The 119,597-nt window shown below is 32.4% G+C and overlaps 2 protein-coding genes across 2 annotated transcripts; both read left to right on the forward strand.

Moving 5' to 3' along the window:
• The first annotated feature begins 13,195 nt into the window (after positions 1-13,195).
• LOC139514124 (52 kDa repressor of the inhibitor of the protein kinase-like) lies at positions 13,196-16,262 on the forward strand. The gene is made up of 2 exons (XM_071302873.1): positions 13,196-13,253; positions 13,900-16,262. The coding sequence occupies exons 1-2, from the start codon at positions 13,196-13,198 to the stop codon at positions 16,260-16,262; spliced, it is 2,421 nt and encodes an 806-aa protein (XP_071158974.1).
• A 14,255-nt stretch (positions 16,263-30,517) lies between these two features.
• On the forward strand, positions 30,518-95,386 carry LOC139515608 (uncharacterized). Its single transcript, XM_071305225.1, has 11 exons — positions 30,518-30,685; positions 53,192-53,347; positions 64,148-64,609; positions 74,065-74,259; positions 78,633-78,763; positions 83,815-83,991; positions 87,651-87,770; positions 89,026-89,232; positions 90,195-90,309; positions 91,888-92,093; positions 93,152-95,386. Exons 1-11 carry the CDS (start codon positions 30,673-30,675, stop codon positions 93,272-93,274), a joined length of 1,905 nt encoding a protein of 634 aa, XP_071161326.1. The 5' UTR covers positions 30,518-30,672; the 3' UTR covers positions 93,275-95,386.
• Positions 95,387-119,597: the final 24,211 nt, after the last annotated feature.

Consider the following 119,597-nt stretch of genomic DNA (forward strand, 5'->3'; position numbering starts at 1 on the left):
TATACACTAGAAGTATCACTCAGTAAACATCCAACGGATACAGAATACACACGTCATAAACAGTCTTCAAAACATAAGAAACCATGACTGGATGCTACCAACTATGATGTTCACCATATCTTAGAAAAATCATACATGTCCCTTTGCCCTGATGAAAACTTTAGTGCTTTATAACACATTGGGTGTTTAGTAAAATAGTTTATATAAACAGTATTTATTCCAAAAAAAAATTAATTGGATTGGGCAACAAGTATAACCTATGTGAGCCCTATTCACATTATATAAGTCAGGTTGTCAGAGAGCTAGTTAAATACGTTAAAAAGGTTCATACTGAGTCTGAGTTGAACAGCTATATTTGCTTTACATCATATATACCATGTACTTCGCGAAGCCTCTTCAAAATCTAGTATCGAGTGCATATTATCTCATAATCGAGGCGAGCACGCTACCGCAAGATAAAAAATTTAAAAAATCATTAGAAGTACTGTAATTGGTGGAATAAATCAAACAACGTGTCATATATTAATTACAATTAATCCCTTGCTCGGTTATCAGTGCAACAATATTAAAGTAAGTATCCCAAGAGAACTAGCATCGTGGGAAATTATGGTGACAAAATTGTAATAATGTCTTAAATGTTCACACAAATACATGATATTGACTCACGAGGGAGGAGTAAATTACAATCGTCACAATGACCTACATTTATCTCTATCTTTTTCAATCCTTTAGATGTGAATGAGAAATAATACTTCACAATATAATTTCCAAGTTATTTTTTATTTATACTATTTAGAACAAAGATTTGTAAAATCTAATCAAAATTCCATCAATAAAATCAAAACATTAATGTGACAGGACGGATATTGTGTTATTGATTAACGACACAAAATCCTTAAACGTACTCGCCATGTCCCGACTTCCCCATGTCCATTCTCAATTTCATCTTAAGTTTGCAGTCAAGAGTTTAGAATGGGGGCGAATATTTACTTGTATTTAATACGCCTCACGTTTATACTGATTTGAGTGGAAATTTAGCAAAAACTTTAAAAAACCGAAATACTCTGCGAAATGCTAAAATACACGCGTCTGGCGTATCAAATTATAATCCCGGTACCTTTTATGACTACATGTATATTAAATAAATAATGGAATCAAATAATTGCAAGAATTACTTTATAGGTTTAATTACTTCAATATCAATGTAAATCGCGTCTACATTTTTTGTCATTAATCTCAACATGTACATACCGAGTATTTTCAGTTACTTGTCGGCTAGTGCAGGTATATTTTTCTGTTCGTGTCTTACCGAAAAGTTAATTCACGATTCTTGGTGGCGTTCGTGTTGTTCAGTCTTAATTTGTTGGGTTTTTTTTTTGTTGTTTGTATTAAGTAAAATACAAAAACCTTCGAACTCCAACAACAATTCAAAACGGAAGGTCAAATTTAGCTACAAATCTCGCTTATACGACAGTCGTAAAAAAGAATCCGTTATAATGATAGAAATGTTTTAATTACCGAACGTGACTTATTCCCGATTGTGACTGTTTTGCTGTGTGTGAATTCGCATTACTGTAATGGTGGTCACTTTGTTTACTTGTCTATATTCTATTTATTTGGGGAAATTGGTTAACTTTAGTATGACTTATAGTTCCGTAACTCTTTCTTTCGAGACCGGCCATGAAATTATCCTTGTCGGGACTTCCTGTTCTGGCACGTGCCCGGCCGGGCTCGTTGTCCATAGGAACTAAAAGTATGACGTCACTCACCGGGTTCTGGGCAGTCTACACTAAGGATTTGAAATGAGCAGACGCTCATACCGTTTGGCTTTCAAGTATGGAACGTTATAAGGACAAGTAGACTAGCCACCACCGTATTTTAGTATATTTATTCATGTAATCGTATGTTCAACCATAATGTATGTCTTCAAATAAACATCTTGTTTATATTTACGTAGTTTTACGTACTTTGTCCAATATCCCAGAACTTGGGTAGACAACGGGAAAACGAAGCCAGTGGAAACTTCCACTCCCGTTACATTACTATAAGACGTGTTACGGTACTTATCTATCCCAAATTCATGTATTTAGTTTGATGTTATATTTGTAATTTTCATCGGATGTTGTCAAATTGGTTGACGTCTTATCTATTAAATTTATGTGTTATGGTAAAGAACATTATTCACCGCCTTCATATAATAGTTTTGATTTTGTTCAACGTAATCTGTACGATTTTTATGTTTGAAATTAGATTCAAAACAAACCGGACATATATATAATATAGTTAATTGCTGTTGATTAGTATTGCAATGTGCATTGTGTTTAAATGTTATATCAGTATTTAGTTCTATTATAATCTTATATCAATCCTCTTCCTATCTTATTTTTTAGACATAATTTTTCAAATATGACGTCATATTTGTACTGTTTCAGAAATCCAAATGTGTGCATGACGTAATATTGTGTCTTTTCACCATTACGTTCGTATGTGACGTCATTGTTTACTATTTGCGTTCAGGCCTGGTTTGTCACTGAGTCGGGCGTGTCTATTTTCTGTGTTGGTCTTCAATGTATGTATTCGGGTTTTGTTTTCTGTAATTAGTTAAGACGTCAGTTTTATCATGTAATTCTTATATATTCATTTGATAAAATTTCCTGTTTGCAATAGCATAAATTGTTCTATATAATAAGGATGTTCTAATCACAAGCTGAAAACCCTAGCCGTATTTGGCACAAAAAGAGGGACGAAATATACCAAAGGGACAGTCAAACTCATAAATCGAAAACAAACTGACAACGCCATGGCTAAAAATGAAAAAGACAAACAGAAAAACAATAGTACACATGACACAACATAGAAAACTATAGAATAAACAACACGAACCCCACCAAAAACTAGGGGTGATCTCAGGTGCTCCGGAAGGGTAAGCAGATCCTGCTCCACATGTGGCACCCGTCGTGTTGCTTATGTGATTACAAATCCGGTAAATAGTCTAATTCGGTAGGTCACATTCATGAAAGGGAAGGGGATTGTAGTTATGACGTAAGGAACATATTCGATATCATTTGTGAAACGGTTATTCCATAACGGTCAACCAACTCGTGATGGCGTCCGTAAAATTTACGAAGGGATGATTTCAACTTCACCATTTGGAACTCTTGGTTTAATAGCTTCCTTGTGAGCAGCAACCCTCTATCAAGAAAATCATGATAGGAAATGCAAGCACGGGAATATCGTATTAATTGGGAGATATATACCCCGTATGCAGGTGCTGCTGGAATGTTGCTACTTAGAAATGGAAAGTTCACAATTGGAAAGTTGAAATCATCTCTTTTGTCGTAAAGTTTTGTTTTCAACCTTTTTCAACTTTTGATCCTCAGAGCTTTACAACTTTGTACCCCAACCTTTTTTTGACTTTCCAACTTTTATATCTGGGCGTCACTGGTAATTCTTGTTTGGACGAGGCGCGTTTTTGACGTAATGAATTTTAAACCTGATGCCTTTTGTTATCTATTATTCATGTGTTTCTTTGCCTAATACGTTCTCCTATTTATTTATATTGTAGTCCTGTATTATTATGTTGTCATTTTAATGTTATATTGCACAATGCCATCAAAGTGCGAGGTTTGGCATGCCACAAAACCAGGTTCAACCCACCATTTTTTTCTTTAAAAATGTCCTGTACCAAGTCAGGAAAATGGCCATTGTTATATCATAGTTCGTTTCTGTGTGTGTAACATTTTTACGTTGTGTTTCCCCTATATTTTAGTGTGAATTCACATTTCTATAAGACGTGTCACGGTACTTTTCTATACCAAATTCATGTATTTGGTTTTGATGTTATATTAGTTATTTTCATCGGAATTTTGTTTAATGCTTAGTCCGTTACTGTGTGTGTTACATTTTAATGTTGTGTCGTTGTTCTCCTCTACTATCTAATGCGTTTCCCTCAGTTTTAGTTTGTTACCCCGATTTTGTTTTTTTGTCCATAGATTTATGAGTTTTGAACAGCGGTATACTACTGTTGCCTTTATTTGAACTGAACAAAAAAGCAATACTAAGTAATTTATAAAAATGTCAAAAATAGGGTTACAGCAGTTAACATTGTGTTGTAATATTAATCACTATAAAAACAAACAAATTCTTGTATGTCAACAACAACAAAAATAAATTGACATACAGAACATAAGCAAACTTTAAGGACCAAAATACAAAAGAAGAACCATAACACAATAACTTAATGGCGGGATGTATATTAGTACCGAACAACGCCATTAGTACCGAACATCGCCAAAAAGAATATTATCAAAAGTGGACTAAACAGTTGAGGTCGATAATTCAAAGACAAATAAAAAAAACGCTAAAACACATCCTTAAGACCATCGTGTGCTATTTGTGAAGTTGATGCGGAATATTAATCAATAAGAAATTGGGATCTTCCGATGACCTTTTGTAGCAGAAGACGATACGTTCTTTAACCTAATCTATACTATTAAACGAGAAGACCTCATTTTGTGTGTCGCTTCTCTTCCTTCCATAATAAATTAATCATCATGACTTTGTGTTCAATATGTACCATGTATAGTCTGTTGCATTTGTCATCCATTCTTATGATTATTTACATTGAGTTATTTTGGGAGAAAATGAAAAAAAGGAGTCAGGATATTGATTCCGTCATCAGACTGACTTTTAGTCATAGATAAGACTTCCAGTTTGAAACATGCACAAGTATAACCAATCGTATGATAGATAACAAAAATGAAAAATAAATAAGCTAATCCGAGTGTTCTCCATATCATGGTGTTTTGATCGGAAGAACCACAACTATTATACCCCCTTAGAGAGGACATAAAAAAATCTGTTGAATGATCGGATCATCATTTAATACTATCATTGACGATATCAGACCGTCATCAGACTGACTTTTAGTCATAGATAAGACTTCCAGTTTAAAACATGCACAAGTATAACCAATCATATGATAGATAACAAAAATGAAAAATAAATAAGCTAATCCGAGTGTTCTCCATATCATCATGATCATGGTGTTTTGATCGCAAGAACCACAACTATTATACCCCCTTAGAGAGGACAATTATTTTTCGCGTTTATCTACATGTAAACTACGATTATTCTACTTTATTATATAGAGACTCTCTGTATTCTGTCTACTGTTTTGAAATGTTTACTATTTAAGGGGTCGTACCAGTTGCATATAAAATAAGTAAAACACGTGGAAACAAGAATATGTCCATAGTACACGGATGCCACATCGGCACTATATTTACTAAATTTTGAGTTGATTGGAATTCAACTTCATCAAAAACTACCTCGACCAAAAACTTTAATCTGAAGAGGGACAGACGGACGGACGAACGAACGCACGGATGAACAGACTATAAAACATAATGTTCAGAACTGGGGCATAAAAAATATTGTTGAAATTGAAAAATGTGATTTGGCAAAACTGAAAGTAGAATAGAGATTAGAGGGAGGCAGAACCTTTTCGGGATGTCAGGATCGGGTCTTTTTAAGCTCGGGATTTTGGGGATTGAGTCTTACGGGATCCGGGAATATATTTTTCGATTTCGGGATTTCGGTATATGAATTTCTTTAAATTCTGCACCTCGAGATTTTATGTTTTTAAGCCCGGAATTTCGGGATCAGGACGCCTCCAACCACCACTCAAGTTAGCCTTAGTCGGTCGTAGTCATTTATACAAGATTCATATCCTACCATTGGTATCTTTATAAGGCTCTCAAAAGAAAAAGCACTGATGAATTTCCTAGAATAAAATTGAGAATGGAAATGGGGAATGTGTTAAAGAGACAACAACCCGACCATAGAAAAAAACAACAGCAGAAGGTCACCAACAGGTCTTCAATGTAGCGAGAAATTCCCGCACCCGGAGGCGTCCTTCAGCTGGCCCCTAAACAAATATATACTAGTTCAGTGATAAAGAACGCCATACTAATTTCCAAATTGTACACCAGAAACTAAAATTAAAATAATACAAGACTAACAAAGGCCAGAGGCTCCTGACTTGGGACAGGCGCAAAAATGCGGCGGGGTTAAACATGTTTGTGAGATCTCAACCCTCCCCCTATACCTCTAGCCAATGTAGAAAAGTAAACGCATAACAATACGCACATTAAAATTCAGTTCAAGAGAAGTCCGAGTCTGATGTCAGAAGATGTAACCAAAGAAAATAAACAAAATGACAATAATACATAAATAACAACAGACTACTAGCAGTTAACTGGCATGCCAGCTCCAAACTTCAATTAAACTGACTTAAAGATTATGATTTCATCATATGAACATCAGGCACAATCCTTCCCGTTAGGGGTTTAGTATCATACCATCATAACATATATGAGAAGAACATAACCCGTGTCATGCCAACAACTGGGTTTTAAATAAATGTGTTTAGTTCCGATGCAAAGACCCTATAAGTGAATCAATATTAACGCCAAAATATGCAATCTTTAATGACCTGACAACAGTATCGTAACTTTATCCCTTCTTTATAAGTCTATTCAAAGGTTTTGTTAGTTGTTGAGATAAATACTGACACCTTTGTGCTTTATAAAGAATATTTCTAGAAGCATATTTAATTAGACTAACAATGGTCTATAAATATATAAATAAGCAGTTACATTTATTTCATGTTTGAAGCGGTGCAAATTTTTAATTTAATTTGACTTTTACCAAAAGATGCATTGTAGCAAAGGAAAAGAAAAATTGTGGTCTGAGACCAGAAACACGAAAATAATTGAATTTAATAGAAAGGAAACAAATAGCGGACATTGGAAAAAGGAGAAGGCTTTGATACCTTTTATGAAATTCTACATACATAATATCTTTTACAAAAAATCATCCCACAAAAGTTCACAAGCTATATATGCCTGCGATTTCGCGGGTGTGTTCTAGTATAAGTTGATCTACTTTCTGCTCACACACTGATATATGATAAAAACTTGTTACATACGTATATATTTTATATTCATACACTTTACTAACCAAATCATGAATCATTCGAAATACTAAGGATTTTCTTATTCTAGGCCTATATTACCTTATCCGTATTTGGCATAATTTGAATGAATTTTGGGTCCTCAATACTCTTCAAATATGTACTTGTTTTGCATTTCAAACTATTTTGATCTGAGCGTTACTGATAGGTCTTAAAAAAGAAAACGCGCGTCTGGCGTATCAAATAATAAGCCTAGTACATTTGATAACTATATACACAAGAGATATATATTTAACATTTATTCAATTGACTTATACAACTCAATAACCGATATATACCAAGTCTTGAATATGACAGTTGTTGTCCATTCATTTGTTGTGTTTTATCATTTGAATTTGTCATTTGATCAGGGAAAAAAGTAAAATCACAAAAATAACGCACCCCGATGAAAATTCAATCGAAAAGTCCGTTATCACATGGCAAAATCAAATGGCAAAACCCATCAATCGAATGGACAACAACTTTCATATTCCTTACTTGGTACAGGCATTTTCAAATGTAGAAAATGGTAGATTGAAACTGGTTTTATAGCGCTTTTCGTTTTGAACTTTCCTCGGAGTTCAGTATTTTTGTGATTTTACTTTTTATAACAATAACAATCTGCAAAAGTGTGGGTTTTATTCTGTGCAAAATATTGACCCATTGTTACGGACTAAAATATCAGACAAATCTCATGAGGGCGAAAGAACGTTCGTCTCTTTGTACGAAATTTCTAACAATTGTACTAGTTTGTTACTTTGCGAAATGTTTAATACAATATGTTTTAATAAAAACTGAGCTACTGTGTTATTGTTTGGATGATAATATTTACTACATAAGTAAGCCGCCTACAGAAACCAATAACAACAATTATATTTACTTTTGTCAATGAATGTATTTAGTAGTGAGCTTAAAACAGTGTATTACCAAATAAGACTTAGTAGTCATGATTTAGCTATAGAATGTGGTCGCTATTCTGCAATTCCAAGAAGTAATAGACTATGTAGTTTTTGTAAAAATGACATTGAAGATGAGATGCATTTTATTTTAAAATGTCCTACTTATCAAGGTCTTAGATCTTATTTTATAAAACCATATTATTGGAGAAAACCTTCTATGTATCAATATATACAATTAATGAGTTCTAATAATCTTAGAGAATTATGTAATTTGGGTAAATTTATATTTCGTGCACAAAAATTAAGATCTAACATGATGTAATATGTTTAACACATTACCTTCTGCTATTTATGTATACTTTGTGTAGTTTATATATTGTATGCCTATAGTTGTTATGACTTTGGTAAATAAAGATATAGTAAATAAAGTAAGCCGCCTACAGAAACCAATAACAACAATTATATTTACTTTTGTCAATGAATGCATTTAGTAGTGAGCTTAAAAACGCCAATGGTATACATAAAATATATGATTCCCTGAGCCATAGCTCCAAATCAGCAATCTATTCGCACTCTTCTGCAGTTAAATAAAAATATATGCAGTTTTACTAGTTTACTTCTAAATTGGGAATTAAACATTTCCCGAGATACGTTTACTATTGGTTTTTTCTTTCAGTTTTATCGCCGGATGATCCGACAGAGCAATCACGTTTTTATTTGATAAATACCGTAGTCACTTGAGAAAAAAGAAATTTGTTTGTTTCAATATACAGAATATAAAAGTTAGTTATATCAAAAATAAGAACAACGCTTTACGTTTCATGTGTTTGAAGCGCTGTTTTAATGTACATTTATATTGAACGCTCAAAGTGTTATTTAACCTCCTATATGACGAAAAAGGGACCTAATATAGCAAGCCAAATAAACTACATAAGACTCATCAGTGACGCTCAAATCCAAAAAAGATAAAAAGACCAAATTAAGTTCGAAGTTGAAGAGCATTGATGACCAAAATTCCTAATGGTTTTGCCAAATATAGCTAAGGTAATCTAGTCCTGAGGCAGAAAAGCCTTAGTATTTCAAAAATTAAATTTTTTGTTAACAGTTTATTTATTAATATGACCATATCAATCACCTTTGCCTGAGATAGTTGAAACCTTAGTTTCTTTTTACTTTCACAATTTGTTAACTGACAATTTTTAAAAGGTTTGTTATAAATCATGTAAGTACCAAAATTTTGACTACTGAGCTAATGATACACTCGTATGGTAACTAAAGGAGTAAAAGACAACATTAACAGTTCTGATAAAAAAGTGTTTCAAAAATAAAATGAATCTTATTTATATAACAAAAGACATAAGCACCGATTATCATGTCATTTACTGAAAAGTATCATGAATTGGTAATAGCAGTTTTTTCTGTAAGCAGCACATCTCTGTTAATGAAGTCTGTAAAGTCCGAATCAATCGAACTTCAGTGCCTAGCAGCACCAGAAAAACTTAAAGAAGAACATGACACATTATTTATGTATGTGCCTGTCCCAAGTCAGCAGCCTGGGCCCGGTTGTTCAAAAGGCTGGATAAAGTTATCCACAGGATAAAGTCTGTATCCACTGGATAACTTTTGTCCGCTGGACAAATCCGGTTGTTCAAAAATTGTCCAGTGGATAAAATAGCTTAACCACGGACAAAATTTGTCCAGTGTCTGGGGGTTCGGATAAGTTCTTATCCAGTGGCTAAATATGGCTGCCCATGTGTTGTATGATGTGTAGTAGACATATAAACCACGCATAAATAGTGAATTTCACGGTGAACCATATAGAATTTCAGGCTAGGTAAACAGGTAAAGATTTTCTGAATAGAAGTTTAAACAATTTTTCTTTATGATGATTTGAAAAGACCTACCCAGAGAAATTATGCCATTCTGGACAGTTGCCACACAGATTGAAATTACTCTTAGATGTTTTTTTACAGTTGCATTGCTTGTTATTGTGTATTTAATATTGAAGTGAAAAAAATCAGTTCGGACAAATTTTAAGAACGCCTTTTACTTATTATTACATGACGTCACAAAAGTTCTGACGTAAGAGATGCTCGGCCAACGCACCTGTTGATGAACAATACGATACAAGGTGTTTTTCATATCGCATACATTTTCTAACTGCGATTCGGAAAGCACATTAGAATAATCAGAAATACTGGTCAGTTCTCTTAAATTAAAGGACAATGTAGGATAAGCATCAGAGAACGACCCCCTTATTTCGTTCAAATTAAAAGTGAATTGCAATTATTATAAAACTAATATTTAAAAAAAAGATTAAAAATCCTGTATTTTTGTAAACATCAATAGATTTTCCAACTCCTGCTGATATTATTCATGCTCTGTTGCTGTAAACACCTCAATATTCGCGAAAGGCAGAAAAATTGCAGTTTCAAAACCTTTTTCTGCATTTTAAACTATGAGCGTACCTACGGCCCACGATCATATTTATACCAGACATTTCTTGAACATAAATGTTGATGCAGTTCAAATATTTTAGTGGGCCGGGATCTCCTGTAGTTGGTGATCGCAATACTGGTATACCAGTATTGTCCACAATACTGGTATACAAATTTTGTACCAGTGTTGTAACTTTTTTTTTTAAAACAGCAATACACGAGAAAACTATCGCGTCATTACGAGATCAGTAGTTTATTATCTCTTTAGTACGAGATAAAAATTAAACCGTTGGTTTTCCCGTTTGAATGGTTTTAAACTATTAATTTAGGGCCCTTTATAGCTTATAGTTCGGTGTGAGCCAATGATCCGTGTTGAAAGCCGTACATTGACCTATAATTGTTTACTTTTATAAATTGTTATTTGGATGGAGAGTTGTCTCATTGGCACTCACACCACATCTTCCTATATCTATAAGAGGAGAAAGAAATGCATAAATAAAAGAGTAAAAAAACCAACCCAGTAATATTTACAAATGGTTAAAAACAAGTTTAATTTGGATAGTCCATGTATTTCTCTGATTAGCAAATGGAGACCCAATGTAAACAATGATATGATAATATTTTGAAAATAATCACCACATTTTTCCTATGGTAAGTTCTGGACAAGCATATTTTACAACCGTAAACCAAAACTTTTAAATACGCATTTTTTTCGTGTTTTAGAATAGTCAGTCGCAATCCATTGACGCACAGCATATGTCTTTCACACAGAAAAATCCAAAGATAACCTTTAAGATTGATAGAGATTTTTAATTGTATAAATTGTTATTTTCTGCTAGCTGAAACCATGCTGGCCCTAACATTTTCGTATCAACGCAAATTTATTTTTACTGTTTGAAAAATTATTGATTTGCTTTTTACATGCAATATTCGTTTGTTTTTTTTGACAAAATAATATCTGATCAATGAATAAATTTTATTTTTATTTATTTGAATATTTTAACAAGTCATTTTAATACTGCAATTAAAGAGAAGGTATTATTGATTGAATGTTGATTTAACCATCCAGTGGCACATACTTCATGAATATTTTTGACAAAAGGTGATATAAAATAAATATAAGTTTCTCCCTGCTCCCGCCCGCTCTTCTCCTTTCTCCCGCCTCTATTCTCCCTCTCTTTTCTCTATCCATTACCCTTTCAGACATACATTTCATTAAAATCCATTAAACATTCAGGAAGAGTTTCGCTTAGAAGATTAGTAATGCCATATATTAAAGTAAAGAGTATCTCCCCTGTAACATTTAGAACTTTCTCGTGTAAATATTTCTTCAATATCCATCCAGTTGTTCAGGAGGAGATGCGCTTAACAGAAATACATTGATAGACAGATAGGGTGCAATATATATGCCTGCAACGTGATCAAACGCATACACATTCCCATCTAGGAGGGACATTTCAAAGTAACCTCCCATATTTTCGAATTTTGACAAATTTTAATCGGGAATAGTCCTGTCAAGGACTCGTGAATGTTTGACCCCTGCTTAACTCTGATGCACGCCGTTTCCCGATGATTTTTTTTACTATAAACGCAGCATAATGTGTAAAAATACGGGGAATTTTTGTGACACTTTCAGTGCAATTTCGCAAGAAACAAATTCGTTTTAAAATGTATGCCGAAAAACGCTGCTTGCAAAAAATAAAAATAAAATTCTTTTGGAAAATAATACAGGATAGAATTTATCGAATACAAGCAGTCGTCGAAAATCAGGCAGTAAATGATTTTTGGAATGGAAATAACAACGAAGAAGTATAAAAATTGTCCTTGAACTTGGTTATTTTGGCGCACAACTTTCCCTATATGTCCCAAGTGTAACAAGTTTTGGAAATATATTATTGGCATGATTGGACTGTACAGAAAATATGGTCGCGGAAGCTTGTAAGAATAGATTGCCAATACTGTTAACATATAAGCGCAGTTTAGACAGGACAGCAACATCAGAATGAGGAAAAAGTTTACAAAGGCCTGTCATTTTGGGATGTCAACACTTAATGCGCACCCGTTGGGACAAACTAAAATTAGATCATTCAGACCCTGTTACATAATTTTTCTTTCAATTCCGTATTTTAAAAATTATTTCTTGAAATTTACAATCACACGATTCATTAAATAAAACCCAGTGTTCAAGAATAAAGGAATAATCGGAATTTTGATTAAGGTAAACCCAGAAAAGCGCTCAAAACGCCAAAAAAATATGAAGAGATATGTTTGTTTGCTTATATTTCTTCAAACGCAGAATCAAACAGAAAACACTTACATTTAAATATCATTTTGGTACACGTTAATTTACACTTGGGTGTACAGGAATGGGTGTGTTTTGTTGTTGAGTTGGACATGATGTACAGTTGATATTTCCCAACTATATTCCACTATGAACTGCTTATTCAAAAATAAATGTTGTCACCAAATGCTTTGTAAAATAGAACACAATCATAAACGCTTATTATATATTTTGGTCCCTCGACAAAATGCCGCGAACGTACTGTTTTACCCGTGTCCATTTGACCACCTGTCCCCAGGGCCGTAGCGTAATGGAGGCAAATGAGGCAAATGCCTCACTTTTGAAACGACGACCAAACTTTCAAGTGTCATTTTTTTCAATTATGTATTTTACATTATCATACTAATATCATTATGCGAGTTTCGAGTTTCAAATTATCTACCGGCACACTACATACAGTGTGTCCACTATGTTGCAGCGTGCAGCTTTTACCATAGCGCTGACGGTAAAACAATAAGTGTTCCGAATACAAATCAAAATAGAAAATTGAAACAAACTCGTGATGTCTTTACAAAACTGGTTGAAGACGGGTTCTTTAAAGAGAAAAAAAGATGAGAAAGGTAACTCATGAGTATAAACACCCCCTATAAGTATGCAGGCTTTCTGCTTGTTTTATTTTTTGGATGGATAATGCTATAGTTACCAATGTATACACTATCAATTCACTGAACAACAAATGCTAATCGATAAAATAATTCATTGACCAAAAATATAATAATTATTTATAATTAGTTTTAAACAAAATCACGAAGCGCCTTTTTATGGGAGACTCAAATCTTTAATGTATTAATTTAAGGCAATTCATTATATTTATTTATCAGTAATAAAAGTGTGAAATATATTTTTAGTATTGTTTGAAAATATTTTTTTTCGTGTTTCTTTTTCTGATTATGATCAGCATTGTCTGGTTGTATGCTAATGTGTTCCATTGCTTCTTGAGCGGTAAGGTCGTGGGTTCGAATCCAGGTTGTTCATAGTTAAAACCAATGACTTGAAAGTTGGTAGAATAAATGTGTCCAGTTAGGTTGACATGTCTTCCAGCGGATTATGATTATGTATTAAAAATAGATATATCCTAATTGATGCTTATAATATGTTCTCGTCTTTTATAAGCTTATAACTTGCTGCTGGACAGGAGATGAAAAAGGCATTCATCATCATTATCATCATGCTAGCATCAGGTTTATTTGTTCAATTTCTTTGTAGATGACCATTCTGATACAGAAAAATTAACTCCAGATATATCCTCTCCCATTCAAAATGAACCAGATCCAGAAATAAGGGAAACACCAGAGCCGAGTACTAGTAAAAAGTCCACTCTAATGTCAGTTAGTAGTCAAAAGGGGCTTGATCCAGCTATATTTCTTATTGAAAACCAACATAGTACAGATGAACAGAAATTGGCGATGCTAAAAGATGCTGACGAAATATCTAATGTTTATCCTAAAAAAGGGGGGAGACGATATTTGCCATCTTGGGAATCCCAGTTTCCATGGTTAAGATATTCCTGTACGGAAGATGCTGCATATTGCAAGTATTGTGTTGTTTTTCGGGATGAAGGTGGACTTTTTAGCAGTAAAGGTTTCACGGACTGGAAAAATGCAGTGGGTAATAAAAGATCAACTTTAAAATCACATGACGACTCCGTTGACCATAGAAATGCAGTTGAGAAGGCTGAAAATTTTATCTCTGTATGCGAAGGCAAGAAACCTAGTATATGTTCATCATTAAGCAAAGCATATGAAGACAAGGTCAAGAAAAATCATGATATACTTCTTTCCATAATTGATGTGATAATCGTGTTAGGGCAGAGGAACATTGCATTAAGGGGAAATTGGGATAAAATATCTCACCAGGAAGACGGAAACTTTCAATTTTTCATCAATTGGAAATCTAACTTTGATACGGTATTAAAAGATCATCTCGAAACAGCACACAAATCTATGACATACCTATCACCACAGATTCAGAACGAATTGATACAATGCTGTGAACTTGAAATAAGAGAACGAATTGTGCAAAAATGTAAAGCATCTGGCTTTTATTCCATAATGGCCGATGAAACTACGGATGTTTCCGTGACAGAGCAACTATCGCTGTGTATCAGATATGTTGATAATGACACGTATGAGGTTAGAGAGGATTTTTTAGGATTTGTTGAACCTAAGGAAGTTGACGCTGAACATATTGCTAATGCAATTGTTAGTAACCTAGACAAATGGGGACTACCATTGCAGAAACTGCGTGGACAAGGGTACGATGGAGCCTCTGTCATGAGTGGACATGTATCAGGTGTACAACAGCGCATACGTGAACAATGTCCAGATGCACCCTTCGTGCACTGCAAGTCGCACAACCTTAACCTTGTGGTGACGCAGAGTTGCAAGGATGTGCGCCAGATACGAAATTTGATGTCATCAGTCGGCCAAAGGACATGGTTCTTGTGTGCATCCCACAAGCGTAAAACCATCCTAAACTCATTTACAGGTAATACAAAATTAGTAGATGATATGCTTGAAGGTTTACAAAATGAGGAAGAAGATGTCGACATAAAACTTTTGAAAAAGGGAACAGATGTTTCGGTGAAGCGTTTATGCGAAACAAGGTGGACAGCAAGAGTAGACACGGTTTCGTCACTTCTTGCAAACTACAAATCTGTTCATGCTGCTCTGACTAAAATTGAAAATGTAAGCACAAGTGATGCTAGGACAAATGCAAGTGGTTATCGGCGCTACCTGGAAGACCCCGAATGCATTGTTGCCGTGTTAGTTGCCCAATTTGTTTTGAGCATTCTTAAGCCACTAACATTGTTCCTTCAAAAGACTGACTGCAACATGGTGGATGCTTTTGAGGAATCAAAAATTCTTCTGGAATTATTGCAGGAAAAGAGAACAGAGGAAATTTTTTCAGAACTTTTCAGGCGAGGTACTGTCATAGCAGATGCTATTGAAATAGACTTAATGCCACGTAGGCGAGTTGGTCGTCAAGTTCATAGGGAGAACGCAGCAACTGCCTCTACTGCAGAGCAGCATTGGCGAATTAATTTATTTTTCCCATTTTTGGATCACGTTATTAGTGAAATGCAACGCCGGTTTCCTGATGAGGTAAAAAATCAAATGTTAGGATATTACCTTATTCCAAAAAATGTAGGCAAGTTAACACCGGAATTAATTGAACACCTTTTCCAAGCATTTCCGGACGTAACAAACATGGAAGAGTTAACATGTGAACTTGACAGGTGGGTAAGAAAGACAGTAGGTATGCTAGATGAAGGAAGCCTCACGACAGCAATTAAGCTGGCTAACAAAGACTTGTACCCAAATGTTTTCACAATATTGCAAGTACTTTTAACTATGCCTGTGACATCAGTCTGTTGTGAGAGATCGTTTTCCAGTTTAAGGCGTTTGAAAACATGGGAACGGGCTACAATGGGTGGTGACAGGCTTTGTGGGCTTGCCATGCTCCATGTGCATAGGAATGATGCAGTGGACAAAGAACGTGTATTGAAGCTATTCGATAGCACAGGACATAGGAGAATCGGGAAGTTTTGGTTGACCAACAGAGATTAACTATGATATACAGTGAAACTTGTTTTGTTACTTACTAGGCTAGCTATTAAAAAAAACGCATTTCTGTTAATTTGTTTCTTTTGTTTCTTATTATAAATACATTGACTTCTCCCATATTTATGCTGAAATAAGCTTTTCCCGTTTCAGACACCCGAACCCCCCCAAAATTTTCGCCTCGCTTCGCTCGGCTCAAACATTTTTCGCCTCGCTCCGCTCGGCGATTTGCCTCACTTCGTTCGGCCTTGCGCTACGGCCTTGGTCCCTCACGTAATCGGTATATAGGATGTAGCTTTGGGTTTATACAACTTATTTCGAAGTGCTACATTTTCTTTATGTCAACTTAAAAAAAATATATATATACCAAAAGTGCGCATTTTCAATCAATATAAAAAAGAAGATGTGGTATGATTGCCAATGAGACAACTATCAACAAAAGACCAAAATGACACAGACATTAACAACTATAGGTCTTCAACAATGAGCAAAGCCCATACCGCATAGTCAGCTATAAAAGGCCCCGATGAGACAATGTAAAACAATTCAAACGAGAAAACTAACGGCCTTATTTATGTAAAAAAAATGAACGAAAAACAAATATGTAACACATAAACAAACGACAACCACTGAATTACAGCCTGACTTGGGATAGGCACATACATAAATAATGTAGCGGGGTTAAACATGTTAGCGGGATTCCAACCCTCCCCCTAACCTGGGACAGTGGTATAACAGTACCTTTTATAAACAAGACTTTTTTTAAATGACAGTTTGCTAAATTTGGCATTTTGAAAATATATAAAGACACGCAGAGCACATAGTCCGACTTCCTCCTACAGTGTACAATTTCAAGGTGGACATTTTATAATGTACCGAGTGTTTAACTTAGAGGATGCATGTATGTTCTCAGATTTTTTTCACGAATGACAAAATGTTGAACTTACATTTAATACAGTTTGCAAGGTTTGTCTGCAACTATGCACACTACCCAAACGTTTACATCATGCAGAGAATATACTATATTAAAAACATGTATTATTTATCTTTCACTTTCACAACTGATGGAATGTTTTTATTAGTAACCTTTTTTGATGGCTGCATTAGAAATGCGTCTTTTAGACACAACAGTTTCAAATTGTATTGTATCGTCCTGAACATGCCTGAAATATTTGCCACTGGACATTTGCAACCTCAAATCAAATCAATCAATTCAAATTGTACTTGAAAATCACTGATCACTCAATAACATTTTGAAGTAGAATGTGCACCCTGTTAGTTGGAAATAAAACTAAATCAGTAAAATTAATAGGAAATTTACGAAACCAGACAGGGAAAACAAAAAATAACAAACACCATTCAGATCCCGTTACATGTTTTTTCAATACCTCTCAGATAAAAGCTTGTTACTCTATATTAAGTAATGTCATCCTTTTTCTGCCAAATTGTATGCATATCGGTTAACTTTGAAGCAATTTATCTATAAAAAAACCAAGGATGGTGACATGTGTCTCTATACATTCACGGGCTCACAAAAAAAACCTTGAAATTGTTAGTTTTTAGTCTTTCTCCATATATAAGAGATCGTAATGAATTAGTGACGAGGTTCGTAATATTTTTTTCGTTAGTATGCCATTTCGGGGAATTTTCTGCAACTGTCATAGAAGTGAAAGGTTTGACTAGCCATAAAACCAGGTCCAATCCAACATTTTCTACATAAGAAAATGCCTGTACCAATTCGTAATATAACAGTTGTTATTCATTTGTTTGATTTTGCAGTTAAATTAAGGACTTTCCGTTTCACTATTTCCTCGGGGTCGTTTTTTTGTTTGTTTTTTTTTTTACTTTTTATTAGCACTTTCTTGAATCTTTTGATTAACTCATTTATTAGATAATTGTTTTCTTGCTAAATTTTAATAATTTTAATATACATTTTTGTCTCCTTTTTACCCCCTTTTCTCCTTTCTCCCGCCCCCTTCTCTCCCATGCTCCCAATACCCTGTCCAGGCCCTCATTAATATACAGTTTTGTAAATCATTTTCGCCATCAATGATAATCGTTGCCATAAATGTTAATTTGGCATGCCATACTTGATAGAAATGCGGACGTGAAAGAAAGCACCTTTCTTAAAAGCGTCAATGAAGATGAATCCGGGGATGAATCGCCTAGTTTACATTCAAGGGCGAAGACCTTGTCATTTATAAAACAAAATACATGTTTCTGAAGGTAAAGATGTACTAAAATTAACATCACTCAATATCCATCTTTTGAGTAAAGAATATTTATGCAAAATGTGGTCCTGTTAAGAAACCACCATTCCTCGGAGATCACATTCTAAACAAAGTTTTGCAGTTTTTACGCTACAAAAGACATGTTCATGCTTTGACATTATTAACGTCTGTGTCACAGGGTTCTTAATATTGAAATTTAGTAAAAAAAGAAAAGGAACTGTTTTAGTATGAACAACTTCATTCACATTCCTAAATTTCTTTGAAGTTTGTCACAGCTCCTTCTGATTTTGGTCCAAATTCGACGGTCTGCTAAAATGTCACTTTTAATCCATGAATATTAGAAACGAGAATATCCTGAAATATGTTTAATTTTAGTGCTAGCATGAAGATAAGTCTGTCGAAGGATCCCAGTGAATACCGGAAATCCTCTCCGGTCTGCAGTTCGTTTAAAATTTCGATCACTCAATGAAAACTACAAGTAGATCCTAGTAGGACGAATTTTTTTAACTGTTATTTAAATGTTTGACTCTGAGCGTACCTATGTCACACTTAAATATTTGAACTGCATCAACATATATAATATCATTCAATGAATTTCTGGTATCATCGTGGGCCGTAGGTACGCTCATAGTTTAATATACAGAAAAAGGTACATTAATGGAAAATGCCATTTTCTGACTTTTCGCGAATCTTGATGTACTTTCTGAAACAGAGCTTGAATAATATCATTAAGAGTTCTCTGGTTATGGGAGTTGTCCTCCGGATAGCATTTTGTCCAGTGGATAGCTGGACAATCCTTAACCAGTTTTTGAACAACACAATTTAACCTCTGGATAGCAATCCACTGGATAAACATTTATCCAATGGACAAGCTTATCCAGTGGATAACTTTATCCAGCCTTTTGAACAACCGGGCCCTGTAATCCAGTGGTTGTCGTTTGTTTATGTGTTGCATATTTGTTTTTTATATGATATCGTGATACATAAATACCGAGTCACATCACAAGATATACAACCAAGACAATTGCACGAGGACAAATACAGAGAAAACTGTAAAGTTAATAAAAAGATAAACAATTAAAAGGACTAGAGGCTATAAGTCCAGCAAGTCTTGTATTATTTTTGCAGTAGAAACTGAATATTTATGTACTTATTATTGAGTCTTGGCACTTTTCTGATGAAGAGGAGAGAAAACGAGATGTTCTTTGACATAAAATTGAGAATGGAAATGGGGAATGTGTCAAAGAGACAACAACCCGACCAAATAAAAAACAACAGCAGAGGGTCTTTGACATAACCTAGTTTATTATTGTTTGGCAAAGGCTGCGATGACTTTGGAGTCTGAGTAGCAGACGAAAGTTCTTGAATACTGTATCAGATAGGAAATGTCGAAGCTGTCAAAATGTCAACAAACATTAATAACATGAATAAACCAGAGCATTAGAATGATTTAGCGCATAATTTGTGTTTGAGCAGATTAAAGAATACCATTAAATGAGGGACGAAAGATACCAGAGGGACAGTCAAACTCATAAATCGAAATAAACTGAAACCGCCAGGGCAAAAATGAAAAAGACAAACAGACAAACAATAGTACACATAACACAACAAAGAAAACTAAAGAATAAGCAACACGAACCCCACAAAAAAATAAGGGTGTTCCTGAAGGGTAAGTAGATCCTGCTCCACATGTGGCACCTGTCGTGCTGCTCATGTTATAACAAATCCGGTAAATAGTCTTATTCGGTAGATCACATTCATGAAAGGGATATAAGGAGATCATGAATGATTGTCAATGAGACTGTTCAACGGGGACCAAATGACACGGATGTAAACTTACATCAGTGCAAACTTCTTAACCTTTCCAAAAATGATCACTTAAAGAATAAATAATTGTATATTGATCGTTTCAATATTTTCGGGCTTTCTGAACAACATCAACGTAATAATAATATTGTTATTTTAATAGGGCAACACATGCTTAACGATGTTCATATCTAACATTTCTTAATAATTACATTAGATGTATGTTTCATTATAATACATTATTCTGATTGGCTAACTAGCAATCTCTTGATATTCCTTAATCAATTGCATTACACAATGCAACTTTTCATTCATGATGACACGAGGTCCCACAATAAAGTGCACAGGTAAATGAAAGAAAAACTTTATAAAAGGCGTGTTTTCATGATCCTAATGGTAAAAATGTAATTATAAGTATTGAATTCCTTTTTTTTTGTAACTGTATAGGGTTGTAAAAGCGTTGACCGTGCGCACATTTTTAGTATGAAGCGCTTCCGCGCTTCATACATGTCATACAAAATGTACTTCGGTCAACGCTTTTACACCCCAATAAATTTACAAAAAAGAGCATTTAATTCTTAAATGTTATCTTTCGCTCCACCTTTATATACCAAGTACAATACAATGAAAGATTGCCTGAAATAAAGTTGTAACTCATTAGTACGACCTTGAACTTTGTATAACGCGACAAAGGTCAAACTAGTGATGTTTCTGTATAATGCATATGTAATGTTTCATAAACGTCCGATATTTGTTTTTATATAGCGCGAGCTTTTCCGTTGGTCGGATGTTTATTATATGTGATTCGTCCAAATGACTTTCCTATTACTTTTAATTAAGAATATTTATTGCATTTGGAATGATTATTTGCAAAGCATTAATACTATGGATTCAGTCGTTTTGTTACTATCCAGAAATCACTAGAGATCATTTAGATTTCAGTTTTGTCATTAAAGGAACATCAATCTTTGACAATTAGTAGAAGGAATCCTTAGTCCGAGGCCATAGATAACATGTTGTATGCTACAATACGTCTTCAGGAAGTATTCAATTTGATGAATTTCTTTATTCTATTAGAGATGCATGTCGTTTACATTTTTATCTCTTTGTGCACTTTAAGAGGTTTGATGTCAACCAAAAGTACATCTATGAAATAAGAGAAAGTACAGAAAAGTGGGAGTGTTTTCATAGATATAGGAAGATGTGGTGTGAGTGCCAATGAGTCAACTCTCCATCCAAATAACAATTTAGAAAAAGTAAACCATTATAGGTCAATGTACGGCCTTCAACACGGAGCCTTGGCTCACACTGAACAACAAGCTATAAATGGCCCCAACATTACTAGTGTAAAACCATTCAAACGGGAGAACCAACGGTCAAATCTATATATATATAGGAAGATGTGGTGTGAGTGCCAATGAGACAACTCTCCATCCAAATAACAATTTAGAAAAAGTAAACCATATATATAAGTATGTCTAATAAACATCAACCCAACAGAGCAGTGCAGGCGATTTTGTGTCACGATATCACAGTAGCATGGGTTCGAATCCCGGCGAGGGAAGAACCAAAAATTTGCTTTCACAGATCTAACATTGTTGGGTTGATGTTTAGACCAGTTGTATATATATATATATAAAAGAGAAACGAGAAACACGTTTAAATGTATAAATTACATAAACAAACGACAACTACTGTACATCAGATTCCTGACTTTGGACAGGTGCAAACATTTGCAGCGGGATTAAACGTTTTAATAGATTCAAACCTTCTCCCTTTTTTCTGAAACAATAGCATAACATCATAACATGCTTATTTTACAAGGACGCTTATTTCGATAAAAATAATTTACAAAACACGTTCGATAAAGGTCCAACGTTTGATTTTATCAAATACTGAAGTTAAAGCTATATAAGAGGGACGAAAGATACCAGAGGGACAAACTCATAAATCGAAAATAAACTGACTACGCCATGGCTAAAAATGAAAAAGACAAACAGACAAACAATAGTACACATGACACAAAATAGAAAACTAAAGAATAAGCAACACGAAACCCACCAAAAACTAGGGAGGATCTTTGTGCTGACATCACGGTCGTTCGATCGTGTTGTCTGTTATGGCAAATTTGTAAAAAAAAAACACATTAACAAAAGTTCAGAACTTTAATGTAATTTAAACAGGTAAGTTATTGAGGACTGACAAAATCCAACATTAGCGATTATCAACCTGCAATACATATTGAAAACAACTGTCCTATACCCGACTTGTTTCAAGACAAACAGACACATAAGATAATGTCACAATGCATTGTACTGTATTGTTGATTACATATTTTATTTTATCAAATAACCGACAAAAAAGGGGCGACGGGAACCTAAGAGACATTCATAGCAATAAGTCGAAAATAAACTGAGAAACCATTGCAAACAAAAAAGAAAAAGCCAAGAAGACAAACCATAGATTTTGTTTCAATCATAACCAGAAGTAGAAATGCTAAACTCCAACTGATTTTACAAGCAAAAGAAAGTCAATCGAACACAATTGAAAAAAATCTTAAAATCGAGCGATTAATAAATGTAGACAAATGTATTAACCATGTATCGAATTTGAAAAAGATCTACAAATTGATTTTAATCAATGAATATATCTAACAAATGAAGCTATTTTGAATGTAGCAACAACCAAGAGACTTTATGCTGCCTAAGTCTAGTTTGATTAATTCTTGTATTGTTCAACCATTTATCTCCTGTTTAAAACACATTAATGATCAAACCGGGTTTCTATATTCAATCAAAGCCACAGGGTGCATTTAGAGGTCACCATTAATGAGTCTGTACTTTATTGTCATTTAGCGTGATTCAACAGGATTTGCATTGATATGTTTCATACCAGAATGAAGTACTGTATGTATATAAGACGAAACAAACGTATCATAATAGAGTGGCGAAGATATCAGAGGGACATAAGTCGAACATAATAGAAAACTGTACACGAACCCCACAAAAACTGGAGTGATCTCACGTGTTGTTCTAGCTGTGTAAGCAGATCCTGAAACCCGTCGTGTTATTCATGTTAGTTTATGTTAGTACAAACCCAGTAACAAGTCTCATTCAATACATTCGTGAAAAAAGGCGAAATTGAGGTAACGACATTAATGACTAATGACTCTTATCTAATTGAGACAGACCTTTGTTGATTTCCTGAATTTGAAAATCAAAAGTATTAGTCATTTATCAAATAATGTCCTTTAGATGTTCAATAGACATTTGTGTGCCACACATCCGGGTCTTAATATTTAAATATTGTTTTCAACAATGAAAAACTGATTTTATTACAAAGCAACAAAAACTGCCAAAATTAACCTAACACTATTAACGGTTATTAACATTCAATATGTATATTTTTGCGCTCCAATAACTCACTAATGAAAAATATACATTAACAAAATTACTTAACTCCAAGTTTAAAACGGGAGATCTTTTATCAACTGGCAAATTCAAAGCTCAAACACATTAAACTATTGGAAAACAACAGTCAAAATACTGACTTGGTACAAACTAAACTCATCATAGATACCAGGATTAAAATTTCATATTTGCTCCAGCCGCGCGTTTCGTCTACAAAAGACTCATCAGTGACGCTCGAATAAAAAAATATGTTAAAAAGGCCAAATAAAGAAATACATATAAGGTCATACTAAATTTCATTAAACGACATGTTTGCAATCAAAAAGTTATTTAACTTAATAGATTTGTCCTTAATGAAAAAAAAAACTTTTATCAATATCCTCTGCCATATTTCTCACGTCAGTAATGAAATCTTCTTGTACCCGCTTTGGTGCTAATTGGGTTTTCCCAGTTGTAAATCATGGTGCTAAGTTCTGCTATTCTAGATTTTATTTAATTTTGAGATAAACAAACATCACACTCATAATTTCACCTTTAAGTCGAAAAAATAGTATTACAAACTCGTAAAAGTACACGAGAATTTGTACTTTAACAAAAAGTCAGATATAATTTTCGAAGAATAATAAATGTCCATAATATATTATTAACGTGTGTACAATGTGTATGTTTCATATCACTATGACCGTAACGATTAATTTTCCTTGGTGACATTCCAACATACAGCTCACCCAAGGCGCTCGAATAAAATCAGAAAGAAAAACCATTCAATTACGAAATTGAACAGCATTGAAAACCAAAGTTCTATTTCCAAAATATATATCTGTGATAGAAAAGGGCGTATGTAACGATAGATCTATTCCTTTTTATTTTGTCAAAGTGTCAAGACTTTGTATGACATTGTATGGTAATCACCTTGAACTTTTCTACATCTAATTATATTGTTTACTATTCTCAGGTTGAATTATTCAACTATAATTGGTTAAATTCATCAAACACCGATAATCACAGATTTAAACAAAAGAGCATGCCTTTATTCGTGACGATTAAAATGGCTCTTAGAATATAAGTTAATAAATGATGCATGATGGCATACACAAAGGGATGACGGGGACAGAGTTCTAACAGAATTAAAGCAGATTGCATATTGTTTACCATAGGGATTTTAATTTCGTGACATTTAGTATTGATTACGTGTTTGTCTTTCTTTTGTACTTTTGTAACGGGCTGGACACTACGGTTTTGGAACATTTCTCTTTGTTAAATCAATAACTAATAAGCAGACATAACGTTTTATAATTTAAACACTGTTTAACTCCAAAATAGAGACATCCAGACAGATTTGAAATTTCATAACGGTTTTTACATTTTTGTAACCTTAGTACTTGCAAGGTTTTATGAGAATAAACTATCTATATATCAAACGCTCCTTGAATGAAATATTTTCTGAGTGTAACAAATACATTTTTGAGTTGACCCTATCTATTTTCAATTGATAGTCAAAATCAATAATATGACAAACAACAAACAATATCATTTCCGTTTAGCAAAAACAAAGGAAACGACATACAACAGTAAAAACGAACATAGTAAAGCAACACGCAACCAAACAAATACCAGGATGAATAAAGGTTGTCCAACACGCAACCAAACAAACACCAGGATAAATAAAGGTTATCCGCAATTGTAAGCAGCACTAGTGACGTCCTTTGTGCTGTTCATCAGGCTCATGGCAAGTTCACACGATCCACCTTTGATGTTATTGAATCAGTGTATTCAAAAACCAAATTACGAGATCATCTTACTTTTTGTCGTAATAGTGTATTTAGTATAAATAGTTTTCATTAGGAAAATTTATTGCTGGCAAAATAAACAAACGATATGCTGTCGGCAAAAAAATAAATAAAGATAAAATATAAAAATTTAACTCTTTTTGGCTATTTAAAGAATTACTTTTATTATCATACTTTACATATAGTACTAACAATTCGCGCGTATGACGTAAATATTAAATTTGTATCCTGGTATCTATGATGAGTTTATTTCTATTGGGTAACACGTTATCACGTGACATAGAATAATTCAGTTTTGTTAACAGCGGTGAATAACCACATTATCGACACATAACTCCATGGTAGTTTGATTTTCTTTTCCTTTATCAAATAAATGACTGTATTATTTTTTTCAGTCAATAGAGAAATAACATAAAAATACATGTGCTGCACTCTGACTAACACGGTTTATTTTAACCACATTTTACGTTATTTCGAATAAACAGATAATATAATACAGCCATTCCTTATAATTAATTCTAAATTCATTTTAAGCCTGAGTGTATTATTAAAAATGACAAAATTATATCTATGAACTGATAAACAAAACACTGTCAGTCAATTGGGGGACGCGTTACATAAAAAAATAAATTATTTAAATGTCGAAATTATGACATAAACCGGAATTTACGTTTTAAGGTAATTGACAACATATTACCTTATTGTATTGCATTCATTCGACACATTAGGTATATTCTTGACGAATGTTTGCAACGATAGAATTTCAAAAATAATGTCAGTAAAAATCGTTACGAATATGTCTCACATGTAGATGGTTAGCAAAGGTACAAGGCTTGTAATTTATTATGCCCGACGCGCGTTTCGTCTACATAAGACTCATAAGTGACGCTCAGATCAAAATAGTCAAACAAGTACAAAGAACTTTTCTTATATGAATATATATCAACAAAGGTAGAAATCACCCCCAAAAACACTTGCCGCAGCTTCGCGCAAAACGGGGATCCGCGTAAATTATTGTAAATATAAAGGTTCCATTATAAAGTTCATACCGTAATCTTTAGAAGGCGCGAAATATGAGGATTACATATTCCAGTGGCAAATCATCTTGTGCTTGGGGAATAGATAACAAATATCAATTACAAATTATGTTATTTGACCCAGTCGGTCATCCAACCCACAACTTCCCTCTTGACGTGTATGCAATTACGAGACAATCTAGCTGGACAAAGGTGAATTATTAAATAACGATTGCATATATAGAAACGAAATTGGCAAATTCCATATCATACAGATGTAACTGTCAAATGCATCAGATTCCAAAAATCAATATAATTAACACTTTGATGATAAACCATTTAAAAGTAATGACGTTGAGTTTCCAGAGCTGCTTTAACAACATTTATTACAATTAATCTGGGAAATTGCTTTGATGCTGAAAGAAATGAAAAAGAGAATGTCGCAAAAAACATTAACGAGAAGTGATAATAAGGTTCAAACAAATAACTTTTTTTTTTTGTAGCAGGAAACGTTTATCTTGGCAATACTCCTCAATTCGCTTTGGTTTGATATAACTCTATTTCAACAGATTTTCAATCCTGTATAGTACCTATAATTCATGTATGTTTCGATCTTTGAATGTGTAATTAATTATTTTTTTTATATATACCAAACAAGAGTAAGTTTATGCATTTATAGCACAAATAAATGCAACAGTAGTATACCGCTGTTCAAACTCATAAATCCATGGACAAAAAACAAAATCGGGGTAACAAACTAAAACTGAGGGAAACGCATAAATATAAGAGGAGAACAACGACACAACACTACAATGTAACTTACACACACAGAAACGGACCAAGCATCAGACAAAATCCCACGAAAATAACAAATATAACATCAAAACCAAATACATGAATTTGGGATAGACAAGTACCGTGACACGTCTTATCGCAATGTCAATTTACACTCAAAAATAAGAGAAAACAAACGACGCAACGTTAAACTGTAACACACACAGAAACGAACTATAATATAACAAGACATTCATCCTTACGGGAGGTCATGTGAACACTGAAAAGTAAATAACAAAAATACCCAACTCCGAGGAAAATGCTAAACGGAAAGTCCCTAGGCAAATCCCAAAATCAAAAGCTCTAACACATCATCGACGAATGGATAACAACTGTCATATTTTGACTTGATAAAGGCATTTTCTTTTGTAGAAAATGGTTAATTAAATCTGGTTATAAAATTAGCTAAACCTCTCACTTGTTTGACAGTCACATATAATTCCACATAATTAACAGATGTACTGATAGCCTATGTGAAAATAATTGTATAAAAGAATTTGAAATAGCTTGTGCTGCTTATTATCTTAATTTCTAAACCTTTGATAATAACGATTATCTAAATTACATTCGGTTACTCAATTAATTATGTAAAGCTTTATATCTCGTATTTTTTTTCAAAATCAATTTAAACTCTTGGGATAATAAATAAATATTTTTAAAGGTCACACAATAATTCAGAATACACCATGTTGAGATTTTCTATTTTTAGAACAAAAAATAATATTATTTAAAATGATTAAATCAATTCCTACGCACAGATTATTCATATTTCGTTGTAGAAGAGGGGTGAAAGATACCAGAGGGACTGTCAAACTAAACAAATCGAGAATAAACTGACAACGTGGATGCCGTAATGACTGCAGTCAAACGCATTATTAAATGTACGCGGGTGAGGCTGGAATGTGTCAACATGGAAGATTAAAATCATCAACTTGTTATAACTTTAGTTCAAAAGTGATCATCACTGTAATTTTTATATTATTATGATAGGGGAAAATTAGTGTCAGGTAATTTTCGATTTATGAGTTTGAATGTCCGATTGATATCTTTCACCTCTCATTCAAATACGATTTCTCACGACAACATCACAATGGAACAGGTAAACATTATCATAATTATCTTTTGCTATATTTGAAGGACACTTCTTATATTTATGAGCTCTAATACCATGTAAATGTAAAAGCAACTGGATCGTTAACATCATTTTGCATTCAATTTAAGACAACCCCCAGTTTTTGGTGGAGTTTGTGTTGCTTAGGCTTTAGTTTTCTATGTTGTGTCTTGTGTACTTTTTAGTCATGGTGTTGTCAAGTTATTTTCGTTCTATGAGTTGACTGTCCCTTTGCTATCTTTTGACCCTCTTCTTCAGCAACTGTAATTTTATATCAATATGGTAAACCCCTTACAACACACGTTCACACGTAACCAAGGTAAAGCAGAGTAAACCAATCAAATGACAAAGACCTCGTATTTTTGGTAATGCCTGTACTAAGTAAGGATTATGACAGTTGTTTTCTATTCGTTTGCTGTGTTTGAGTATTCGATTTTGTCATTTTAAAAAGTACTTTCCGTTTGGAATTTTCCCTGGAGTTCGGTTATCCTTTTTTTCTCATTTTACTATTAATGATATTTATATCCTTGTGGTTTTTATATCCCTGTTGTAAAAGTTTTTTGTTGATGAAATTATAACGTTAACTGTAATCTGAGACTTTATTGGAAACTCGTGCATATTGAAACAACTAAAAGAAGGAAGAACCAGAGGGACAGTCAAACTCATAGATTGAAAATACACTGAAAACGCCATGGCTAAAAAATAAAAAGACAAACAGACAAATAATAATACAGTAGACAAAACATAGACAACTATAGACTAAGCAACACGAATCCCACCAAAAACTGTCTTTTTCATTTTTAGCCATGGCGTTGTCAGTTTGTTTTAGATTTATGAGTTTGACTGTCCCTTTGGTATCTTTCGTCCCTCTTTTAAAGAGAGGTAAAATATACTAAAGATTCATTCAAATTAATGTCGAGAATAAATTAACAATGCCATTACAAAAGTAACGAAAAACGACGAAACGACAAATAAAAATATATAAAATTTAACATTGAAAACTAAAGACTGAATTACACCGAACTTCAGGGTGTGATCTAGCTCATGTAAAATGTAGCACATATGGTGTTCGTCGTTTTACTCAATTATTAATCACAGATCTAATGATGAGTAGAATTTGATAAGTTACTATCGAGGCAAAGAGGATGGTAGTGTAGTTACAACAACTTGAACATAAGCGTCGTCATCTGTAAAGCTATTAAAATCAACAAATGCAAACAAAACAAACCTCGCCAACGACAAGACACTTAGAGATCAGATAATTATAATTATCAAAGGTACCAGGATTATAGTTTAATACACCGGACGCGCGTTTCGTCTACATAAGACTCATCAGTGACGCTCAGTTAAACTTAAATAGTTATACAGCCAAACAAGTACAAAGTTGTATTTTGTAACGATCGAAAACTTAGATGGACAAAATGTTCAATTTAGACAAGATGACAAATAGATAAATTAAAATCGAAACAATCTGCGTGTTAATATAAATTCCGTATTTGTACAGTTGAATGCTATCTGACATTTGATCACTAGTGCAATGGTTTAATTCCTGTAATTATACTTTAACAACACATGAAAAGCTAGTAAAATGATGATAAAGAATACAAATTAAATACTGTATCAGGTTCAATTAAAACTGCACTGTATAATAATTAAGTTATGGAATAAGACAAAATGTCCCTTTTACTGTTCTCAATTATATGAATATGTCGTTAGATATGATATCAAAGAATTATTTCATGTTTATCTATTGGATAAATGATTGAGTAAGGTTCCGATCTAATCCTGAAATGTTTCCTTGCTTTTATATTTCACACGACATAATCTCAAGCGACTAGAAATGATTCGATTCTATACTGCAAGCTAATAATAAAATCGTGTCATCTAGATTTTAAGTTTATTTTACATACAAAATTTGTTTACAAAATATATTTTCCGAAAAATTATTAGATAAAGAAAAGTTCTACCTAGAGGGAATAAATCGAGTGGGAGATGTATGTTTTTGTGTAAAATAATCAAGTATTGTCATTAAATTGTATTTTGTATTGCTGTGTGATCAGACGCCGACGTATCGGGGGATATGCCAATGAATGAACAGAATGAACAGAACTTTGTGAATCGATAAAATGACTCCAACAGGTTCTCATCATACAGGTGCATGTATATTTTAACAGTGATTTAACAATTTTACACGATCGGGATTAATATTACGCAAAATATGGGTGCATCCGGTAAGGTTTTTTCTTTTAGAATTTTCTTTTTGTATTTGTATATATACATGTTATGCATGTTTTACATTGCTTTGTATTTTCCTTAATACATTTCAAATGTAATGAATTTATTTGTGAAAGTTTCTACCAAGGAGTTTATTTTATTAATTAAATCGGTTTCTTGACGTAGTCCAGACAGATAGAGCTTACTTATGTGTATTTAATTACTTGATTTAAATTACTCCTACTGAGTTAAAGCGAATGCAATTGACGCATCATTGTAAATATAACGGAATTTAATGAGACTGTCATCAAAGTGAGAGGTTTAGCGCTTTAAAACCAGGTTTAATCTACCATTTTCTACATTTGAAAATGTCTGTACCTAGTCAGGAATGTGACGGTTCTTGTCCATTCGTTTTTTAAGTGTTTTGTCATTTGATTTCGCCATGTGATTATGGACTTTCCGATTGGATTCTCCCTCTGATTTCAGTATTTTTGTGATTTTATATTTATTAAACAAACAAGGAACTAAGTAAACTAAATCAGATGTTAATAGCACAGTCGCTATTCTTCAGTTTAACTGTTTTGATATTGCATTTTAAAATTCTAATATAAAGTTTTAACGTGTTTTTTATATATTCTAACTTTGCAACAGTGGTGTATTCGTGATCAGATATTGCATGATACTTTAATGCAAAAAGTAGAATCACAAAAATACTGAACTCCGAGAAAAATTCAATCGGAAAGTCCCTAATCAAATAGCAAAATCAAATGACAAAACACATCAAACAAATGGACAACAACTGTTATATTCCTGACTTGGTACATGCACTTTAAAATGTAGAAAAGCTTGTCAAATGATTATTGCCATCCTTGTTACGTATAAAGAACATCATGCATTAAAGCTACAAAATAAATAAGATTCTAATTGCATAAACTATCTAATTTAGGAATTATAATAATTTAAAGGCGGCATAATTAACTCAGATTATCAGTTTATTTTTTGTATGTGTAATACTGAATTATTTTTTGCATAATATACAGCAGCCCTGATGTTGCTTATTTGTTAACGATTCATTCATCGATACATATATAGAGAGAGTGTAGTGTTGCAGATTAACCCAGGGAAATGATTAGGCTGTTTTATTTGGACCTTTTGATTTTAATGCTTTCAAACGTTTTGGTTTGTTTGGGTTTTTTTAAGTTTATTTATTCCGAACACTTAAGTTGCGCACACGGAAAGCCATCATATATTTATTTTTAAAATGTAAAAAAGAAGATGTGGTTCGCATTTATATTCAATAATTAATTCATCCGGCAAAAGTTTTGAATGAAAAGAAACTAGAGTTTACATTTATTAAAACAAGTGGTTATAGACCTAACTGTTACCTATAATAACGAATGAAGCAAGCCACGATCAAAGATCTGCATACGAACTAAGCTTTTACAGCGAAATCTGTTTAAAGACAAAGTCAAAACATGCTTATTGAAAACGTTATAGATAAAGCCCTCAAGCAAAATGCAAAATGATTTTGGAGAGTATATTCTATTACTTTACAAATTTTCAAATAACATACATTTCGTGATTAAAAAATGACGTCAATTTGCGATAAAAAAAATGATCAAAACAAAACGCAAATTTGTCTACACGCCCTTCTGTGCTTCTTTGATACATACTGATGTGGCTCCTTTTGGAAGAAATTCCTAATAAGCATATGGACAAGGAAATCTTCTTATTTAGATTCTGCAGAGGGTATGCATAAAAGAATTATAGGCTATAGGCTGGTTATACTTTGAACGACAAAATTAATTATATCTACCTTGTAACGTTGATCAACTGATGTACGTCAAACGTGTGATTCTACGTCAAAGTTAATGACCTAACCATGTGTCTGTCAGAGTAGGGATTCGGTCCCAGTACTGTAATTCTTTCAATCCTTAATGGATGGATTAAACATAGATATCTTTGTGTGCTTCTTTGTTACATATTTTTTTGTCTTTACCTCTTATGTCTAAAATTGAGAAAGGAAATGGGGAATTTGACATAGAGGCAACAACCCGACTATAGAACAGACAACAGCAGAAGGTCACCAACAGGTCTTCAATGCAGCGAGAACCTACCGCACCCGGAGGCGTCCTTCAGCTGTTTGTTTTGTTCATGCGTCGTTGTCAATATAATGTATTTACATACTAGTAAAAGGTTTAGCTAGCTATTAAACCAGGTGCAATTCAGCATTTTCTACAGAAAAAAAATTGCCTGTACCAAGCCAGGAATATGACAGTTGTTATCTATTCGTTTGATATGCTTGAATTTTTGATTTTGGCATTTGACTATGGACTTTCCGTTTTAACTAGTGTTAAAACTGAAACATGTTTCGACATTTTTACTAACGTTTAGAATTCTTTCCTTTTTTCCAAATGCGGTGACTATTTAACTTTTCTTGGCTAAATAATGTTATAGGTACCTGAAGGAGGATTAGATCTTATGTTACATATAACAAACATATTATGGTTCAATCAATCTGACATTTCAAGATATTCTCAGGAGACCTGGATTCAGATAATCTTGATGAACTCTTATCATGTGTTATTGTATACAGAATTTTACATCAAGTTAAAGCTATTTCAGTCTTAATTTTAATTGCCTTGTATGGAAACCATATTTATATTTCCTGTTATTTCACAACTAATCTTATTCGAATAAAAATATTTCTATAATTTTTGTTTTTTTCAAAATGTCAGTCGATTGACAGAATTGTTTACAGGAAATATATGGAATGCTTGCGTGCGTTCGGTTAATCGCCACACTTCATTTGAATTAATTCCTGTTAAACGCGATTATCCTCAAACTCAATATGTTTGAGGGTTTTTTGTTTGTTAAAATGATTGAATGGTTTATGGTTTCACCCACCATTTCTTTTCGGAAAATGCACGTTCCAAGTAAGGAATATGACATTTGTTTTCCTTTTCTTTGGTTTCTTTATAACGTATTATGTTTGAAATTTTGATGTTTTAATGATTTATAAAGATCAATCTGTCATTACAACACGATTGATCATAAAGGTTATAAAATCAAAACATAAAACAGAGAGCAAAATAAAAAAATATTCTCAACATCCATATTACTATTGCTTTAAAGAATAAACTTTGACTTAAACATACAAAATGACCAAATAAGAAATGCTGATGCAAAGAAGTATGCGTTGTATATATTATTAAGACAATTGAATACCGACAATTGAATACCGAGTTGACAGTATATCAGGCGGCTCGCAAAATAAAAGTGGTTTATTGAAATTGAGCATTAATAGACTGGTATGACTGATATTAAGATTTTAAAAACGTACTCTGCGACTGGAAAATTATTTAGACCAGGAGTTCGACACAACAAATTACTTGGAATCCTTGAAAGTTTGTGTGTACCTGTTGAAACCTGACAACATACTAACTTTCCGGCGATATTTTTTTTTAAAGAGCCCTTAAGTTTACATACGACACTAGTAAACATATTAATACTTTGAACAAAAAGTAAAATCACAAAAATACTGAACTCCGAGGAAAATTCAACACGGAAAGTCCTCAATCAAATGGCAATATCAAACGACAAAACACACCAAACGAATGGACAACAACTGTCATAGTCCCGACTTGGTACAGGCATTTTCAAATGTAGAAAATGGTGGATTGAACCTGGTTTTAAAGCGCTAAACCTCTCACTTGTACGACAGTCGCATCAGTTTCCATTATATTGACAATGATGAGTGAACAAAATGTCACAAATAGGGGTACAAAAACAACACAGACCCTACCAAAACCTAGGGGTAAACATATTCTAAAAGGTTGTCAATTTGACACTGTAATAAGAACTTTGAGTTTGGCCTTGATCGATACAAATATTGATTTTGTTTATAATATATTAAAACATTGTTAAATAAGTTTATACGGGTATGCTTTTATAACCCGTCGATTCTTATAAGTTTTAATTGCACAAGGTCGTGCTAAATTCATAATGACGTATTTACATCTAGTTCGTTGGACGTGTACTGGTTGATATTTAATGCTGGTTATTTATTAGTTGAAATTGGCATTGTACTTGTTTTCAGTGACTGTGAGTATTCGTTAATAGGACAGTATGTGTTTTTCTATGTTTAGCTTTTTTTTGGGGGGGGGGGGGGGAAGGGGGTTGTTGTTCCCATTATCCGAGTCAATCTGACTAGTCAAAATCTTTCCAGCTGATTTACACCACTTTCTTAGCTTACGATGAGTTTAAGTGCTCACTAGTCTTTTATCCTGCAATATTCTTTTTATGTCAGGGGCCTTTACAATTGTAATTCGGTGGTTTTTGCTGTTGCTGTCCGACAAAATTGTGTTTAGTTTATCGTCTTAGCATATTTTTACATCCTTTTTCCTTGGTGTTTTTATTACTTACTAATATCTCAATAGCATCTTGCAACATCTCTTTATTCTTATATTAAGAGCTTGAACAATGGGAACTATATAAACGAAAATAATCTTCGCTATTACAAAAATGAAAAATAGTTTTATAAATTTAATGCGCTCGAAGCGTTTTCCTAGATTTTCATCTACCCTGACTTCGTTCGCTGATAACAAGAGCCAAGAATATTGAAAGTAGCGTTATACAACATCAAACAAACAAACAAACAAGCGCAGGCGTTAATAAATTCTTAAAAACGAATTTACTCGTCATTCTGTGCTGATAGCACAACTTCCTAATAGTTATCAAAGGAACCAGGATTATAATTTAGTACGCCAGACGCGCGTTTCTTCTACATAAGACTTAACAGTGACGCTCATATTAGAAAAGTTATAAACCCAAACAAATAAAAAATGAAGAGCATTGAGGATCCAAAATTCCAAAATATTGTGCCAAATACGGCTAAGGTAAAAACATTTACAAATGGCAATTTAACTGCATGTCATTTCACAGTTCATAACTCGATGCAATCACTAAAAATACCATTCATCATCTTTGCTCAATGACAAAAAACTTTAATTTAGATTTCAGAAATTTTTTAGATGATCTCTAATAACATTTGTTCTTAGATTTCATTAGAATTCTAGGAATAGCTGTTTGAGAGTAAATTTAACATTGACAATGTAAATATGCAAAATAAATAAAGTAGAAAAAAATAAACAACTGTAACTAATTGCATTGTTTTTTTTTCAATGCACGTAACCTCTCATCCTATGTAGAGCTTATGCACGCTAAATTTAATAGAGAAAATGGGTATTGTCTAAATATTATCAGTACACATCAGGATCACAGAGATCTCTTTGCTATTTGTGGAGGTTTTTGTTGTTCAATTTTTAGTTTTCTGTGCATTTTTTTTTTCAAAATGTTTTTTGTTCGTTTGAAATATGTGTGGTACTTTCTGGCTTAGATTTTTGCTTTTTAACCTTCCTTCTTGTATCTCAGAGTCACTGTGGCAGATCCAGAAGGCGGTCAGAAGTCTCAAAATTCCCCCCTTTTTTTACGACCGTTGCTTTTTAATGGGGACATATGGTTGGAATTCCACCCACCGTTTATCCTAGATTAGATCCTTTTTTTAATGGATGGATCCACCCCTGTTCCATATTTGGCTATATATAAACTAAACGAAACATAAAATACAAACAATAAACTTAGCGAATAAACATTTGTTCCACACAAGCTTATGATCTTCTCAGACTAAATTGGTCTTTGGTTATTCGTTTTGAAGAAAAAAAATCCGTTAAATATATATTCAATGCACACGACACCTTGTTTCTGCAATAACCTTTAATGTCGTAAACAACTTTGCCTACTTGCTACATATAATTGCCACAATGATAAAAAAAAAAATCAAAGTCGTTAAGATTGCAAACAATTTCTATTCTAGTATTGCATTGTTATTCAAGCAAGAAAGATAATAATTGATTTTTGAATATAAAATTTGCGTGTTGACTTTGCATCAAGAAAAAATTGTGTTATAAAGTGTACTATCAATATCATTTTGATTTTGTATTTGATGTACTTTCTTCATAACTGTGTCAATTTGTAGTCCAAAATGAAAATAGAATAACAAAGTTTACACATTGTCGCCTACGTTTTACAATGCATCATTTAACACCTGTGTAATCTATATGTTAAAACTATGTCATTAAGTTTTGAGCAAGTTATATAAAGCAAGTCATATTGAATTCTGCTGACAATGTATAAAATTTACCCTGAAATTATTGATTTTTTTTTAAATCCATAGAAACAGATTATCAAAGTCTGGTATATTTTCAGTAATCAGAATTATTGTTTATATTTATCAGATAATTGACTTTTTCTAAAATCAGAACTTGAATGAAATCCCTTATAGGTCTTCTGTAATTTGAGGAAATTGAGAGGCATTCTATTGTGATTCACAACCAATCTAAAGATATCATGCTTCACTGCAAGAGCCAATTCCTTTTACGACATTCGACTCATTGACGAAATCACGGCGTGTTATCATCAAAGCGACATCTATTTCCGGAACCAAAAAATGGAAGGTGGAATAGATAATTTGGTGATTATTGTTTGATGAATGAGAGTGTGACATGGTGTAGGTGATCTGATACAAATATACAATCAATCATGCTTTGTTTTCCTAATTAGTCCTTAAGATAACACATAATCTCCTATACAACATTTAACTTCATCATTTCCAGAACTGTTATGGAGAAAGAACATCAGAAACTAACAGGATTTAATGCATTTCAATTTCTCATCCAATACAAATGATAACCTTAAAGGCAATGCCATTTGGTTTCTTTGATGAATGCTAATATCTTCAAATAAGTACTTAAAGGCCATGCCATTTAATTTCTTTGATGAGTATCTAGGAACAAGTACTTAAAGGAAATTCTTTACGTTTCTTTAAAGGTGGTAAATATCTGCAAATAAATAGTATTCTATCCAATGTCTTAGAAAAATGTATATAATGCTTTGAAATTATACCACATAATTCGTGTATCATCGATATCAAATGTATAAAATTCGATTAAACTTAAAGATTCAAAATCTAATTAGATCTGACTTTGTTGTACTGTTCCCGAGGGCTACAAAGCTTGAATTTTAATACGGATTAATAAAAGAAGTGCATGTGACTGTATAAGAACACTAATCAAACGAACAAACATACACACATACATAGATATAGTACAATGTGGTTTAAAAATGTTTGCACCTGTCCTAAGTCAGGAATCTGATGTACAGTAGTTGTCGTTTGTTTATGTAATATATACGTGTATCTCGTTTCTCGTTTTGTTTATATAGATTAGACCGTTGGTTTTCCCGTTTGAATGGTTTTACACTAGTAATTTTTGGGCCCTTTATAGCTTGTTGTTTGGTGTGAGCCAAGGCTCCGTGTTGAAGGCCGTACTTTAACCTATAATGGTTTACTTTTTAGGTTGTTATTTGTATGGAGAGTTGTCTCATTGGCACTCACGCCACATCTTCCTATATCTATACACATACATAGATATAGTACGATGTGGTTTGAGTGTCAATGAGATAACTCTCCATCAAAGATTTATAAAAGTAAACCATTATAGGTCAAGATACGATCTTCAACAAAGAGCAAAGGCAACAACAAGCTATAATGGGCCTAAAACTTTACTAGTATACAATCATTCAAACAGGAAAACCAACGGTCTAATCTATATAAAAAATTATATACATGCACAAGTTAAGTTATTTGTAATAGGTTTTTGCTTTTGTTTCTTTTATATCATAACTATATATTGGCCTTCACTACTAAAGGAAGAATTTTGTACAACTTGTTTATTTAAAGGACATTATCAAGTTTATCGAGATAATGGGGTAATAGGCTATTTGACAATTCCCGTAATTGACCCTGTAATTAGAGATCCCTTTGAAATCCTTTTTATAGTTGTCTCCCTTATGAGGGACATAATTTTTTATTTACAATGGAGAGCTTGCAGAAAGAGCAAATCTACCTGTGAGTAATGTGAGTAATCTATAAGGTTTTCATATCTTTAAATTGCATTAATTTGTTATTTAACTAAATACTTTTGACATCAAAAATTATTTTTCATGAAAAATAAGTTAAACCGCCGATAAATCACTTTCATCATGCTTTGCATTGTAAATAGCCAATTTTGTCCGATATGGAACCAGTATACGATTGAAGGGAAGTAATTGGTTTAATAACAGAATCAAATCGGTAATTGGCAAATGGACTATTGAAAAGACATTTATTGATACGTTTACGTTTTAGCTGACATGATTAAGGTATTTGGCGATTTTAAACTTTTGTTTCGGGAGTCTCTTGGAGATAAAACGCGCGTCTGGCTTAAACAACTATTAGCCAGGTATCTTTGTTGACCTTTTTATTTATAACTTTTTATTTGATGAATAAAGGCATCAGTAGTATACCGGTCTAGCAAAGTCATACATCGATTGAGAGAAAACAAATTCGGGTTACAAACCAAAATCGACGGAAACACATCAACGATAAGGTATCGTTATAGGAAAAACACTTTTTTGGGCCTAATTGGCCTAAGACAAAATGTAAGAGGACACTGTTCTATCTCAGTATTATCCATAACATCTGAATTGAATGTGAGTTTTTATATATCGGGAAACAAGTTGCAATTAAATATATCTTGAGTTATTGAACCATATCAAACGAACACGAAATCAACATCCGTTATATATATGCTACTCTGTTGTTTACGTCTTCATTTCAATACTAGAAACACATACATATTTCTATGAAGTTTCCAAGTAAGAAAACAATTTTATATTGACATGATATTTTGATAAATGCATATTCATTATGACAATACAATGTTTCAACCTTGTTTCGTCATTAATTGTACAGCATTAGATGGTCATAACTATTGAAGCATTGTAATTGCTATATTTAAAAGTGTTGTTAGTTTTACACAACAAAAGAGAAATATAATGTTTAATGTGTGAAATAATAAACTGAAAAAATATGAATGGATGATTCGCCAATTGTTTATAAAATAAGCTATTTGACTTTGTCTGTGTTTCAATTTTAATAATGAATACATATCCGAAGGCCAAATTTCACAAAGAATATCTCATCTTTTTCTGATTCTTTCATAAAGAGAGGCGGCAATTTCCGGTTTCATGATACCTTTTATAGTTTCATCTTTATTTTCTTATAACTTATTATCAATCCTTTGGGCATCAACAATGCAATCATGACCATTATGTCCGTGTGGTTTTTAACCTTTTGTGAGATGAGAAAATGTTATTAATTCAACAATACCAGACAGTTCTCTCAAGACTCGTGTTCACCTGCTCTTTCTCCCACAAAAATATAATGATATAAACAAACTGTGTAGGAGTGTTATAAAGACTTTCGCTCGCAAGATAAAACAAAATTCTGAACATTCAACAATAATACTGAACAGCAATGATAAAAATCATTTTGTCATTTTGATCCAAACATAAATATTCAAAATAAACAGCAAAAAAATGTCCATATATTTTCTTTTTATATAAATTGTTTTCTTTCGAAGTTATCGTTGTTTATTAGGTAAAAAAGGTAACGAGAAAAGTAAAATTAATTTCCTTTAAATGTGGTTTCCGAAAGGATATTCTAGATGGAAAAGAATCTATTTACATATAACCATAGTTAACCATTGAACTCTGTGAAATCTATGTCAATATTAGCATTTAATTAACAGAAAACCAATTTGGATACACTATTAAAGACGGTAAAAATAAAAACCAATGACGGAGAATGGATTCCGATATAATTCAATTATCGATGCACATCGGAAAATCCGGCAAAACATTAAGTAGGTCAGCTGACATCAATTAAACCACTTTGTCAGGATTCTGCTTGAATGCGGTAACATTTATTAGATTGCCATTAAAATCTAATTGGAACATTATCATTCAAATGAAATGATTCAATTCATCAAAAGACATATGACATGGACATTGCTACTTGACGCTTTCGGTCCAAGGATGCTGCGTTTATACAGATTCATGCAGTCTTTGTAGATTTATTCTTTGTTTAAGTTATACGTGTACAAAATGCTGGTATTTTTCATACAAATCATTCTAGTAAATCATATTTTATATCTATAGGCGACTGTTTAGCGTCTAGCGGCCATTTAGATTAAGGCTTTTTTAGGGCAAGAACATGTCAAGACAGAATTGTTATAAGCCCTGCATTGTATGATATCAACAACCTAACCCGGATCTTTAACCTGCTTGTTAACTAGATCCGTTTGATGATATTTCGTCCTACCTTATTCTGATACCGAGCCGACCATGTACGCTGCTTGCCTTGTAGAGGAGCCGCAAATACACACAAAGTGGATATATAGATAACAAACGCTTCTCTATCTCACTGCTTTGAATAGAAATTGGAAACCATTAATCTTGACTAATGGGGCAGTACATGTCTTGAGAAGTAAGAAACATTTTTGATATACTTCAGACAAAATTAACACTGAGTCGGGTATATATCGGTTTGTTCTTTTGAGGATGTGAAGGTCATCCGTGTGGTTCCGACTATTATAATACCAAAAACGTGCCTTCTAAAATACCTTAAAAAAATGGTTAAGCCGTAAAGATAGTCAGGGCCATATGACGCCACTTGCATTTCTGTTAGAAATTAAATTAAAACATTTAACATTTAAATGTTCATTTGGTTTAACATTTAAAACATACAACCCGTTATTACATGCATTACATCATACGAAAATGTTTTTGATGCTTAAAAGAACATCGCTATTTAAATCTAAGCTGTATTTATATCAGAAAATAGCGTGAAGTCTGACAAAGTAATATACTGTAACTGATAGTCGGAAATCGGTTCAGAAATAGCACAACTTTATTGCTGTTTAAAAAACATTATCTTGAAACGATATCTTCATTCATAAGCAACTGGTGTTGTATTGATTTTCCTTATGATCAACCGCTCCTAATTCTAAAACCAAGCCGGGGGAAACAAGTTAGGAATGAAACTAGTTTTTTTTATATAATTATAAGAATATAGTTTTAGAAAATGGCTTGTAGTGTTTAATAACCAATTATATTTATTGAACAAATTATAATTGGTCCTTCTAGAGACAGTTTGTTTATAGGTACATGGTGTTATGCACATTAAAATCAACCAAATAATTGCCTTGTTTTGTTCAAAACCTGCTGATGGTTCTGGAGAAAATTGGTTCTGTGTAGGGCCCCTGTGGCGAGACTTGATTTAGTAGCATAATCTTAAAACGTTTATTTGAATATTTTGATCTGAAATAAAGTGCAATTTGAAACAAACCTTGTCGTGTATGAGACCAAGAAGCAAAATAGTGGCAGGTTGAATATTTGGATGAGATCAACTCTTCAAATAGAATACTAGAAATTTGGATAGACATTTGTAAACAGAAATTAGTATGGCGTTCATTATCACTGGACTAGTATATATTTGTTTAGGGGCCAGCTGAAGGACGCCTCCGGGTGCGGGAATTTCTCGCTACATTGAAGACCTGTTGGTGATCCTCTGCTGTTGTTTTTTATTTGGTGTTGTTGTCTCTTTGACACATTCCCCATTTCCATTCTCAATTTTATCTCTTTGATTTTTTAAGTGATTAAATTTTAAGAAGATTTTTCATAATCTCACATAACCAAAGCAACAACTCATAGACGGTTAAATACCCCAAAAATGTTGCTAGATTAAAGTTATCATATCTTTGCCAATAATTACACATTTTAATATTTTCACTTAGATCAAACATATTTTTCGGCATATCAAATTCATACTTTGTTTGAATGATTGGTACTTAACTGTATAAATTGACGGCAACAACATAAACAACTACAGTTTTTAAAAAAATAAAAAAAATAAACCTCTATTTGTTTTCAACGACTTTGATCGCGACCATTGATGTGAATCTTTCCTAACGAATCAAAAGTGACCTAAGAACAATATTACAAAGAAAAAAGTAAAAACACAAAAATACTGAACTCCGAGGAAAATTCAAAAAGGAAAATCAAAAATCAAAAGGCAAAATCAAAAGTCCAAACACATCAAACGAATGGATAACAACTGTCATATTCCTGACTTGGTACAGGCATTTTCTAATGTAGAAAATGGTGGATTGAACCTGGTTTTATAGCTAGCTAAACCTCTCACTTGTATGACAGTCAGAGTCAGCAAACTAACGTCTGTAATAGTTAGGTTACAAGGACATTAATATAACAAGAATGAAACAAAATAAAAACAATACAGCATGAACATTGATAGCCATTATATCGGGACCATTATATCTATGCTTTGATACACCATATGATCAATCTGGAATTATTATTTTTTTCGATAATCGTTCCCGTAACCATATGATTGATATCTGATATCGCAAAACTTTTGATGACTATGATGTGCTTCAAATATTTCTGAAAAGATTTGGACGAGGAACTTTGGATGTGAAATATTGACCAAAAATAAATCTATAAAAACAGAAGGCTGGCTGCTCAGAATCAAAACACGTGTGTGCGTGTCTGGGTGATGACCTTGTCCTTAAAAGCAAACACTAAAAGGATCATAAAGATTCGTGAGGTTAATCCAGAAACACTTGTCAAAAAGAAGATGCAACTACCAAAAAAAGTTCAAAAGAAAAAACAACATAGCAACAAAAACGTGATCCGATAAAATCATTAAACACGGTTATGAAAACGCTGACCAAAACAATCAGATTTAAATGGCAACATTCAGAACATCGAAAAATTACCATAAACACAAATAATTTTTGAAAAAGGCTGAAAAAAGAATAAGATAAAAGCATAACGATGTTAAACCAAATAATATTCGAAAAAGGCTGGAAAAATGAAATAAAATAAATGCATTATGATGTTGAAATTTGCAATAATCAACACGATGGAACCATGATTTACAACCATGGTGCCAGTGGAGGCACACTATCATGTTAAACTATTACTGTAACTGTCAGAATTATCAAAAATATTAATGACAAGGTCAGAAAAGTCTGCTCATTTGGTCTCTGGTGGATAGTTGTATCACTGTCAATCGCACCACATCGCCTAATCTTTGTAAATATATTGCGTAATGGATAGTACTGTTGACCTGGGGGGAATATGGAGAGGATTACATAGATAACGCTTGAAAATCTTGGATATATGTTTGGTTTCTGTACAGAATTTTTAATTATTTTTAGTTTGAAATGGACATAAGAAGATGTCTTATGATGAATATCGGTTTTGTTAAATAGATAGTTACACGAGTTTAACAGTAATGCTTATCGACGATAACGTTTGTACATGTTATTTAAGTTGACAAAACAACGATTGGATATAAAGTCGATTCTGTGAAATACCAATACATAGCTAAAACTCAAAACAAAAATGACACCTTGACGTTTAACAAACATCTTTTCTTTATTTATTGAAATTAAATGTTGAAAACGGACGTATTAATTACATAATTTTAATCCCCCACGGGTCTCACCTTTCCATGTCTGCACTTCTGTGCTGACATGAATTTTCCTTAATATGGTCATATTTAACAATTAACTTTTTACAAAACTTTTTTAATGTTTTTGAATTGTAGCGTCACTGATACATCTTTTGTAGACGAAATGCGTGTCTGGCGTAAATACAAAATTACATCCTGGTATCTATGATCAGTTTATTATTTCATAACACTGCATAATTCATATTTATACCCTGTATCAGTATGCTTAAAGCCTTATTGCGAGTTTGTGATGAAACAAAAAATATTGTTTTTTGTTTGATTGTGGGTTTTTTCAAGACTTGACCAAGTGTGTGTTGGAGCATGACTTATATAAACCTTTGTTTTCAATTTTAGTTGATATTATATGTTAACTAGAATAACCACCGTTATTCTGGGTAAATTATTTATATTATTAACCAACTTCTCATAATGTGTGGTATTCTCGCAACATTTACTAAATCTATAAAGACCCAAGTCATTAAACACAAATTTGCTTTATTCAATTTCATATAAATCAAATTTAGTTGATTTATGAACTGAATGTTGTGTTTAATGATTTTCTGTAATTTAATTTTCATAAATAAGGATATAAGATAATTAACGAAGTTACCATGGATGATACTATTCATAATATCTGACAATCCACGTAAATATACCATGTAAACACTATATCATAACCTACACATAAAATATATGAAAGGCTTGAAGGGGTATTCTTCATATTAGTATCCTTTACTTTGTATGATATTTTTACCATTCTTTTTCTTTCTTTTTTTTAATTTGCAGATTATTTCAAGTATTTTATTCTTTTAATTTTCGAACAATTTTTTCTGTTTCTTTATTATTATTCACAGTTAGTCTTCATTTGTTCGGCCGATTATCTTTTGTTTAGTCAGAAACATATATATTTATTGTATACTTCTCCCAGATTTGGTTAACCATGTACAGCCGTTATTTTATAACTCTAAGGGACATGTGTGTTGAATATGAGAGAAACATATTCAGCAAACAAGTGCATTTAAAAGGTAAACTAATTTTGCGTTCCACAATAACTTGAAAAGGAGACGAAAATAAAGAAGCGAAGGATAACCTGTAGTGTGCTTGTATTTTTGCGGGGATTAAGAAATAAAAAAGTCAATATTAAACCATTAATAAGAAGAAAACAGAAAATACCAGAGCCCAAGGACAAAAACTACCTGTAATTATATTTTTAAGCAGTGTAAATGAGATGAAACTCTCAAGAACAAGGAGACGTTAAATCTATTATTTGCTCTTTTTTTATATCATATATTCATATAAATATTGGTTTCCTTTTTGAATGGTTTTACACTAGTCAATTGTTGAGCCCTTTATAGCTTGCTGTTCGGTGTGAGCCAAGGCTCCGTGTTGATGGCATATAATGGTCCAGTTGTGTCTTGCATGAAGAGTTGTGTTCTAGGCACTCATACCATATCTTCTTATATCTATGTTTATGATTACCAAACACATATATTAAAAGAACGTAAAATCTTTGGTTGCGCAGCTGATTTAAATACGGAGATGTGGCATACACTATTTCAATAAATTGTATAAACACTTATGGGCATTTCATAACAAACTTAATTAAAGTCATATGACACCTCGCATTTCATAACCACCTTAATTAAAGTCATACGAGATCTTGCATTTCATATCTATCTTAATCAAAGTGATATAATGTCTCAAAATAAACACAAAAGTTGAATATGGTGTATATACCTGATGGCTAATAGATATAGGAAGATGTGGTGTGAGTGCCAATGATACAACTCTCCATACAAATAACAATTTAAAAAGTAAACCATTATAGGTTAAAGTACGGCCTTCAACACGGAGCCTTGGCTCACACCGAACAACAAGCTATAAAGGGCCCCAAAATTACTAGTGTAAAACCATTCAAACGGGAAAGTTTACTTTCATTAGACTCTTGTAAAAGAAAGTTCATTCTTGTGTCTAAATCTTTCAAAATGTACTGCTATTGAATTAATATTTTCGCTGTATACAGTAGCCTTAATCATGACATATCTCGTTAAAATTTTCACAAGCACACAGCGCAAGTGCAAATGGAAAACTATAATGAAAGATAGGACAAACAAAAGAGGAAAGGATAGGGACGACATCAAAAGTTCAATGTAGGATAAAAAAAAAACTTAATTCACATAGTTTTTTCACTGACCCCTACCCCCCTCTTAACTTAATTTGGGAAAAATTGATTAACCAATAGGGATATATGTAAAAGTCGATTTTAGATATACAAAACTTGCAGAATTTTAACTCCCACCCCAAACTACTTGATTTAAGTCTTTTATCCTACATCAATCTTTTGATGTCGTCCCTTATGAATCGATTCAGAAAGATAAAACAATACAAAAAATCATTTAACAACTATTCCTACAAAGTGAAACGCATGCAGAATTAAAAAAAACAAATAATCATCGCTCATTCATCTCACTTATTTTCACTATACTGGACCCCAGTTGTGTTCACTTTTTGCTACACTAATCTTCAGATTAAGATGAAATGGCGGACCAGTTTAATATTTTCATGTGCTCGATGGCACTTTGTTAATTGGAGCAGCATATGTATGTATACATTGGTTCAACAGTGTCATTATCATTGTAATCACCAGAAACTTTTTTTAAACAAATTTATGTCTATTTCATGCAATCAATACTTATAACGTTTCACAGTTTTCAAATATTTTTTTTCCTTATTATTAATTTGCTTTATAAAATTGAGAATGGAAATGGGGAATGTGTCAAAGAGACAAAAACCTGACCATAGAACAGACAAACGCAGAAGGTCACCAACAGGTCTTTGTGTATTGTTTTCTACATTAAATGATTAAGTTTATTCTGCCTTTTAATGAAAATTGTTCAGTTATAGCTATTAGAACACTCCCTGTAAAAACATTTTAATGCCAAGGAGCGAACACGTATGTGTGTGTGTCTGGGTGATAAACCTATCTTTATAAGCAAACACTATAATGTTGTTAAAAGGAAAATGCAACTCACAAAATAGAAAATAAAGAAACAAACTGACAACCACCGCATCAAAAACATAACCTGATAAAATCCTTAAACAGGGTAATGAAAACGCTTAACAAAACAATCAGATTCAATTGGCAACATTCAGAACATCGAAGAATTACCATAAACACAAATGATATTTGAAAAAGGTTCGAAAATAAAATAAAATAAAAGCAGTACGACGTTAAACACTACTAGTGATTATATTTGAAAAAGGCTGGCAAATAAAATAAGATAAAAGCATTGCGCTGTTGAAATTTGCAATAACCAACACGTTGAACCATGATTTACAACCTTAGTGCCAGTGGAGGCACACTAACATGTTAAACTATTACTGTAACTTGATAACTGTCAAAATTATCAAAAATATTAATGACAAGGTCAGAAAAGTCTGCTCATTTGGTCTCTGGCAAATAGTTGCCTCATTGTCAATCGTACCACATCGCCTTATCTTTATACAAGTATTGCGTAATTAATGGTACTGTTGTTCCGGGGGAATATGAAGTGGTTACATAGATAGAGCTTCAATATGTTGGATTTTATCCTGTTTGCTTTACCGTACAGAAGTTTGACTTATCGATTATGTGAAATACCAATGAATAATAACATTAAAACAAAAACAAAAATGACACCTTGACGTTTAACCAACATCTCCTTTTATCTATAGATATTAAATGTTGAAAACGGACGTGTTTTCTTCTTCTTCTTCTTCTTCTTCTTCTTCTTCTTCTTCTTCTTCTTCTTCTTCTTCTTCAAATATATCGCTACACAAATGTTTGACAAGGACACGAAATATCAAATAATGTAATAGTATAATGAAGATGTGGTATTTATCCAGTAGAAGAAAAACCCGTATATAATTATTTCATTCTTTTATTAACATATCTGCATACTTTATATTTATACGCTAGATCAGTACTATGCTAATTGCCTTAATGTGAGTTCCCCATTACCATTCTCCATTTTATTGATACAAAACAACATAATATTGTTTATTTAGATTTGGTCGAGTGTGTGTAGGAACTTAACTAAAATAAATTCACAATATAAACCCTTGTTTTTCAACTTAACTTGATATTATATGTTAACTTGAATATTTACCACCGTTATTCTTGGTAAATTATTTTTTATTATTAACCAACTTCTCATAATGTGTGTAATTCTCTCAATATTTACTGAATCTATAAAGACCCAAATCATTAAACACAAATTTGCTTTATTCAATTTCATATAAATCAAATTTACTTGATTTATGAACTGAATGTTGTGTTTAATGATTTTCTGTAATTTAATTTTCATATATAAGGACATTAGATAATTAACGAAGTTCCCCGGGATGACACTGTCAGTATATGACAATCCACGTTAATATGTCGTGTAAACACTATGTTATAACCTACACATAGTATAAAAGGGTTTATAGCTGACTATGTTAACCTACACATAATATAAAAGGGTTTATAGCTGACTATATTGTATGGGGTTTGAAGGCCGTATGGTGATCTATATTTGTGAATCTCTTTTGAAAAGTTGTCTCTTTGGCAATCATACCACATCTTCTTTTTTTTATATAAAATAGAAGAGGAATTCTTCATTTCTGTATTTTTTCTCTATTTTTGGCCAATTTTGAACAGATATATCATGTTAAGGAGGGGTATTTGCGAAAAATACCAGTCGAGAGAATGGTATTTTTCGCAAATACCCCTCAATAACATGATATATCTGTTTAATTACACCGAATGTTAATGTACTAAAACGTATTGATGATCGTGACATTACAAGCGTCCAGTCGGATAGAGTATTTTTTGGCAAATACCACGGCAGAGAGGGTAAAACAGGCACATCCTTTTAGCAAATACCCCGGCGGCGTTAAAAATGAACGATATTCATTTGATAACAGTAAATTGGTGAAAAATACACTGCCTATTAACCAATCAAAACCCCGGATTCTTACATAAGGTGTAATTATACATAACATTTATCAGTTTCAATACTTCATAATTCTTTATTCTTTGGCCAATTGATCTGTTTGTTTTTTTGTTATTCACAGGTATTTTTGTTTTGTTTGACTTATTATTCTTTATTTGGTAATTCAAATAATTCAAAACTCTTTCTCAAAAGAAATGTATATAAAAAAAAAGTAAGCCTTAAACCATCAGTAGAAAAACAACAGACAACACCATAGCGCATAGACAACTCCTGTTGAATGGTTTTACACTAGTTATTTTTGGGGCACTTTATAGCATGCTGTTCTGTGTAGCCCAAGATTCCGTGTTGAAGGCCGTACTTTGACCGTTAATGGTTCAGTTTTTACAAATTGTGACTTGGATGGAGAGTTGCGTCATTTTCAAAATATAAAAAGGACCCAAGAGCTACGGTTTCGCAACTCAGTGTTTTAAATAGGGAGATGTGGTACGAACTATCTAAATGAATTGGATTTATAAGCACTTATGAGGCATTTCATAACCACCTTAATAAAAGTCATATGATACCTCAAAATAAACACAAAAGTTGAAAACGGTGTATATACCTGATGGCTAAGTTTTACTATGATATCGAACACATGAACATAGACGTTCTTGTGACAGACAATGCTTTTTTTTTCTAAATCTACGAAAACGTACTGCTATTTAATCATTTGTTTGTAGTATTTGATTAGCCGAAGTTTTTCCGTATGCAGTAGCCTTGACATGATGCATGACATCAGCCGTATGAACTTCGACAAGCACACTGTCGCTCTGTAAAGAAAGATAAGGTAAACAAGCGTGGAAAGAACATGTTTTCAATCGATTCTGAAAGAAGAAAAATTACACCAAACTCTTTAACAACTGTTCCTGCAAAATGAAACCCATGGACAAAAAGAATAATCATCGCTCTATCATTACACTTTTTTCACGTGCTCGATGATTCTGAGTTGATTGGAGCAGCCGTAGTCGATTATCTGTTAAGCTTTATATTTAAAATCAGACGTACACAGAGGACTTACATGTAGTGAAGTAATAATGTATGCATTGCAACATTATTTATGTATGTGCCTGTCCCAAGTCAGGAGCCTGTAATTCAGTGGTTGTCGTTTGTTTATGTGTTACATATTTGTTTTTCGTTCATTTTTTACATAAATAAGGCTGTAAGTTTTCTCGTTTGAATTGTTTTACATTGTCTTATTGGTGCCTTTTATAGCTGACTATGCGGTATGGGCTTTGCTCATTGTTGAAGGTCGTACGGTAACCTATAGTTGTTAATGGCTGTGTCATTTTGGTCTTTTGGGGATACGGTTGTCTCATTTGCAATCATACCACATCTTCTTTTTCAATCATACCACATCTTCTTTTTTATATTGGTTCAATAACTTCCTTATCATTTTAATCACGAAAAACTCATATAAATCAATACTTATCACGTTTCATATTTGTTTTTTATATTAAAAAAAAATCTTTAGTGTTTATTATTCGCATTATGTATTGTTTTCTACATTAAATGATAAAGTTTCTTCTGCCTTTTTATGAAAATTATTCAGTATAAATATCTATTTGAACACTCCCTGCAAAAATATTCTAATGTAGCTGTGGTTTCAGGGAAAAAATAACACTACTTAAAATATTATATTTCAAAGAACTTCGGGGAAAACATCATTATTTAATCAATAAGATTATCCATTCAAGAATTTCTGAAGAAAAACTCGTTACAGATACATGATAACGTTATAAATTTGATGTAAGAAGAGGACATGAATGGCTGTATATTTACTCATCCACGCTTTACATTCATTCCTTTGTTTGAATGGTAGAGATAAACGCAATAAACCAAAGTAGATTTCAGATTAAAGCCAAGTAGGTTTCAGATTGAGACGGTATCAACGGTCAGTTTTTGTTGGTTCAACTGATAAAATAAACATATTGATATTTTATGAGGCGCTATTATAATGGTTTAATTGTGTTTTATGTACGTTGACGTTTGTTTTTATTGCAGTTCAGTGTTTCTGTTGTTTTGTTGTTCTCTTTTATAAGTTAGTGTGTTTCGTCGGTTTTGGTTTGTGATCCGGATTTGTCCTCGCTTAATCGTTTATGACTATTTGCCGGAGGTATACTACTATTGCCTTTATTTATTATATCAACATAAATTTATGTTATTATCATGTCACTTATTTATTTATCGGTAAAAAATCAAATATGTTTTATCATAACAACCACATAATAGCTGTTATTATATAGTCATATCTTGCTCTAGGAAAATAACCAATGACATCAACATAACGATCCGACTGGGTTTGCTAAAGTAAACTTTGATAGAAACATGTGTATTCTTCTTGATAAAGTAACAAATATTTCTTGCTTGGTAAAATGAGAAGAAGATTTAAATATTTTGGTCAGCGGTTTATTTGGAATTATGCATTGCTAATTTAACTAACTTTCTTAAATTTAAAAATAAGGAGATGTGGTGTGATAGCCAATGAGACAGAATACAAACAAGGAAATAAGAAAAGGCCTTACAACCTTCAACAATGAGCAAAATAATGTGTCCTTATTAATACCAAAAAAATGAACAGAAAACAAATATGATAGATAGCAACAAACAACAAGCACAGGTTCGATGCTTGGGACAAGCACATAACGAATATGGAAGAGTTATACAAATGTTAGATGTCAACTCTCCCCTAGTATAGAACAGTGGATGTTACGCCACAATATAAGAAAAAATATAAACTAATAATGATCCTTTATCCATAAAGACATATTTTGCTATAGTGATGACGTAGTACACATAAATCTCTACTCTATCGGGTAAGCAATAAACAAAGGTAACACAATCAATATATCTGATCAACTTGAATGACTTTTTAATTTCCTCCTTCATTCTTTATGTACACCGGTAGGATTTATAGCACGGCGTAATGTACAATAACATTGAGAAAAATATGAAAAACAGACAGGGTTTATGAACTGTTAGTAATTTAACTGTTAAGATTGATTTTCATACTGACAAAGGGTTAATTATTCAACCTTTGCTTTTATGTTTGGTTTGATAGTAGTCTGTTATTGTGAAGGCATCTTCCTTTGTTGGTGTCTTTCATCGAGATGATTCTTTGAATTATATTTATGAAAGAATGTTTTATATAAAACGTGTTAGCTGACAATGTAATTAGCGAATATGATCCTTGGAATATTATTGTAAAAAGATTAAACATGAAAAAGTCATAGAAAAGGTAATATCTTTCAAAACAAGATTAATATTCTCACATTCAAGGAAAATTATAGAAGTTCATTGCATCCTAGCCTTTGTTAGTCTTGCTCGATTAGAAATTATAATGTAACACCGCTATATAACCTTCCGTAGTGCAATGTTCTAAGTAGCCACCAAACACACAAGGCTTTGCGGTCATCAAAATTTCTAGAACAATTAGTGTACTTAATAAAAGAGGGACGAAAATACCAGAGGGAGAGTCAAACTCATAGATAGAAAATAAACTGACAACGCCATGGCTAAAAATAAAAAGACAAACAGACAAATAATAGACACAACATAGAAAACTAAAAACTAAGCAACACGAACCTATTCGGAATAATCTATTCGGAAATCAACCAATCATAATACATGATTCAGTGCTTCGAAGCTTCGAGCACAAATGTTGTCTTTAATTGCTTGTCCTTCCTTGACGTTTTATAATATCTTAGTTTTAGAGATATTAGATATTAAAAAATACGGTATTGGTGTTACATAAACTAGGTCGTTGGTTTTCTTGTTTGAATTGGTTGACATTTGTCATTTCTGGACTTTTAATAGCTCATTGATGAAAGTTTACGGTGACCTTTAGTTGTTAATGTCTTTTTCATTTCCTATATTTTTTTTAATTGTCTCATCATTGATGGCAATCATACCACATCTTCTATTTATATTTAAAATTTTATTTACAATTTTATTTTCATCATATTTTTTGCACATGATTATAAAATGTAAAACGTTAAAAGTCTAAAATGACGTTTGTTACTTTCTATTTTTAGTTCCTCCATATGAAGCCGCTGCTATAGCCACGGGACTTATTAGTGTTGGATTAATAATGGCAGCCATAGTTATATTTATATGTTGGAAATTCCCCATATGTAGATCTAGGACTTTCTGGGACAGGCAAACAAAAAGAATACTTAGAAAATTATACAGTAAGTAAAATGATACTCATTACATCTTGAATACAAGTAAAAGGTTGACAAGGAATAATAAGTTGCATCAGGTTATTGTTCCTTATATTTTGATGCTTTCGCCTAATATGAGCCAAGCAGATTTCAGATTAAACTCATTTAGAAGTCCTCTTATGGTCTTCAACAATAGATAGCTGTCTATACAATATTACAAGCTCTTAATCGCTCCGAGTTTAGAGAATGGAATGTTTAAAATGATTATATAAAAATCTGTAAACATTAATATTTATTGACGGTTGAAGTAACGGTAATCCTTTTTATGAGCAGGCTCTGCTAACCCTTCCGGAACACCATCTTTCATCCCCAGTTTTCGATGGGCTTTGGTTTACACAGTTTTAGATATTGAATGTTGCGTTTTGTGTACTGTTGTTTGTCGTGGCTCTCTAGACCCGTTGTCGACTCATGAGTTTGAATATAAAAAAGAAGATGTGGTATGATTGCCAATGAGACAACTATCCACAAAAGACCAAAATGACACAGACATTAACAACTATAGTTCGAACGTCTGTTTGGTATTGTCGTGGCTCTCTTATTTGTCTTTGTACTAAAGAACTTGCGCCATCAATAGGCATCACAAACTAACATTACTATACATGAAATCATCTAATTGAGAAAAAAAAATTAAATGGCCGTCTAACCATAAACATTCTTAATGATTTACCAGTTTGCTATTCAGCTATTTTCTTGATTAGAACTTGATGGTATTTCATTTCTTAGGATATTATCATAGTACAAAATCAACCGTTTACTTTCAACTTGAATTGTTGCACTTGTAGTCCTCCATATTTTGCTAACACGAGGATGTGCATTGGGACAAAAGAAAAAGAGGAAAAGGGGAAAAAAGTGCGGGAAAATAGGCAAAAATACTTTAAAAAATATGTAAAACTGGGTCATGGGGAGAATAGAAAGTACATGTAAATGATGCTAAAATATAAAAGCAAAGGATTATGGGTAAAATTAAAATAAATAAAGAAAAATTACCATAAAAAGAAATGGAAGGCCCCATCCAGACCCTTTGTATGACATAATGCGGCAATTATCAGGCTATAGCTTATTTCATCAGCTACCTGTCTGTAACATCTGACGTTCTATTCCGGTGTCTGCTGGGAAAATCCATTAATCGTCTGCAATTTATGTACGCCATTTGTAATTATAGTATATAGAACAGACATTTTCCCGAATAAATACATTATATACAGTTAGAGTTAAAATTTTATGAAGCTTTGTAGTAGCGTAATCTACTTATAATATACTTCATTAAATATTTAGATATACTCAGCATTATACATTAATTATCACAGCTACATTGCGGTCGAAAACATTACGAGTACGATTATCGTACACAGATTCAGAGTTCAAACAATCTAAATACTGAATTTGTTGATTCAAACACAAATTGTGTACACCGAGTACTTAGTGAAGTTTATGACCGACAACCAAGAGCTATAATTACTGTGTACGCTTTTTATTCGAAAAAGAGGGCTTCCGTCCTGTCGATAAGTACCTTTGCTCGACACTCCATAGTGTAAACATGACAACTGAAATGTAAATGTATGTGTTCCTTTTTTTGCAAATCAAATATTTTATACCTTTTACTTTTTGATATGTTTTGTATTTCTGTATTTTGCCGTAATGCGGAATATCTCTACTGCAAGGAATTAAATCCTCCCAGATATACAATCCGTCAGCCTTCTTAAGAATTTGGCTGGGGTTCTTCAATTCTGTATTCTTAAGGTTTGAGGTAATTGTTCTCTACTGTTTATAAATTGTGTTACCGTTATGCTCTATTCTCTATTTATTGTTTGCACCACTATTATTATCTAGTTTTTTATTTTGTATTTTTGCTTAATTTTCTAAAAAAAAAAAATTTGGGGGGAGGGGTTCGTATTTCTGTTATCTAATAACCCAATCCAGACCCTCTTGAATTTATCTGTCATTTTAACTTTCTAATACAAAACCCAACCATAATATATGTATTACATATCTTTAATCAAATTGTCCTAGAAACGCTAATTAACCCACTATATAAATAATGTCAGATATTGTGTTATAGTTTAAAGTACAAGTAAATCAAGTATTTCAGGGTCTGTGTGATAATAATTGTTCAGCGTAATGTAGTAATAGTTCCCCTGAAAATAAGCTAACTACAACCCGACTGTCAAGTCCGATCGACAATAGATATTACTAAAATCACATGATACGCCAAGTGTCACATGAGAAATTTTAATGCATCATCAAGTTAATATTTGGTTAGATCAGCACAAAAACACAGACAACCGAGTCTGCTGCATTTAAATGTTATATCGGTTAGACATATAAGGTATCATATATATTCTGTGTCGTTATGTTGCTTAGACTAATAACGTACAATAAAGATGTATTCAAGCACTCTCTTGTATTCGATCAACATTCTAATTTAACTGTAATATCGGTTAGTTTAATAAAATATAATATATTCTTTGTCGTTATGTTGCTTAGACTAATAATGTACAATAAAGACGTTTTCAAGCACTCTCTTGTACTCTATCAACATTCTAAATCAACATTAGAGTTGTCATGTTAGGAATCGAAGATTAATTTTCAAGATAGCAATGACTATTGTCAATTTATTTCCGTGTTAAATATTTTCAATTTGGTTTTCAAGCACGGCTCAATGGAGTTTAAATCAGTTGATCGTTCCTTTAATAGTAAATGGTATTACACGACAATTCTAGACAAAGCTTAAGAGCTAATTTGAAAAGATTGAATTATTATATTTCTGCAGACGACAGAATAACACGAAATGATTGGTTAATTAAATTGTTGTTAACCTTGATTTTACAATAACGTAATTCATTTCTCTGAGTGTGGTTATCTTACATAAACACCTGTTGATCAGGGCTGATATGCATAAAACTACTTAAGGTGTCAGTCCACCAATTAAAAATCCCTATCTGTTCACAGCTTTCTAAATATTTTACCTTAAGTTTAACTTCATAGAAACCAGGTATATCCTGAATTGGACATGTATCACCTTTCTACATGCCAATTTTCAAACCATGTTTAAAATCTTCTAAGAAAGTATTGCCTTTGAGAAAATAACTACTCCAAAAATAACCCCTGGTTTTATGGAAATCTTAAATTAGTAAACCATGTAGCGCATTAATCCTGATTTTTAATGCAAACTCTTAGACAAGTGAATTTTGACTCAAAATGGCCTAGATATATTTCTCTTTCACCATAAGTTTCATTTCTGCAAATTTGTTGGTTAGTTTAAGTAAACAATTACACCAAAAGCACTATTTTGTGGCAGAGTAGGGATACTCTATACGTTCTAAAATTGAGTGAATTTGAGTAATTGGTGGTCTGACACCTTAAGTTAAGATTTGTTCCGAACGGACGGATTTTTCTACATGTCTTTTTTTTTATGTTTTTGTGAATTAATTTGGCAGAAGGTGTATAATCGTTTAGGTTTGGTGTACGTTTGGCAAAGGTTGTACTCATGCCAGTTTTGAGAGCTTGTTTTAACGTGGTACCTAACACTACAGGGAGATAACTCTGTAAAATCAGCTAAACGTTTTAATCACGTTGTATTGTTAAGGAAATATTAAGCTTCTCAATGATAAAAATTAGTGATTGTCAAACTTCTGTAATTTTATCCATTGAAATTTTTCCGAAAAAGTGTGTTTCAAGTTTTTTGAAATATTTATAGTTTGGTCAAAGGGTCAAAGTAAATATTTTGCCAAAATTTTATGAAAATTAAATGGGCCAAATTAAGTCAAGGTATATGGTACCCCCTTAAAATCAAAGGCTGTCCTTTTAAGAAGATATACTTTCAGTAACTTCTGCCGTTGTGATCGCTGTCTCGTTGTCGTGTTTATCTTTCATTATTCATATTTTGATTGCAAAATAAAAATGAACCGGACAAAAATCAACAAGTGCATAGTAACCCAAGCAAACATATATATTTACCATTGTACTGTTGTTTATTTTCATTGTCATTTATCAAAGCTTATATAATCAGCACCTTTAATTCCTCAAAGGAAATTTTTTTGAAAGGGGTCTAGCCAACAGATTGCTATGTTGCGTGCTAAGACAGAACAGTTCAGACTTTTAATTTATTGTGCATGCTTTCATGTATTAGTAGAAATAAGAAAAGGGTATATCAATAAAAATCTCTTTTATGTCCCATGTAATTCTCTTTTATATCTTTTATCCTTCTTAAATGACATTAAATTACAATGAACTCAGACGTCTTGCAATACATATTTTGATATGCATTTAAGTGCAAAAAAATGTAAAATGTAGATATGCAATTGGTCATGGTTGCCACGTTACATCAAATAAAATGATCTCAATGTCGAGTTTAAAATATGATTTTTCACGGTCAAATTTCTTTGAATCTCAAGTCGATGTCAACGTGCTCACGAACAATTATTCGCACTCGTGTAAACCAAAACATCCTGTGCCGCATCTTCCTACTGCAAGGGATATATGCACAAGAAATTAGCAATAAAAGCGGAGCAGTATCCGTAATTTGCTATCATTGTAACCAAAGGTTATCTAGAGATTTCTTGAATCACAAACAAGCAGAAAAAAAGACCTTTATTATTTCGAACACAGAATGACTGTAACTTCAAAATAGGATGTACTTTAGTAGTTTCTTTGTGATCATGTTTTGATTCTTATAAATTATTGCACTTTAAAAGCAAAATGAATATCTAAAACGCAACACTAACAGTTTCAGACGACCACGTTATACAAAGTGTCCATTGTCTGAATAAGCACACTGTTGATGGTCTTAAGATATCTAATATCATATTGACAATAGACTTAGATATTGCGTTAAGTAGGAGAAAAAGATTATCTCACATTTTACGATAACAGTTTCAATATCTTCAATATTCCTATCACTGTCTACTTATATCAACTCGTATTAGTTGTGTTTAGTTAGTTTTCAGTAACTGCAAGTACTCTAATGGGTAAAGTGTGTCTATTGATTTTATGTTTTTGTATTGTTTGTATCCGCTTATTGAGGTGTGTCATTTTTATAGTTTGTTCTAACGGCATGCTGTAACACCACTGTCCCAGGTTAGAGGAAGGGTTTAGCGCTCAAATAAAGGTGTAACCCGCTATAAATTTTGTTTGTGTCTGTCTCAGGCCAGGAACCTTTTATTCAGTGGTTAGTCGGTAAATCATGTTTGTCATATATTTTTTTCTTAAATTGTTTTATTAAAAAGACCGTTAATTTTCTTATTTTTTAAAACTCACTGTGCGATATGTTTTTTTTTATCTCGTTGTTAAAGGCCGAATTGTGACCTACAATTGCCTTTTTCGAAGTAACTCTGGTTGTCAATTGCGTTATTGGCAATCATACCACATCGCCATCTTTTATTCAGTCTCTCTAAGTTGTGACTGTCACAGTCTCTGACCAAAGACGGTCACTGTCACAGCCACTCAGTCTAACCGTCAGTATCATAGACTCTCTCCTATCTAACCGTCAGTATCATAGACTCTCTCCTATTTTAAACTGTCAAAACAACAACATCACACATTGCTTTTCTACCTCAGGCATAGATTAGCTTAGCTGTATTTGGCAAAACTTTTAGGAATTTTGGTCCTCAATGCTCTTCAACTTCATACTTTATTTGGCCTTTTTAACTTTTTTGGATTCGAGCGTCACTGATGAGTCTTTTGTAGACGAAACGCGCGTGTGGCGTATATACTTAATTTAGTCCTGGTATCTAAGATGAGTTTATTTACAACCGCTGGGTCGATGCCACTGCTGGTGGAGATTTATTTCCCCGAGGGTATCACAAGCCCAGTCGTCAGAACTTTTTGTGCTGACATGAATTGTCATTGATACGGTTATATTAATAAATTTACTGTTTACACATTTTTGAATTTTATGAAATACTAAGGCTTTTCTACCTCAGGCATAGATAAGCTTAGCTGTATTTGGCAAAACTTTTAGGAATTTTGGTCCTCAATGCTCTTCAACTTCATACTTTATTTGGCCTTTTTAACTTTTTTGGATTCGAGCGTCACTGATGAGTCTTTTGTAGACGAAACGCGCGTCTAGCGTAATACTTAATTTAGTCCTGGTATCTATGATGAGTTTATTGTAACTGGAACAGCACAATTAAACGTCAAAACGTCAATTCAATAGTATCAAATCTAATTTCCTTCAGCTATTTCCGCAACCTGTCATATCTATCAATCTTTTCTACAACCAACCAAATCAAATTTTCACTACTTTTACTTATAAATGTCACTGTCACAGTCACAGTCTCTCATACTTAACTGTCACTATCACAGTCTTCCACACTGAACTGTCTTTGCGGTCACTATCAGAGATTTCCACACTTGACTGTTACTACCACATTTTTTCACACTCAACTGTTACTATCACAGGCTTTCATTTCAAACTGCCACTTTCACAGTTGTAGTTTATCAATCACTCATTACTGCAATATGTCCAAGAAGTGTGATATGATCAATTCACTATTAGAAATAAATTGTCTAAACTACAGTGCTTTTGATACAGCTCTTTTATTACTGTCAAATTTTAAAACGTTATGGATTGATCATTCAAAATCATTTGTTTTATAGCTGTTGAAATGGCATAGCCTTAATGTTGACACGTCGTTTGTGTAACTGAAATGCTTCATTCGCATTTGATTATATAATAACTATGGTACATTAATTTCAGTTATCTTTCACTGAACGTGAAAGTACATACAAATTAGTCAGAAATAGATTTCTAGAATAGTCTTTTTTATTCAAAAGCAATACAGCTTATAGAATTGACATACACAAATAGAATAGCATCTGTAAAGTTTATATTGCTTGATTGATTATTGACTGCTTAACATTTCAGTGTCAAATATTTCATGCATTTTAAGGACCGTCTTATCTTGTAAATACAGATTATAAAATTCAATACACAAATTTAATAGCATCAGTGAATAATATTTCATATGTGTTTTAGTTTAAACATATTTATTTATAGTGGATTGGGAAACAAGTTTTCCAACTTATATTAATCCCTTTCCACTTTGCGGGTGCGAGTGCTGCCTTGTAGCGGCATTAACCTACTCTTTTTCGAAATCTACAAGGGTGTCTTTAACGTGCAAGAGATATGGCTCTCTCTTAACACGGGTCAGCCATTTATCGTCCCCTTCCGACGGACTATCATCGTTTCCTCAAGACCATACTCGCAGATGGTGTCAAGGGAGAGCCGAAAATTGAGTTCCTGAAATTTTCATCCCAAACGGGAATCGAACCAGGAACCTCATATGTGTTTTACAATTACTATCAGTTTGAACCATAGAACATACTTGTTTTTCAATCAAATCAGCTAAAATATCTACTCATTGACAAGCAATTAATAAACTGATGGTTTAGAAATTTGACTTTTGAACCTTGTAATAGTCTCATAAAAAACTTATTTATGTCGGAAAAGATTTCACGGCAGATTGTAAGGCCATGGCTTATTAGGTTATAATTTTTTTGATTCAAACTTTTCTAGGTGGAAAATTCTTGAAAATTATGTCTTCTTCTTCTAACTTGCTTTTTTCAGCTAGTTAAACTAAAAACTAAAGAATTAAACTGTTCGTGTTATACCCACTGAATCATTTTTGGTCAAATTTGATATTTGAATTGTAACTGTATATTAACCAATATTCGTGTAGGAACGTTAATAAGTTATTAATAGCAAATGGAAGTTTTTAACGACCTTGACTGGCTATACAGCCCTCAAATGGTCGGGAAAAAAAGTAATTAATCAATCGTAATTGCATATTTTAAAGTGAAAAAATACAGCTCGTTCGTTTTTTCATCCTTTTCTTTTCTTTTTGCTATACAATTTTTTTTTAATTCTTATATCGTTATTTTTTAATCATACAGGAAAAGAATTGTCGTAGCCTAAGATAAAGACAGATCAATACTGTTTATCAGCAATTTCTGAAGACCTGTCACGATATGACTATTATGACTCTGATCTGCAATGGGAATAAATTTAATATATCTATTAATGGTTGACAGGAGATTATATCACACAATATATCATACTAAGGAAAGATTTCTTATGTTGTAAAACAGTGATGATTTTTTAATGATTTAAAACAGTGAAAATTTTCTCAAGTGAAGTTTTTTTTTATGTTTTATTGATTGATTGGTGGTTGCTTAATGTCCAGTGGCAAATATTTCATAAATGTTCGAGACGATCTTATAAAGTTTTTCTTATATTGTACAACTGTGAAGTTTTCTTGTGTTGTAAAACAGTCAAGTTTTTTATATGCTGTAAACCAGTCAAGTTTTTTATATGCTGTAAACCAGTCAAGTTTTTCTCGTGTTGTAAAACATCTTAAGAGTCAAGTATATTGTACAACAGTGAAGGCTTGTCTTATGTTGTTAAGCACTGTAGTTTTTAATCTGTTATAAAACAGCGCAGGTTTACTTATTTTGGAAAATAGTAAAGCTTTTCTTATGCTGTAAAACAGTCAAGTTCTTCTTATGTTGTAAAACAGTCAGATTTTCGTATGCTCTAAAACAGTAAAGTTTGTTTTATGTTGTAAGACAGTGAAGTGTTTCTTACGTTGCAAAACAAAAAAGGTTTTTCTCATGTTGTAAAACAGTCATGTTTTTCTTATGTTTTAAAACAGTAAAGCTTTTCTTATGTTGTAAAACAGTCAATTTTTTTTTTCGTGTTGTAAAACAGTCATAGAGTCAAGTATATTGTACAACAGTGAAAGTTTTTCTTATGTTGTAAAACAGTAAAGTTTCGCTGATGTTGTCAAACAGTAAAGTTGTTCTTATGTTGTATAAATCGATTGATTGATTGTTGGTTGCTTAAAGTCTAGTGTCAAATATTTCATGTAATTTCAAAACAATCTTTACAACATAATATTGTCCTGATGTTGTAAAACAATAGTGCAAGTTTCTCAAAATGTTTTGGTTAATCGGTTTAAGGACTGTATCATGTGTTAACAGGTAAAAGATTGGGATATTTCCCCCCAAGATTTACATTTATAGATAATAATTCCATATCAAAATTGAAAGGCTATTAAAAAAATTTCCTACCGTTTTTGTTTTCAGTTGGCAAATAGTTTTAGTGGAATTTAACTTTTGATACAGAAGACATGCCAAATATTCCTTTACGAATAAAATTGGCATGAAGAAGACATGGGTTCTGAATTATATTGACACCATGAATCCGAATGAAATTCCGAAATTACCTTATTATGTAGATATTATAGGTTGTATAGACGGTTTAAGTCTGTTCAATGTTTTTGTTTTCTTTAAGAAAATTTTATGAAAAAGAAATGAAAGCCAAGAACCTGTTGAAGGTCATACCAGAGACATGTGTCATGCGCACTAGAATAACATAAATGTGCGCTTCCTGAATAAATTGTCTGCCGTGACTCATGGCTGCAGAAAGTCAAAACATATATTTAACGTGTGAAAGCATATATGAAAAAAGTAACAGACTAAAACATAAAAGTCAAACTTAATAATTTTAACAAAACAACAGCTACTTTTTTCATGTTGAACATTAAGATGGTCAAGATCAGAAACACAGAAGGGGCTAGAAAAACGAAAATAATATTTTATACATTGTATGCGTCCTAAGTGTTTCTTGGCTTTACCTTCACCAGGAACGCTCAAACACAAAAAGGTGAACTAAAAAGGCGGCAATTTATAAATCATTTCATTACCGAAACGCTGATTACTTAGCTGATGATACATATAAGTCCATCAACAATAAATGAGCTGCGTCGGATAGAAATCGACCTCATGCACGTGCACTTATACATGTACATATATATGACTTTGATTGATTTTGGAACATTCTAATACGAAATGAAAAATAATTGTGGTCATTTTGTAGGATTCTTATAACAACTCATTTCGCAAAGAGTTACAGACTTTACATAGAGATTTTCAACCCAATATAAGTTAATGAATGTTTAACATTCATTGGCAAGAGGTCGATGTCTATCCAACGTAGCCAATATGTTGGTTCTATATTCTAAAATAACCATGCATATAAATATTGTAGATATCTAATTGATTGAATGGCTAAATATTAACGTAGATTTTTCATTGTGCTTAATGACAGTTCTTAAATTTAATGGCCGTGTTTGACTATATACAGGCAAATGACAAGATCTTTAATTGAATTAATTTGTAACGAGTTCTGAGCTTCTTAACTTCAATATTCCATAAAGTCAATAATATGATTCTTTTTTAATAACATATCAGGGATAAAATAACGTCTACACTATAGTTATTTTTTATTAGGAAAATATTGTGATGGTTTACAACAACAGTTAATAATTTGTTTATAAATGTATAGTGACACTAAAGCTGTTTAGATTAATGTTAGCCATCGGATTAAGCAGTGACAATTAAGGTCCTAGGAAAAGATAACAGAAATTATCCCGCCAAATCCTTAGAATTGTTCTTATCGATTTCGCTTCATTCTTTTTTTGCATAAAAAGATGGTATCGAAGAAAGCGTATGAAAAAGTAAATCCTTTGATGATCAAGGTGAAAATGGGCTGCAAATCTTTTCCTCGGTAGGTTTTCTAAGATATAAATGTGATTGTCAGCGTCGTGATGATGATGTCAGTTAAAGATGTCGTATTGTCTATAGTAAATAGTTGGTCATCTAATCAATGTTCTAGTGACAATTTGTGACATGCAATTCCAGGAATTAATGTATAGTTGAATATGGGTGATGCAGTGTCGAGATTTACGGAATTATTTCCTTTTTCAGAGTCACTAAATTTATCTGCAAGCCGATTACAACGGGAAAGAGATAAACCGGAAGACACTAGAAGCCTCGTTATGGGACCATTACTTCGACGTAGACAATCAGAACAAACTAAATTTGTTGTGCCTCAAATTTTTGTGGATTATGGTAGTAGAAGAACTTCATACGCCTCAGATTACATGAGGCGATGTTCAGCAGAAAGCGGAAGTAGTAGACGTACATCGTTAGCTTCCGGTGATACGGATAGACGTGGGTCAGGAAGTAGCTTAAGTAGCAGACGAACATCTCTCGCGTCTGATGCTGATCGTCGGGGATCTGCTGGTAGTAGTATCTCTAGCAGACGAACATCTTTATTGTCTTCTGATTGTGCATCACGACGAGGTTCCGGAAGTAGCAAAAGTTGTGCTAGCAGTAGAAAGAGTTCTGATGCCAGTCGGTTCGGCGACACTGACGAGTTACTAGCCGGTAAGTGTAAACTGTATTATTTATTTTTTTATACATTCTGATCGCCCACGGTAAATAACAATTTTCACACGGATATTTAATCAATAATGTCTAGTTGTATAAGCCCCATTACTGAAAACAAAAGAGTTGACTGCTAAAACTATATGATGTTATTAATTATAGAATATGATACACATGCCAGTTATTCTGTTTCAGCAATGCAGGTATACAAATATTTGAATTTGTTTGTCTAAAAATCAATGTATAAAGAACAGCAGCTTAAATCCTTTGGTCATTGGCGGTAAAATGTATATTCGTTGAAATTGGAAATGTTCAGAGGACTAGGTAATTCAAGGACACAATTTAGAGTCAAAGTTCAGTAAAATAAATTGCTGTGCTGTGGTATCCTATTTGTTTCCAGTGGAACATAAGCCAATGAAAAATAAAAGCTAGTTTTAAATTGTTTCACATCAGGAATATTCTGACAAAAGTTTGAGAACTTTGACTTTTTGACTCGAATGATGATGAATGCTTGATTTTATGACCTGATTTAGGAACCTTTCGTGTATCAATTCTAGTTTCGGGACCGAACGAGGACAAGACTCATTTAACACTGACTATAGCTAATATATATATTAAAGTATAAAAACAACACGTATTATAAATCGCAACGTTTTAATCATAATCTCAATAAATTTTCCGACGCGAGTTTACGTCTGTGATTTGTTTTTTGTTATGTTGTCTATTATTGGTAGATGCCATGTTGTTTGTGATTGGTTGGTTGTGATGTTGCGATTTTGTTTGTTATTGGTTGGTTGACATATCATCTGTGATTTGTTGGTTGTCATGTTGCCTGTGATTGGTTGATTTCCACGTATTCTATTAAACTGGAATCTGCTTGTATTACGCTTCACTCAAACAATGAACAAATTGTAGTACATGTTGTAGTCGTATGAGAACCGGCCTAGTATTCTATTGAGTCAGAGGACACAATGCTTTGAAGCAACAACATATTTAAGTCAAAATCATAAGCACGTTATATAAATTTGTCCTTTTGTGTCACTGGAGTTAATTACGAAAAAAAATACAATGCTTCTATCAGTGATAAAATGGCGTGACTTGTGAAGATGGTGTTTGGAAGTTGTTTTTGTTGGACGTTTGTAATATTAGCATTGAAAACATACCATCAAACATAGTCATGTTTTGCATTTGGTTAGTCTAATGCCGGCGTCTCACATTGGCTTATAAACCGACATGCACCAGACGTACAGAGAAAATAAACAAAGTCTGTATACGTTAGTTGCACGTCAGAGGAACGTTAAGTAATCGTTAAACGCGCGTTGCATACGTTTGGAGTACGTCGAAATGCAATGGTATACGCTTGGTGAACGCTATAACTCCAGAAATTTTTTATGAAGCATAAACGCTACTAGCGCGTTTAAAACGCTATAGATAAGTTTGAGACACGTTTAGGGCACGTTGTATACGCTTCAAGATAGTTTGACTTTAACTCAAACGTATACAGGTGTGTTTGTAACAAACACCCCATAATAGAACGTCCCAGACACGCTGAAAGCACGGATTATCGTCTCAAATACGTTTAAGATTTAATTACAAGATTCTTTTTTCCCTTCGCAGCGTGCATACCATCTACGTTAGAAAAACGCCAGGCATACGCCAACATACGTTACTTGAACGCCCGATAAACGCTTAGATACGCTTATCGTACGCCCAATACGTATAGATTATCGGGTTTTCTACACATTGATATCGTAAAACATCAGCCGCGAGCCACAGTATGAACCTTTTTGGCGAGTGAGCGTGGCGAACGAGCTAAAAAGTTTCATATTGTGTCGAGCGGCTGATATTTTACGATATCTATACGTAGAAAATCCGATTATCTATTTATCGTTCTATTAATGGTCTTTTTCCCTCTCCCTAAGACAGTTATACGCTTGACGAAAGCAAGCTTGATAACGTCTCCTCCCGCATTGTGATGTCGCTGATAACTTCTCCTCTCACATTGTGATGTCGCTGATAATGCCTGGTGTCGTTTTGAAGTCTTGATACGAGAATTACTGAGCGACAGAGCAGGGTGATATAGCCGTAGGGAAGGACGATAAATCCTTAAAGCTCGCTGTGCACACGAAACAGATATGTTTAACAGTTTGAATGCATCCAAAATTACTAGCGTATTGTCAGCGTACATGATTTTTAACGACGCCCGTTAGTATATGTTAAAAATACTATCATTTTTATGATGCTGTAATTATTGAAAAATAATTACTCATATTTCTTGTTCCTGTACAGTACAGATGACGTATATCACATATTAGACATTCACCAAATTAGAGTTTGTAGATAACAAATCATTGTATCGTTGTCATCATGTCAGCACTTGGGAAATTTGTAACCCGGTGGTACCCCTTTAAAGTTGATAGACATTGTTTAATTATATACATGTACTCTCGGTGTGGTGGGGTAGGGATCGACTATCCCAATTTGGCTATTGTTATCATGCACCAGAGCGTTGCTGTGTTGTAATCCTGTTTTTTAAATTTTATAATAATAGAAGTGACTGAGGAAATTGACGCATATTATCATCGAAAATAAAGTAAGCGCAACTTATGTTTTCAAAGTCTAGTAATCCAGTATTAAATAAAAGTACGAAACTGCGACTGATTTATTTGTCTTGGATTGACAAGACTGAAAATATATGAGTCTCATTAAACATGGTTGGGCAAACACGGTGAACTTTACAACTTAGGGAAATTAGTTCTTAATAATTAACGACACAGAACCATGTAAATTGTACTTTAAAGAAATATCTATCTAAAACAGTAGACAAATAATGTGCTAGTCAGCATTTCACTAAAATAGAGATTAATTTTACTCTGGTTATAGTGTGAGCCAAAATGTGTTCCTGTGAAAAAAGTTCCAGTGGAACTAATTTCACAGGAAATATGTTCTAGGAGAACTTTTTTCACAGACAATTTCTATATAATTTGTTCCATCTATATGAAATAAGTTCCACACTTTACCCTTTTACTTTAAATGTACCCCATGCAAAAACACAGTACTTATTTTCTGTGAAATAGGTTCGAGCAGAACATTTTCATTGATTTTTATAAAAAACCTTCGTTCAAAACTAATATCACAGGAAATTATTTCACTTTTTTTTAAAATTTTGATATTGGAACAAAACTCATGGTGTTGACGATAAAGCCTTGCTGTTTACTTTTATAATTTGATCTCTGTTTTACATGCTATTTTTCTTAAATACAGGTGATTGCTATACTGGCTTCGTCTATATTTTTGTTTTTATTTAAAAAATAAAGAGCTGTGGTGTGATTGCCAATGGAATATTTTCCCCAAAAAAGACAAAACGAGCAAGGGTTTAAGCAACTACAGATCGCCGTATGGCATTCAATACGATGAAGTCCTAATTAAACCGTAAAAGGCTCCGGAAAACAAAATGCAAAATAGTGCAAATAGAAAACTGATGGCAGACTTAGGCTTCATGTTTAGTTGTTTGTTTTGCAATACTAGCCACAATACAGAAACAAAACATGATAAATAATTAAAAGAACATTTGATTGTAACATAATTGCGCTATTATGGAGGAATACTGTCCCAAGCAGAATTTTATATTGCACTAGTTTGCGAGTGCAATATGATATCTTACGAGGAACCATATTCCTCAAAACAATAGTGAAATTATCTTAAATTTATCATATAGTACCAACTAATTTAGCTACATTAGACTGGTAGATATTCATGGTTTATAACAAAAAAGAAAAAAACATAAGATTTAGAAGCCAAATTATATAGCTTGAATGGACTACAATTTTTATATATGAGGCTGCAAAATTTGTAATGAAAACTTAAAGGTTATATAATATTAATGATCTGGCTTATATCATAACTCTCTTGTGTCAGTTACAGAAATGTCATTCTAAGATTTAAATGATGTTTCCACTTATAGAATACAATGTGATGAATATTGGTAACATTATTTACTACTTCCGGTTTTGTTCTACGACTCAGTGATGGGTCACCCCTGTGGAAGTGTGTTTAACACTTCAAAGAAGATGGCATATGTTAAATGTCACAAAATCTCAAAATATTGTATAACTATAGAAGACCCGTCTTATTTTTTTATATTATGCTCTATGAGTTATTTGATCTGCCAGTAAATAAGCTCAATAAATGAGTCGTGAATCAAAAAAGAAACGACAAAATCATTACTTATTAAAAGACAGAATATATGATGCTATTCAAAATCTCTTTTTCGATCTAAATACATGGATTTTGAAGCATAATTGATTATAACAAAACAACATTACATCGAACGCAGCATATATCATGAATAATGAGCAGGATCATCAATAGTATTGCAAGTATTAGTCTGAATATAAATGACTGTTGGTATAGGGGACGATTATTTGGCTTTCGTGGAAAAGGATTTTCAAAATGAATATCCTGGCCTGTAAGACAAACATTCGGCAACATAAAATGAAGGAAAGGTGTGTAAAACAGTGAAAATAAATCAGTATATTTTAAAACAAATTTATACGTTCCATCAGAGGAAAAATATATAATACTCGCCCACAATTAAGATATTTAAATTGTCGTCCCTTTGCCGTTGAATAGCTTCACGCTGGTGTTAATTGTTTACAAACTAATTATTAATCAAAATGACATACACATAGAATCCTGCTCATTGTGATGTATCATAATAACCTGTAAAAGACTTGTTCCTTCAGCTGTGTTCGCATTGCAACTGTGTCACTTCATTTATATATAAAATTTATCCAAGGGAGGTTTTACATATCAGAACAATTAACAGAAGTGATAATTAAAAGTCCTATAATTTAGGTTCTGTTAATAATACGATGAATTATTTTAAATCTATTCTTTTTATAATTTGAAAAGGAGAAAGACTTGGGTGTCTCAAATAAATGTAGCAAAATATAAAGACATTTGTGAAACTCAAATATATCTTGGGTAAACATTTTGTATAATAACCATGGATGATATCAGTTCTGATATACAACAGAAAACAGTTACAACAGAATTTAAATTAAACAGTATACCTAACAACGTTAAAGAATGCCTAACAACGATGGAATATAACTTCCATATGAAAACTATCAATTTTTAAATTGGTCAGTTTATCATATTGAATATCAAGTGGAGCCGTTGCGGATATCATTTGATGCATTCCTACTGTTTCGTACGCGATTTCCTGTTCTTTCTTTGAACAAATGTTAAATTTAGATTCAACATGAACTGAATGACTTTCATTTAGAACTAATTGCATAACAGTGTGGACGACAGTAAAACGTTTGTAGGTTGTAACTTGTTTGTCAACGGCTATGATTTTATGCTCACCCAGTCTGTCAGAGGCCTTCCAGTGGGGTTGAAATATTCACTTGTTACACATTCCGATACATAAAATGAAACTTTCTTTTTACAAAGCTTGAAAGGAATTTGTTTTAAATATTTATTATAATCATCACATACAACCGTGTCATTTATAAGAATAATAATGTTCAGAGATGATATTATTTAATAATAATAAAAAAAAAATAGGTTTATCCATTGTAAAAAAAACTATTAAGTTGATGGGGTTAATTAACAAAATATCTCATTGATTAAGAGCACAACTACTTCTACGGTGTGATCATTTAAGAATGGCCTACTATTTATTCAATGCGTATACATGTGGGTTTTGTTTGTGAAGAGTTCTGGATAATTAAAAAATCATTTGATTTCTTTGTTTAATACCATAAAACGATTCATTCTTTCAGATATTTGTCACTTTGCCTTATCTTCAAGTCCAACACAATTTCTCACGTTTCTTACAAAACTTATATTCTTGTGATGTATTCTTTTGTTGAAAAAAAAAAATGTATAGATATAGATAGATATAGGAAGATGTGGTATGAGTGCCAATGAGACAACTCCCCTCCCAAGTAATAATTCATAAAAGTAAACCATTATAGGTCAAGGTACGACCTGCAACACGGAGCCTTGGCTCACACCGAACACAGGCGCTTGGGTGCTGTTCGGTGTCACAGTCGCTTGGGTGTATGATACAGATTTTTTTTTTTGATTTTTTTTTTGCTGATTAAAATATTCAATTTTCTATATTTATAATACATATCTATCACTTCTGTGCATGTTTCACCTAGTTTCGAGTGTTTTAAACGACCCAGAGAAAATACCCAATTTTACTATCCATACTAAGAAACTAGTATGGATAGTAAAATTGGGTATTTTCTCTGGGTCGTTTAAAACACTCGAAACTAGGTAACTAGTATGGATAGTAAAATTGGGTATTTTCTCTGGGTCGTTTAAAACACTCGAAACTAGGTGAAACATGCACAGAAGTGATAGATATGTATTATAAATATAGAAAATTGAATATTTTAATCAGCAAAAAAAAAATCCCAAAAAAAAAATCTGTATCATACACCCAAGCGCCTGTGACACCGAACAGCAAGTTATAGAGGGCCCCAAAACTACTAGTATAAAACCATTCAAACGAGAAAACCAACGAGAAACGAAAAACACATATGAACTACATAAACAGACGACATCATGCATTGTAACTTTTAAAGCCAATTAAGTAAAAAAAATAATCTGAAAGAACGTGCGATATCATATTAGGAAAATTGATGGTCAAACCATAACAAAAAATCAAGTAAAGAATTTTAAGTTTTCAACCTTTATAGCTTGCTGTTCGGTGTGAGCCAAGACTCCGTGTTGAAGGCCATTTTTATTTATTTTCAAATTACAAAGGTTATTCCTGATTAGTATTTTTAATTATTTTATTTAGGCGTTTAGAACCTTTGGTGACCTCACAGTTTAAATGTCTATGATAAGTACGTCGTGAGCAGTGGGCATTACAGACGAACGTTCACCTAATTTACCCCAGTCAATGAATGGCCATAGCTACACTGTTATGAATTTCATACTATTCCTGAATTAGAAAGTTATTATTTTTAGCATCACTGCTAACATAGATGGAAAATTGTCAATATTAACTCCATATAGCTCTTCATTTTCATCTTATCTTTATTTCTCATGCGATTTGAATACAGCGCAAAATATTAAACCGAGACAGTGTTTGCGTATATTCTGTTATCAACTGAAAACAAATTTGTTTTTTATGAAATTGATATAAATTATTATATTTAAATGTTCTTTTAATGCTAAGTACTTGTATTAACGGACGACATCCAAAGCAAGTTGTTACGAAGTGTTTGTAAATCAATATAACCGAAACGATTTTTTGTTAAATAGATTAAATATACCAAATTGACTTTGTTAAAATGAAATCTAAACTCAGAGTGTTATGGAACGAGAGTTAAAAGAATAGAAAAATCAGACGATTTTGTTTCGAAAAGTTAATAAAGGGGGTGATAAAAATATATTTAAAGAAAAAGAGATAAATGCAAACATGTAATATAGAATTAAGAAACAATGGCATTAGAACAGAATCAAGTTCCCCTTCTATGCCCTCGTATATGAACCCAAAAAAAATCTGCAACAATGAGTAAAGTGCACCGAAAGAAAAAATACGACATTAAGTAAAAGTTTCCATATCACCGTGACGATTCTTTTAAGAACTTGTTATTTTTACAAACAAAAATAAATGTTGATCGGTTATAAATACACTAGATAACATTGATCGGTTATAAATACACTAGATAACATTGATCGGTTATAAATACACTAGATAACATTGATTATAAATACACTAGATAACATTGATTTACCATGTTTACCTTTTGCAATTATAAAGAATTAAAGCTTTATATGGAAAACCTGCAGACAGTCTTGGCTCAAAGTATCGTGTTTAACAATTCCATAGTCACGATTCAGTTATATTTTTAATCCATACCTTGGAAAAAGTTATGCAGCCTAACTCAATAACAAACTTCTAAATATAGAAAAGAAAATGTGTTATGATTGCAAATGGAACAACTATCCACCAAAGTTCACGTAAATTGAGTTTTAGCAATTAATTCTTAAAGAAATATGACTTTATTTACATATATATCTGCATTGATAATTACTGCTTATTATAAAGTACTGGATTTTTTTATTTTAATACGTACTGTGTATATTTGATCATATATTTATACTACTATATTTGACATTGCAGTCAAACAAATCTGTTAATTAAAACGTAACAACTATATTCATTTCAAATTGATTGAAATAAGACATTAATCTTGTGGTTAATGTAGTCATGGTTCAAAGTACTGAGTCGCATTAAATATTAAAACCTTTTTTGTACAATGTAAAAATCTTAAAAATAGTAACGATTTTTTTTGTAAATCTATCGACAGAATATATTCTCTAGTCTGGAATCTACATTTTTAAATTCAGATCTAATCACGAACATGAATATCGTTTTGTGTCTAATTAGTATTCGGCGAGATTAAGACGCACAATATAAAGATAAAGCGAGCTTATGTAGGAAATATCAATCAATACCTCAAAACATGTCGCCGGCGATTATAATTATAAAGCAGTCGCTACTAACAATTGGTTTGCAATCTGTTCTTTCTTCAGATAGTTAAGTTGTAATATAAGCGCTGATATACCTTTCTAATTGGAAAACGCCACGGAAATTCAAGTCGTTCCCGAAGACGTATCGATTAGTAAAAACCGGATAAATTTTACGTAATTACTCTAAGAATCACGTAAAATCTTTTAATATAGTTCACATTTTATCGTCGTTGATTAAAATTTATGACATTACTAACTAAATATTTAGATGAGTATATCTGTATTATTTTTATACGGTTAACTATGCTAGTTTTGTTCGTCGTCTTAAATGGCTTTTATCTTTTTAATAAATACATTGCTTATTCGTTTTTTAAGCCATGTATTTATTAAAATATTGTAAATATCTATGCATATTTTATCAAAAGAAGTTATAAACAATAAAAAATAAATTTTGATAGCACCTAAGCAGCACATTATAAAAAATAAAATATCCAGACAGAAATATAATAAAAGCGCTGTTCCTTGTTTCTGAATACCATTTGCCACAATGTGAATTTATATTTGTGTAAGATTTATCTAATTACGTAAATAAAATATTATTTACACTAAGGTTAGCTCATATCTTACAAAAAATAAAAATCACAAAAATACTAAACTCCGAGAAAAATTCAAAACGGATAGTCAGTCCCTTATTAAATGGCAAAATTATATCATAGAGAACGTACGTTATTGGCTCTTGATTTATAGATATAGGAAGATTACCTCATTTAAGGTACCGTTTCATACAGTAGGTACTGTTCCTTCTAGATTTACTTCATACCAGCAGACATCCATGAAAAAATCGATTGGTACATAAGTTTAGGCCACAAAATATAAATAAAAGTCTCCTGTCATGTATTGTCCTCCAATATCTCCCTTTATTCATTACTTAGTTCATTGTGTATTTATAGATTACTCCGATTCTGAAACCATTGAAGAGGATTATATGGCGGAGATGGCCGAGATGAATGAACAGGATATGAGACGTTCATCTTACGAGGAACCAATTGGGCAACCAGTCAAAGAAAAGGACCGTAGAAAATTATATCGACGGAGTCATTCATTGGCTGAAATTCGACGTCCTACACACGTGTTTCTTCCCGAAGGTAAAGTACTAAATGGGTTTTGATTCAAATAATGTCATTTATTGTTACTTGTGTAAATTTAGTTTTTTTAGTAATTAAGTAAATTCTTAAATTCTGTTTTGTTACAAATTGTAACAAAAGGTGCGATTGAAATAATAGAAAAAAAGTTTTAGACGTAAAGCAGGAAGTTAAAAGAATTTAAAATGTATGGCTACGCAGCCGAATGAATCATAAATCTAGAAAAAAAAAAATCATTGAATTGTTTCTGAATATCATGTGATTTAATTTTGATCAGAAGTCGAAATATATTTGTCCTGGTTCGATCAACAGTCCCGAAAACACTATTTGAAGTGCAAATATTTTCCTTTTTATAAAATAAGAGAACCATTTTTGTCATGAAATTTTATCTATATCAAAGAACTCAATACATAGGGGAAAAATAATCGTCAAAACTGGCATTAACCCCGGAGTAACGGTAACTTAACGTTGTTGTTTTGTTTTTGTCTAATAAATTCCATTCATGCATTCAAAACCATTAACTTTGAAATAAATTGAATGTCATTTTTCATATCAACAAAAACATAAAACATATTATTTTGAAACAAACAAGCAATGTGTTTACCACATAAAAAACAAGCCTTAACGTCGGAGATATAAATTGTTTTTAATTAGAAAAACGTCATATATTTAATCTTTTGTCCCCGGCGTATGCAAGTCGTTTAACTTTCCCCGCTATGTTGACAATATGTTTACACGTATAAATCTTTTGTTTCATGGTTTGTCTATAATCTACAAGTTTTCCCGCCTCCGCACTATACAAAGTAGAGACTTAATAAGGTGTCTCATTAAAACTCACAAGGAAGCAGTTGGTACTTTGAAATTTCGAAGTATAGCTACTGGCTAAACAGGAAACCATTTGGAAACATATGAATACAGCTTGCAATTAATTTAATTTAATTCCAACCTTCCGACCAAAGCTAAATCTGGATTTAATTATAGCATTTGATAAAATCCGACCGTAGAAAGACTGATTTTGAAAAAGAAAAATACTCTCGCATCCTGATTGAATATATCATTATGGTACCATATGCATAGCTCAATATATGGTATGGGTTTTGCTCAAAGTCAGTGAAGGTCGAATAGTTAGTGCCCATTCGTCGTTAACATCATTGTCTTTTATGGATAGTGGTCTCAATGACAGTCATAAAATTGAGAATGAAAATGGGGAATATGTCTGAGAGACAACAATCAGACCAAAGAGCAGACAACAGCCAAAGGCCACTAATGGGTCTTCAACGCAGCGAGAAAATCCAACAACCGGAGGTGGTCCTCAGCTGGCCCCCATATAAAATTGTGTAATAGTTCAGTGGAAATGGATGTCATACTAAACTCCGAAACATATAAATGAACTAAAATTAAAAAAGAGTAATTAAGACTAACAAGACTTGGGACAGGCGCAAAAATGCGGCGGGGTTAAACGTGTTTAGCGAAATCTCATTCCTCACCCGAAACCATGACTTTTTTTTATAATAACAAAACACTTGACTTAGAAATAAAGCGAAGACATTGTATTAATTGTTAAGGGAATGAATCTGGCTGTGTCGACAGGGTGGGCCTCTCCAGCTATAAAATAGTCACGTGATGCGAATCCAGACAAAGCTTAAAATAGCCTGTTGTGTCCTACTACAATTTATATGAGACTGCTGGAATCAAAATAATTTGAAGGCCAAATTAATTACATAGTTAAAGAAAATTTAACAGATGAAACATTCGGAAACGTTGATACAAATAGATAAACATCGAGTGTTTTGAATACTCGTAGTTAGAACAGCATTGAATAAACTCATCATAGATACCAGACTTTGTATGACAGATACGCGTATCGTTTACAAAAAGTAAACATCCGTAATTTATCGCTCCAATAAAAACAAATCAAAAGGAACAGTCTTTCTGAATGCCTTAATTATTTTCCAAATGTTTTTAAAGTTGTACAATGAAATAAATGTTCGATCTTTCTGAACAGTGCAATTAAGCATCTATGAAAATATGAAAAAAATCTTTCAATGTGAAAAATAAAATCAAAATAGACTCTACAGCGGTGTTAAGCAGGTATTTGGCTTTAAAATGCAGTTTTTCTTAAAAATGTTGTTAATAACGCATAAAAGTTTAAGTTTTGGTATAAGTAATACGTTCCGAACGCCCAACGTAATTGACAATCGAGTATGATATATCCTTTCGTCAATTTTTTTGCTATTATATCCCTCTCGTCTGCTCAATCAGATAAGTTCAATATACTTAGTTACAACCCCCTCTTCATAAATTGTGGTTTCTTATCGTAAAGTCATAAACATTATATAACATCACGAACCGCAAGTAAAATGCTATTATAGTGTCAGCTTATACGGTTTCAGTTAGTTGAAAATAGTATTTATTTAATAAAATTGTGATATAATATTATCAAGCGATTCCCTAAAGCTGAGAGAAAGCGAAAGACATTACTTTTCAGTGCAAGTTTTGTAACTCTTCAGATTTATTTCAGTCAGACAATGAGATTTGCAGTTTCTTGTACATGCAATGACGTCATTCTCAATTTATTGTTTTGCAAAAATGCCCTTAAGAACTAAATATTCAATTAAGGAACAAATATTTCGATAGTTTGTGTAAGCCGTTGTATAGCTAAATATCTTTCATTTGATTGTTGAATCTCATTTCAGAAATGAAAAATAGAAATAAGATATGATTAAAATGTTCTATCATTGATTAACATTGTTATTTCTCCATGAACTTATTTTACGAACTGAACAATATTTTGTTTGATCTTTATAAATGACAACATGTAAAATTGAAGTGAAACATATCTAAGGGATATTTAAACTCATTTTTCGAACTGAACAATATTTTGTTTGATCTTTATAAATGACAACATGTAAAATTGAAGTGAAACATATCTAAGGGATATTTAAACTCATTTTTCGAACTGAACAATATTTTGTTTGATCTTTATAAATGACAACATGTAAAATTGAAGTGAAACATATCTAAGGGATATTTGAACTCATAAATCGAAAACAAACAGAGAATACCATTGCAAAAACACAAACAGAGAATATCATTGCCAAAACACAAACAGAGAATACCATTGCAAAAACACAAACAGAGAATACCATTGCCAAAACACAAACAGAGAATACCATTGCCAAAACACAAACAGAGAATACCATTGCCAAAACACAAACAGAGAATACCATTGCAAAAACACAAACAGAGAATACCATTGCCAAAACACAAACAGAGAATAACATTGCCAAAACACAAACAGAGAATACCATTGCAAAAACACAAAGAGAGAATACCATTGCCAAAACTCAAACAGAGAATACCATTGCCAAAACACAAACAGAGAATACCATTGCCAAAACACAAACAGAGAATACCATTGCAAAAACACAAACAACGACGAGAAGACAAACAACAATACACCAAACACAAAAAGGATAACTAAAGCGCACCACGATCCACACCAATAACTAGGGTGACCTCAGGTTCTCCGTAATATTCAAGTTCACGATTTGTTTATTTCTTTTTTTAAATCAAAATAATGGTATAAACAATTTGTTTTCGTTAACTTTGAACTTTAAATAAACATACAGACAAGTCTGCTTCATATGTTGACTTACATCTAGAAATAGACAATGAGAAATGTCGTCATAAAAAAGTTTTCAGCTTTACATTTGTAAACCATCCATTTCTACGCAGCAAGATTCAAACAGCGCCCGCATATGGAGTTTATATCTCCCAGTTGATACGATAATGCACGGCTTGCGTTTCTACCCACATCATTTCCTTGATATAATATTGCTGCTCCCAAACCAATAGTGCCACGTGGCGAAATTATTCATTCTATAATTTTAGAGACGCCACCACGTTTTGGTTGAATTTATTGAATATCTGTTTCACAGATGAAGACGACAGATTCGTTCAAATCGTCGTAACAACAACCCCGTATTCTTTTTTTCCCGAATATGACTTACCAAAGTAGAATTATCACCAGGTGTGTACTTATATATGAGCACCACGACTAGTGCCACATGCAGAGTATGATCTACTAACCTCTTTGGAGTACATGAGATAACCCCCGGTTTTTGGTGAGATTTGTGTTGCTCAGTCTTTAGTTTTCTATGTTGTGTTATGTAATCTGTCCGTTGATATATTTCCATTTTTGCCATGGCGTAGTCATGTTGTTTTCGACTTAAGTGTTTTAAAGTCCTTTTGCTATATTTAGCCTCTCTTCTTCAATGTTACCAATACCTTATCGTCTTTTGACAGATTTCCAGTCATCTGATTATCATATTTTACAATCACAAACTTGTATATATATATATATATATTGACAGGTGGACGAGGGCGTGGAGACGGTAGAAGAATTACTCTATCTTCGTTAGTTGTTAGCAGTATGAATGCCTTAGATTACACAGTAAATCCAGTCACTCCACAGTGCCAACCTAGGAAAAAGCCCAAATTAAATGTAAGTATGCAGCATCCAAAACATCACTGTGTCCGAGGCGCTTTTCTTGATCTGGAACGCTCAATCATAATAAGTTAGAAGTCATATGCCATGCAATAAAAATTAAAATGGAAATAACATGACACCAGAATAGAACAGTGTTCTGTACTTTTTGAAATTTTTTTTTCGTAAAAAGCGTTTAATAATGCATGAGTTTGCCATATTCCTGCCTTGGTACAGGCAATTAAAAAAGTAGTGGGTTGAACCTGAATTTGTAGCTAGCCAAACCGCCGCGTGTTATGGTAATGTTAAATATACAGTTAGATATTCCTAAAATATTTCAGGGAATCAAAGTACAAATACATTTTAAGGTAATCAATATATTATTACTTGTATATGGTATGCAGCTAAAATCTAACTTGCATCGTGTTATGTGAGATTATATCATTAATATTACATTAATAATATTTTTAGTATAACGTCTATAAACAGAAACATTCATTTCCCCTGAGGAACATTTGACATTACCAATATTTCAGCAAGTTTAGATTAATATTTTTTTTCTATTTCTGTGTTTTCATTGTTATGTGTCGTTATTTGGTATTTCAGTATATATTCTGATTTACCCTTCTGGGTCAACGTTGGCCGAGTGGTCTTAGTAGTCAAGCAACTGTTTCGCTAGCCTGTCAACACTGTGGTTGTGAGTTCGAACCTCGCACGTGGCCAGTGTGCTCGACTTTAATCTTAATTTACTAGAATTGTTAGAATTGTTAGTCCAACTTGAGATCAGTGGTGCTTTTCGGATACTCCTTCTTTTTTGCTAGGCATTTATGTTTTTTTCCTGTAATACTGAAATTTATATATAACAAGATTTACTGACAATTTCACAGAATAATACTGACTTTATACATTATTTGATTGTAGTCATGCATTTATTTTAGATTAATTCTCATCAAACTAAAACTTTAAGACTAATAGACTTTTTGTTATTACATCTGATTTAAATTCTGGTTTTGCTAAATCGAAAAAAAACTAGCATTTCCGTCCTGGATTCTGTTTGTTTGTACGGTAAACCCTTGCTGATAAATCACCATTAACTCAGACGATTACCACTGCTGCAACAAAACCTGAAAATGAGAAAATCAATAGTTGATGACAATGAAAATGAAGAAGAAAGTCCACATCATCAAACATCTATATACACCTTCATCGTCAACGATTCCTTTATTGACTTTTTTATAAGACAATTGTTCTCGACCTCTTTGGAGATTAGGGGAAATTTTAACTATAGTTGTATATTTCCTGTTGGGGAATTATGGCCTCCGGCGATGGAAAAAAGGATTAATGAAAAAGTCTTAAGATAATGATATATAGATGTTGATACAAGGTCGAAAAACAATTTTTTGTCTTCCTTGTTTTTTGAAGAATAATTGTTGTTTTTACCTAACTTGAAGCAGTTATTAAACTGACTGTTTTGCTTATTTTTACATAGATTTGTATTCCCAATAATGAAAACCGTTTTACAAACTCGCATAACATATTTGTTTTTATCTGAAAATTAAACAAAAATCATAATAAAGTTTTTAAAAAACATATAATGGATGATATTGCATCAACAATACTGTTAAACAGGAACGATGACAAAGATATGTTATATTACACCAACTGATATTGGACCGGGAGGTGGGGGGGGGGGGCACGATGGTAAGAATAAGAAACATTTTTTTAGAATATGAGTATGGACTTTACATTTATAAATAAACTCATCATAGATACCAGGACTAAATTTTGTATATACGCCAGACGCGCGTTTCGTCTACAACAGACTCATCTGTGTCAAGGTCAAATCCAAAATAATTTCCCTCAGAGTTCGGTACTTTTGTTATTTTACCTTTTAACGAATAGAACTACAATTAGACTTGGTTATCAATATCAATTTGATAATGCTTCAATAGTTGAATTTATTTTTAAGTCAGTTTTTCATCATATTGATCTCGAGCTGTGTCGGTTCTTATATATCCCTTAATGTAAGATATTCGTCTTTCATCGGTACAGATGCAGGAAAATGCAGAAAAGCTTTACGGTTACATAACACGATAAAATGTTGTTTTCATTCTTTTCAATGATTTCATAATATTAAATCTCTTTTATACATATTTGTTCCTCTTCTTTGTAATGTCGAATTAGGATACAAAATAACACAGTCAAGTAAGTTTCAAGGCAATACCATTCCGTTATGAGATATAGGAAGATGTGGTGTAAGTGTATGACAGTTTAGTGAATTTAATTCCGTTATGACAGTTTAGTGAATTTAAAGGCAATACCATTCCGTTATGACAGTTTAGTGAATTTAAAGTCAATACAATTCCGTTATGACTAATTTATGTTGTAGAGTATACTTTTCGTGTCTTTTAACTGATTTTACAATATGGAATGATTTTTTATATCTTGTTGTTCATCTTCTGTAATTGCAATACAATGTCAATTAAGTATACACAATACCACAGTGAATTTCAAGGCAATGACATTCCGTTAAAAGCACAAAAAGGTATAGCCAAAGTCGGGTAAGGAATCAGAGCTTTGATAATTTAGGATACAAAATAATACAATTAGTGAATTGTAGCGCAATACCATTCCATTATGACTAATGCATGTTGTAGAGTATACTGTTCGTGTCAGGTTACATATTTGTCATTATTCTGTATTTGTCGTGTGCAAATTAGTTCATTGAAGTCTTCTATTGTTTCTGATGACGTTCATCATAAGGTTAACCGACAGGGCAATTGACTTCAATAGAACATACGATACGACTTGTCAAAGTTAATTACGTCACACGCGTTTACTTTAATGATAGAACTACCTTGTTGATGAGATTGACAACACGGAACTCAAATTATGCCAACTATTTTCATTTATAAACTTTACGATATTTTAAACGTCTGAACCGATTTTATACTTCATGTCTCTTAATTGTGTAATATTTTCTTATTTATCTACGATAACGTTACACTATTGTTAGTACAGATGACACAAACACATGTCTTTTTCACAAGAAGCAATTCGAAATGACGCATATATGATGGTTGTTTATAACTACATTTTTCAGTAATACGTAATACGTTTTACCCGACTAAAGAGTAAAAAACACCCTTAAAGTCATATGAAACGAGTGAGTGGTGAAAAATAATGTTTATCCAATTCTTGAACCAATGCATGTATATATCATAAACTTAGTCCTCTGTGCACGATTTTATCATTATTTTCGCAAATATATCCTATAATCGTCAATTTTTTTTTCTCTCTATTTGTTATGATTTAAAAAATATGGCTGCTCATTAAATGCCGTGTTTTGAAGCCGAGTTTAAACGATTGTCACCTTATAGTAAACAAATCACAAAAAGCATGGGTATTGAGCACGTGTTTAACATGTATACTCAGATATTTGTTTATTTCAATACAGATCCATGTGTATTGCGATTACCGGATTTTTACGAGGAGGGTTACGCTCGGGTCACTATGCATACGGAAAATATGTCGCCGAATTGCTTCCTGGAAGCAAGCAATTAAAAATAAGTAAACTTCTTCTAAATGTGGACAAATTAAAGAATTTTCCTCAGAAAAAAGTATATGTACATAAGTTGTATAATGAAAACTATCCATTTAGTTATAAAAAACATATGCATATTTTTTTTTAATTTGAGGTTTCTTATGACTTTAAGCCACAGATGGGTCCTTAAATATAATATTTTTGTTATGTAAACATAACCAATAAGGGGCTTAGCGTGTTCATTGGTCAATCCAATGCACCATTATTATTAGTGTTTTTCACGTACATGTTGCTAATGAAATGGAAATGTCCGGGATCATTTGGAGTATCTTTGATTTTACATAGAATAGATTATCATTTTATAAAAATGCAAATTTATATTGAAATTAAGGTGGTACCCAACACTTTCACTAAAATCAATTTGGCTCGTTTAATTTATATAAAATTTTGAAAAAGTATTTACTTTGACCCTTTGACAAAAATATAAAAATTTAGAAATATTTGAACCAACCAATTTATCAGAAAAATTACAAGTTGGTTATATATCAGTTTGACAAACATTAGCTTTGATCATTGAGAAGCTTAATATTCCCTTCACAACACAACGTAATTTTAACGTTTAGCTGATTTGACAGAGTTATCTTCCTGTACTGTTAGGTACCACCTTAAGGCAACAATAAGATACTAATGTTCCAATTCGGATTCGTATCCAGTATGCATGCATGACCCATCATGCGAATCAACACTCATTCAAAATATCACAATGCAGAGTAGAAAAAAAATTGTTAAAATTACAGATTACGACTATTCTGGTATTTTAAGGTCTGAAACAGTGAATACATTTCATTATTAACGATGAGAAGCAAATACCTATCATATGTGTTAACCAATTTATAATTGTGAGCGTAACACTTAGTTTGTGTGCGGGGCGATGTTTCAGCAGATTTCTCACAAGAACTATCTTTAAAAAAGATATCCGACGTATATGTTTAAAACTATCATTTCGATAACCTTCAGAACCATTTAAATAACGTTTTCTCTGTTTGTGTCCAATATTCTCGGTCCTCGTATCTTTCTGTTTACATTCACCAAAACCCCGCGGAAATCTCACATGCGTAGGTGCGTTCTAAAAGTCATGTACGTTCGTACAACAAAGTTTACATTACAAATTATATAATTGTCCCGAATAAACAGCTGTCACGGATGCAAAGAGCTATTGGAGAAACAATTATTTTTATAAAAATATAAATCTTTGTAAGATCTAGTTCAAATATTTATAGTTTTTCACTTGCTTTCCATCACGATATAATTAACGAGACGTTTTTACAAACACAACCAAATCACCCATCATGACAGCATTTTGTCCAATCACAGAAAGGATTTTCGAGCATGCGTATTCTGTTGAGATAGTTAAGCGTCCTTAAGTTCAAAGGGCACAAACCGAAACTATACCGACTACGTCGGAAAAATAGCATACTCCTGCTAATGAATACTATATTTGCTATCGGACTTTTCTATTTTGTAGGCTAAAGGACAAGGTGGTAGTATTGGACTTCCTGATAAACCAGTAGTTATGCATGATTTAAATCTAGACGATATGATGATGCCAAGTTTTACTCCTCCAATGCCACCTACGGGGAAATTAAAAGTTCAATTTCAAATGGCAGAAAACAAGACGTCATTAACAGTTATTGTAATAGAGGTAAGAAGAAGAATATACACTAATTTAGATATTTGATATCGGTTCACATAAGTTATGTTGCACCTGCTCTGCGTGTCTTCTTCAACAGGAACTATATAGTTCGTACAAAAATACTAGAAATTGGTATTTGTGATTTATTAAGCACGTTCTGATAACAACATACCAAAAGTATCATTTGTGATTTAACCACGTTATGATAAAAGTTATCCAAAATATGTCATTTGTGATTTTAAATACACTCTGATAATGACTTTCTAACGAATTTACAAATAAGCTCTTGTATGAAATCAGTCTCCGGTCAGCAAGAAGAGGAGCACAGTTTGTTCCCACGAAAATGCTGATTGTTTGTTACACGTCATTCAAACGTAAAAATATGTTGTCAATCTTACAATCAAGCATCTTTAAAATGTAAGAGAATGTCTTGTTTGTATCCGAGTCATGTTTCCCTTCATTTAGACAAGAAATTCATATCTAAGTATTTGTCATCGTTTCTTATGAAACAAAAGCAGGACTCTTTCAATTCGTTTTTTAAATTTGAAAGGCGAATACTTAAAAGCTCTTCGGACGCATGAAATTTATATAACCTGTTGTTTTCATTTTAAATAGTGTAGAATGGTTAAATGTTTTATCTATTCACACTACTGTGTCGATGCCACAACTGGTGGACGTCTCCGAGGGAATCACCAGCCCAGTAGTGTGTTGACATGAATATCAATTAATTTAAGGAAAACATAAACCATTGCAGTCGACAAACTAAATATTCAAAAAATAATATGAAAAGGTTTTTTTGTCAGCTTTTTTTGTTTCCTGTCAAATCAATTAAGTGAATTTGACCTGTATCATTTTAATTTTATGAGAAAAAAATCATGAGTGCTATTTGTGACGTCATGAATAGAAGGCAAGCACGTATATTTTCAACAAATAGACACTTTACTATCTTGTCATTGTATCGAGTACGTTTCGTCGTTACATTGGTCAATACATCCTAATATGAAATTGTAGCTAGAAATAGGACCAATTTTATAATTAATGACGCAAATGGTACTTTCAACTTATTTCGGTTTTATGTGATATAATTTTATAAAGACAATTTACAGAAAAAGCTTTAAATGCAGGTTTGACTTTTGGAATGATTAATTCAATAAAACAAGCTTGATTATAACCATAGAAAACTATTTCGGATGTTACTCTGGCAGGTAACATCTTTTATGGAAAAAAATAATCAATGCGCATGGTTCTTTTGAAAATGTTAAAACATTACTGTGGACAAGTTTAATGAAGTTATTTTCTTAATACGCAAGTTGCTTTATTCGAGTATGCTTCAAACTGGTTAAAATTATCTTGTTCTAAAAGGGGACTTTATTCTTTGGCGTAATTAGAATTAATAGGATGTAATGGAACGTATGTCGCATTATTTGCTGGATGTGAAGTTTATAACTCTAATACATAACAACCGTGATTAAGGATGACTTTATAACCAGCGGTGGTAAATTCGTTCCTTCACAATTAAATTATATATAATCATTTCTGAGGGGCAGTAGCGGATACTGTAGAACAGAATGCATTAATCTAGGTAGTCTGAAAACTAATGACAGACTTTATTTTATTAATATGGTTTTACCATAATATAACTAAATTTTAAGTTCTTACAAGACAATAACCCCGAAATCATTTCGTTGAATATATCAAATAAAATAATTGAGTAGTACTATATAAAAAAGTAAAATAACAAAATATTGAACTAAAAGGAAAATTCAAAACGAAAAGTTCCGTATCAAATGACAAAATCAAAAGCACAAGCTCAAACACATCAAAAGAATGGTAAACAACTTGTCCTATTCCTGACGTGATATTCCATTATGTTGAAAATTGCCGATACACTTGGTTTAATAGCTAGCTGAACCTCTCAATTGTATGACAGTCGCATTAAAATTCCATCCTATTGGTAATGTTTGCTGTATGGAAATATGTCTACTAGACCTTCACTGACGTTAAATACTCAGCTTATGATATGGGATATATATGGAGTTTTGTTCTCCTTTCTTACGGAAACCTTTATATTTTAAAGACATCCTTGTTGACAAGAAATATCATTAATATGGTCATAATTATAAATAAACTGTTTACAAAACTTTTGAATTTTTGAAATACTCAGGCTTTTATACCTCAGGAATAAGATACATAAGCTGTATTTGGCAAAATTATGAATTTTCGGTCCTCAATGCTCTTCAACTTCATACTTCATTTGCCCTTCTTAACTTTATTTGATTCGGGTGACACTGATGAGTCTTTTGAAGAAGAAACGCGCGTCTGGCGCAAATACTAAATTTCAATCCTGGTATCTTTGATGAGTCACGCGCGTCTTGCGTACAAAATATACTCCAGGTAACTTTGATAACTATTTACACCACTGGGTCGATGCCACTGCTGGTGGACGTTTCGTCTCCGAGGGTATCACCAGCCCAGGAGTCACCACTTAAGCGATTAAGTGTTGACATGAATATCAATAATGTGGTCATTTTTGTAAATCTCCTGTTTACAAAACTATGAATTTTTCAAAAAAAAACGAAGGATATTCTTATCCCAGGCATAGATTACCTTAGCCGTATTTGGCACAAATTTTTGGAATTTTGGATCCTCAATGCTCTTCAACATGTACTTGTTTGTCTTTATAAATATTTTGATATGACCGTCACTGATGAGTCTTATGTAGACAAAATGCGCGTCTGGCGTACAAAATTATACTCCTGGTACCTTTGATAACTAATTATTCTACAATTTCAAAGAGGAAATGACATTTAAAAATATCGATAACAGGAACAAATAGTGTAAAGATCTGACTGAACTATGTTGCGAAATTGGTGTATATTCATATATGGAACTAGATTTTTCTAAGTTTTTTTATGTTGAGCAGGTTACATACAGAATCTTTCAGATTGAATAAGTGAAATAAAAAAAAAAATTTAATCAATCAGAGTTTTTGTCATGTTCTACAATTTTTGACAAAGATTTTATTTCCATATAAAGATAAGGAGATGTGGTATGATTATCAATGAGATAACTATCCGTGAAAATTCAAATGATGTGAATTTCAGCCAATATTGGTAACCGTATGGCCTTCATCAATGGAAAAGACCATTCCGTATAAATTGTTTGAAAAGGATCCGACATGAAAAATATGAAACAATGCAACTATGAAAGCAAACGCCCTTTTTTTATATCAAAACGATTTACGAAAAACAAATATGATCATAAAAGCCAAGAAAGAACCTACGACAACCACTGTATGACAGATTCCTTTTTTTATATTTTCATTAGATATTATCGATTACCTTTCTTTCATCTCTTCATACAAAGCAGATAGAAATTATGTACTTAGTTTAACATTTTTATTCGTGGTTCACCTATACCTACAAAAGCAACGAAAATTGGTATCAAACGAACAATAATGACTCCACAGTATGAAATTGAAAACTTTGGAGTGTATCAAGTACGCATCATTCCTAGCTGTTTTTCAAAAAAGAGTTATACACGGATGCGTTTTCCATACTTGTATTGCAAGTTTTCAGATTTTGAAATTGTCTGATCTTGTCAATACATTCCTTATTGGTACTATTCATCATTTTGAGTTAATGATTAACTTTATCTTGTATCTTCAGGCAGACAACCTACGGATCGCCGGACTTCCCGCTGATACTGAAATCAATCCATATGTTAAAGCATTCCTAGTGCCTGGAAGAACATTCAAATACAGAACAAAAACCATTCCGAAAACCAAAGTACGTATATAACTCTTTAGATTCGTTGATTGTAGTTATAATAATGCATTGTAAAAGTACATCCTAATGCGAAGCCTCCTGTGACTATGTTTAAAGAAATGAAAAGCTACTTGATGTCACCATTTCTTTTTAATTTTATGCATGTACATACGTAAAAGGTAATCTTTTATGTGTATATTGTATTTAAATTTTTAATACTAAGCTTATATATATATTAAACTATTTTATTAAGTTGTATATGATATTCATATGTGAATTGTCAACTTGTACTGTTAATGTTTTCAATGTACTTAAGCAAAGATAATCACAAAACACTTAAATTGCACTTTGATATTGGTATTTTTAGTTAATATCATTCGAATGATTGACAATTTATTCTCTTTCTATTTTCAAAACAGCTTGCACTTAAATTGATAAAATTTCCTTCGGAAATATTAAAACAACACTTGATAAATTTGATTGTAAAGTATCTTACTGACATGATGTGTAAAACAGGGACGAAAGATACCAGAGGAACAGTCAAACTCATAAATCGAAAATAAACTGACAACGCCATGGCTAAAAACGAAAAAGACAAACAGACAAACAATAGTACACATGACAAAACATAGAAAACTAAAGAATAAGAAACACGAACCCCACCAAAAACTAGGGGTGATCTCAGGTGCTTCAAAAGGGTAAGCAGATCCTGCTCCACATGTGACGCCCGTCGTGTAATGGATGGGAAAGTATCTTACTAGCATCATGTGTAAATTTGTGGCATAAACATACCTGTAAAACAAACGAGACAGAGGATGACAATGGGACATTAAAGACTTATATTTCGTAGACAAAGCCACAACGCCATTAAAAAAATATTAAAAACCATAAAAATAAAAAACCATAAACGCTACAAAGGAAATAGGCAAATTACAAAAAAAAGCTGAACTCCATGGAAAATTCAAATCAGATAGTCTCTTGTCAAATGTTTAACGCAAGACGGAAATCATAGCCTGAACAAGTACTACGATGTGAACAAAATTTTCATTCAACATTCGTAAAGAAAAGACTGTGTTTGGATGAAAGAAATGTTATGTAATGCCTAATATAAAAAGGATATAGGGTATCCATTTATAACACAAATTCAGTTCATGCACAGCAAATCAACACACAAAAAGCAAAATCTACATAGTTTGTTTTTATGTCTGATAATTGTCTGATAATGAGGTTTACTTTTCGTTTCTAATCTGACAGATTTTTTCAATGATTATTTTAGACTCCAGTCTTTCTTGAGAAATTTACAATAACGGATTTAGTGCCAAGTGACATGGACGATAAAGCTGCTATCGAATTTCAAATTTATTCTTCGCATAATGTGACACGTCGACATCTTGTCGGGATGTCTTCTATTTATCTGTCAAATCTCTGTGAACTGGAAAATGGACTGGCTGATTTAACCATTATGCCAGAGACTGTATATAGAGTAAGTTTTTTTAACAAATACATCAAATATACAATTAAAATTTTCTTTTAAAATGGTTTCATTTTTTAACATCGATGAGATTTTAATGTCATGCACATGATGTTTTTACCTCTTTGAAATCTGAACAGGTTTTGATAATATTCTTAAAAACAAATCAACATACAATTGACAACTATCCACCATAGTTCAAATGACGAAGATATCAGCAATGAAAGATCACTGTACAGCAATGATAGATCACCGTGGATATAAACCTGGTTTACTGGTTAGCTACACGTTCCATTTATATGATAATAATTTAAAGTACAATAATGTTGACAAATACAGGCAACAGTAGTATACCGCTATTTAATAGTCATAAATCGATTGAGAGAAAACAAAGTCCGGTAACAAACTAAAACCGTTGGAAAAACACACCAACCTTAAGAGGAAACAACGAAACAACAGAACACTAAAGTCCAACAAAAAACAAATGACAATGCAACATACATACATAGAAACAAACTATTAGATAACAATTGCCATATTCCTGACTTGGCAAAGGACAAAATTGGTTGAGCACAGTTAAAACACTTTCTGCACTGCAATTATATAAATGATACCTATTATGTGATGACTGTAACTGGTATTTAATGCGACCAGCACTATTCATTCAATTGACATCACTATTGGCAAAGGTACCCCTTGGTATGTTTTTAACATTACTTTTATGTTACATTATGACTTATTACATAAAAAAAAGACAGTAACATAACAGGAGAAATAAATTTCTGAAGATATTAAAAAAAATAATATTTTTAATGGTTGTTTGCCTGTAGAGTTTTTCAAAATGAAGTAATTTATATATTGTTTGTCTTGTCAAATAACTGCAAACATGCTAAGACCTATGGAATGTTTCTTTGGATGACTTCTTAGCATTTAGGAAGAACAATCTTTTTTTATAAAGTAATTTATATTTGTAGCTTCACCAAGGAGACATACGAATATCTGGTTGTTATCAGCCGGTTGCAGGAAAAATTGTATTTAATGTTTTAGAAGCTAGAAACTTACCAAGAGTTTCATTATTAGGTGCTATTAGTAAGTATTAATGTACACACTTATTTTCTTTTACCTGTATACATTATTCTAATTGGCTGCATTTTGTTCAAGGTTAACATCGTTATATTGCGGTATTTTGTTCAAGGTTAACATCGTTATATGGCGGCCTTTTGTGCAATGTTTTAGTTGACTTTCTGAAATTGCGTATTATCTCACCCCTTATTTTATTGATTTTATATTGACATTGTGTGATAGATAAAATTTATTCGTTCAGTATATATTCACTTGTTTGTATTCATATGTCTTTTGATTGAGTTTACCCATTCCAATTGATATTTCATAGTGTGTCTGTCTATGTTGTGATGTTACACTATTGTTTCAGGTAAGGGTGTAGGTTAGCACCTATTAAAACGTTTAAGACAGCTGCATTTGTTTATCGATCCAAAGTCAAGAATCTAATGTTGAGTGGTCGCTGTTTGTTGATGTGGTTCATAAATGTATCTCGTTTCTCGTTTTTCATATAGATATAAGACCGTTGGTTTTCCCGTTTGAACAGTTTTACACTAGTCATTTGTGGCCTTTTAAAGCTTGTTGTTCGGTGTCTAATATCTATTGTCTTGTAGTATATAATAATTGGAAAGAGAAAGCTGTGCTCATGTGAATGCACATGTCATTTAGGAGTGAAATGTAACATAAAGGAAGAACATTTCAACCTTGATTCACATTTCGCAGAATGAATCACGTAACATGATACGTGTTAAACAAATAAATGAACTAACAGTACAGAAAATAATCACACATTATATTAAATATACTTCGAAATGATAGGAAATGCATAAAAGTAATTTCCTCTAGAGTGTAAGGTATCATTACAAACATCCATTTATTTCACAGTTATAACTAACTTATAGAAAATGTCGAACGCTATATTCGAACATTATTTAGCATCATTGATCATGATCTCTTACAATTAACAGAAACGTTCAATCAATAAATTCATGAATCAAAATGTATCTTTATCATCAATACATCTTTTAATTCTTTATAATATAGTTCATACTTTTCGGCAAATACACAACGTGTCTGCCGAAACACCGTATTACTATTCATTCCAATCCGGTTCTAAAATTACATAAATTGTTCATGACGTCACAAACCAATTGAAGCTTTCTTGTCACATGTTTAAACAATTTATTGTGCAAAATGTTTTCCTAGAAACATGATTAAACCATCGCAAATACTTCAAACAAAGCAAATTTATGATTTAAAAAGAGAGGCGAAAGATATCAAAATGGCATTCAAAATTATAAGTTTTAAAAAAACTGACAACGACATGGTAAAAAAAGAAGAAAATAAAACTAGAGATAAACATTAGTATATAAAACTCAACATATAAACACTGATGACGGAGAAAAACGAACCCTAAGAAAAAGAGGGTGATCTCAAGCGCTTCGGAGTGGAAAGCAGATCCTTCTCTTTATTTGACACCCGTCTTACTGCTCATATAAGTATTGGAGCTACATCTTTTAATTCCTTTTGAAGCGCATGATGTATTTCTGATAATTTCAAGCATGTTTATCAATTGAATTTGAAAATTATACGTTCTTAACTTTTCAGATCCATATGTTAAAGTTGAAATGTATGTGAATGGAATCCGTCAGGATAAACATAAAACCAAAGTGAGGCAAAATACTCAAGACCCGGTGTGGAATCATCCTTGTGTTTTTGAAATCAATAGGGAAAACCCTAAACTTCTTGGGCATGCATTTGTCTTTCAGCTAATACATAAAGACATGATGATGGGAGTTCAGAAATTAGGTCAAGTAAGTATAATTAAGAACTATGGCTGAATGACAATATACAGACAGAGAAAGGACTATGGCATTGTTAAAGATATTGTTTAGTGTTTTAAATTGCCATATAAACAATGTCAACATTTTCGAATCCTTTATGTATATTTGTTTATATCGACGCCATTTGAAATAATAAATCTAGAACAATCAGACAGCAAGGATAACACCACAAAATGCATCGAATGAATACAAAGTAATGTGCGTCGACAGGGTATCTAGTTAGATTGATCAAATTGCTGCCAAAACGAATACCAATGTATTGCCCTTTAAGTGTCACACAATATAATGGTCACTATAGTAATGTCAGTTGTCCATTTTCTCTGTTATAATGCCGTAATCATTAAAGGCAACAGTAGTTTATCGCTGTTCGAAATTCATAAATCGATTGAGAAAAAAATAAATCCGGGCAACAAACTAAAACTGATGGAAACACATCAAATACAAGAGAAGAACCAAGACACAACAGAAACACAACATTTAAACGTAACACACACAGAAACGAACTATAATATAACAATGGCCATTTTCCTGACTTGGTACAGGACATTTTAAGAAAAAAATTGTGGGTTGGAACTGGTTTTGTGGCATACCAAACCTCCAGCTTTTATGGCAATGTTAAATATAAAATTAAAATGACAACATTACATGACAAGACTACAATACAAATAAATGGGAGAACATATAGGACAAAATTCAATTCATCTGACCTTGAATCTATGACTTAGAAAAAGAGGCGGCCAATGGACTCATAGATGCAAAGCTCGTTCAATAGCTTCCTTATCAGCATAAAATCTCCATCAACGAATATTACAAGCCGACGAAGAGAAACTATTTTCCTTTATATCTAGCACAAACTTTATAATATTCATATTTATACAATAGGGATCTTATTTGACTACACAATTGTAAATCTGGTCAAACTTCAAAGGATTGTTGTTATTATAAGTGGATACTGTATTATGTTCATGGTAAAAATATATTTCAAACGCAAACAAATGTCCATACTAAACAACATTGATATTTTACAGGTTGAACTAGGGTGGTATAGCCATGGTGAACAATTAGACCATTGGTATGACATTATGGAGCACCCGCACAGACCAACTGACTATTGGCATCCTGTGATAAAGACCAGTAAGATAGGATCATGACCTAGGGGTTCACGTGATATTGGTCATAATCGACGGCAGCCATTACTTAAACATTCATATCGTTGTGTTTACCTTAACAACGACCTCAGAGATCGGATATCCGAGTCATGACGGAGATCTCCGATCCCTGTGTCCCCCACAGTATACGGTGACTTGAACAGGAAGATTTCTTGACAATCATGATTCAAAGATTGACGTGATGAAAAATCAAAGCAATAACGACAAATTCATACTACAGTGAAATAGAGGAAGTGTAGTCTGTAAGTGGTCCATAAGATGTACATTTATCATTCAATACAGACACGTGATAGTTTTATTATTATATACACTTTGAATATGTCTAATGTATTCATAAACTTTAATATTACGTACTTCACTATGTATTGTTATAGCATTCCATTTGCAGTATTCATATTTTAAAAACGAAAATCAATTAAGGTATTCCGTGTTCAAATTTAAAGAACTCTATCATAACATATGCTAGAATATGCCGACTAAATGTAAAATGTTAAAAAACATTTTATCCTGCAATTAACCATCTTTTATACAAATAACAGGTATACAAATAATTGTTTGCTTTATTTGTACATGTACAATTAAAGCCCCCTGTTATCCCACTTCCATGTTTCCTAACCAGTTCATTTTGGGGTCCTCTTCGCGGTCCGCGTTTCAACCATGTCGATTTCTTTGAGAAATAAGAGACAATGATTTAGATTTTAATAACTAAAGTTTTAAGTGTTGGTAGTAATTTCAGGATAAACACAATATATGTACATTGTCGGAAAATACAAAATTGATTTGTACTCGCTACGAAACAGGAGAAAAGCTCGGCGGATCCTCGCTTTTCGTCCTGTTTCTAAAGCTCATACAAATAAATTTTATAATTTCCGACAACATACATATATTGTATATGAAACATTCACAGCGTGATAAATATGTTGTGTGTGTTTGGCGACGTTAGTGGTGTCTACACTAAAATAGCATTTAAACACACTCTAGTTACCAATTTAGATTTCAGAGGCAAACAGTTGTATTTTAACGTACTGCTTTGCGGTTTACGACGAGCATTTTGGCAATCTGATGACAAGACAATAGGACCTATATACTTTATATCTAAAGGGTTTGAACAAAAGAAAATAGCATTCAACATAATGAGATATTACGAAAGGAAATAATGCATTTTGTTTAAAATCTAATGATTACAATATTGATTTTATATATAATCGATTTTACTGGATCGTACAAACAAATTTTGTTAAACAGATCAGACAAAAACACTGTCGCATATGTCTTCATTAAGATATTGGGGGGGGGGGGGGGGATATTGTTCGAAATTTCATTTTGATTACCTTTTCCTCTAATTCTTTTTATGTAAGAACATATGAATACAAGTATTATATATTAAGTTTTTGCAGTCTTCAAGAATTTTGTCATTTTAAGAGAAAGCCATAAATAATAGAAAATATAAATTTTAAAACGCAGGTAATTCAGTTGAGAGGAGAAAAAGATTTGGTTTCTGTAAGAGTTATGTAACTTATTTTTGTATTCAAATTTCATAGATATAAGAAGATGTGGTATGAGTGCCGAACAAAGGTAAATTTAGAACAGCGCCTTTATATCACGAAATTCATTTATATATATATAATGGACGAAAACCAATCAGGTAATATGTATATTATGGGTATATGTAGGAAATTTGAATATCTACATTTCATAATTAAGATTACATGTATTAAAAACGTTACTTGATATTATGAAGTTCTTTACCTTGAGCTTCCTCACATTTTAAAGGGTGCAGTAAACAGGCGTCTCAACAAGATAAAGTAACTTATTAAGGATATCAATGAATGGGCATCTTTACCTTGAGCCTCCTCACATTTTTGATGTTGCAGTAAACAGTAGTCTTAAAAAGTTAAGGTAACTTATAAAGGATATCAATGAATGGGTATCTTTACCTTGAGCCTCCTCACATTTTTAATGATGCAGTGAACAGGAGTCTTAATAAATCAAAGTAACTTATTAAGGATATCAATGAATGGGCATCTTTACCTTGAGCCTCCTCACATTTTTGATGTTGCAGTAAACAGTAGTCTTAAAAAGTTAAGGTAACTTATAAAGGATATCAATGAATGGGTATCTTTACCTTGAGCCTCCTCACATTTTTGATGGTGCAGTAAACAGTAGTCTTAATAAGTTAAAGTAACTTATAAAGGATATCAATGAATGGGTATCTTTACCTTGAGCCTCCTCACATTTTTGATGGTGCAGTAAACAGTAGTCTTAAAAGTTAAGGTAACCTAGGATATCAATGAATGGGCATCTTTACCTTGAGCCTCCTCACATTTTTAATGGTGCAGTAAACAGTAGTCTTAATAAATCAAAGTAACTTATTAAGGATATCAATGAATGGGCATCTTTACCTTGAGTCTCCTCACATTTTTAATGGTGCAGTAAACAGGAGCCTTAATGAGTTAACGTAACTTATTAAGGATATCAATGAATGGGTATTATATTGTTGTATGTATATAACTGTGATAATCAGCATGTCAACTATGTTGCTGACTAAGTTTATTTATCTGGTGTTAATGTTTAATGTTAAAAATAAACAATATTTTGTAGTATTTGTAGTTTTTATTCACTTTACTCATTAGTTTTTCTTCTATAACAGATTCTTGTTTTATTTTACCCCTGGTTCGTTAAACTTTAATCATATATAAAAAAAAAAGAAGATGTGGTATGATTGCCAATGAGACAACTATCCACAGAGACCAAAATGACACAGACATAAACAACTATAAGTCACTGTACGGCCTTCAACAATAAGCAAAGCCCATACCGCATGGTCAGCTATAAAAAGCCCCGATATGACAATGTAAAACAATTTCAAACGAAAAAACTAACGGCCTCATTAGTATAAAAAAAATATGTTTATTGCTTTGTAAACTTTTTTTCTATTTACCATGTTGTTTGCTCTTTTCATCGACATATGTTTTTTATGCTTGTTTCAATTTTCGTGGTTTTCATGAATGACTTTATCCACGAATTTAAGTGTCCGACGAAATAAAACAAACTTTGTCCAAATCAAGACATAGAAAGATCCCCATGTAGGTTTGACTTCTGATATGATCTAGAAAGTATATTGAATATCGCCGAACTTAGAATACTACAATACATGTAGTAGTCATAGGGCAAATGCAGGAATATATTAGTTGTTATCAAATAGTCCGTTTCTATGTATGTTGGTGTTTGTTTTTGTTGCACTTAAGTGTTTCTGTTGTTTCGTTGTTTTCCTCTTATGTTTGATATGTTTCCATAGGTTTTAGTTAGCGACCCGGATTTGTTTTCTCTCAGTCGATTTTGGAATTTTAAACAGCGGTATACTACTGTTGCCTTCAATGGTTTCATTTCCATCTTATGTATCTTCTTGTTTGAATATGTATAAATGTATGACAATGGGTAACGATTGTCGACAAAAAGTCTACGCAGATTACTCACAAACAGACATCTTGTAAAGTCAGAAAAAGTGAGGTAAAAGATACCAAAGGAACATTCTTACTCATACGTCATTCAAACTCGTACGTCATTCAAACTCATACGTCATTCAAACTCATACGTCGAAAATAAACTGACACCGTCATTGCCAAATAAGATGGAAAAAAACAAAAAAATCAATTTTGTCTTTCTTTATACTTGATTTTAATTTACAGTACATTATATAGATATTTGCAGTTCCTCACAAATTTCTTATGCATTTCTATATAAATAAAGAATTAATCATACTTCACTGAGTGAGCGCGTTTGAAGACGCTTAAGGATCATTGATAAACAATAAATTAGCAGATAATATTTTGTTAATTGAAGAGTGACATGTTTTGTAGTAGAAATATCCGTTATAAAATTCAAACATAAGCGTCTGAGCGATACCGATGTATTTATATCCGGTTGCACTTCCATACATACATTCCCGCCAATTATGTCTGTCAGAAAGCTTATAAAATCTGATAAGCAAGGATTAAATAAATGTGTGATAAGCAGTCAAATATCTTACTTCGGATAATATAGATAGACGTAAATAATGAATAAATGGTATTCTTTAAAAATTTCAATAAATGTCCATTGACATGGCCTCCAACTTTGATTGAAATTGACGTCAGTGAAAGTATCCATCCACCCGTCATTGTAGATAAAACAATAGTTTGTTGATGACAATTATTGTAGTAATAGTTCGTGACCGACCGTGCAAAGTCGGGTTTACCAGCCATTCGATGTCCTTAAAAACAAACCAGTTCGTTAATTCTGAAGCCTTTATACGACCGCAAAAATTAAAAAAATGTTGGTCGTATATTGATATCACGTCGGCGTCGTTAGCGTCGTCGTCATCGTCAGCGTCATCCGAAGTTTCCATATAACACAGGGAAGGCTGGGATTCAGTTTGGGGTTAATTTTCCCGAATATGTATAAGAATAAGGGGCCACAAAAGGGCCAAAAAGAACCATTTTTTTAGTTTACAGACAATAACTTGTGTTTAATGTGTATGGATCTCTTTAAATATTGACAAGAAGGTTCAATAACTCAAAAGGAAGTTTGGGATTGATTTTGGGGGTTATGGTCCCAATAGTTTAGGACTTAGGGACCAAAAGGGGCCAAAATAATCATTTTTGTAGTTTTCAAACAATAACTTATGTTTAGGTGTATGAATCTCTCTGAAACTAAACCACAAGTTTCCATACCATGATAGGACGGTTAGTATTACCATTGGCGGGTTATAGTAATATATTTTTGGGGAAGAACATCCTTAGTATTCCGAAACATGCAATGCTATAACAGCTAAATAACATTCATAAGTTTATATTGGCATACAAATAACATTTCTTAACTATTCAGTTGCTAAGTCTTTCGTTGTACATATTTATTTATTATGCTTCGCCGTGGTTGACAATGTTTTCTCGGGGTAACAATCTGCTCTATCACCCTCTCAGCTATGTGTTATTAATACAATATCCAAGAAAGAAATAAAATCAGTATAAATCATTACAAGACTGGTACTTAACATGTATAAGCAAAGTAATTGTCCTCCGGGGTGGTGTGATCATGTGTCAATACAATGTAACAAATAACAGTACAGATTATACAATTCCGCCATCCCCCGTAGCATTACTTGTAAAACTGTACATTTCAATCAAGTATATTTCATATCAATAAACTAAATCTGCCTTAAATGGAAAGATGAACATTAACATAAAAGCTTTCGTTACTATAAATAAACCTTGTGGTGCTTTATATAACCAAAAAAAAAGGATTATTTTTACTAATTATATCAAATGTGGTGGTATTTTTTCTTAATTCAAATACAAGATTGCTACAGGTTGTCACGTTTCAGTGACATAGACAGTTTTTGTTCTTATTGTGTAGGTTTGTTCATAAGGTATCAAAATACGATCAATCCCCATATAAGTACATGTCAATATACTACTGTGAAAGTACTTTTATTCGTGGGGTACCAATTTTCGTGGTTTTCATGGATGACTTTATCCACGAATTTAAGTGTCCGACGAAATAAAATAACCTTTGTCCAAATCAAGACATAGAAAGATCCCGATGTAGGTTTGACTGTTGATATGATCTAGAAAGTATATTGAATATCGCCAAACTTAGAATACTACAATACATGTAGTAAGTAGTAATAGGGCAAATGCACTATAAACTACAACTGCAGGCAGGATTGTACCTATGAAATCTTTAAAAACGTAAACTGTCCAACTTTTGATCTTTTAATTCTCATAAAAAAATATTTTTGATCAATGAAAATCGGATTCCCGGCATTGATATTTTATGATAAAGTGTTCATTTCATGTCCTCTTAATATAAATTCTCGTATGTATTAGAAATAATAAATACATGCTGGACTTTTGATAATAATTATTTTACAATTCAAGATATGTTTCTAGTATTTGTTTTATGTAACTATTTTCTTTAGGTGACATGTTTATAGCCTAATTAACACCTTTGATGGTCTTTTATCTGTTGATCACTCTATCTCAGTTAATAAGTGTGATCATTACGTACGGGTCAATGTTTACTTCGCAATTTTCTTCAATCCAGTCCATTGTAACATGTGTAACTTTCGTTTCGAATGGCTTTAATTCTTAAATGTTTTCATTTTTTTTTAAGAAAACTTAAATCCACGAATTTATAAACCCACGAACATGTAAATGTTGCTCAAACCACGAAAATCGATACCCACGAATTAAAGTACTTTCACAGTAGTATATATTCAAAAAGTAATATCACAAAAATACTGAACTCAGAGGAATATCCATCGGAATGTCCATAATCACATGGCAAAATCAAACGACAAAACACATCAAAAACAAAGGGACAAGAACTGTCATATTTCTGACTTGGTACAGGCATTTTCAAATGTAGAAAATGGTGGATTAAACCTGGTTTAAAAGAGGGGCGACCAACACCTGAAGGACATTCAACTCATAGATAAAAAATAAACCACTAGTTAATAACACTACGCATACTACCGTATTGAAATATATGCATATTGTGTCTTATGTACTATTATTTGTCTGTTTGTCTTTTTTTGTAGTCATGGCATTGTCAGTTTATTTTTCGATATATGAGTTTGAATGTCATTCTGGTATCTTTTGACCCTCTTTTAGTGTTTTAACCAATGACAGATTTTCGGAAACGTCTGTTCCAAGTCAGGAATATGGCATATTGTTCCATTGATTAGCAGTGATGGATTTTGTCAGTTTGATCGACTCATCCTTTTTTAATTCGCCTTTCGAACATTTTATCATACATACTTACAGTACTTCGTATCCGGTTAAAATATAACATCAATCTGGTAAATTATTGCAGATAAATAAGCATAATCGGTTGGAAGACGGTGTGTGTTAAAAACATAAAACTTGTAAAGCAAAACACTGCACAAATTATAATTGGAACAATATTACAACGTATACACAATATAATCATTAACAAATACAGAACGTTTTTTTAGCGACTTAAAATTGAGAATGGAAATGGGAAATGTGTCAATGAGCAACAAACGGACCAAAGATTAGACAAGAGCCGAAGGCCACCAATTGGTCTTCAATGCAGCGAGACACTCCCACACCCAGAGGCATGCTTCAGTTGACCCCTAAACAAAAATGTATACTAGTTCAGTGATAATGGACGACATACTAAACTCGGAAATATACACAAGAAACTAAAATTTTAAAAAATCATACAAGACTCACAAAGACCGATTACATTTAAAGTCACGTGTTCTACTGCCGAAAATTTAACCCACAACTGTGTAATTGATTCAGCTTCACAACAAGTCATCAAACATATCCGATTTCTCGATATGGGCAGGGGAATCGAATACATGCTGCCATTTTCGCCATCCTTGCAATCATATGTGAATATTGATTAATCGTTAACATAGATATATAAAACATGTCAGGCAAATAATGATTGTGTCCGTAAACTTTCACAGTTATAACTGTCATATCATCATTAAGATACCTTGTTTCAATAACTTCATTATAAGCAGCAACCCTTTTTTAAGGAAATGAATTATATTCTCAGCTATCAGCTATGAGTATTCAAACAAATATAACAAAAGGAAGCTAGGAGAATGGCATAAAAGTAACGTATCATTCCTTTCTTTTTTATTTCCGACAACCATGTGTTTTTCATGATCATATAACCTACATCAAGAACATCGAAGGTTTACCCTTTAGGAATCAAAATAATGACACTTTTTTGAGAGATTCAAAACCAAAATAATCTAAAACCAGAACAGCCAAGACTGTATAAGATATTTTTGCCTGAAACCATTGAGACCTTATTTCCAGTCTCATTCCTTAGCTAAAAAAAACTTAATCATTTCTTATTTTAAATAAAATGATTAGCTGTCTTAATTTCGTTCAGATAGAAGACTAATTAGAAGATTGCGGATGTAAATTTGGTCAATTTGCGTGGTACTCATTACTTCCAATAAACGGAACAATATAGCTGATTTCTTATTCATTGAATTCATTTCCTTTGCCGAGGAAAACAAATATTTTTGCTTGTTCTCGAAAACTTGAATACATGCTATATCATGTCTTCTGTAGTGTGATAGAATAGAAATAGAATACACATTGAGAATAGAAAGGGAAAGACCAGGAGAATAAAAAGAACAATAAAAACAAAAACAAAACTATATGAAGGTGAACGGAGTAAACCTAAAATGAAAACAACGGAGAAAAAACATATCACATGACACGATACATTGCATTAGGTACTGCATTGCAGACTGTGTGAGCTCTTGTGATACATGACACGATACATAGCATTAGGTACTGCATAGCAGACTGTGAGCTCTTGTGATACATGACACGATACATTGCATTATGTACTGCAATGTAGACTGTGTGAACTCTTGTGACACATGACACGATACATTGCATTAGGTACTGCATTGCCGACTGTGTGAACTCTTGTGATACATGACACGATACATTGTATTATGTACTGCATTGCAGACTGTGTGAACTCTTGTGATGCATGACACAATACATAGCATTATGTACTGCATTGCAGACTGTGTGAACTCTTGTGATGCATGACACAATACATAGCATTATAATCTACATTGCAGACTGTGTTAACTCTTGTGATACAGAACTTTAAAGAAGCTCATTTTCCACTAGAAGCAAATCCGCCGCTGCTGGTGACTAGTAAATATTGATGCCCAGTTCAATAATAAAGCAAATAGTACCGAATATATATGCATCAGAGGTACGAAAATGCTGTGATTTGTAATCTTAAGACTTAATCTATCGTTTAATACAAGTGAGAAGTTTAGCTAGTTAATACACCAGGTTTTGTCCACCATTTTCTACATAAGAAAATGCCTGTACCAAGTCAGGAAAATTACAGTTATGATCAATTCCTTTAAGGTGTTTGAGCTTTTGGTTTTGCCATTTGAGTATGAACTTTCTGTTTTGAATTTTCCTCGGAGTTCAGTATTGTTATGATGTTACTTTTTTCTTGAACAAAAAAATATTTGCAATTCCCAAAGAAAAACTATATGATAATATCTTTACCAAGCTTATGATTAAAGCCTCGCAGACGAATAGGTAATTTAAAAACATTAATAGCTATTGTATTTCATTAAAACTCAATATTTCTTCAAAACACGATACAATGGTGCTATTGTATTTCATTAAAACTCAATATTTCTTCAAATAAAATTGAGAATGGAAATGGGGAATGTGTCAAAGAGACAACAACCCGACCAAATAAAAAACAAAAAACAACAGCAGAGGGTCACCAACAGGTCTTCAATGTAGCGAGAAATTCCCGCACCCGGAGGCGTCCTTCAGATGGCCCCTAAACAAATATATACTAGTTCAGTGATAATGAACGCCATACTAATTTCCAAATTGTACACAAGAAACTAAAATTAAAATAATACAAGACTAACAAAAATGCGGCGGGGTTAAACATGTTTGTGAGATCTCAACCCTCCCCCTATACCTCTAATCAATGTAGTAAAGTAAACGCATAACAATACGCACATTAAAATTCAGTTCAAGAGAAATCCGAGTCTGATGTCAGAAGATGTAACCAAAGAAAATAAACAAAATGACAATAATACATAAATAACTACAGACTACTAGCAGTTAACTGACATGCCAGCTCCAGACTTCAATTAAACTGACTGAAAGATTATGATTTCATCATATGAACATCAGGCACAATCCTTCCCGTTAGGGGTTTAGTATCATACCATCATAACATATATGAGAAGAACATAACCCGTGTCATGCCAACAACTGTTTTTAGAATAAATGTGTTCAGTTCCGATGCAAAGACCTTACCAGTGATTCAATATTAACGCCAAAATATGCAATCTTTAATGACTTGACAACAGTATCGTAATTATATCCCTTCTTAATAAGTCTATTCAAAGGTTTTGTAAGTTTCTGAGGTGAATACTGACACCTTTGTGCTTTATAAAGAATATTACCATAAAAAATTGGATGTGAAGTACCTGAACGTATTAGAAGTCTGCATGTTGAGCTATATTTACGAATGATGTCTTTATACCGATGATAAAATTTAGTAAATGTTTTGACTAGTTTGTGATATCGAAAACCCTGGTGTAATAATTTTTCAGTAATACATAAATTTCTCTCGTTAAAATCTAAAACATTGTTACATACACGAGCGAATCGTACAAGTTGAGATATATAAACACCGTAAGATGGTGACAAGGGAACGTCACCATCTAAAAACGGATAATTAACGATAGGAAATGAAAAATCATCCCTTTTATCATAAATTTTAGTATTCAGCTTTCCATTAGTGATATAGATATCAAGATCGAGAAAAGGGCAGTGGTCAGTGCTAGTATTAGCTTTATTTAAAGTAAGTTCAACAGGATAAATTTCATTAATATACATACTGAAGTCGTCATTATTGAGAGCCAAAATATCATCCAAATATCTAAAAGTATTATTAAATTTGTTTATCAGATGTTGTTTCGATGGGTCTTTGCTTATTTTTGTCATAAATTGTAACTCATAACAATACACGATACAATGGTGCTATTGTATTTAATAATCAATACATTTTGAGTAATATAAAAAAAACATGTCTTAGATTAATCATTTCTTATGATCCCAGAATGAGATTATTCTATAGCCTCAGTGATCAGTATGTTTATTTATCTATTCATTCTGATAAAGTTAAAAAAATTATCAGACTACAGTATGCAGGGGTTATCCTTTTCAACTGTTATCTCATACTATTTTCAGGAGTTAATGATATCTGTTTTATTTGAAGTTGAATTCAAGATTTTGAATAGAATAAGCGAAAATTACAGTTAAAATTGAGATCAAACAGAATATTGGTTAGTAGTACAAGTATTGATAAGAAATGTCTATTTGACACTTCATCAACTTTCAGGATATAAACATCACTAATATTAACGTCTTTGTGAAGTTCCAGTGTTATATTCATATATTGACCTCGTATACATATGTCTTCTTCTCTCTTTAACACTAATTTGGTATATATCATCATTTACTTATTCACTACTGAGACAAATAAAAACAGCACTAAATAAATGTCATGCAACTTGCATAGCAATTAATCGCTATCCGAATTTCGATTATAAGTAAACTTCTGTCTCCCTAATTTTTATTAGCATCGTTAATCATTATCAAAAAGATTAATTTTTTTGTCAGTTTTTTTTTTAATTTTCCCTTTTAAAATTTACCTATGAATTCGGTTTGCTTATTTATAATTTTTGGTAGAACCAAATCCTCTCTTTGTTCTTTCTTTTTCTTCCTGTCTTACGTTTTTTTGTCGATATGTTTATAATAATCCTTTATAAGAAAAAAAATGAAAGAAACATAGTTTGACACGAACATAGATATTTGTGGAAATAAAATCCCATAAACGACAATTCAACCAGCATTCCTATTACACATCCTAGTTCAGGAAATATGGAAATCACAGAAAATATTGGCATAACAAATTCCCATTATGAAGTAATTTTTACACATTAACCCTATAGAATAGCCAGACATTTCTCTATTATCTAGTTAATTTCTATTGGATGTGAGTCAATCACATGTCAAATGTTGCATTACGATGGTCTTTTCATACCAATAATTCCTATTTATTCATTAGGACTGAGTAACACAACAGTAGTAGGAGGTATTGTTTCTTGTTCAGAGACGTATAATTCACATAAATCTCAAATTATCTTGGCATTCGATTTTACTAAGTTTCTATAATTGTCCTTTTGTCGTATGTATTTCACGTAGGCCACATAAATGAAAGCAATAGTTAACATTTCACGATTTTCTTTATCCTCCTTTGTTTTCGATTTGGACGTGGGGAATTGTTAAGGAAGTGACACTTTTTATTGTATAAAAACGGTTTCCCCAAGTCAAGTCTAATATCATAAGATCTATAAATATTATAAGTCTTCTGCATACGGATAGCAGGTTTATATTGCAGTACATTAGGCGGATATAAATCGCCATAAAATGTAAAAATTGGATCTTTCCCAATAAGAAACCAAGACTGATAGAAAATAACATCAAAATCTGCGATTAAGAGCTTCACATATAGTAAAAACACCTGTTTATTGTTAAACTCTTGATGATGTCCCTTGACGTCTTTTTGATATATTTTTTTTTCGATGGGTTGTTGCGCCTTTTAAAATAGAAAGTTATATGCAAAAACCATGATAACATCATAAAATGTTCGTAGTTGACTTATCTTACGTTTTTATACATCAGTTTATAACGATTACATCATCTGATTACAACAAGTAAACCCGTCTTAGGAAGATCAAATATGGAAACACTGCATTCAATCTTTGATATGCGATGCAGTGAAACCATACAGAGTTAACGGAAGCGACAAATGTTCACGTCGACAGAGTATTTAGTGGTTCCTTTTTTCATCAATATATAATTATTTGAGAAGAAGCTATCCACCATTTTCTACATTTGAAAATGCCTGTACCAAGTCAGGAATATGACAGTTGTTATACATTCGTTTGATTTGTTTAGTCATTTGATTTTGCCATTTGATTTGGGACTTTTTTTTTTAATTAGGGTCACCGTTCATTCAAGCTGACAATCTGCCTTCGAAAGAAATGTGCATTTTCGTAAAGGTACTTTTTCTGTTGAACTTATAGGAGAAAATTAGGTAATATCGAAATCACAAAAAGAACCATATTACAGAAATCGCTTAAATTTTACAATTCAGATTATTTGAAATAAAGTAATAAAAAATATAGGTCACCGATGAGTTAAGAAAAAAATATTTCAATTAAAATGCCAAAAAAAACAGGGTTTTTTTCACCAAAGGGAGATAATTTAGAGCTTTTTCAATGATATAAATATTTTAAAAGTCATCTGGGGCCAAAACGAATTGAATGTTTTGATTGATTCTTGTATTATATCATAAAGTTACAACTAATAGTATAATAAATAAAATTTGAAAATAGGTATGTGCTCTAGTTTCGTAAGAAAAACAATTTGTGTTTTAAAAGCTACACGCGATCAGATATATATAAAAGCAATTCACTGAAATTTGTAACATCGGAAATGAGGAGTCCAAACACGTTTGCTAAATGAAAACAAACTAGTAATGAGTACAATCACACATCTAGTCATAAACAATCAATCACTTCAAAAGTAAATTCATCACCAAAATATCGAAATCCAAGGAAAATTCAAAACGAAAAGTCAAAATCAAAAACTCAAGTACAAATAGACATCAAATGAATGGATAACAACTGTCAAATTCCTGACTAGGTACAGGGATTTCCTTATGAAGAAAAAATGGATTAAACCTGGTTTTATAGCTAGACCATAACATTTTATGAGTGATACCAGGAATAAACATATACATTGCGTACAATGGGAGGCAACTCTCATTGTACCTAATTGATAACGCCGTGTACTAGATTTGCCTCCCCTTGTTGCGTCATCCGATGCTTAGTTAGCATGTGGTTTTAGCAAAGAGCATGTTCCAGCCACATTTTATTATGTATTTGATTAATTTTTTGACCTACTGGCAAAGATTAAATGGATTTCACTCAAGTCTGCAACAAATGAGCTAAGATAACCCACATTTACATAGACTCTGGAAAACGTTTGGGTCAGGTGTATACCTTTCTAATGGGTTGCAGATAACCTATTATATGAAACCAAATAATTTCCATGTTAAATGCAGTGTTTCGTTTAAACATTGATTACAAGCCCTTTGATGCATATTTATTGACATTGAAAATATATCATATCTGTCTGTTCATTTTACCAATTAAGATCATTATCTTGTCAGTCCTGGACATGCATATGGTATTGGTATTTTTGTTTCAAACGCGTGGCAGTCTATAGAAATCTTTTTTTAACAAACGTTAGTAAGAGAAAATTGCATTGTCTCAAAATCGTTAATTAGATAAGAGGGGTTTTAATAAACGATATCAAAGCCGAACTGAGCATTAGTTGACATACAGATTATTGGAAATTAAAATTAAATATCTCATATCTCACTTGACTTAGGTCCACTCTTTATTTTCGGATGATAAAAAATATGTGTCGCAGAAAAAAATCGGGATCACTTAATTTTAGTGCTGACAAGTATTAGCATCGGAAATTACGATTTATTGAATCGAAACAACCAACTAATGACCACAATCTCACAGCTACTCTAAAACAATCACTTACTTAATAGACCATAAAATCTTATCAGAGATACCACGCATTAACATATATGTTAGGACCTACTGGCAAAGATTTAACAGATTTCACTCATGTCAACAACAAATCTGTATAAATGATCCACATCTACATAGACTCTGGAACCTTACATCGTTAGGCTGACACGTATGTCTTTCTAATTGGTTGCAGATAACTTTACATAGGAAACCACATAATTTACATGTTAATTATTTTGTTTCTTTCAGACATTGATTACTAGCCCTTTCTTTGATGCATAGTCATTGTAAAAAAAGATCATATCTGTGTTTGTTCTACCAATTTATATCATTATCGTGTCAGTCCTAGCCATGCATATACCATTAGTATTTTTTTTAAACGCGTGGCAGTCTGTAGAAATAAATTTCATTGTCTGAAATATCGTCAATAAGAATGGTTCAAATATACCAGTTCAATTCCGAGTGATAAACTGGAACATTTGTTTTGATATAGATTATTAAAAATTAAATCTAAATATGTCATATCTCACCAAAATTATGTCGACTCTACAGTTTCGCAAGAAAAACAGTTTGTATTTCAAAAGTTATACGGGGTCAGTTAATTTCAGTGCTGAAAAGTAGTAGGATCGGAAATTACAAGTCGAAGCTGTTTTATCAAAGCCTAATTAACATACACCAATAATGCAGTAATAAGCACAATCAACCTGCTACAATAAAACAATCACGTTGGTTGCCTTCGGCTGTTGTTTGCTCTATGGTCGGGTGGTTGTCGCTTTGACATATTCACCATTTCCTTTCTCAATTTTATTACTTACTTAATATATCATAAAATCGTATCAGAGATACCAGACATAAATATATAAATTAAATCCCGCTGTTCAAAACTCGTTAATCAATGGACAAAAAACAAAATCGGGGTAACAAACTAAAACTGAGGGAAACGCATTAAATATAAGAGGAGAACAACGACACAACATAAAAATGTAACACACACAGAAACGGACTAAGCAAAATCCGATGAGTAACAAATATAACACCTACAGACAAAGCTTTAATAGAATATAGTCGTCTACAACAATTCCACATTTACATAGACTCTGGAAAGTTACATCTTTATGACTATACATATGCCAATTATATTGGTTACAGATGACATAAAGCATGAAACAACATAATTTCCTTATTCAATGTTTCGTTTAATTCAAACATTGGTATTTTAACCTTTGATGTATATACATTGAAACTAGATCATATCTGTCTGTTTATTGTACCAATTATGATCATTATCTTGTCAGTTCTAGCCATGTATATAGAATTGGTATTTTTGTTTCAAATGAGAGGCAGTCTATAGAAATCTTTTTTTAACAAACGTTAAAAGGAGAAAATGTCATTGTCTCAATTATAATTAATTAGAATAATAAACAAGACGAATGGAGAACATGAACGTTTGTTGAAATAAAGATTATTGGCAATCAGATCGAATTAGGTAATTTCTTCATTTTCGCATAGTTAACATTTTTTGTTTAAAATTTACACATGTTCAGTAAGTCAAAAGTTAAATCACAAAAATACTGAACTCCGAGGAAATTCAAAACGGAAAGTCCCTAATCAAATGGCAAAATCAAATTATAAAACACATCAAACGAAAGAACAACAACTGTCATATTCTTGACTTGGTAGTTGGTACAGGCATTTTCAAATGTAGAAAATGGTGGATTGAACCTGGTTTTAAAGCTCTAAGCCTCTCACTTGTATGACAGTTGCATCAAATTCCATTACACCTACAAAAGTAGTTATACCGGATATAATACATCGAACACTAGCTAGCTTTTATTTAATCAAAATAACATATTAATGACAACAATCGCAAAGCTACTTTTAAACAATCACTTACTTAATAGACCATAACATTTGATCTGAGATACCAGGCATAAACATATAAATTAAGATCTACTGGCAAATATTCAATAGATTTTAGTCAAGTCTACAACAATACTGTTAAAAGAATCCACACTTATACATGTTAGATATATTCTAGAAAGTTACATCGTTATGCTTATACGTATGCCAATAGAATTGGCTGCAGATGACTTAACGTATAAAACAACACAATTTTCTTATTCAATGTTTCGTATAATTCAAACATTGGTATGTTAACCTTTGTTGTATAGTCATTAAAAGGTTGTTTATTTGCCAATTAGGATCATTATCTTGTCAATTCTCACCATGCATGTAGCATTTTCATATACAAACAAAATGCATGGTAGTCTGTGGAACTCTTTTCAGACTGTTAATGAGAGAAAATATCTATGCATCAAACATTGGCAGTCAGATATAATTGGTTTTAACAAACAAAACCATACCTTGAAAATCGGAGCATTGTATTGAAAGATAGTTAGAAACAACGCTAAAGTAGCATTAATTCCATTGAAAAATTAACCCAACAGTAGTTTATAGACGTACAAATCGAATAAAATAATAGCGATAATATAAATCAAGTTACAAAAAAGTACCTAAACCGGGAACTTTCACTGTGTAAAAAGTAAAATAACAAAAATGCCGAACTCAACGAAAAAATTCAAAACGGAAAGTCCCTAAACAAATGTCAAAACAAGCTCAATCTCATCTAAACAACTGTCGTATGTAGTTATCAAAGATACCATGTTTATAATTCGTATACCTGACATGGAATTCCTTTATGTAAAAAATGTATTATATGGAATAAACCTGGTTTTAAAGCTAGTCAGATACAATTCCATAATATTGACATCAATGTGTGAGCAAAGCAAACAGACATAACAGGTAAAATGCTGTACATTACTGTTGTCTGTATTTTCGAATTCACGATACAAATCCTAAGTATAACGTTTAACTGGCGTATATACAAAAACAAAATGTGTTTAAAAAGTCGGTCAAAAATTTAAGTTCAAGAAGAAAAAAGCATCCATAGGGAATTGAAAAACCCAAATACACAACAAAAAACTTCACAGAGGACTTAACTATCACATCGTATTATAACCAATGCATAACATGTAAAACCAATCCATATTTAACTATTTGGTATATTTACTAGTAGATTTTACAATTATTCAACCCCTAAAAAGCTTTTCTTTAGGAGCATAAGTATTACCCTAATTTGCATAGTTTCAAATGGCTTGAGAAATTTTCTCAAAATTTACAAAAAGATCAAGTCAGCATTTAATCTGCTGTTTAGTGTTGCATAATCTGAAATTAATAAGCAGTGTTTTATTTGTTAACTCTTCATTATCAAAAACGATGTGGTATAATTGACAATGACAATGTAAAACTCCTCACAAGAGACCAAACGACGTAGAAGATAACAACTATAGATGATGGAAGTGTTTAACGACCTTGACTGGATATACATTACTCCCATGGTCGGCTCGGTGCCCGATGGCCTTTAGTGACCGTTTAAATAATTTTGTGCCATCGGTCAGGAACAGGTGGAGGACACCATTTTGGTAGGTCGCCATCTTGGTTTTGTGAGTGGTTTTGGTTTTTCTTTTGTTGACTATTTTGATATAACAACTATAGGCCAATGCAAGAGGTATTTAGTATTCGTTAATGTTGCCTTATTGTATAATTTTCTTGACAACATACAAATAAGAAGACATTTGTTTGTTTTAGAGTGATAAAGTATATAACACAATGTTGACTAATGTAACCCAATTTTGACACATTTATCTAATATGTCTATTTGGTCAGCTCATACATTGTTGTCAATATAATCGAATTATTTGCATCTGTTTTACGAGTGAGTGGTTTTACTAGCTTTAAATCCAATTTTAATTCACTATTTTCTACACCTGAAAATGTCTGTATCAAGTCAGTAGTTTGTGAACCGAATTGTTTCCACTTAGTCGATTTGACGATCGAACAGCTGTACATTACTGTTGTCTGTATTTTCGAATTCACGATACAAATCCTAAGTATAACGTTTAACTGGCGTATATACAAAAACAAAATTTGTTTAAACTTCACAGAGGACTTAACTATCACATCGTATTATAACCAATGCATAACATGTAAAACAAATCCATATTTAACTATTTGGTATATTTACTAGTAGATTTTACAATTATTCAACCCCTAAAAAGCTTTTCTTTAGGAGCATAAGTATTACCCTAATTTGCATAGTTTCAAATGGCTTGAGAAATTTTCTCAAAATTTACAAAAAGATCAAGTCAGCAATTAATCTGCTGTTTAGTGTTGCATAATCTGAAATTAATAAGCAGTGTTTTATTTGTTAACTCTTGATTATCAAAAACGATGTGGTATAATTGACAATGACAATGTAAAACTCCTCACAAGAGACCAAACGACGTAGAAGATAACAACTATAGATGATGGAAGTGTTTAACGACCTTGACTGGATATACATTACTCTCATGGTCGGCTCGGTGCCCGATGGCCTTTAGTGACCGTTTAAATAATTTTGTGCCATCGGTCAGGAACAGGTGGAGGACACCATTTTGGTAGGTCGCCATCTTGGTTTTGTGAGTGGTTTTGGTTTTTCTTTTGTTGACTATTTTGATATAACAACTATAGGCCAATGCAAGAGGTATTTAGTATTCGTTAATGTTGCCTTATTGTATAATTTTCTTGACAACATACAAATAAGAAGACATTTGTTTGTTTTAGAGTGATAAAGTATATAACACAATGTTGACTAATGTACCCCAATTTTGACACATTTATCTAATATGTCTATTTGGTCAGCTCATACATTGTTGTCAATATAATCGAATTATTTGCATCTGTTTTACGAGTGAGTGGTTTTACTAGTTTTAAATCCAATTTTAATTCACTATTTTCTACACCTGAAAATGTCTGTATCAAGTCAGAAGTTTGTGAACCGAATTGTTTCCACTTAGTCGATTTGACGATCGAACAGCTGTACATTACAGTCAAACCTGATTAAACCGGACCCTGAATAAACCGGTTTCCTGTCCATTCCGGCCGAAAATGAAAGTCCCAAATTTTTCCATTCAAAGTCTTTGTTAAAATACCCTTTGTAAACCGGACCCTGTGTATTCCGAATTCCGGTCTTATTATGAAGTCCCAATACTCTTAATTACATTAATTATTACCTGTCAAAACCGGTTTGTCTAATTAATTTCAATGATCGATATGCAATCAAAACATATTTGTTGATACAATATAACTTTTCGTGATAATCAATTAGTCAGGTGTCAAACTGTGAACATACAATCGTACAGTAGTGAGCTGTATTATTTATTAAAACATTATAAACGTGTCAATTAAACGAAAAGACACACCGAATATATATCTCGGATTGAACTTACGTTTTAACTTGGATAAACAAATTAAAATCGCGAAGTAAAAAGTTCACATCGTAATTTCGAAATCCTTGGTTCCTTGTTGTGATCCCCTAAACAAATGACCTTGATAATGAAAAACACCCGAATGACAACAATCAATGGATATTGTACACTGTACGACAACGTTTCGAAAGAGATGACATTACGTTTGATAATATTCTGGCTTTTTAATCGGCCATTCCAACATTTCAAATTATTGATCATGGGAGTAAATCGAAACTCTCGTCTTACAATCCAAACAACGCGAGCATTATGATGCAAATGCAAACAATGAAAAACGAAGTGAAAGTATTTTAATTTATCAGATATAATTTACAATCAGAGAGAATTTTTTCATGCAAAATGTCGGACGTCACAAGTCATTAACTTCCGGTCAAAACAGAAACCTGAATAAACCGGCTCACTGTCCAAACCGGCCCTTTTTCATGGTCCCGTAGCCGGCCGGTTTATACAGGTTTTACTGTACTGTTGTCTGTATTTTCGAATTCACGATACAAATCCTAAGTATAACGTTTAACTGGCGTATATACAAAAACAAAATGTGTTTAAAAAGTCGGTCAAAAATTTAAGTTCAAGAAGAAAAAATGCATCCATAGGGAATTGAAAAAAAACCCAAATACACAACAAAAAACTTCACAGAGGACTGAACTATCACATCGTATTATAACCAATGCATAACATGTAAAACAAATCCATATTTAACTATTTGGTATATTTACTAGTAGATTTTACAATTATTCAACCCCTAAAAAGCTTTTCTTTAGGAGCATAAGTATTACCCTAATTTGCATAGTTTCAAATGGCTTGAGAAATTTTCTCAAAATTTACAAAAAGATCAAGTCAGCATTTAATCTGCTGTTTAGTGTTGCATAATCTGAAATTAATAAGCAGTGTTTTATTTGTTAACTCTTCATTATCAAAAACGATGTGGTATAATTGACAATGACAATGTAAAACTCCTCACAAGAGACCAAACGACGTAGAAGATAACAACTATAGATGATGGAAGTGTTTAACGACCTTGACTGGATATACATTACTCCCATGGTCGGCTCGGTGCCCGATGGCCTTTAGTGACCGTTTAAATAATTTTGTGCCATCGGTCAGGAACAGGTGGAGGACACCATTTTGGTAGGTCGCCATCTTGGTTTTGTGAGTGGTTTTGGTTTTTCTTTTGTTGACTATTTTGATATAACAACTATAGGCCAATGCAAGAGGTATTTAGTATTCGTTAATGTTGCCTTATTGTATAATTTTCTTGACAACATACAAATAAGAAGACATTTGTTTGTTTTAGAGTGATAAAGTATATAACACAATGTTGACTAATGTACCCCAATTTTGACACATTTATCTAATATGTCTATTTGGTCAGCTCATACATTGTTGTCAATATAATCGAATTATTTGCATCTGTTTTACGAGTGAGTGGTTTTACTAGCTTTAAATCCAATTTTAATTCACTATTTTCTACACCTGAAAATGTCTGTATCAAGTCAGTAGTTTGTGAACCGAATTGTTTCCACTTAGTCGATTTGACGATCGAACAGCTGTACATTACTGTTGTCTGTATTTTCGAATTCACGATACAAATCCTAAGTATAACGTTTAACTGGCGTATATACAAAAACAAAATGTGTTTAAAAAGTCGGTCAAAAATTTAAGTTCAAGAAGAAAAAATGCATCCATAGGGAATTGAAAAAAAACCCTAATACACAACAAAAAACTTCACAGAGGACTGAACTATCACATCGTATTATAACCAATGCATAACATGTAAAACAAATCCATATTTAACTATCTGGTATATTTACTAGTAGATTTTACAATTATTCAACCCCTAAAAAGCTTTTCTTTAGGAGCATAAGTATTACCCTAATTTGCATAGTTTCATATAGCTTGAGTAATTTTCTCAAAATTTACAAAAAGATCAAGTCAGCATTTAATCTGCTGTTTAGTGTTGCATAATCTGAAAGTAATATGCAGTGTTTTATTTGTTAACTCTTGATTATCAAAAACGATGTGGTATAATTGACAATGACAATGTAAAACTCCTCACAAGAGACCAAACGACGTAGAAGATAACAACTTTAGATGATGGTAGTGTTTAACGACGTTGACTGGATATACATTACTCCCATAGTCGGCTCGGTGCCCGAAGGCCTTTAGTGACCGTTTAAATAATTTTGTGCCATCGGTCAGGAACAGGTGGAGGACGCCATTTCGGTAGGTCGCCATCTTGGTTTTGTGAGTGGTTTTGGTTTTTCTTTTGTTGACTATTTTGATATAACAACTATAGCATGTATAGGCCAATGCAAGAGGTATTTAGTATTCGTTAATGTTGCATTATTGTATAATTTTCTTAACAACATAAAAATAAGAAGACATTTGTTTGTTTTAGAGTGATTAGGTTTTTAACACAATGTTGACTAATGTACCCCAATTTTGACATATTTATCTAATATGTCTATTTGGTCAGCTCACACATTGTTGTCAATATAATCGAATCATATGCACCTGTCTTACGAGTGAGGGGTTTTGCTAGCTTTAAATCCAGTTTTAAGTCACTATTTTCTACACCTGGAAATGTCTGTACCAAGTCAGTAATTTGACAGTTGTTTTCCGTTCGTTTGCTGAGTTAGAGCTTTTAATTTTGCCATTTGATAAATAAAGGCAACAGTAGTATACCGCTGTTCAAAACTCATAAATCTATGGACAAAAAAAACTCTCCGTTTTGAATTTTGAGTTCGGTATTAATGTTATTTTAAAATTTACTGAGTTAGTGCACCCGGTCTAGCTACTTTTTAGTATCATGATCGGTATTTTCTTGAAGGATTTATTCGATTTGAACGTCGGTAAACTACTGTTGTAACTTATTTTTTAGTGCGATTAATGCTACTTTATCGTAGTTTCCAAGAATATGTCAATAGATTGATTGATTATTGGTTGCTTTACGCCGCATTAGCACAACAAGGCTATATCGCGGTGACTTATGGAGTTGTGGTCTTGTATGCTAAAAAACGATTTAATCTGATTGACTATGTTTGACGCAAAGATATTTTCCTTGGAGATCGGTATATTTTTTGTTATTTTACTTGAATGTTAAAAAAAAAAAATACTGAACTTAGAGGAAAATCTTATCGGAAAGTCCATCATCACATGTTAAAAACAAATAACAAAACACATAAAAAACGAATGGACAAGAACTGTCATATTCCTGACTTGGTACAGGCATTTCCAAATGTAGAAAATGGTGGATTAAACCTGGTTTTATAGCGCTAACCCTCTCACTTTGATGACAGTCTAATCAAATTTCGTTATATTTACAATGATGTGTGAACTAAACAGACATAATAAATAAAATAGTCAAAATATTGGTACAGCAGTCATCATCGTGTAACAATTTTAAAAGGAACAATTTAACAGAACACAAAAACATCTATCTACAAACACATTCATTCAAATGGCTAGTTTTATTTAACAACTGGTAATAGTAAAAAGTCATCTTTATTAAGGAAATTGTCATGGAAACGACGGTTATCAACGAAGATTCTAAATTTTGGAAATTGATTTTTTTAGCCAGTTGGCTAATCATATTATATGTCTCCTCCGCTGAACAAAATAGGAGTTCGAAAAAGTTATACAAATCAGATATATAGGAAATCCAAAAATATTTATCAGTATAATAACAATTTAAAAAATAACTACCTGATAAATTTGTTGGTCAAGACATTCTTGGTGAAACAACTGAAACTTTTAAAATGTAATGTCGAAACAGATTTTTGACAGGCTCAGTTAAATTTTGTGCGATTTCGAGGTTTACACATCAATTATGTTGACATTGAGATGTTTTTGTTCGAGTATATCAGTGAATGTCTGTGTCATTAAAACACCTCTTTTATTCGCTTTGGTTTAAAAAATAAAAATAAAGCAATTGATAGTTATTCCATTCGTTGATGCCCCGAATTCATTTGTCATTTTTTTCTTCTTCTTCAAATAACACAATTTCAAAAATTAAAAGATAATTTTCATTCATCATTTCTAAAAGGTATAATTAAACTTGAAAAACTTACTGAAACTTTAAACTATATTTTAACTGAATGTACCCAATAAGGTTCTACTTAAAGGACAAACCGATTTTTTTTTCATTTTTGCTTGAACTTAACTGCACTGGTGTTAATGCGACCTAATTTACTACTTTATAAACTGATTAATCAGTAATCCCCTGCCCCCGGTAAAATCTTTTGATTGGTTTCATTACATTTCATACAAATGATAATTTGATCTTAGTCATCAATTGAATATAGTTGATGAACAGATAAGAAAAAATGATGAACTGCATAGTAACAAAATTTATCATATTTGACCTCGTTATACTCAGGGTTTATATGACGTAATAGAATTATGTAACAATTATCATTAATGTTCGTGCAAACGATTACAACAACAACTTTTAATTCATTTCAACCTAATTCACAAAGATACAGATAGTGATCCAAATATTGTTCACTGAATAGAAATTGAGATTGTTTCGCCGTTTCAGAATCTAATGCATTCTGGGTAATATTTTCAAAACTGTACATCAAAACGTCGTGATTGGTTAAAAATGTGCTAAACAATGGAAATTAAACCAATGACGTGACGTTATTTTTATTTTGGGGTACGAACAATTAAATTACCCATAGTCCTTTAGATTCTGAAACGGCCAATTAAATTGCATGATGATTACTCTCAGGAATTTAAACAACCTGGTGCGTTCATAACATAGCACAAATAAACAACGACGGGTGTTACATGTTGAGCAGGATCTGCTTACCCTTTTGAAGCATCCAAGATCATCCCTAATTTGTAATTAAGTTTTTGTTGCTCAGTTTTTCCGTGTTGTGTTTTATACTATTGTTTGTTTGTTGATCTTATTTTTTAGCCATACGGTTGTCAGTTTCACAAATGATATCGGATATGTTCCTTACGTCGTAACTACAACCCCCTTCCCTTTCATGAATGTGACTTACCGAATTAGACTATTTACCGGATTTGTAATCACATAAGCAACACGACGGGTGCCACATAAGGAGCAGGATCTGCTTACCCTTCTGGAGCACCTGAGATCACCCCTAGTTTTTTGTGGGGTTCGTGTTGTTTATTCTTTAGTTTTCTATGTTGTGTCATGTGTACTATTGTTTTTCTGTTTGTCTTTTTCATTTTTAGCCATGGCGTTGTCAGTTTGTTTTAGATTTATGGGTTTGACTGTCCCTTTGGTATCTTTCGTCCCTCTTTTGTCACTTTATTTTCTATTTGTAGGTTTGAATAACTTATATTCGGGTTGTCTTTTGTGAAGAAATGTTCAATAAACAACGAAGCAGAGTGTAGGTATGGAACTCACGTAAATGGAAAAAAATGATAAAAGATGGGTGAAAGATACCAGAGGGACAGTCAAACTCATAGATTGAAAATAAACTAACAACGTCATGGCTAAAAAAATTAAAAAGACAAAAAGACAAATAATAGTACAGAAGACACAACATAGAAAACTAATGACTCAGCAATAAAATAGACAACCAACAAAACAAAAACTTATTGAAAACAATTAAAACCACAAATGACATGAGACGAATTTAGCAGTTCCTTCTTCAATAGTGATATCCTGCAATTCTTGATTTATGTATTTTGTCATACTGAAATTACCTACTTTTTACATGTTAAATGTGGTTGTTTTACTATTTATATTTGTCTCATATAAGACGTTATTGGCTGCAATTCTTTTTACTTATTGTTCTGTTTCTATGACATTGTGTTTATATATAGATATATTGTAATGAATGTCGATACTTTTATAAAACAAATTATTTATTGATTTATTTTTATTCCGGTTATAAACCATTGGTTCATTTTAAGTAGCTATCTAGCTTAACATCCAAGAGGAAATGGTGATACTGATTTGTATATTTTTTATATTATCACACCCAATGCCACCGGAAATATGCTGACATCTTCATATAAACAAACATTGTTTTTAATGTAGATTTAAATGAGATAGGATAAAACATTGAAGATGTACAGTATCTGTAATAGTACGATCTTTTTTACCCAGCTGATTTGGTGATTTTACAACTTACAAAGTCTACCCATATTATTTTGCAAATAATTTCCCTCAAACTGGTGCTAGGGGCCATCTTAAATTTACAGTAAAAGAATGTTATGCTCCATATTGATTACATCATGCCTTCTTTAAGATGAAGAACAGCAATATTAGCCCTGTTTACTTGCTTTTTGTCATTTCTTTTGCTGTGCATGTACTGATTTTGATTTCATGGTTGTATACCCAATATCATTTGTTTCTCTGTCATAGTAACGGTTACTCTTTGTAATAAAGAAAACTTTACAAAATCAGACTTTTACTGGTTTGTACTGCCTTTAACACCAACTTACGCAAGAAAAGATTATGGTAAAGAATTTGGGCAAGTAAATGATCTCCAGTTATTATCCCCTAGTGGTAGCTGATGTCTCTAAATAATACAGCCTATTGATCATAATGTGAGGTATATGTACCATAGGATAAATAAACTACACAATTTTTTAGAGGTCAACTTATTCTATTAGATATCTGAATGTTTAATAATAACTGTATAATCTATACAACCATTGTACTAAGGCTGTCTGGACCATGTTGGTTTTTGTTCCCTTCCTTTTTACGTCCATTGAACTATTTTTTGTGGGGGTA

The sequence above is a fragment of the Mytilus edulis genome, chromosome 3 (assembly GCF_963676685.1).
Source record: "Mytilus edulis chromosome 3, xbMytEdul2.2, whole genome shotgun sequence".
In the NCBI taxonomy this organism is placed as follows: Eukaryota; Metazoa; Mollusca; class Bivalvia; order Mytilida; family Mytilidae; genus Mytilus; species Mytilus edulis.

Excerpts from the sequence above, each read along its gene's own strand:
- LOC139514124 (XM_071302873.1), top strand. The coding sequence starts at position 13,196 with ATGTCTTTACAAAACTGGTTGAAGACGGGTTCTTTAAAGAGAAAAAAA. Across the intron at positions 13,254-13,899 it reads GAGAAAAAAAGATGAGAAAG|ATGACCATTCTGATACAGAA; the intron begins GTAACTCATGAG and ends ATTTCTTTGTAG.
- LOC139515608 (XM_071305225.1), top strand. Across the intron at positions 87,771-89,025 it reads AAACCATTCCGAAAACCAAA|ACTCCAGTCTTTCTTGAGAA; the intron begins GTACGTATATAA and ends TGATTATTTTAG. Across the intron at positions 92,094-93,151 it reads GAGTTCAGAAATTAGGTCAA|GTTGAACTAGGGTGGTATAG; the intron begins GTAAGTATAATT and ends GATATTTTACAG.